Source organism: Harpia harpyja, chromosome 20, assembly GCF_026419915.1.
Source record: "Harpia harpyja isolate bHarHar1 chromosome 20, bHarHar1 primary haplotype, whole genome shotgun sequence".
In the NCBI taxonomy this organism is placed as follows: domain Eukaryota; kingdom Metazoa; phylum Chordata; class Aves; order Accipitriformes; family Accipitridae; genus Harpia; species Harpia harpyja.
In genome coordinates, this window is record NC_068959.1 from 196,422 (window position 1) to 319,818 (window position 123,397).

General features: G+C 42.9%; 3 protein-coding genes across 8 annotated transcripts; 1 reads left to right on the forward strand and 2 right to left on the reverse strand.

Moving 5' to 3' along the window:
* Positions 1 to 3,937: 3,937 nt before the first annotated feature.
* KDM3B (lysine demethylase 3B) lies at positions 3,938 to 76,242 on the reverse strand. 5 transcript variants are annotated; one of them, XM_052816165.1, is made up of 25 exons: positions 75,949 to 76,065; positions 59,405 to 59,539; positions 52,532 to 52,699; positions 49,951 to 50,064; positions 49,403 to 49,508; positions 47,752 to 47,876; positions 46,228 to 46,296; positions 44,743 to 45,321; positions 40,984 to 42,229; positions 40,435 to 40,636; positions 38,891 to 39,105; positions 37,666 to 37,818; positions 34,991 to 35,098; positions 31,483 to 31,610; positions 30,662 to 30,941; positions 29,380 to 29,636; positions 26,066 to 26,332; positions 17,924 to 18,095; positions 14,721 to 14,811; positions 14,503 to 14,633; positions 9,176 to 9,295; positions 8,531 to 8,670; positions 8,014 to 8,190; positions 7,320 to 7,454; positions 3,938 to 5,288 (listed from the first exon to the last, which is right to left on the reverse strand). In XM_052816165.1, exons 3-25 carry the CDS (start codon positions 52,574 to 52,576, stop codon positions 5,208 to 5,210), a joined length of 4,941 nt encoding a protein of 1,646 aa, XP_052672125.1. In that variant the 5' UTR covers positions 52,577 to 52,699; positions 59,405 to 59,539; positions 75,949 to 76,065; the 3' UTR covers positions 3,938 to 5,207. The 5 variants fall into 5 exon arrangements, 4 of the variants coding, with proteins under 4 accessions (XP_052672125.1, XP_052672124.1, XP_052672126.1 ...); XM_052816164.1 differs by lacking the exon at positions 59,405 to 59,539 and having other exon boundaries at positions 75,949 to 76,240; XM_052816166.1 differs by lacking the exons at positions 49,951 to 50,064; positions 52,532 to 52,699; positions 59,405 to 59,539; positions 75,949 to 76,065 and adding an exon at positions 48,410 to 48,510 and having other exon boundaries at positions 49,403 to 49,484.
* Positions 76,243 to 78,499: 2,257 nt separating this feature from the next.
* Positions 78,500 to 90,208, reverse strand: LOC128155027 (C-terminal-binding protein 2). 2 transcript variants are annotated; one of them, XM_052816471.1, is made up of 9 exons: positions 89,602 to 90,167; positions 88,785 to 88,939; positions 88,548 to 88,692; positions 85,843 to 86,049; positions 85,012 to 85,226; positions 84,104 to 84,234; positions 83,789 to 83,916; positions 83,112 to 83,232; positions 78,500 to 82,031 (listed from the first exon to the last, which is right to left on the reverse strand). In XM_052816471.1, the coding sequence occupies exons 1-9, from the start codon at positions 89,648 to 89,650 to the stop codon at positions 81,860 to 81,862; spliced, it is 1,323 nt and encodes a 440-aa protein (XP_052672431.1). In that variant the 5' UTR covers positions 89,651 to 90,167; the 3' UTR covers positions 78,500 to 81,859. The 2 variants fall into 2 exon arrangements, with proteins under 2 accessions (XP_052672431.1, XP_052672432.1); XM_052816472.1 differs by lacking the exons at positions 88,548 to 88,692; positions 88,785 to 88,939 and having other exon boundaries at positions 89,602 to 90,208.
* An 18,497-nt stretch (positions 90,209 to 108,705) lies between these two features.
* GFRA3 (GDNF family receptor alpha 3) lies at positions 108,706 to 120,644 on the forward strand. Its single transcript, XM_052772097.1, has 8 exons — positions 108,706 to 108,847; positions 112,283 to 112,558; positions 113,285 to 113,377; positions 113,805 to 114,150; positions 114,229 to 114,338; positions 115,404 to 115,538; positions 116,499 to 116,629; positions 116,938 to 120,644. Exons 1-8 carry the CDS (start codon positions 108,805 to 108,807, stop codon positions 117,070 to 117,072), a joined length of 1,269 nt encoding a protein of 422 aa, XP_052628057.1. The 5' UTR covers positions 108,706 to 108,804; the 3' UTR covers positions 117,073 to 120,644.
* Positions 120,645 to 123,397: the final 2,753 nt, after the last annotated feature.

Consider the following 123,397-nt stretch of genomic DNA (forward strand, 5'->3'; position numbering starts at 1 on the left):
GTGCAGATTGTAATGGAAGAATATCAAACACTGAAAGGGATAAGGAAAACACAGAAGAAGTGCGAGCTGACAGTATAAACTGACATTGTGGGAGGTAAAGCCCTAGAATTGGAAATTATTCTGGGAACATTTCCCTTCATTACCTGTTTTGCTCTGTGGCTGAAAGCTGTTTAGTTAGAGACCTTCCTAGGGGAAGCAGCTGTGTTTTGTTATATCTAGCTCTTGAAATTCACTTTACCATTTTCGTATTAGCTTATATAAAGGCAGAGAGATAAAAGGCTCTTGTAAGGCAGGGGGATGAGGGAGATAAGAGAGAAAAGTAAGATGAGTTCTGCCTGGTTATTTTTCAAATGCCTGGTGGGAGCATGCAGCTCTTTTTCAAAGGTTGAGAATAGGGATCTTAAAGACACTGCCAATTTAAGAGGAAAGGAAGCTGTGGGCTGATTTCAGATTCTGAGATGCCTTGGGAGAGAGTGACCCCCAAGCAGGTCTATGCATCCTGGATAAACAGGGGTTAAGTTTGGGAAAACACTGAAGTTGAAATCAGAAGATAAGATTACTTACCAGTAACCAGAGCCTGTAAGATACATTGTCCACAGATGCTTCCATGCTACACTTCACTCACGCTGTGTAGTTTCACACTCCTTTTCCACCAAAGCAATGCTTTTAAGATATGCTTGCTGCACGAATAAGCCACTACCATGTGTCATACAGCTCAACCAATACCTCTTAACTGCAGAAGCTCACAGAGCTATTAAAGGGCTATCAGAAGTGAGGAAGGAGAGGGAAGTACATAGGAGCAATAATTTTAAAGAATATCCATGCCTGGTAACTTCTTTCATCTTGTTTGTATTGCAGGTAAATTCAAGTTACTGCTTGACATCTAACTCCTCTGGCTCCAATTCTGATTCCACATCCTCAGGTTCTACAAGAGGCTGTCTCAGAATCTTTCAGAGGAACAACAAATGGATTACAACATTTGATGTATTATGTACTTAATTTTTCCCATATTTATGTTGCCTGGTACAGTTCCCTCAGAGTACAGTTTATAAACAGAGAAAAGATTTAAGTGTTGTAAAATTAACCCTTGCAGACTGTTACATTTTTAAGCAATATCAAGAAAAGGAAGGAGTTGTTGGGTTGAAAAGAAGTGAATTCTTCCTCTTCATCTGAGACTGAGAGAAAAGGATGAATGTGTCCTGTGTAACAATTTGAAGGCTCTGTGAAACTGCTGAATGACAGTGCTGAGTATGGCCTTGCATGGTTGAGCACACGCCAAGCTTCAGTATTGTGAATGCAATCCAAATTCACTTGGGCAGGCCAACAGCCATATAATCCTGAATTCCTGCTTCCACTTGTCTATAGGTCCACAGGACATTGGCTGAAAGACAGTCAGAGCTTAAAGCCAATTAAAAAATGGTGCCTGCCCACTATCTTGTGCAGCTCCATTTAGTAATTGCAAGATAGCATTCAGTAGAACAAATATCATGACTGCAACGAACTAAAGTTTAAGACACGCAACTGAAGTTTTTATTTTCCCTCTGCTTAAAAATTTCTGATTTATGTCTCCTTTAATCTGCTTACATTCCAGGTAACATATCGGCTGTCCCGTAAAATTTGTAACCAGAAAATGCTGTGATAAAAACTACTGATAGTACATCTTAAAACAATTTTATCACCACTTTGGCTGGCTACTTTTGCTATAAGCTCTATATGAAGTATGATAGAACTACTGGTGGGTACTGGAGGGTGAGTGCTTATATTGACCCTTCACACAAACCCTGTTAAGGGAGAATCCTAACACATACCTTTGAAAGCACCCTAACCATACATGTATAAATGTATGTGACAGGCCCCAGATTAGCTGTCACTACTCAGGAAAGATAGTACAGTCATTGCTACTGGAAATCTCAATGCTCAGCGTTAGTAAGAAATGCGGCAACAAGAATGTTTCAGAAATGAATAATGAACACCCTTATCTCACCACAGAAATGCACAGTGAACAAACTTTAAAACCCTGCACATAGCTTGAATCATCTTCCCTGCAAAATGGGGTAGTTGAACAAAAAGGAGGCACAAGAAGAGTCAACAAGAACAATCAGAGGCACTGAGCAGGTTCTATGCAAAGATTCTACAGTCCAAAACTGTTCATCTTGGAAGACAGATGCATCAGGGGAGTGAAACAGCACATAAGAGAACTATGAAGCTATGAAAAGCGTCAAAGGGGTAAACAGAACAGACAGTTCTTGGGAAAAAAGGCTCTGCAGCCCAGTTAAATTACTAAGCTAACAAAGGTACAGACTTTCAAACAAAGCATAATTAAATCTTGCAACTCCGTCAAAGGATGAAGTAGAAGCTCTAAATACAGTTACTTTGGCATCAACACGATAGACTTGCAGTGAGCTTCACAGTCTAATTACAAGTACCATAAAATATCCCTGACCACCTAAGGCTATAGCAGAGAGCAGAAGCTAAGCATGTGTGAAAGAAAACAAGCCCAAAACAAACCCCTGCAGTTGTCTGGATTTGATATATATACATAAAGTGTAATATATATGTAATGTATAATATACACATCCATAAATATATGAATGTTATATATAATCTATATATATTTATGTATCTGATTAGTATTACTAAGAACCTATGTTTGCAGATACACGATACATGAAAATTCTATTTCAGAAATTCTGAACTTGCTGTACAGTAACAGCTAAGTTTTAATTAGTTGAACAGAATTCTGAGAGCTGACAATTACAGCTTTTAATAAACTGAAGACCTTCTCCTGGTGAAAAACAAGCAAAAATTGGTAAGTGGATTCTGAATCTACATAAATGCAAATTTGTGCCCTATATAAAAAAAAATTACCTACTTGGAAAAACTTGCCAAAGGAAGCAGTAGTCTCCATCTCCTGACACATATAATCCAGACAAAGGATAAAAGTTTTCAAATGAAAGTTACTGGAACTTATTTGCCAGATCAATTGACAAATTCTTCCTGTCCTCATCTGGTCTAAAATCTGGATTGCTACATATTTCTTAATTTTAATCTGTAATTTTTGTGCTAATAATTCCTCTAATTTTGGCTGAATATTACTTTAGGTTGATTGTACTCTATGGTTAATAAAAGATGAAATTCAAGAGACAGAAACAATATTTGATAGACTCAAACCAAACAAAGGTTCAGCATGAGATGCAGAACTCTTAGCCAAAGCTACTGAATTACACATAGCCAAGTCTTTGTCTTTTTGATCTTTATCTAATTGCTGACACACACACACACACACACGAGGGAAACATCTCAGCTATAATTAACCAGTCAGAATGGGTTGTATGCACAGAGTACAACAGAAGCACACAAGAAATTCTGCACAATGGGAATGTGGTGATGTTGAACGGTTCATGGGTCTGGGATAATCCTTTTCATCTGTAGCGGACTGAATTAGCCCATATTCACAGGATAGCTGCAAGGGTATGAAGGCAGCAAAAGCCCAGGAGTGAACTACTTGCACCCAGTAACCAACGTGAAAAGCTGCCAGCATGCCGCCTGTCAGTGAACAGAACTGCTGCTGCCATGCCATCACAGCCTCCAAGGTCAGAAACCAGGGAACCTTTACCACCCCATCCATACCTCCAGTGGAGAGGGCAGGTCTGAACCCCAACCTGTTCAGAAGATAGTGAGAGTAGGGAGCACAGCACAAGATATTCTTTATGACAAGATAGATCCTCTACCCAAACTATGTCTGAGAATCAAGAATCTGCAGGTAGCTTGGTATGCTCCCAGTACATACTCAGGATCCCAGGCGTAAAACCTCCAAGCCTTCTGGTGAGACACAGGGCAAGAAATTAACAGGTAGCCTACACTACCAGAGGCAGAAGCTGAGACAAACTCAAAGCAGAAGATCAGTGTACAAGTCTGAAAGAAACTGCCCAGGCTGTTACAGTAAATGACTTTTATTTTTAAAAAAATGAAATAACCGTGAACATATTAACAGGCCTGCAGGTGGCACTACAGTACAGCTGGATATAAGGTAGATACATTTCCCCATGTACCCGAACAATGAAATCCATTGCATCAATGCTGACATTAGTAAATTCTGAATACAGTTCTATCAAGCAGGAACATTTTACTTAAAATAGTTCTGGACAAAGTTGACACTGAAAGTTAACTTTTCCTTCACTTTGGAAAGGATAGATGTTTTCAGCTAGCACTGGTATTGGGTGAACTATTGCCTGCAGTCACCAGTGCAGGGAGAGATGTACAACATCTCCACATGAGAACAGAGTTTATACTCCTTTTTACTTCTCATTCTGAGGAAGCAGGGTGGCGTAGGGAGAGGGGGGGAAGATGGGTGAGGAATTATGGGCAAGGGAGGTGGGGTGTCAATTTCTATTCACTCTCCTTTGGCTGTTTTTGTGCTATTTTGGACTGCTTTCTAAAAATCACTTCTTGATTTTATTGAAAGGAAGACTAAATGTAATGCGCCTTTCCTTGAAAATCCAGGAACAGTTGTGGTATTTCAAAAATACTAAAAATATCTACTTTCATGAAATATTAACTGTTTCACTACAAACCTAGTTTTTCACTAAATACACAATTCTCCTATTTCTGGAGTCTCCTGGGGGAAAAAAAGTGGGTTCTCCCTTTAATTCTGCAACTCTACAGTGTATAGAGAAACGGCTACAAGAAGGGGAGTGCAGAGAATAGCTTTATTCTTTTCCTTGGCCTGTATCTCACATGGGAAGTTTGCTTAAATTTCTGCAGTTGGGCTACTGTTGGTCACACTCCTTCAGCAGCTATCAACTAAGTCTGCAGTAGGACAACCCACCTCCTGCACATTCCTTCTAACTTAGTGGAGACTAACTAGGCATGAGGAAAAAAAAAACCATCCACACTCTTTATACCATTTCTAATCATAATATGCAGGAACACCAAGTGGTTTCCATGTTCTTCCAATTTGCAAAAGGCCACAGGAAAGGGACATGGCACCTTCCGTTAGAATCTGGAATTCTGCCTGTAACAGTACGACCTTCCATTAGACCTTCAGTGTTGAGGCAGCGTAGGAAACAGTGGCTGAAGAGTGTGTAATACTGACCACACCAGCTCTTAGTGAGAAGCCTCTGCTCCTGCAGAGGCAGTCATGTGCAGTCCCTGTATATACTGTGAGCAAAAGGCTTACTTCACAGGGCATTTGGAATTAGCAATTCCTACGATCTAGCTAGTTTGGATTCATGAGCTTTCAGTGTGCCAACAGCATCTTTGACTGCATGGTAGATAATGTTCTTCACCTGTAACAGGAAAAAAACAAAATCAACTTCTACAGACTAACAAGCAGAGTCTTACATACCTATGCCATCAACTTTGACAGCTGAATTCGTAATAGTCAGCAAGTATACACAAAGTATATACTATCACTGCTTCAGGATATCAACAGCACAAATTTTAATTGTCACGATTAGACAACAAATATTTAGACACCTGCACTGATATATGAACTCATTTTCTGGTCATCCAGCAACATATATTTACTCATGTTATTTTAAGATAAAGTCTCTTTTGTGAGAGCTAGGAGGAAGTATACTATGAAGTCACGCACATGAGTTTATTTTGAAAAAGTCCTTGTGAGCCAAGTCACTTACAGATTCACATGAATCAAACGCAAAAGGAGCAAGAAAATCATATGGTTTAACCCTATGTAAATTAAGATGATACAACAAACCATCCTGTTGTCTTTGTATGGAGACTAGAAATTCTTCTAACTTGTGCATCTTCCAGAAAGGCAACCAAGATCAGAGATGAAAAATCCACTAGTACTCACAGCAATCTGTTCCACGCTTAGCTATTTAACAATCAAAGCTCTATCTTGTTTCTGATTTTTCTGATCTAAGTTTATTTGAATTCAGTTTCTAGGTATTGAACGGAACACTTTCACCTCTAGGTGAGCAGCTTAATTGCATTTGCTCAACTAACTGCCAAGCACCACAGTTTTTTCCTGATGCACGTATGGTCTCAGTCTTCTGTATCATTTATGCGGCAGTTACTGCCTCTGTGTATGTTTTTAAATATATATATATATATAGACAGATGTTTATATAAAAATACTATAAAAATACACCTGAAAAATGACACAGAAAAATGGTCAAATTTGGCTGTGAGGCACAAATACAACCAGTATTCCTTTTCACAGGAGTATTGAGTTCCACTTTGCCAGCAGTTACTTTTTTTTTTTTTTTAATAATAAGCATTATTCATTTGCAATGTATTCATTTACAGAAACACCTCTATATCTGTATCACTACAGCTGAAGAGGTACAGTGTTAGAAGCTGGATCCCCACAATGAGAGTTGATCCTACTTCTGCTTTCCTTTAAAATCCTGTACAAATCCATATAGAAATTGATAGCAATTTTTCACGGAATTGTTTCAGAGAATTAACATGGTAAGTTCTGACATTCTTGGGTGACATACTGGAGAATGGCTCTATATTGAGTACTCACTTTTACAAGAACAGCCATTCTGCAGATCTCCGCCCTCCTTCATTTTACATGCATGAGATTACTAATACACAAAAAATGCTGACAACAAAATTTGCAAACTAAACAGATACCTAACTCTTCAGAAGCATACATAGGTGAAATCAAAAAAGGTATCCTACAGTCTTCTTGCTGTAGAACTTACTGTCTTATACATCATGTACTACTTCAGTGCATAATATGTTCTGTGCATTAATTATTAGTTTAAGCAGTCACACTTCTTCAAAGCAAACCACATTTAATTTAGTCCTGTTTGGGACTAATTTAGAAACATAGAATCATTTAGGTTGGAAAAGACCTTTAAGATTGAGTCCAACTGTAAACCTAATATTGCCAAGTCCACCACTAAACCATATCCCTGATTTAAATAAGCAAGCCTTCACTTTCAGAGCAATTCTCCTTTAGCAAATAAAGAAACAAATACAAGTGTCCTTGGTCAAATAAACATATCTTTTCAGAACAAAGCACTGCATTTAATAGTTTGTTTTTTTTTTTCTGCTACACTTCACTGTCATTCAGGATTCAGCTATTTAAAAACTTACTAATACTGACACATGCACTAGTGGGAAAGTTCTCTGGAAATCCAAAAGTTCATTACTAGTTTTTATTTACATAATACTGTAGACATAGGTGCATTAATTATTTTTAAAATACTTGTAAAATTAGAACCTCCAAAGGTGTGGAAAGTTGTTACTTTTTCTTAAATCACTAGCCACACGTTTCTAGTACTCAACAAAGCTGGCAAAACACAGGATATATTTAGTGACTACTGTCATAAAATGGTTACCTGCAGTTTATCCTCATGGTTTGTATGAGTATTAGACAGGTGCCTGAACTCCTGGGTCAGTCGGAAGCAGTGCTTCACATGTTCTGGAGATACAAAATCTTCTGCCACTTTAATGCAGCTGTACAAATTATGGACCTAAAAAAAACCCGTATCAAGTGATAAATACATGAAGATTGAATGAACAATACAAACCCCCCCAAAACCCCACCAGCACATATGTTAGGTTCTTCCACATTTACTTCTCAGAAACAGGAACTGAAGCCTATTTGATCTCACGCAGAATTGTGTCTAATAGTAAAACCAGAACAAAATACATGACATCTCACATGTTCCCTGTTCTCCCACATACACTAGTGTTCCCCAAAGCAAGTTCTCTACTGTTCTCCACATTTTTTTGGAATTCTGTTCCCTTGGCTAAAGTTCCACTAGACAGACATGTTTTCCCAGCATTCACCCTTTTTTTTTTTTTTCCCTCTTAATTCCATCACAGCACTGTACACATCATTCAGGTATTTATATAATTTTTACTAATATAATGACTAAGATCCAATTCAAGTAGCTCCTTAAGAACTGCATATGTAGAAAAAGGAACATAAGTCAGCAATATTAACTAACAGTTATTTTGAAGTCGCAGTTCTGTTGTGCCTCAAATTCAATTCTACTTGTCAATATAGCCTGGAGTTGGCAAACTTACCTGATGGGGAGCACCTGCAGGAATGAACACAGCATCTCCAAGGAACTGCACTATTGCCCAGCCTTGTACACCGTACTCATCATAGAGTCGCTTACGTAAGGTCTGGTCCAAGTACCAACTTTGGTCATGAATGGGGTCATGATCTGGGGGATTTTCTTGGCCTTGTTCTTCTCCAACCTAGGGCCAAGATATGGGGTAGGGGTGAAACCATGACACAGCACCTTGATATTGCTGGCTCACAAAAAGCTCTGTACCAAAAAACATAACAAACAAACTATTTCAAGGTAGGACATTACTTTCATTAACCTCATTTAGGTCTTAACAAGTGACACGTGCATTAGGATGAAGATTCTAGACCAGGCTGAAAACCTGGGAACATAATAACGATTAACATCCTCAAAGACAGTATCAGAATACCTATACGCTTGATGTTGATAGCAATTTGTATCATTCAGCTGCTGTAAGCAAGCTAGTCAAGGAATCCTGTAGGCTCAAGCCTCCTTTGTAACCAACATACCTTCCGGAGAAGTTCCCGTATCTTTTCAGCATCCTTGGCAGCATAGATGTGCCACAATGCTCCAGGTTTCTCTCTTCCTTCATGGATTCGCTGCTTTGTTACATCATCAGCATCTCCCTCATCAATTGTTTTCAGAACCTCTGAAAGGGGAATCCACATAAAAGTGATACGATTTCAAAGCTTCTGATTTTTGACGTATAAAAGAGGAAGGAGCATTTTGAACCGCTAAATTCAGTCACACTGCTACCGCAACTGCTGCATCATACAGTGCCCTTTCTAAGCACATCAAGCTTCATCTTAACAAAATTCAGGAAATGTGTCAACTGACAGCTAATCCCAAAGCTCAGTCATGAATTCAAACTGAATTAACTACAATTATTTAAATACAATGAGAAGAAAGAATAATTTATCACCCCTTCTCCTTTCTTCAGGAAGATACCTAATTTCCAGCAAAACTCTGCTGCTTCCACAACTGGGAACCAATGAAGCATTACTGCACTTATTAAATATGTGCTGCAGACATAGCAAACTGCCTGGGTTATATCTCATAGATATGACAAGCTTAAACAACAGAAGGTACAGTCTTCTTTCTCACACACACAATTGATTTTTAATGGACAGAAAACAGCTTTCCTCAAACATTACCATCATCATGGGTCCCTTCCCCAATGGGAATCCCAACATACACCATGACATTAACAGCATCCGACACATCCAAGTGCAGGTTTGTGGTACCAACTCGTCTGTCTTCTGCAGTAATTAAGCCTATAATGGAGTGTAAAATAAAATCAAATTCTCTTTAAGCTCTTATAAAAATAACCTGCCTGAAAGATCTTTCTAGAATGCTAACTTTACACAGCAATGAGAGCAGAAACCAATGTCAAGGGACAACTGAAGTAGTTATTTTCATGTCATGTGTGGCCTAAGTAAAAAGTTTACTGGTAACTAGTACTTTTATTTTACAAGAAATAGAAGCAGCAAATATAGTTCACCCAAGTCATGAGAAAACAAGCATTTTAAAAACAAAGCCTGAACTTGTACTTTACAATTTTGTCTCTCTGAGGGTCATTTATAGTCTGTAGTAGGGAACTTGGTTTTCGTAACACAAAGTTAGTAGGCATTCTTCGGCACTGTTCTCCTTTGCTTGGAGGTACAAGAGATTAGATGTAAGGAAGTTCTTTACTGTGAGGGTGGTGAGACACTGGAACAGGTTGCCCAGAGAGGCTGTGGATGCCCCATCCCTGGAAGTGTTCAAGGCCAGGTTGGATGGGACTCTGAGCAACCTGGTCTGGTGAAAGATGTCCCTGCCTATGGCAGGGGGGTTGGAACTAGATGATCTTTAAGGTCCCTTCTAACCCAAACCATTCTATGATTCTAAGAGAAACCCCAACTGCTGTAAGTGGCATTAGCATCACACTGTGTGCAGCAAGTCATTGGACCGTTACAAGTATAAGCCTCCAACAGTTTGTTATTTTCTCAGCTGTAAAATTTGTATGATCAGCTGAATTCACAGCAGTTATAGTCCAACTCATCATTAACAATTCAGATTAAAATTCAGTAAGGAAGAACACCTGCAGACTCTCAAGTGCTTATACCTTTATATATTGGATGATCTTATACCTCTCAAGTGGCTATGAGTAACAGAGAGATTTCAAATGTTTGTTGCTTAATTCCTTCACCTTCTCATATAACACATTCTTCTCTCTTCCTCTGACCCTTCAAAAGCACTCTCTCTCTCTACTTTTGCTTTACCATCTCCTCTAGCGAGTAACATGGAGAAAAAAATTAAAAGATTAAAAAAATCTTTGTATCAGCAAACACTAATGTCAGTATGACCAGAGACTACTGGTTATATTTTAGGATCACCATCGTATTTATCTCTTTTCTATTTACAATATGAGCTTCTGGGGACATGAACTCAACTCACTGTACAGTACATATCATAACAGACCAGAAACAGCAGCTAATATAGACAGTTTGTAACTTTAAAATGCTAAGCACATGAAAGACTTTACCTCACTATTGAGAACTTTTTTCCCCTCACATACTCGGAAAAAAAAGCCATATATTTACAACAAAAATACATTGAATGCACCAGAAACTTTACTCTTTTTCACTATTGTCCTGGTTTCGGCTGGGATAGAGTTAATCTTCTTTCTAGGAGCTGGTATAGTGTTATGTTTTGGACTCAGTATGAGAAGAATGTTGATAACACACTGATGTTTTCAGTTGTTGCTAAGTAGGGTTGTCCTGGTTTCAGCTGGGATAGAGTTAACTGTCTTCCTAGTAGCTGGTACGGTGCTATGTTTTGAGTTCAGTATGCAAAGAATGTTGATAACACTGATGTTTTCAGTTGTTGCTAAGTAGCGTTTAGACTAAAGTCAAGGATTTTTCAGCTTCTCATGCCCAGCCAGCAAGAAGGCTGGAGGGGCACAAGAAGTTGGGAGGGGACACAGCCAGGACTGCTGACCCAAACTGCCCAAAGGGGTATTCCTTACCATATTACATCATGCCCAGTATATAAACTGGGGGGAGTTGGCCTGGACAGGAGATTGCTGCTCAGGACCTAACTGGGCATCGGTCAGCAGGTGGTGAGCATCACTTGTTTTGTATATTCCAATCCTTTTGTTATTATTATTGTCATTTTATTGTTGTTATCATCATCATTATTAGTTTCTTCCATTCTGTCTTGTTAAACTGTTCTTATCTCAACCAACGAGTTTTACCTTTTCCCTTCCGATTTTCTCCCCCATCCCACTGGGGTGGGGGGGCAAGTTAGTGGCCGCATGGTGCTTAGTTGCTGGCTGGGGTTAAACCACAACAACAATAGACAGAACTACTGTTTTTATATCTAGGTCCACCCTTTGTCTGTAAAGCAGCTAAAAGCAAAAAGATACAAAACTGTTTTTGAAGACAGACCTAGCTCATTTTTTTCTTTTAACTTGAAAGTAAACAAAGTGTAATACTTTCTCCCTTTGGACCAAGACCTATAGATCTAAGAAGGATCAAATAGTAGAGGGTTACATTCTATGCCAAAAAAATACCGTCAACACTCCCTCCACAAACTCTGATACAAAGGAAAAGAAAAAACTTTGACATTTAAGATAAATTCAACAAAATGAATCCATTCCTTCCATTACTAGCAACTAGCAATACACGAAGACAAGTTAGCCATGACTGATTACCTTGCTACTTGCTGCACTCATATATATATTGCTTGATTACGTTATAAGCTCTTTGGTATACAGCCTTCTTCACTCAACTTACATGTCAAGTAATACGCAAACCAAAACACTGAACACCGTTAAATACTGAATAAGCTCAATTTTCCTAAGTTCACAAACCCCTATTTTTTTTAACTCTTACTTGTGATGTCACGCTGCTAAAAAAAAAAACCACCAAATAACTTCACAAACACTTTCTCAGAACCGCAATATGTTGGGTTTACAGCTTAAGTCTAATCCATACTTGGTCACTGAGCTAAAACATTTTTTTAAAAAAAGATGAAACAATGAAAAATCTTTCATGTCCTCAGGTGAGCTTTTACCACAGGTGTATCAATAATTGGAATGCAAAACCCTAAAAAACCCTGCACCCCTGTCTCATCAACGTTCAAAGAGAACTACAGAAGTTACATTAAGTTTGCTTCCACATACTTGCTTTGCAAGATGACTCCAACTTTTTCCTTATCAGTATCACCTAACGTTTTTCAGTATATACAAAGAGCAACTACTTTAAACGTTATTTATCTTACTCTAAAGCTGCAAAAGTACATACTTCCAAATCAATCAGTTATTTAAAAGTATCCTGGAACTTTAACAATCATTTGTTTTAATTTAAAAGTCTCCAAAACATGCTTTTGGCTGCAACCTCATGTGGTGGTGCATTTCCCCCCCTGCCCCGGGCCGATCTACGAACTCCGGAGGTCTCACTAGGCCTTAGTGTAAGTGTAATGAGTTGGGCAGTTAAGCATCCCTTGACCGTACAGGGAACTCTTGCATGGCTAAGACAGGGAGCTGCACTGACTGTACCAAGGACTCTTGTTGCCTGGCGGAGGTGGGGGACAGGAATAGAGAAGTCATTTCCTAACAACCTTGGGACACATCTCAGTTCTCTCCTGACAACCTTGGAGCATCCCATATGTGATCTTAAGTCATTCTCTTACAGCCTTGGAACATCCCTTACCTGGATCATAGCTTGAGTGAAACGGTACCAGTGCTACTGGAATCCCAGTAATTTACTGATGACTAAAGCCAATCATCTCACAAACCTATGAACAGTGGTACCAAGTGAGACCCTTTGAGCTCTCCGGGGCTGCAGCGAGCTGCGACCAGCATCTCCCTCTGAATGGGATGCCTCTCAGAGCTCGCAAACTCTTCAGTTGGTGAAGATCGAAGGTCTGTCGCTGAAAGCCGACAAGACTTGGGCTGATACTCCCTGCTCCTTGAGGCTCAACCCTTCGCCCATTGAGAAAGATGCTGAAGCATTTGATGTGAATATTTTCACTGACCTCGAGGGGAATTTTGAACAGGTATACCTCTTTGACTTGCATACCTGTATATCTCTTAGTGTCTTTATGCATGTGTGTGTGTACTAACCTGAATGTTCTATAGCAAGTATATTACAAATATTGCTTTTCAAATCTATACGTAAGTCACTGTCGTAAACTTTATTCAAACTGAATGAATCTTGGGCTGCTATTATACTCATAATCCCTTTAGACATAAACCGTTGCACAAGTCTGGGACTAGGAGTTGATCCAGCAGCAACTAAGCTCCATCAGTAGTTTAGAAAGCAAGGGGTTCTTCTCTGAACCTTGTGACTCAACGGGAAGGTTTCCTTACCCTTTTGTATCCCTTGTATTAGACATAAACCACTGCCCACGTCTGGGACTAGGAGTGGATCCAGTCGCACCTAAGCTCCATCAGGAATTCAGAAAGCAAAGCAGTCTTCTCTGAACCTCGTGACTCAACAGGAGGGTCTCCCCTACCTTTTTATATTCCTGGTCTCTGTACCAGTAACGATAAATCAATTCTAACCTGATTTTCCTTTGTATGTTTTTCAATCTTTTGTGTCATCGGTCTCTGTATACATAACTTTAGTTTGATTCTAACTTGATTTTCCTGTGTACGTTTCATCCATGTATTAAGTAATAGAGTGAACCTTGCCATTGAATTTTGTGAAGTCACACTTTTATAAATTCCTATTAAATCATTTTTGCTAATACCCTTGAAGGTGATTCTTTAAGTGGTCCAATCCACTTCATTTCATGACACCTCAAAGTCAGTACATTAAGGAATTGAAATAATTCAAGTTGATACGACATGCATTAATTGTTCATATATCCTCCACACTCTGCTGTATTGATAATCATTTGAAAGTTTAATGCTTCACAGCCCCATGCAGGGTATATGTTCAGACAAAGGCTTCCTCCATTTGTATGCTGTTTACCTACTATGTAATTACAGTCTTAAGAGGACAAAACTATCCAATTCAGGTAGCTGACATGGTTACAAGTTTTCTCTTGCAAGTTGTCAGTTGACTGTGTTGTTAGACATGGGTTAAGAAAATTACAACCCTGGTCGGAAACATGAACGCACAGATCGAAGTACCCAGAAGCTGGCTAATTTTCCTCTCAAATGCATCAATTGGTCTCAAAAAGATATTAATTTCTCCTTGAACCCTGTATGGGTGTTATGCTTATTATGTGTGTTAAATAATAATTGTTTGCAAACTTGACTTACCATATGTACATCTCTTGGAAACCACAATGCAAAAAAGGGCACACCTGACAGAAAGGACTAGCACAGAAATAGATCACAGGACCCATTAAAAAAAAAAAATTACAGTGTGCTCTAGGATAAGCGCTGAGTTTTGATTAATGCTACACCCTTGCATACGCCCTAAGTATAATTAAGATTATAATAAAGAGTCACATAAAAGTCAACATCTGCAGAACTATTCTCACATACCATAGGCATTGTACATTTTGGGACCCAAGTCAGGACGGACAAAGTAGCTTGGCAGCCTAGAAGCCAAATTCAGTCTGCCATCCCTCTTGGTATATTCAGGAAGAGGGAGATTTTCCATTAAGTCCTCAAACCTAGAGAGCAAAAAGAGAACAAAGGCATGTTTTCCTCCTGTAGTGCCTACAGGACTGCTGTAGGCATTGACACTAAGGTTTACTTACCGCGTAGGCATCATATCTCTAAAGTCCTCCCCTGGAGGCCAATCCTTTAGCTTTAGTACCATTGGCTGACCATCATCTGACCTGAGCCGTTCTGAAAGAAACAAATGAAGATTTCTTCACGTAGTATCTTTTTTACCACAGCTCATTACCTTGTTTAAGCTCTAAGTCTTTTGTACCAAGACATCTTACATTGCACAGCAGAACTGATCCTGATTTTACTTTGGGCTTCCAAGCATTATCATAGTTTGACCAAACAACAGTTTAACAATTAGATATATAGCATTACCTACAGCAGAAGTTTGACAGATCTTGCACAGCTGCTAAATTTTAGAATAGCTTTTATTCAATTTCAAAAACAAGCCTTTCCAAAGCATTCTGCCTTACTACTGTTACCAAAGTCTAAAGGAGTTTTATCTTTCAAGAGGAGTGGTGCTTCTATAAAATTAAAGTTATTGGTTCATGCTCTGAAATCAACCCTAACCTCAGTATAAAGCAAGAAACCACAGTACACCACACTCAAAAAAGCTAAATGGCAGGTGGTTACTGAGGAAGACAGCCTTTAGTTTTTTAAATTCTTATTTGCTGGAGTCACAAATTAGCGGGGTGCCTAATTCAAACATTTGTTTTTCACTTCAAGAGTTGTACGTGAATCCTGACTGGTAACAGAGAAAGCTGGTAGCACAGAAAGATGACATTACGTATGCAACAGTGGGTGTACGATACGACAGCACTAACCACATCAACCGCTGTTTTGCATCAGATGTTACAATGGCTAAAAGAGTATATCTGGAAGTGGTACGTGGAACAGCTTAGAAGACTCAGCATAACATTTAGAGAGAAACAAAGTTCACTCTTCTACCAGATTCTTCACAACTCCTCATGAAGCCATCAGTTGGAAAACACGGTGTACTGCAGTCTGACACCTTCATATCCCCTTTTCCCCAGAAAGTAACATCCTTCACCACCTCCTACTTTACCAAGGATTGTTAGCCAAACAAAGCAACTGATCTTACCCGGACCTAGCAGAACTGCTGACAGCATCAAAAGAGAAAGCATACCTAAGGAACTAGGACTTGGAGACCTGTGGATCACATCTGCCTTATATGTCAACAGGCTACAGAAGACAGCCTTAGTTTGCAATATAAAAAAAATGATTTTATTGAAATTAAAAGGAATTAAGAACTGCAGATATGTAAACTAAAGTAACTGATTTAAAGAAAACAAATTTTGATGAGCTACAGATTTTAGAGAGGCAAGTGAACTGAAAAGCTCAAGGACTTGAATTTAAAGACATTTCAGAACTTCCCGTATTCAAGATTTTGAACTCATCAAGGATCTTTGTTCCAAACAAGAAGAAACTTGTAGGAAGGCTATTCAGAAAGGACAGAATGAAGAGCTACCTGGAGGAAAACATATGGATCTGACAAATTACACAAAACTGGACAAAACCCAGAAAACATCTGATCAGCAAAGAAAAGCAGGTTTAAGAAGGATCAAACCAAAAAGATAGACCTGCCAAAAGTCCACTCAGAACTCAAAGATATTAAAAGTGAACAGCACAAGATTAAAATTAACTAAAGTATCATCTAGAATAATTAAGAGATTATCTCAATACCACCTCCAAATTCAGTGGCTGTTCTACATCTCTTAAATAACTTAATGCAAGTGGCGGGGACCAGCCACACATTTGAGAAATCTAAAATTCATGTAATGCAGAGAAGTCAGAGTCATTATCTAAGTCACAATTTTCATATGAGTTAGTGTGTGAAATCCTGGACTAGTAGCAAATAATACTCTTCTAAACTGGGGACTGCACATGGCTGAAAAAACACTAAATAAAATGTATTTAAAAGAAACTAGCAAAACTGATCGCGTTTTCCAACCTAGATCACTAACATTTCTCATATAAAGTGTGGTGAAAGCGTTGTCTAAAAGAAAGGCAGCAGCTTATTTTGCTGAAAGGAATGTATCTGTCTGGAGACAAACTACAAATAACATTTCTCAAAGATAACTTGACCCATACAAATTTACTATTTTCATGAATGACCCTAGCACAAAAGTGAAGAGTTTGTGAGGTTTCCCAATTACCGTTAATACACAGAAAGACCACACCATTATATCCTTCTAGGCCATTTATTTCTGAGTAATAATAGAAACAGTATGAAATTTAACAGTACAAAATACAAAACTCTGTACTTTGAACCATATAAACACCAAGTCAAAAGTTGGGAGCTCTTTGATTGGAAAATGACTAGGGAAGGGAATATTCTTGGTCTATAAATCTCTCATTTAGTTCGCTGTTGAACAAATATTCCATTACATCATCCAATAGTTCACCATTTCTGCTATGTGCACATAGCAATAAATACAGAAAGCGTTTTATACACAACACTAAAATCAGCAACATTGCAATGAACCGTTACAAATCTTAACACCTGTAAATATAAGACCACACTGGTCTAGGTATATACAATCTAAAATAGAGCACTCTGCTTTTCAGAAGCTCCTTAATCTGACCAGTTATATCCCCAGGAATTTTAACTGGTTAGCTTCCACATCTACACTTGACAGAAGGTTTTCTCAAAGAACTCAAGCATTAAGTAATGTGTTATCACATGAGGTACGCATACAGCATTGCTATTCATAACACATATGAACTTGATTTGTACTCGCAGATGATCTACTATAAAAATAATTTGCAATGTCAAGTTTACTTAGTTGCTGTATTCTACCAAGTCTGAGTACTAGCATCAAAAGCCTCAGTCTGTTTTAGCTCTGCAGGTTCCCTTCAGTTTTATAATAAAACTTGAGGTTGGAAGGAGAATAAGGGTAGTCAGATTACTTACTGTCTTAATAACAGTGACTGATGATTAATTTCACTGAGGAAAATTAAAAAAAAAAAAAAAAAAGGCAGTTTCCCATGAAATGGATCATCTTTTGATACATCAAAGCAACACACACCAACATATTGTAGTATAAATGAAGTTTTCTTGGGCAGCCCTACCCTGATCTTCACCAATAAAGTATTTTCTAGGGTGCACTACATCTAAGGAGCAATGGCTTCTTTGGACGAGACTGATAGCTATTGGGATTTTTTAAAAATTATTATTTTTTATTTTTTGAGAAAATAGGTGGAAAAGGAGGAGTTGAAGGTAGCAAGACAGACTGCTCAGTTAAACTAGTCAGCCATAGATATTACTTACTAGATATTATCTCAAAGCCATCCCAGAAGTCACGCACTTTCACGTCTGAAATTATGGCACAGTTCCTGCAGTTCACCAAATCTACATCTTGATCTCCAAATTCCAGGCTGAAAGCTTCTGGTTTCCAAAGCTCTGACTTCAACTTCTTATGGACACCAGATACCAGCACGGGCTGAGAATACAAAGATGAATGCTTACTCCACCATAACCAAATTTCTTACACATGCAGCCAAACTTTCTTAAGAGCTGATACTCCTGGCTACCATCGTACAAAAGACACCATAAATCTATTTTCATCCATGTCTGGTTTTTGTGCATCAAACAAATAACCAGAGTCAAAGCAAACTTCAGTTCCAGGCCATGTGCAGTTGCCTTAGCAGTGGTATTGTATTAGACTTACTAAGGCAAGTGTTTTAGGTCTACACAGCAAGGTGTTGGCAGCAGGGGTGGGCTCTGTGAGATGAGGCTGGGAGCCACCCCATGCTGGACACAGATGGTTCCACCTGGCTCCAACAGACCCATCGCTGGCCAAAGCTGAGCCCATAAATGATGCTGGTGGCGCCTCTGTCATAAAAAAGGGTAAGAAATGCTCCGCAGCTGCTGGGGGAGGGGAGGAAGTGAGAGAAATAACTCTGCAGACACCAAGGTCAGTGAAGGAGGAGGAGGTGAAGTTGCTCCAGAGATTCCCCTGCAGCCCATGGAAGAGACCACGGTGAGGCAGGTTGCCCCCTTGCAGCCTGTGGAGGACTACAGTGGAGCAGATATCCACACTGCAGCCCATGGAGGACCCCACACTGCAGCAGAGGGAGATGCCCTGAAGGAAGCTGCAGCCCATGGAGACCCCATGCTGGAGCAGGCTCCTGGCAGGAGCTGTGGCCCTTGGAGAGAAGCCCATGCAGGAGCAAGTTTTCTGGCAGAAACTGTGGCCCATTAGGGACCCACACTGGAGTAGTCCATTCCTGAAGGACTGCAGCCCATGGAGAGGGCCCATGCTGGAGCAGTTTGTGAAGGATGGTATCCTGTGGGAGGGACTCCACACCGGAGCAGGGTAAAAGTATAAGGAGGAGGGAGCAGCAGAGACAAAGCGTCGTGAACTGACCGCAACCCCCATTATTCTCCATCCCCACTGTGCTGCTCTGAGGGGTGAGGAGGTAGAAGAGTCAGGGATAAAGGAGTAAAGTTCAGCCTTTGGGATGAAGGAGGAGTGGGTGGGGGTAAGGTGTTTTTAGCTTTTTCTTTGTTCCCCACCATCCTACTCTATTTTTAATTGGCAATAAATTAAATTACTTTTTCACAACTTGAATCTGTTTTGCCTCTGACAGCAATTGCTAAGTAATTTCCCTGTCTTTATCTTGACCCACAAACTTTTCCACCTTACTTTCTCCCCCTGTCCCGTTGAGAAGGGGGAGTGAGAAAGCAGCTGGGCGGGGGTCTGGCAGCCAGCCAAGGTCAATCCACCTGTGGAAGTACAGTGGGTGTTGAGTCCCACCACCTCTCCTTTTTTTTAGCACAAATGCAACTATCACTAGAAACAGCACTTGTAGTAAAGCCTTCTCATATGAAATTTTCATATTTTGATATGAATTTTTTAACTATTTAACTCATTCTTTATGTATAATCATGGATCATCATTAAGTCCCTAGTACAAAACCAAGTAGCAGAAAAGTAGCTGTTCACTTGCAAAAGGGGTTTTAAGATGTATAGGATAACCAAGTATATACATTCCACACTGAGATTTGAGTGGCCTCTCCCCATAAATACTCAAGGCATTTGCTAAACTAACAATACTAGGAAAGGGTATACCAGACAATCCTTCTAACAATGGCCAAGACCACCTCATTTCCTCTCACCCTGCAATCTCTCTAGAGAGAGTTACAAGACTTGTGAGAAAAGGAAGAGTACGAAGTGAACTTGCACAGGGACTACCCCACTTGAAGAACTCTAGGTTTAGTAACTGCTACCTATGTTCAAATGACAGTTCACATGTCTATGCAAGTTTGAATCAATTCCAAGCTGTGTCCTATACATTCACTATGATCTGAAGGTAGATCTTGGGTTTATTCATGTGAAGAGCTCAGTTCAACCCTGAGGAGCACAGATGCCCCTAGATGTTCTCATAGTATCAGCGTGTTAGGAAAAGATACCTACAGAGACCTACCTACAGACAAACAACTCCAAAGTTATGTTGCTTAAAAACACTCCAGTAACAAACCACCGCTTCACCTGGATTGCCCAATAGCCTCTAACAGGATCAGTATCCATTTTAGTCCCTAAGTGAGGACAACTATTCATTCAGAAATGAATGGAGGAATAAAAAAAAAAAAAAAACAACAAAAAAACCCAAACAACTTTGGGGATAACAGAAATGGCTTTGGTTTTCAAATATAACACAAGATAGCCCTTAAATTCTAGAACACAGCTATGAAACCTCAACTCCAGAAGACTGAAGTTTAAGAAAACAAAAAGGGGTTGTTACTTTACTCCTGTCAACTTCAGGAAAAAAAAAAAGGCAAAAAAACCCCACAGAACCACAGAAACATTTAGGTTGGAAGGGATCACCCCCACACTAAAAAAAGTGTTTTCTTGTGTTCACATTGAACTTCATGGGTTTTAATTTGTGCCCATTGCGTCTTGTCCTGTCAGTGGGCACTGCTGAGAAGAGTCTGGCTCCCTCTTCCTCATTGCATTTCATCAGGTATTTACACCATTAATAAGATTTCCTCCCCACACTCTCCCAAGCTTTCTCTTCTCTAGGATGAACAGTCCCAGCTCTCTCAGCCTCTCTTCACACAAAACACGTTCCAGTCCCTTAATCATCTTTGTGGCCCTTCGTTGGACTTGCTCCAGTAAGTCCACACCTTTCTTGTACTGGGGAGCCCAGAACTGGACACAGTACTCCAGGTGTGGCCTCTACCAGTGCCAAGCAGAGGGGAAGGATCACTTCCCTTGACCTGCTGACAGCGCTCTTCCTAATGCCGCCCGGGATGCCGCTGCCCTTCTTTGTCGTGAGGACGCATTCTTGGCTCACCTCCTTGTCCACTGGGACCCCAGGGTCCTTCCAGGCAAAGCCACTTTCCAGCCAGTCACCCCCCAGCATGTACTGCTGTAGGGTGTTACTCCTCTTGAGGTGCAGGACTTTACATTTTCCCTTGCTGAACATCATGAGATTCTTCTTGGTGCATTCTCCAGCCTCTCCAGGTCCCTCTGAATAGCAGCACAACCATCTGGTGTATCAGCCCTTTCTCCTAGTTTTGCATCATCTGTAAACTTGCTGAGGGTCTATGAACTCTGTCCCATCTAGGTCATTAATGAGGATGTTAGATAGTACTCAACCCAATACTGACCCCTAAGGTACAACACTAGTCACTGCAATCACAACCCTCTGAGCATGGCATTTCAGTCAGTTTTAAATCCACCACACTGTCCACTTATCTAGTCTGTACTTCAACAGTTTGTCTGATGACATTATGATAGTGTCAAAAGCCTTATTAAAGTTAAGATAAAAAACATCGAGTGCTCTCCCCTCACCCACCAAGCCAGTCGTCTCATCACAGGAGGCTACGAGGCAGGTTAAGCATGATTCAACCAGCATTCCTGAGCCCCTCTTCAGGACCGTATCCCATGGGATTCTTCCAAGCAGATATCTGAAAAGGTGGAAGTCTGCTCTCCTGAAGCCCAAGCTTGTGGCCTTGCTTTTTGGCTTTGCTTCCTCCTCTCAGGATCCTGAAGCGAACCCCACCATCTGATAGTCCCTGCAGCCAAAGCTGCCCCTTACCTACACATCAACAACCAGTTCTTCTTTGTAGGTAAGCATGAGGTTCAGCAGAGTACCCTTCCCTAGTTGGCTCCTTGATCAACTGTGTCAGGATGTTGTCATCAACACACTCCAGAAAACTTCAGGAGTGCTTGTGACCTGTTGTGTTGTTCCTCCAGCAGATTATCAGGGTGGCCCCATGAGGCCCAGGAAATGTGAACATAGGGCTTCCTGCAGTTTTCTGAAGAGGACCTTATCACTTTTTCTTGATTAGGTGGTCTGTAGCAGATACTTGCCACAATGTTGCCCATGTTAATCTGCTCACTAATCCTGGCCCATAAAACTCTCAAACAGCTCATCATCCGTTCCTCTGCAGTTTCATGCATTCCAGCTGCTCCCTCACATAAACAGCAATGCTCACTCCTCACCTTCCTGGCCTGTCATTCCTGAACTGTCCTTCCTGAACAGCCTGTACCTATCCCTAGCCATACTACAGTTGCATGAGCTATCTCACCACTTCTCTGTCATACTAATGAGATTGTGGCCATGTAACTGCACGCTAATTACTCCTGTTTGTTCCTCATGCTGTATGCGTTAGCGTACAGGCACTTCAGAAAGACACCTAGTCACACTGATTTCCCAGACACACTCTTGAGAGCTTTCCTCACAATACTGTGATGTACACAGTTCCTTACTTATGTGCATATGCTTGATGTGGACATCTTTCATCCCCGTTTTCTTGAGTATGAGATTTCTCCTGTTCACATCACCCCATGCTGCTTGCTTGCCAACCCAAATCAACTAATTCCTTTCTTGATCACTGGTCATACTCTCTGTCCCTTGTCATTCCTGGCTTACAGCTCTCCTAATCGGGTTGGCCAGCCTGTTGGCAAAGGTGCTTTTGCCCCACTTAAATGGATCCCATCTCTTCCAAGCAGTCCTCAATCCTCAAAGAGGTTCCCATAACCATAAAACCCAGAACCCTGCTGGTTGACATGCAGGATCAGTCCATCCCTGTACCCCTCACCGGCAGGATTAAGAAAACCACCTGGACTCCATGGCCTTGACCACTAGTCCCAGAGCCATACAGTCATTCTTGATACTATCCAGGTCTCCCCAGTAGTTTTGTTTGTGCCAATACAGAACAGCAGCAGAGAGTAAATGTCTGAGGGACAGACAAGTTTTAGCAGTTTTTCCACTATGTCCCAGTGTGAGGCCCTGACAAGCAGCAAACCTCCCTAAGATAACAGAGTAGATACACTGATTCTAAGTTTAAATATATTCCCTGATCCCAGGAGGAGTTGTAACATTAAGGCAATGGAATGGTTTTAATCATATTGTACAGGGATAATGGATGAGGAGTAAAATAACAGTACCTTTAACAGGATGGGCAGAAACTGCTGCCAGGTAGACTTTAAGCTGATGGATAAACTAGTCTTCTTCAGTCCAGGAAAATAATGACAAATTTTGATCCCTGCTGTATACTCACTTGACCACTTGAACATAGCAATTAAAAAAAAAAAAAAAAAAATCTACTTAACCTAGTAGAACCCCTCCAGTTATTAAGCAGAGAATTTCTCATGGAAGAAAGAAAATGTTCTCTCTAGTGAAGAACACAGCTAGAGTTGCAAGATAAAAGGATAGAGGACTTGGTTGGCACACATCTCCTGCAGATCTGCTCTCAGACTACAGGGAGAAAAGAAATAAAACCTTCCAACTCCGCCCCAAATCTTCAGTATCTCAAGAAAGAGAACACCTAGCATGAAAATTCAGAAAAGAACACGTTGCTATAGGATGAGAATCCTGACAGTATCCCCAGATGAGCAACGACCATGTTCAAGAGAGCAAAATACCCTTGAACAGCCTAAGAAAGAAATAACCCTATGGTCTCCCAGTGACTTCTGGGATAAGACAGAGTTTAACTTATTTCTGACAATTTCTAAGACAAAGTTGAAAAATGTTGCTCTTTCTGCACGACACAGAGTGCCATTCATTATCCAGCCATTAACGGAAAAGAATTTTCTCTTTTAACGATTTCGGATGCTACCATGGCTAAGATCGTCACGTGGCTCAAATCTAGTGTCTAGCGTGCATTTATTGTGCTAGGGAGGGTAACTAAGAGGTTTTTTCCAACTAACCTTTTCCAGCCCACAAAATTGGAAGGGGAAGATGATTTGGGGAATGGCGGTGGAATTAATGTTCTTTGACTTCACTTTTAAAGGTGCAGCTGGGATGTACAGGAGGATGTTAGCCAAGGGAGAACTGTGACAGAACAGAGTCTGTTGAGAGAATCTCTGCTTGAAGAACTTCTGTTTAGAATAGCCTTGTCAAGACAGCAATGCCTGCCTGGGTCACCTGCTCTCTCTTGTGCAGGAATGAGAGGTTCAGTTAGATCGCTTTCCACATTTTAGCAGGGAACTCAAGCGAGTGCAAGACCGCTGGAGAATCCTTGAATACGCAAGGGACTTGCCTAGTCTGTTACTATACAAGGGGTCCTCTGAATGATAAAGTCATCCAAAAGCATCCATAGCACATCTTGGGGCAAAGCCTAAAATAGAGGGTCACAAATAGTACATGAGCATGACAGTTGTAGCCATAGCCTCGGAATGTGCACCAACTCGGAAGGCAATGCACACTGCAAGCTACACATCTGACAGAAGATTGGTAATCACATCTCTAGACTCCATAAGGAGCCTCTCAGGATTCATTAACAGTCAAGAACACCACAGCCACGTGCAGCATCTTGCACCTGGTGATTAACCAGTCTCATTTGCAGAGAAACTGACAAGCGCATCTTTTATAAGTATTCCCAAAATATTTAGGATCCTCCTCAGAGAGACAGTATTATTTGCTGACAGAGAGGGTTAAGAAAATTATTAGAGTATACCGACCAGAAACTAAGGAGCTCTTTGCCAAATTAGGCAGATGACTGACGCCACAGGACTGCAAAATAATGATCTGAAATCCTTCATAAATCAGAAAGATGCAACAGGTTCAAAAGAGAGATGAGACCCCTGTGCACTCCAAAAAAATAATCAGGACAAGAAGATAACTGCAATTAGAGGGAAAGCTAGCAATACCAGCAGCAAGCTAAGTTTCTAGTCAGAGAAGCGAGGGTGTGCTGCACGGTAGCCTCTTCCACCTATTAGGAGCTGGCTAGGGGAGTCAGAAACAGGAACTGGTAACTCTGTGGTTGGTGGTGCCACAGTCGCCTCTGCAGTTCTCACGGCTACGTGCTAGTTATGCTTCTGCCCAAGGGACCCAGAAAATGTGCAGTCCCATGGGATATGCTAAACTTAATTGAAAAGTACTCTACTTCCAGCAGGAATGGACTCTGAGTGCCAAAAGAAGAACATGCAGCCTGATCTGTTCCTCCATCAGCGCTCAGCAGTCCACACACATTGTGAGCAACCACAAATAAGTATGCAATATAAGTGCCAAGAGCATTAGCACATTAACAACAGAACAGCTGACAACAAGGACTTCTCCAGAAAAAATGATGAGGGACATAACTGTCTCAGCATTCAATTCCGAGTAGTCAGTGAAGGTAACTGTGTCAGAGGTAGCTGCAGAACCAAGTGCCAAGAATGCAGTTTGAACACTGACGAACATCGTATGCTGTTAGAGCTATGGGTGCACCTTCTCTGCAGCAGAGCTACTCATCCATTTTTTAAGATTCAACTTGTCTGACCAGGCCAATCTTAATGACTTCCTGGAGAAGTCTAAGCTGTAGCGCTACGGATTGAGATCTGAAGAAGTGGCTATGCTGGCAGCAGGTCTAAGGTCCAGTCTCTTGATGGAAGGTCTAATTGGTTGATGACCCCTCAGACAATCCAGGAGAATGCTCAATACACGAGATGCTGAGTTAAAAACAATACTTCTGTTCACACAGGCTGTAGGCTCAGGGCAAGACACTGCATCAAGGACACCCAAAATTTCAGCAGAAATTACTGCGTGCAGCACTTTTATTCTTGTAAATGCTGCAGCTGGAAGGAATGGACCTTTCCCTGAGGCTATAAAGCACTAAGTATGGGGTAGATGCTAGGATGCATGCAGGAAATCATAATGGATTCACTACTGGGCTGTAGTAGAGCAGGTTCAGCACAAACCACACCACAACTAAAAAGGGTGTCACCGCAAACACTCTCATACTGGTAAGCTGAGAAAAACCTCAACGTGCAAGAGCACATGTGCTCAAGTCAGTGCAGCATGGAGTGGACAGGGCTGCTGTGTCCCCTGTTTATAGCACTACAGCTGAAATCTCCATTCATCATATTCACTCAGGAGCAACTGGCCAATGTTTGAATGGACTTGTCATTAACCAAGGTACAGGTTAAAATTCCAGGATACTTATAAGCAGTAAGGGTTGGCTATTTGTCATCACCCACCTGGCCTTGTTTCCAGCACTCCCTGAAGATTTTCCAGTTGTTTTTGTTGCTAGGATCATGAAGGCAAAGGAGTCTACCATCACACAGCCAAGAGTGGGAAGTGTGTGGATCCAGCACATTTAAGCCCATTACCATTTCCTTCACCTCTCTCTGTGTGTCAGCTAAATTACTAGCTCGTTTTGCAGCGTCAGACGTCTTCTTATTTTCCACCACAGAAGCAATGATATGGTCTAAGAAGTTAGGCAGGCTGGCTTTACCTTTGGCCCCCTAGAAGATGTAAATCCAGAGGTCAGTTTAGTCTTGCAACAGTGTACATATTAATGCATGTCTGCTCTCATTCAGATCTTAGCCACAGACATTCTGCTATCAGAAAAACATGCAACAGTAAATAAATCAGCTCAGAGACAGGCATGCATCCAGTAGGAACAGCTATGGCCCTGTTTTATAATAATAAAGCTTAAAATAACCTGCTACAGGCTATCTAGAAAAATATTACAGCAAACAATCATGGAATAGAAAATTTAAGTGATCTAAACTCTGCTACTTTAATGGTAAAAGTGGTACATATTTTTCCTAACTTCACTAATATCTCAACTCTATTTCCCCGTTTTCCTCATTCCATTACTAAGAAAGTGAATTCATTCCTGGCACAGGTAAGCTGACAAATACAGGAACATTAAATAAACACTGACAGAGAGGAGAAAGTGCTTCCTGTATGTATAATGTTAATAGAACCATTAGTAGACAGCCTCTCTGGTTGTAGCATCCATGCTCCTCAAGGGATGTTTAAAATTCAGAAGAGATTAATGACACAATCTTAAATTGTGTTCTTAACTTAAAAAAAAAAAAAATCCTGCCTATAGGCCTTACCTATAGCAAGATACTTCAGAAACTAAATATATTTCATATATTCAACAGAAGATAAACACTAACTGGATCGTTATTCACAAGACATCTATGGGAGGGAGCAGGGGTGTGACAGATTTCTGGCAGCAAAGAGCTTCTTGTTCTAGCCAAAAAACCCCTGCCAACCCTCCCCCCCCCAAGAAAACCCCCTCAAAACCAGGGACTGGAAGCTGACTGAACAGTAACAGCTAAAAAATATTACTGGAACAATTTTGCCATCTTCTTTAAAACTAAAGTTCAATAGACAGAAAATTTACCATATGCAGAGGTATCAATGTAAAACATAACACTATTCATAACTGAAGATGTTCACTCAGTAAAAAATATCCATGGAATTATAGAAGAGTCTAGGTCAAAAGGAAGACATAGAGATCATTTGGTATAACTTTCTGTTGAAATCAGGTTAAGTTACCCTGGGCTGGATCAAGCTAAACCTTAACTTCTCAGGGAAGGAGATTACATCACTTCTCTGGGCAGCCTATTCCACCGCTTGAACGTAAAGTGAGAATTTTTTCTTATATCCAGATAGAATTTCTCCTGAAGCAACTTGTGTCCATTGCCTCTTACCGTGCATCCTTGTGAAAGGAGTACCGCCATATTCTCTAAGACTACCTTTTAGATACGGTAATATTGATCAGATCCCCAAAGCATTCTCTTCTCTAGGATGAAGAGAACCAGTTTCTTCAACCTTTCTTCATGTGTCAAGCTCTCCAATGTTTTAATCATTCTTCATGGCCCTTCACTGGACCTCCAATTTTTCAGTGTCATTCTTCAACTGGGGAGACCAAAACTGGAAACAGCATTCCAGGTGTGGCGTAGTAAGTGCTGAGTGGAATAATCACATTCCTTGGTGTTCTCCAGCTGTATATGCTTCCTGATGCAGCTCAGGACAGTTCGCCTTCGCAGCTGCAAGGGCACAATGCTGACTCATGTTCAGCATGCTGTCCCCTAGGGCCCTGGGCTCCTTTCAGAAGGGTTACACCCCTGCTAGTCAGACCCCGGCCTGTACTGCTGCTTGGGATTATATTAGTTTTCTACAGCCTGTCTTATGCAAGTAAGACCAGATCATAACATCATCCACTTATGACGGTCTTAAAAATGTACCTTTACGCTGACTCTCTAGAGGCCATGAAATAGATAATATGCAGTTTAACTACTACAGTCAATGCTAACTACTCTTCACAATGGAATGGCAATGTTCCAGAAACACCAAGATGATTCTCTTCATGAGCAGCAGTCTATTATTCCTCACAATTTGACTGACACAACTGCTGTTTCTCAGGTACATTTTGTTCATATACATTCTATATGAAGCATCCAGGCATTCAAGTGGGGGATTGGACTAGAGTTCCCCACAAGTTCTTTCAAATCTAAATTACTCTGTGAAGACCAGAAGCCAAGAAAGTGAAAAAAGACATTACACAATAGATCTTATTCAATGTTGTCAGAAAATGCATAGAGTTGCAGCGACAGGGATACAAGTTGAGACAGGCCCTCTGAAGTCTTGAAGGAATAACCTGCTTTAAAACAAGTGATCACAATTTCTTTGCCTGTACTCAGTGATGAGAGCGGGTGGGGGGTGGAAGTATTATTGGATTCACTTTCCTGTAGCAGTGACATATTTTCCCATATAGCCATACAGTTCCCTCTACCAAAACCAAACAACGTGAACTGTTATTAAGGTTCCATCCTTCCAGCCTGACATGGAGGAAAAAAAAAATTCTGCTATGAGACAAGCCATTTCATCATCTTCCTCATTCTATCTGCCTAAGCTTTTAAAGTATTCTCCAAGAAGAGCTAAGCCTTGATAAATTCCACAGAATCTATCCTTCTGTTAAAATAAATGCTTTTAACATTTAATTCAAATACCATTGATTTGTTCAGGTTTTTTTAAGGTTATTTCCTCCAAAACAGATTAAAGAGAAACAAAGTATGCTTATTCCAGAATAAGCATCCAGAAATAGCAACTACACCCTAAATTCATATTCTATCCTAAATGCGTTTCAAGTATACCTAAGTTGTTTTAAGAAACTGGTTTGCTCATAGGTTTTTGTCTTTTTTCTGTGGTACGCTCTTGCAATATTTTGAGATGTAGAATTTAAAGTGAGCTTTTATAGCGGTGCTGATTATCAATTAAACAGTTTAAAGGCTATATTTAACTCACTCTCTTGGTCTCTTGCTAGGAATAGCTTCTCCACAGCAGCAAGTAAATCAAATGACAAACTACCAATTAGCATCAAAATTCTCTAAAACTTTTGTTTTGTGGGGTGGTGAGTTTTGGTGAGATATTGCATTTGTTTCAACACTTAAGCATAAGATACTATAAAAACATTTAGATGAAAACTGTTAGATCATCATGAAGTTCTTCCCTAGGACAGATATCATTGAAGGAATAAAAAATTATTTACCGTAGAAGCTGCAGAAAAGACCGGAGGAAAGGGGATTCCTGTGTCTAATGGGACCTGAGGAAGTTTTCCTGGCCCTGTGTGTAGCAGATCTCTGAGGCTGGAGCCTTCAGCTTTGTTGCTAGATGTCACTGGGCCCAACAAGAGGCTATTAAACAGCTTTGGGGTTAGTGGGGAAACCTTTGTACTGGTGTTGAAGGAATCCAATCCAAAGGGTGAATGGGATTCTTTATTAAGCACTGACCTCAGTGATCCTGATTCTGCAAGATAAATATCAACATTGGGGAAAATAAGAAAAAAAAAAAAGGGAAAAAAGAAAAGAAAAAAGGCAAAGTTTAAATGATCACAAAGTTCTCTGAAATTATTTGCTCTTGCATTAAACAGGATATTGACAAAATCTTGTGGTAAAGGTAAATTATCACTGCAACAGTGAATGAGGCACCTCAAAGATAATCAAAGACACCATATACTTCAGATAGGTTTTACCCTTTGTATGCCATTAAGGTTTTGAACATCACAGTAGATCTGATCTGAAAGTGCTTGATACCCATGAAACCACAACTTTGTAATACGCTCAATTAAAAAACATTTCCTTGACTTTCCAAATTAATGTTTCGATATGAAATATTTCAAATTTTAATTGTAGTCGAAATATTACAGTCACTAAACCCTGCAAAAGTAGCGAAAGAGTCATCAACATTTAATATTGTCATATAAAGTAGTTCTTGCTAGATATATGGACAGGAATAAATCCTCTGTTAGTCATGCTACATCCGACAACTGGGACGTGCATTCTGTAAACAGTTATTTCATATCGAGAATCACACTCAAACTACTGAGTATTAAAGAAGTTCTAAGCTTTCATCTGACCCTCCAAGTGGACTCTCCTCTCTCAAATCCTTGGAAATGCACTCTTCACATAGCACACAAAACAGCTTTATTTACTTCAATAGTTATAAAGTGACAAAGCTGCATCTGAAATTAATTACTACCATTTTACATCAGGATACCAGCTGCTTATTACTTAGAAAATAAATAAATGAACTGGCACTGAAATAAACTGGGAGTGACAAGACAGTATTTTTATCTTCAGCTGTATCATCATCTTTCCAGCTTTAAGTATTCCTAAGCCTGTAAAAGAAAACTGGTTCTAAGAGGCAAAGGAAGAAAAATGACCATGTTCTTTCCTGTTTAGGGCTAGGCACTCTCACAAAGAATAGCAACCAAGCAGTAGGTTATCATTTATCTTTTAATTCCAACCCCAGAGGGCATGTCTTCTGCTCACCTTTTGTTTCTTCTTTTGCTTTTTGCGTTGCTAAATCTGCAAGCCAGTGTAAGGCTGACGATGGAGCTGTTTCCGGACAAAGTGATCTGTTAGTCTTTATTTCACCAGTGTTATTGGTTGGTAACATCTCTGTTTTTGCAGATTCTTCTATCCTACTATCAGTTACTTCAGATTTTGGAACAGTGTCCATTTCTAGTTGCCCCACTCCTGCTGTCCCTGCTCCAGTGGAAAAGGTGCTCTCATTTCCAGACACTGATGCACTAGGACTTACAGACGGAAGCTAAAACAAAAACGTAAACAACTGCTAAATGTTGAATAAAGGGAAGAGTCCAACTTGGGAGACATTTTAGTTATCCAATGCATTGGGTTTTGTTTGTTCATTTGCTTTAAGCGCACAGTAGAGTTCCTTTATGCTTAACACAAACCCAAGCTTTTCTACTTTTTTTACAGGAGGCCTTCTTGTGCGAACAGTAACAGAACCGCTCTACATTCAGTGTAACATTCAGGAACCTTAACAAAATAAATACACATGTTGCAAGCTACTCATAGTGGTTTGTTTTAAGATACAGCATCAATATGAATGGCTTCCTACCCAGCTTCTACATAAGAGTATTAGCCCAAATATCCACTTGGTAAATAACAGTTGCAGCACACATCCTCGAAAATGTCCCAGAAGATTTTTGCTAAGCTAAAACACTCAGAATACATATGGAGAAAATAAAGTTTGTGTTTCACAATAGATTAGTCTAAAGGATCTAATGTTTTAATAGATCTTAAAAATGTAATGTCAAACAAGGTAATTTCAGCCTCAGATTACATACCTGTGATATTCCATTAGTGACAGCTGGTCTCAACACTGATTTGTTCTGCCGGTTAATACATGGACAATTGGCTTTAATACCCCATTTGCCTCGTGCTGCATGAACCATGTCTCCAATATTGTAAAGCGCTTGAAATAAAGTTAAAATCTTTTAATATCACATGTAAAGAAATCTAAAAACAAGGCCTTAACTATAATATATATTCAGAGGGGTGGGGTTTTTTTAGTATTACTGCTAAGTATCTTTAGGATCACATACTATAACAAGACACTTGTCTCTTAATAGTGTGGAGAACTGTGTTAACACTAGACTCACGATGTCACTGAGAGGCTGTCAAGCCTGGCAAATCCTACAGGTTATCATCTGCTCCTACTATTCCATGTAGGGTCCAATGATACTGCAATGAGACAACTTCGAACCATCAAGAGAGACTATATAACCCTTGGAGCAATGTTAAAAGGATCTGGAGCACAGGTGGCATTCTCCTCTATCCTCCCAGTAAGAGGAAGGAGGTAATGAATTGAACAGGTGAATGCCTGGCTGCACGGCCAGTGCCATACTCAAGATTTTGGCTTCTATGATCACGTATCTACCCTTGAGAAGCCAGGTCTCTTGGGAGCTGATGGGATTCACCTGCCCAAGCAGGGCCAGAGAGTCTTTGCCAACAAGTCAGCCAGACTTACATGGAGAGATTTAAACTAGATTTAGTGGGGAAAGGGGATGGAGATTTAAGCAACAGAGAAAAGCCAGGGGCTGCTGATGTATTAGGAACCAACAGGGAAACACCTACGAAATGCCTCAAAGGAATTTGGGCACATTCCTCTCAAGAGGTGACAAGGTTGATAGCCCAGCTGAAGTGCCTCTATGTACCAACGCATTCAGCATGGGTAACTATAGCAGGAGGAGCTGGAAATCATTGTGCAAGTAAAAAGCTACAATTGGATGAATCGCACAACTGGAGCACTGTGGGGGGTTGCTCTCTGCGTAAAAGAACGGGTTGACTGCACAGAGCTATCCTTGAAAAAACAGTGATGAGCAGGTTGAGAGCTTATGGGTAAAAACTAGGGGCCAAGTCAACAAAAGAAACCTCACTGTTCATGTTTACTACAGGCCACCCAACCAAGGGAAGCCTGTTGACAAAGCGTTCTTACTTCAACTACAGGAAGCACGATGCTCACAGGCTCTGAACTTGATGGGGAAATTCAATCACCTTGACACCTGCTGGGTAAGCAGCACAGCAAGCTGTAAACAGTCAAGGAGACTTTTGGAGTGTGTTGAGGATAATTTCTTAATCCAGGAGACAGACAGCCCGACCAGAGACGCATTACTGGACATGATGTTCACCAACACAGAAGAACTAATCAGAGATGTTAAGATCAGTGGCAGGCTGGGCCGCAGTGGTTGTGCCCTGTACGAATTCACAATCTTGAGGGATATGAGCCAGGTGAACAGTAGAGTTCAGGACACTGAATTTTAGGAGAGCAAACTTTCAGTTGCTTAAGGAATTAGCGTACGGCCCCCCTACCCCAGGAAACTGCCCTCAAGGACAAAAGGAGCCGAAGAGAGCTTGCGGCTCTTTAAGAACGTTTTTCTTAGAGTGCAAGAGCTTTTAATTCCCACATGTAAAGAGTCAAGCAAGGAAGGCAGGAGAACAGCATGCGTCAGTAAGGACCTCCTAGTCAAATTAAAATGTGCAGTCAGGCACAGTCCCCAGTAACTGGAAAAAGGGAAACATCACACCCAGTTTTAAAAAGGGCAAAAAAGGAGGACCCTGGGAACTACTGACAGTCAGCCTCACCACAGTGCCCAGTAAGATCATGGAGCAGATTCTCCTGGAAGACACGTTGAAACATATGGAAGACAGGGAGGTGATTAGAGACAGCCAACACAGCTTCACCAAGGGCAAATTATGCCTGACTAATCTAGTGGCCTTCTTCAGTGGAGAGACTGCATCACTGGACATAGGAAGAACCACAGATGTCACCTACCTAGACTTCTGTAAGGCCTTCAATACAGTCCCCCAGAACATTCTTGCAGCTAAATTGGAGAGATATGGTTTTGATGGATGGACTATTCAATGGATAAGGAACTGGCTGGATGGCCGTGTCCAAAGAGTTACAGTCAACGGCTCTATGCCCAAATGGAGATCGTTAACAACCGGTACCCCTCAGGGGTCCATACTGGGACAGGTACTCTTCAGTTTCTTTATTAATAACATAGGCAGCGGAATCGAGTGCACCCTCAGCAGGTTTGCAGATGACACCAAGCTGAGTTGTGTCTAGCAGTTGATATGCTGGAGGGAAGGGATGCCATCTAGCAGGACCTTGACAGGCCTAAGGAGTGGGCCCACATGAACCTCATGATGTTCAACAAGGCCAAGTACAAGGTCCTGCACCTGGCCTGGGACAACCCCTAATATCAATACAGGCCAGGGAGTGAACAGATTGAGAGCAGTCCTGCGGAAAAGGACTTGGGAATACTGGTAGATGAAAAATTAGATATGAACCAGCAATGTGCACCTGCAGCCCAGAAAGCCATATCGTATCCTGGGCTGCATAAGAAGAAGCCTGGCCAGCAGGTTGAGAGAGGCGATTCTTCCCCTCTGCTCTACCCCACCTGGCGTCCTGCATCCAGCTCTGGGGTGCCCAGGACAAGACAGACATGGACCTGTTGGAGCAGGTCCAGAGGAGGGCCGTGAAAATGACGCGACGCCTCTCTCCTATGGCACCTCTCCTACGAAGAAAGGCTGAGACAGTTGGGGTTGTTCAGCCTGGAGAAGAGAAGGCTCTGGGGAGACCTTACTGTGGCCTTTCAATATATAAAGGGGGATCATAAGAAAGACAGAGAACAACTCTTTACCAGGGCCTGCAGTGACAGGAAAAGGGGCAGCGGTTTTAAACTGAAAGAGGGTAGGTTTAGACTGGACATAAGGAAGAAATTTTTTACGATGAGGGTGGTGAGACACTGGAACAGGTTGCCCGGAGGAGTTGTGGATGCCCCCTCGCTGGAAGTGTCCAAGGTCAGGTTGGATGGGGCTTTGAGCAGCCTGGTCTGGTGAAAGATGTCCCTGCCCATGGCAGGGGGGTTCGACTAGATCATCTTTAAAGGTCCCTTACAACCCAAACTTTTCTATGATTCTATAATTTTTAGGACTAGTTATGTAAACAGTCAAGTAAATTGTCAGTACTGACTATTTACTTTCCCTCCCCCCAACAGAAAAGATGATGATCTTTCTTGCAAGTTCACCAAATTTACTGATACAACTAAACAGCTGAGCACAAGAAGTCACAGCTAGTATCAGGAGGCTGTTCACTTCAAACCCACAGCTTGATCTTCCTTGGATTACCTTCCCTTCAAACCTTCCGCTACAGCAAGTGAAAGTCTCCTCTAAATCCATGCTAGAAAAGGTACCAGCTAGAACACTGACCATCTTAGTATTTTCTTCCACTTGCTTGCCCAGAATCGAGACAAAATTTGGAATTTTTTCCTTTCGGGTTTCAAGCATTACCTGTACCAGGAATGATCTGTGTCGGCATAAGATTCTCTGGTTCATGAGACTGACCCTTTGCACACTTCAGCCACGAGAAGACTTCCTCATCACCAATCTCCTCTGTCTCTGGAATAAAGACAAAAAAAGTAAAGTTTTCTACAAAAATCACTAAAACTTTAGAATACAGAATATTGCTGCATCAACATTGTTTCTTTAGATTCTTTACAGTGCAGGAGGCTAACCTGCAGATGATCTCAGAAATAAAATATAAATACAGACCATCAGAACAGAATCTACAGCAACTTCTTTGCTTCTTTGGATTCTAAAACTACCACAGTCATTTTCCCTTCATCTCTAGCAGCTTGTTATTTTCAATCACCTAAAAATCTTGGCTTCTAGCCTCAATTTTTCCTCAATTTTTAATTATCATACTCTTGTCCTCATTACACTTTCTTAAGTTATAGGGTAATTCTAGCTTCTCTTGTCATCATCTCCCAAGCTTTTTCAACAAAATATCTGCAGATCAGTTCCAGGAAGAGGAAACTAAGCTCTCCTGTGAGCATATCTACTTAAAAAGCTAGCAAGTAGCAGACTAATAGTTTGAAAAGTAGTCTGACAAATTTATAATTCTTTAGATTTTAAGCCAAGTTGGGCCTACAAATATGTAGCTGCATAAACTGCACGCCATTCTCTTCCTTTAAAAAGGTAGGGGGGAAAGTTGAGTGGGGTAGAATATGAGAAGTATCATATAAAACTTCATTTCAGAGTCCTTTAGACTTGGTATCTGCATAAGTTGTTTTTACGGCACAAAGTTCAGAAGCCTCTTGAGGCAAGTAATTGTATTTAAGTAATGCCTTGGTTCTACATTTTGGTCCATTCCAAAATTTCAGACTTGATTAATAAATCAGAATTACAATACTGTTTTCAGGAAGGAATCATTGATAGGCAACACACGCGCGCACAGCCCCCCCCCGCTATCATTAGACATTGTAAAATATCAATCTTTTCAATGTTGACCTCCCTCTGTACACCACTGAGTAAAAAATTCTCCTATGCCCAGGACACCTTTTCATTTTCACCTGGCATGGGTAAGGTTATCGTATTTATTTCCTTGACGTGAGAAGAAGAGGGGTTAAGCGACTATTGCCCTTAAATCGTGGACATCTTTATACCACATTCTGTCAGTGATATATTCAGTCCCAAATGCTTTTTCCAAACATGTACAGTGCCAGATACAAGAAATTCTATTCTACTTACTTTCAACTATTTCTACTGTACCCTGGTTAACCACACCTTAAAGATTGTTATGCTCTCTTCTGGTGTCTTCTGGCAGTAATTTCATATGCTTCATTATTATACTGGGTCTGGCTGGGATGTAGTTACTTTTATTCATAGCAGCCTGTGTGGTGCTGTGTTTTAGACTTGTGACCAAAACAATGCCGATAACACACTAATATTTTAGTTGTTGCTGAACAGTTTTTGCACAGTGTCCAGGTCTTCTCTGTTTCTCACTCTACCCACCCCCCCTTCCCGAGTGAATAGATTTGGGGGTGCACAAGAGGTTGGGACGGAACACCACCAGGCATACGAACCAAACTAAGCAAAGGGATGTCCATGCCATACAATATCACACTCAGCAATAAAAACAGAGAGGAGGGAGTTAAGGGGGTTAGCCATCTTTTGCTTGGGAAACTGCTGGGCAACAAACGGTCTGCCTCTGGGAGGTGGTGAGTGATTGCCTTTGCATCACTTCCTTTGTTTTCTTTTCTTTTTCTATTTCTCCTTTGTTTATTAAACTATTTTTATTGTGACCCACAGGTTTTCCTTCTTTTACTCTTCCTCCTTCCTCAGTCCCAGTGCCATGGGGGAGTGAGCAAGTGGTTGCATGGTGCTTAGCTGCCTACTGCGGCTAACCCACAACAACGATATAAAAATAGGGGACTTCGCATTTTAAAAAACCCACTGCTTTTATAATCCATTCAGTGTTCTCTGGCACCTTTACCCATAATGAACAGAGAGCAGTACTCACAGTTATTAACATCCAGCATTTTGTACATCTGCTCCATATAATAATGTAACTGTCACTAATAGCCTTACAGTTATTAAGATTGTCCATTGTCAGCACCCACGCTACCAAAGCGGTCTCAATACAGTAAAACACACAAAAAAGCAACCAGGTATTCACTTTTGTAAACACAGTGTGCCTCTATTTGTTAGAAACTGAACTTACTGAACTTTTTCCTGAATTACAAACCTTAGTGCATCAAGGAATCAAAAAATGAAGAAAACTTTCCAATCTAACTCCTTGTTACAGAAAGGAGTTCTCTGCAACATCTGCTTAGTAGTTCATCTTGTGACAGTTCTAAACTGAAATATTACTTAATTTTTCTTTTATACTCTGAGGAAAAGATGGAACTATACAGTAGTCTGTCTCAGTACACAGCCTACACCTGCTGATGTTGTAATTTTAATAACCAAATTCTAAACAAATAGATAAAACACAGGTATCTAAGGAAATGAAGAATGGAACAGCAGCATGTAAGACAGTAGTGCCAAAGTTCTAAACCTCCAGCCTCCCAAGCTGATACTCACTAACTCTCCCACAAAACCTTCAGCAACTTCCCAGAAACTATCCCCACTGAAAGCCAACCAGTTTGAAGATTACAGTGGGGGAAAAAAAATCCAGTACTCACCGCTACGTGGACGATTCTTCCTCAGCCGGTAACAGTCCAGACAGACCCCAAAACCACACTTGCGACAAACCCAATGAATATTGAAGAGTGTTGTCTCACATACATCACACATTTCCCTCACGCCACGTACTGCTCGCTTCCATGCCACTTTCTCTGTAAAGAGAAGGAACATTAGGAATTACTGCTTTGACATCTTGCATTTCTCCCACCTAATTGCAGAGTATCACAGTAACACTGATAAAGAAACAATTCACAGAAACATGACTTGAGGGCAGAGCATAGAAACACATACTGTTTACATCCATAGACACATTCTTTGAGTTGCTAGTCTTGTGACACTATTAAAATCCCCATTTCTAAGAGCGGGTAAGGTCAAGTCACAAAATGCACACACTACAAGGAAATGGAGCACCTTACAGAGTTCTATAGTACCTGAATTTCAAGGAGCACTTCTAGAACTTACAGAAAAACTACAAAATTTCTGTGCGTTTTATGAACAAATAACATGAACTTATAAAACTATAAAGAACGCGTATTTAGTTTTACTAATTGGAGGCCTGTCAGCTCTTCAGATTCTAAACCAACACGTTGGCTGAGGAAGGGGAAGTCCTCTCCAAATGGCTGCCCTTGTACATTCCAGAAGCTAAAGGGAAAAAATCAGATAGTCAGAGCTATCCATGTGATAGGCTGAACTGGATACCTTTAGATAATTTTTTCTAGACGCACTCCCCTTCTAGGGGCAATGCTGGCAACTAGTTGCTCAGCTGAGTCCTTGCAGGCTGAACGCAGGTACTACTCCCTCCCTAGAAAACCCTGAGCTTTTATGTGATGCCCCTAGAGTATAACAGGATAGGAACACGTACGAAAAGCTGCTCATTAAAGCATAGCTGGTAAGCGTGATAAGTGTTCTGGACTTATTTCTATTTTCTTAGGAGCACAAGTCAGCTGATTTCTGCATATATTTATTGAAAAATAATTTAACGATGTCTGGGAAAGTTATCATTAGCTTCCTTGGTAGTAATGTTGCACTGATCCAAAAGAAAAATCCCAAATGCTGGTCCCACAATTACACACACCCCAAAGAAGTGAATATAGCCTTCTCTTTGGAAGAAAGGGAGAAGCATTTTAACAAGAAATTATATTACACTTTCAACTCTATTCCACTGCATTGTACACACATTACACAGAGAAGATGGACAAAAAACACGTCAAAAGCCCAGCTTACGATGTGGCTCCACCATCATCATTGCCTCCTTCTCTGACATAACAAGCTGGCAGAACTGATCCCCCACATTGGCAAGGATATATTTGGAAGTTTCCAGATCGATCCCCTCTGCAGGGGAGGAGGAAGGAATCCATAGGCTCATGGCATCAGGGTCACTCTGTTGTGGGTTCAAGAAACCCTCTACTCGTAGAATACCTTTCCGGGTAAATATCAGCCTGCCGAAAACAGGATGGAGTAATTGAGAAACTGCTCAACCACCTTTAACTTATAATGCCATACACTATGTCAGAATATAAACCCAGAAAGGGGAAAATAGGCTTGAGCTGGAGTGCTATATTCTACAGCCAGTACAACTATTATGCAAATCCAGGTAACGCAGAGAATAAGGTACACAAAGGCAATGGCCGCAAAACCCACTGGAATGAATCCCCAGGTCCCACAAGCATTGGTGGGAAATTCCACATACAGGAAATTGCTACAACTTGGTAAGTCATATTTCTCTATACTATTAATAGAAAGAGGTGACAAAATTTGGGCTGCTGCATGATGCTGCTTGTAAAAATTCTGCACGTTTCTCATTCTCTACTTTAATTCAGGAGGAAGTTATTTCCCAACTTTTGGGAAACCAATATTTCAGTTCTGGCTAGGGCCGCTAGCACTTGGCAACTGTTCTAACAGTTCACATTTCAAGACATATATAAATCCTTATCGTACCTACTATTCTTGCCACTGCTCTCCACAGAGATGAGTCACTACTGTTTTATCAGTAGCTGTTGACCCTCCTAGTCTTCGTGTGGTAAAAGGAGTAACAACGTAAGTTACAGAACCCTGAATGTCTCCTGCCAGTATTAAAGGTAACTTCATTTTCAAGCAAAAACAAACTTGTCTTTAACCTCAAAGCTAAATTAATTTTTAACAAGTTCAGGAAGAGAAGCAGCTATAATCCTTACTGGATGGGTGGCACATACTAAAAATTCACTTCATCCTTTATATGCCAGAAAGTGAACAAACGTCTTTTTGGAAAAAGATGCACAGCACTTGCTAGAACAGGCAGTTAAGGAAGATGAAGAGAAGTATGACAGGTCAAGGAACAGTAAGATGTGTATGCAACAGAGAGAGAACACAGGCAGTGTTCTACTCCTAAAAATCAGTTCTGTACTCAACAAAACCTAGTCAAACATTAGCCTCATGCTGGCATTGTTTAGTTACTTGTTGACCAAATTAAAATTTTTTCTCTGTTCTGAACTCCTTATGGACGAGGGAGAGAACAGCAGTAAAATTCTACCCAATAAAGCAAATTCAATCTCCTGAGGCGGGACTTGGAGGCTCACTTAGTATCATATAGCTGTATCTTCCAACAGCAGCTCTTCCTGCCCCAGTGAGGGAATTCCAGTCAGGTGATGCAGGGAAATGCAAGACGACACTCAAAATCTTCATTATTGTACCCAAGCACATTAAATAAATAAAACATAATTACTTTTTGCTTGGACATGGTCCAACCTCTGCACATAGACTACATATGAAGGAAGGAAGAATTTGAGCACCTTCGGAAATGGAAGAAGCGACATGCCACAGTTGAGTCATCCTGCTCTTGCTCCTTAAATTTGCGGTACCGCTCCAGACGGCACTCCCGGCACTTGTGCAGATGTGGAGCTACATTGATGCAAGAGCCATCCTGGAGAAAAGGCTCACCTGACTGCTTCAACTTCCTCACCTTACTCATATCTTTCAGCACAGACTGGCCAACTGGGTGAGGCAAAGTAGAAGTGAAAATCCATTAGCTAACAGCAACAGCAAAACATATTTTCAGAGATCTGTATGCTCATACCCATGCAAAACCAGTAAGACTGTTCAAGTCTGCAGCATATCACACTTTTGTCCTGACAAATATATGCTTAAACATTTCTCAAAGTGAACATCTTAATTCACATACAAGAAGCATTAAGGTTGAGCCTTGTAAATATCCTGTGTGCTGCCTACTGAGCATAAATGAGGTTTACACCTGTGGTTAGTTCACATAGTTCATCACACAGGAGATATCCCAGTATCCCACCTCCTTGTGCTTCCAAGACAACGTGCATTCAAGTCATCACCTTTTAAGGGAGCTGTGCGAGGCCGGCCCTTTGGGGCTTGCTTCCCTTTTCCTTTCCCCAGCAGCAATTCAGCATTGCGCTCTGCATTGGGGCCTAGCTTTGCCATCAAGTGGTCTGGGATTCCCTTCATACAAGCCTTGGCCTGCAACTGGTCTTCAGAGTCACTCAAATCTGACAGGTCACTATTGGTACTGGAGTCTGAGTCTTGTTTGGAAGTCAAGCTCCGCTCATCTAGAGAGAACCTTTTCACAGCTTCAAAAGGGGCTTTGTTCTCCTGTGGAAACTCCGCCTGTGAAGAGAAAAAGCCAGGTGGATGTCTGCCAAACACATTAGAAAAAGTTTTCAGAAGAGGATTGTCCTGCTGCCCAGGCCCAACAGCTGGTTTTTCTTCTGTTGGGCTGGAGGAAAGTGTGGGCATCTCAATAGGCTGTGTCAGGTTGCTGGTTGGCGAGCTGGAACGGCCATTCCCTACAGTGGAAGGGCTCTGAACACCAGCAGCAACTGTTGAACCAGGAGCACTGGAGATCATCTTTGAGGAGTCAGTTGTTATAAACAAGGTTTTCTTCTTAGCTAGAGAAGAGTCTGTAGAGGTGAGTGATTCTGGCCAGCCAGAAGAGGCCTTATGACCCACAGGCGTAGAGGGAGTAGAAACCCCTGTCTGAGATGAAGATGCAAAGCCACTGAAAGGACTAAGTTCTGCTTTCTCAGCAAATGCCAGGAAAGGGTTTGAGGGTTCCTCTCTTGATAGCTTTGGGGGCTGTAAAAATAGGTTTTCATGACTATCTGGGGGACGAGTATTCAACAGACTTCGTGAAAAGGCTGGAGTAAGGGTAGGCATAGATTCCACAGGCAGCTTCCGCTCCACAGAACTGCCAGACTGGGCTCCTGGTTTAGTGTCCGCTGAAAGAATTTTACCTTTACAGATCCCAGTACTCACACTCTCTGTACACTGCTTGAATGAGTCCCGACTAGAGGCATCTTCAGTCAAGCTCTCTGAAATGACCGTGAAGTAGTTACTGGAAGGTAGATTTTGGGACATGCATTGAAAAAACAAGTTCTTGGACAGATCAGAATCTTTCTGAGCCTCCTGTCCAGTACTACAGCCAAAAGAAAATCCAGAAGGCTTGCTTTCTGGAGTCACCACTCCATTTGATTGGCTCCTTCCACCCCCAAATACCAAGGACTGGGAAGCACTTGGGAGAGAGACTCCAAATCCAGAAGAAGCCAAAAGTGAATTTCGGGAACTCTGAAACAAAATTAAAAGCATTAGCCTATTAAAGCGTTCTTGTTTGATTCAGCAATACCTTGGTTCATCTAACTGCACAATTAGCAATCTACTATTAGAAACTTCCAGCAGAATTATTTACAATGAAGAAATTTCTTTAAAGATTCTGCTAGACTAATTTTTCCTACCTACAAGCTATTGAAACTAATGAGCTAATGGTGCCCATTACATACTAAAGACACATGGAGAAAATGAACACTTAATGTCTTATCATGCTTTAGAACAAAAGTGAGACACAAGACAAAGTGAACTGATTCACAGAAAAGCAAGTTATTTAAACTGCTGATTGTTTTAATTCAAGTCAGCAAGAAGGGAACCTTAATTGAAACTGCTTTTCAATAACCTCCCATCTTTCACCCTCCCCCAAGATCACCCTGATAAGCTTCTCCTACTTAACCAGCACCCTTGAAATAATTAACTTAGTTTGCAAAGTTAATTAAACAAAGAAAGCCCTCTAGCAGTTAGTGAACAAACTGTTCCTGGTCACAGCAAGCCACGTCTACTGACAGGTAGATAGATGCCTGTGATGTGGTGCCTTGCAGGGGATTACTCAGTAAATGTTAAGCACAAAGGGCTTAATTTTTATGATATTCAAATACTGGAAAGTCTTCTGACTTGCAGATTTCTACTAGACCCGTAACTGTGATATGGAATATTCACTTGCTCTCTTCTCGATTCACACTTACTCAGATTTTCCAATTCTCACAGTCCTACTGTAACTGATTATATTCTACGACTAATTCATCAGTTCTATTCCTTTTCTTTGACTTTCCACTTAGAAATCTTCTCACGAGGAATACTCATGATTAGCAAAATTTTATTCCGAGGCCACGTTAAATACAACCACGGCTTCTATGCAACACATCCTACTGGTCATTACTGTCACACATTAGTGTCAACCTCCAGCTGTAATAACTTTAATAACATATTAATGTCCCCCATGACAGTTCTTCTAGATATTAGACTTTCAGGTATTTCTTTTGAGCCAAAATAATTTTCACAAACCAAGTTCTAACAGTTTTAAAAAGTATATGAATATGAATGCAAACCAAGCTTGGACCAAATCACACTATGATAGATGGACAGTCTGAAGCAACAACACGTGAACTATCTACAACAGTCTTAGTGATTTATGTCAGGTTCCCTCCCTCAAGGAAAATATAGTTTGAAATGGACTAGTGGTCTGCCTGCAAATTCTGAATCCAGATTATTAATAATGATTTAAAACAAGTGATTTGGGGTTGGGGAGAGGGAGGGAAGGAGAGGCGGTACCAAAATTTCTCAGTACGATTAAAGTTCTTCCCTAATATCATTGATGATAGATACAATTCCTACCGTTCACCTACACAATTTGTAGTTGCTCCCAATTCTGAACTTTTTTCTTTTTTGGGGGGGGGGGGGGGGGCGGGAAGGCCGGGCTGTGTGGGGCAGGGTGGTGGAATGGAAGAGAGAGCAGGTTATATTATAACAATTTAATTATACAACACTCCTGTCTTCTAAAATTCTATTTCTCCTTTACACGTTACCAGCTAGGAATCCTTATCCCAAGGCAAACATCTCACCTTTCCCCCCATTTCATTAGCTAATACAAAAGACAGGGATGAAAGCAATCCATTTAACCTCCTGGCAATCACCTTGGACTTTCTAATGTGTCTCCCATTTTCTTCACTGTTTTTATACAGTAGACTACGAGTTTCTTAATTTTTGCTCTACTTACTGAGGTGGGGTTTTGTTTTTGGTTTTATAAGCCTTCATTTGATTACTTAAAAAGTCCTTTATTTTGTTTTTAACAGGGTTTCCCTTCTACTTTTTCACTTTTCCCCTTGAAAACAAAGGCATAACTAAAAGGTCTTCAAGCTGCTTCCAGACTGAGCTCTTTACTAAAATTTCCTCTAAGGGTACTCATCTCAAATGTTTTCATTATTTCTTTGTTTTCAGCCCTAGATAGTATATGATGCAACTGGCTCATTTTTCTACTATGGAGATAGCATAGCTGTAACAGACAAGTTGGGCATCTATAAAAGGTCCTCTAAATGCAGCCTCATTGTTTTTCTGGGGTTTGTTTGTTTTTCCCCCAAGTAACTTAAGTGTTCAACTCAGTGCACATTCTCATGCATATTTGTTTATATAAAGGTAAGAGATATTAAGTAGGTTATCTTCCATATGACACAACAAAATTAATCATATTAAGTGCAGTGCTTAAAGTGACTTTAAGGCTGCATTTCTGAGATTAAGGATGAATAAAGGCAAGAGTGCTAAAAAGTTGTCTCTTACAACTCCTCCACCAAATATCTTCATTTTCTTTTGAGTTCTTTCTTAGATCAGATAACAGAAAGGTTTCCTTTGGGAAGGGAGGGATTCATCAGGGAAGAAGTTTTCTCAATTCCACGGACACACTTTGTAACAGGAATATGTTGCAGAACATCTGTTGCAAATATGTATGTGTTGAATATGCTGGATCATGAGCTACTCACCTCTCCCTGGGCTTGTGATCGGCCTGTTTTCAGTTTCTCCTGTCCAGTAACAGCTGGCAAACTGGTATCAGAAATTCTCACAGTTGTCGGCGTCAAAGCAGTTGTAGTAACTGCAGTTGCAGAAGTCACCGTGCCTTGGCCAACCTGTTCCAGTGATTTTCCTGCCTCTTTACATCCAGATCCAACTAGTAATGCTTGTCCAGCCACAGAGGAAAATGGAGCGAAGGGCAATGGTGTGTCACCACCAACTGGCTCATCTTGGACTACTAGTGTTCGGCCGTTCTCTTTGGTGTAAGTGGCAAAGCGAATATTGCGATTAATCTGAGGAACGAATGAAGGCAACTGTTTGGCCCTTGGATCCAGTCCAGTTTCGCTATTGGAGCCTCCTTTCCAAGGACCTCTGCTTGCCTCGCCTCCATCACTACCATTGCTATCCACCTCGCCCCTCTCCTTTAGCTTCTTTGTTGCAGGATCACACCCAGAATCTGAAGCATTTTTCCTCCTCCGTCCATCCTTTCCCTCCAGGCTTTCTTTCTTCTTTTTCCCTTTAGATGATTTAGCTGCTTTTGGGCCCCCTCCCTATAACAGACAAAAGCAGCAACCACTAAACGGATCAGGATACCTGTTAACATTCTTCTGTTAGAACAGAATACATTACACCGTTCTTAAGCTTAGGAACATTTAATCACAAACTGAGACATCTAAGGAAAGATACTATGTGAACACAGAACACAAGCATAAGTGCAGCCTTGTATTTTTTGTACTAGAATAGGATCTTCACAATAAGATTTTTAGCTGAGCTACTTTGCTGTAGCACATACCACATCATGGCAGATTTTAGGAAACATGCAACATGGCCATACTCTGACATAGTTCTTGCTAACATATGAAAACTATCTGCACACTCCTTTTTGCTACAAGTCTAATCCCCACAGTTCTTTTGAAGGGCACACTTTTTGTCTGCTACTCAAAGCCTACAACATTTAACTACAGGAGATAGCTTGCCCTTTAGCCTAGGGTAAAAAAACAGGTTCAAATGTTATCATGAAACCTCTCAACTGAAGCAATGCAATGCCACAAGCATGCAAGCCTGCTTCAGAGAAGCCAGACGGTAATTTTTAGAAATGCCTAAAAAGGTCCGTGAAGAAGCACAAAGTGATCCCGTTAGAAAAAGGCAGTGAGCACAAAGACATTCTTTATCAGAGCACTACCCCTTAAAATGGAGCACAACCACCATGATTATTGACCACCCCCCCCCAAGATCCACGCTGAACTTAGTAAAACAGGCCTGAATGAAAAGAGATTGTTTAAAGAAACCTATGACTATGTCTCAAAGTGGTAAAGCAAATTTTCCTCTTCCAATTACGTTATCAAAAGCCCACAGCGAACACAGCATCAGTTCTCAGTTGTCTCCATATTTTAGATATTTTGCATGTAAATATGAAGTTTCACACTGTATATACAAGACCTGAACTGTTGTAGTACCTCAATTGGAGAAGTGTTATCCATCACCACATGAATTAGTCGAGGATCCACCGACTTTATTTCACCACTCTAATTTTTATGCAGATTGATATCGAGGAGGTAGGAGGAAGAAAAGAGGAGATTAGTTTTTAATTCAGATTATATAGTATCAACATAAGAGACCTTAAACACAGGGTTACTCTGTGGCCCCTCTCCCATTTGCCTTTTCTTTCTGTCCCACTTCCTTAGTAATACTATCGCCTTCTACTTCTACTAGTTTACCTTCTATCCTTTTGCTCCCTCTCTATTTCAAAAACTTTCAGATTTGATTCCTACCACTCCTTCCTTGTATATTTGCTCTACTGAGCATCTCTAGAGGCATTCATTGCCTTAAATACACCTCTTCTTAAATTTGATTTAGTTCTAGCCTTCTGCACATTCACTCTGCTAGATGTAGAAAAGACTACTGGAAAGAAGCACATCAATTGATGCTAACCACCCTCATCAGCGCCTCCCCAAAAGGACCAATGAATACCCAATCTCTGTAACTGTGCTTAGAGGTTACCTTTTTATTTCACAGTAGATACACAGTAAGTTGGGTGCTTCCTGGCATGTATCTGCTGAAAGCATATACTCCACAATTTCAATGTCTCTCCAAAGTACTATACTTACTTACCATACACAGTATACTTTTTTCTGTGCACCAGCAATAGATCTAGTAGTCAGAGCGCAGGATTACTGCACGTGTACATAGGACTTACTGGGCACGTTCAGTGCATTCATTCTGCACATGTATTTTACTGCACATGGAAAAGACCACAGGGGCAGAGGCGCATGGGACACGGGATGGGACCGGAAAACGTGACAAAAGTGCTACTGCTACAGTAATTTACACGCAGCACCACAGACCTGTTCCTAGTTGCTCCTGAAAAAGGAAGCCATTAGGAACAGGCTGCTGTTAAGACCAAATTACCTGTCGGACTGCACAGAAGCATATAATACAAACCAGGTAACTCCAGCAGTGCACAGATTTTCTGTGCTGTTTACACCACTTACTAGGTTTACTGATATGAACAGGGGAAAAATAAACAGCCTAAGCTAAAATACATCAACAATTTTGTTTAGACTAAGACTTCCATCTTCTATGCTACACTTGTTTCAAACCACTTGTACAGCCTGTCAGATAGAAGCTGAGAGAAGGCATAGGAAGACCACAGCATAATAGACCCAGAAGGTAGCTTTCTGTACATCAGCATGCTCTCCCATCCAGAAAGCCACTTCCAATATTTTTTCACATAGCGCTCATTTCCAAAGAAATTCTTATAGCTTCTTTTATAGAAGTGGGCTGTGTATCATCATTTATTGTGGAAAGTCATCATAACAGAAAAAAAAAAAAATTCTGCAAATCGCAACATGGATAATTCTTATTTGCTTTAAAAAATGAGTAAAGAACCAAAAGCACAAGTTTTGGTGAAGCTGTGATTCTCCACGAGATATTGAGGAATGCTGTTTTAGGAACACCAAAGCAGTGCTTCGTATTTTTACCTCAGTCACAGACACTTCCATAAGACGAGTTATTGGGTCTTGATGGCTCACAACACCAGAGAGCCAGCTATTTTCATCCTCTGGTTGGTAAACCTTAACTCTTTGGCCTTGGACACTGTAAGGACCTGGAAAAGAAGGACTTTGAGTACATTTCCCAGACAAGCTTTGTGTCATACTAGTTAAGAGTCATACAATAAAAAAGAGTTCTGTGCACATAATTAAGGCTTGAAGTGTCATCTTTCAGGTGGAAAGAAATTAAAACACTAGGGCTTCTGCTGCAAATCCTGCATAAGCCAAACATTCTATTGTAAAAAGTCAGTAAGCCCTCATTGCTGTAACTCAAAGCTACTGTAAAGACAAAATTAATACAGTTTAGAAGTAAAAAAAAAAAAGTGAAAGATCAAAATAAACTCACTCCTTTGACAAAATCAAGCTAGACAGAGGGGGGGGGGGTCCTTGCTAACTAAACTATTTTGCTTTCTCACCTACAGGTCAGTAATTATGAAGCATCAATCCAGTGGACAGCCATAGCATTCTGACTCAGTCCAGATGCATCAAATCCCAGTATAAACTGCATGCATTTCAGAATAGAAACATATATTTGTAACTGTGGAAAATTTAATATAATTGCACAAATATCCAATGTCTCTAAACCAACCAGTCTTAGTTCTTTGACACGGGTAATGGATCATCTACAGAAAGGTTTCCTCCGACCCTGCCCTCACTCTCCACATCAGCATGCAGAGCTTCCCTCCTACCCTAAGTCCAGACAAAAAAAACTTTGTTAATATTAGATCATCAAAATCCACATGATCCAACAGCCTGTATCTGATAAACCCAGAACTAGGCACTTCAGAAGAAGGCTCCAAACTGGACAATTCTGAAGCTACTTGCTCACCTAAGAAGTATTGTCCTCATAGCATTTTTATCAACAAACATTTTATTTAACCAAAAGGCACCAAATACCCATTAAGAATTACATTGTCCTTCAAATGTAAGCCTACCTCTAGGGTGGCCACCTGGCCCATGAACCCAAACTCTGGATAGAAAATCGTTTTAGCCCTCGAACTAGAAGACCCCAATCTGACAACAAAAGCTGCAATCAGGCTTAACCCTAACACACAATCCAGACAACAGTTAAGGTATTAGCTCTCTGCTGAGCAGCCACAGCCACACCATATTTTCAACTTAAACTATTCATGTTTTAATTATCAAAATGCCAAAATTTGAATTTGACATAACAAATGAAATTTTTTTAAAGATCAACAACTACAGAGTAACTTCACTTCTAAATTTCCAGAATTATAGAACAGAACCACAGAACAGGACCAGAACTTTAAAAATACAAAACTAAAACTTAAAATAAAGGAAGTTGTAAATACATGGATGTTATCAACCCTATGTTAATCCTACTTCAACTACATCTTCAGTGATCATTCCCAGTACGTATTTGTGGTTTTATCCCAGCAACTGCTTACCTGTATCTGTGACAAAACAATGCTTCTTTGTAAAGAACGTGCAAAACAATACAGAAAATTGACCTTCCAAATCAAACAGTAACAGATTCTATTACTATTCTCCTTCACAAATCCCAGCATAGTCTAACTGTTCCACAACGAAGTAGCTCTGAGACAGAAAAACACAGTCTCACCTCTGCTAAATATCTCCTGAAGCTTCTGGTCACTGATCAATGCATTGACAGATTCTCTTAGTGAAGGCTGTTCCTGCAGAATCTGATTTTGACTCTCTGTTCCCATCTGCCAACAAGAAACAGTTTTAACATAAAAGTCTAGTCTTTCAAGGTAATAGAATCATTAGTTTTTAAGGGACAGCTCTCTCTGAGACTGACAAACCAAAAAAAAGTAAAATTAATAAAAACATTGCTGAACATGCCAGGAGGAAAATAAGGACTAGCCATGCAAAAGCTGTTGCAAAACTTCCACTGCAACTATTAGCTACACAATGCTTGACAGCTAGCTCTCTAACTGACCAATACAGAGAGGAACTAGGACTTTCTGAATGCAGATGGAGGTTAGGTAAGCACCTGGAAAAGCAGGGAAACAAACACAAATACATGACAGGGCATTGAAAGGAGGAAGACAAGAATATTTAAGTGGAACAGTAAAAAAAAAAAAAAAAAATTAATCTAAGCACAACATGAAGTTAAATTTGCACTTTAACTGAACACAGTTCAAATACCTGAAACAAACGTAATCCACTGGCATCAGACAGGAAACGTAAATGTCTGTCCAGAAGAAACTCCACTGGGACCACAGAGCCTAAACCCAGCTTATCTACTAGAGGAGTGAAGGTCTGTGATGAACAACAAAAAACAAAGGTTATAAAAATGACTGAGCACACATACAGGCCAACGATAGTTGTTTTCACATGCTATTTAAGTATCACAAAGAATTAAAAGTTTCATTTCTCAACTTGCACCATCCAGTGCCTGAGTTTTAATGCAAATTATCACTCATTATGCCTAAGCCAATAATTCTTGAAAGTGTGGCATATTACAAGAAGGAACTACAGAAAATTGGCTCCACTTCTTCATTAGAACTTAAAGCAGAACTGAAAACACCTTTTGTGGTATTTGTTTTTTCACAGGTAAGCATCTGCCGATGCTCCCATTAAAAAAGCTTTAGTTAATGGTTCAAACTATCCTACATATTTTGGGTACAGCCTCCTGAAAGGAGCATTTTTATTCCCGTACAGAAGTCAGGTGTAAGTAATTTATAGGCATATTAAAGGCGAGCTTTTTTGCTAGCGCTTTGTGCAAAACTGAAGTTCATAGCAGGTGTGCTATTGACATTCAAGCTGCAGGACCAATCGCTAAAAATACCTAGCAGAAACAGAATGATAGCCTTATAACATAACTTGCTGATGGAAGAGGAAGTTTCCAACCATTGGAGTCTCTGAAATGTGTTATCTGTCTCATGCTCACACTTACATGATTTTAACACACAAGTATTCATGACATTTTTCCCTTAACAGCTCTCATCAAGTTCATTCACACTCCATTCTCCTGCACACAACAGTACGAATATAAAATTTATTTTCTCAGTTTATGTAAAACTATTTCTTAAAAGTGAATAGACTACAAGAAAGAGACAATGAAGGATGAATACGCATTCATAAGTCATACATCTCAAAAAACAAAAAAAAAACCCAAAAAACCCAACCCCAAAACCCACCCCCCCCAAAAAATTCACTTTATAATGCCAAGTAGTTGGCTTCCCAGAATTGTCTACATTGCACATAGGTACTCTGGTGCTTTGGCTAACTCCAGTCTGTATTCCTATGCAGTTATTTGGGCAGGCCTCTAGTACTTACCGAAACCTTGAGTGCTCACGCAGCTGTCCAGAGTACACGGGATGGAAACATTTTTTCAGCAAGTCTACAGATACAGCTCGAGTTATACTGGAAATACTCTGGGATCTTAGTGGACCCATATTTGCTTCTAACAGTCTTCTAACAGGTTCTGACACAACTCATTACACAATTTGTGTGCAGACTATGGTAATACCCCCAAATCACACCCCCAAATCACTCAGATATCAAGATATTAGGGAATCATCTGAAAGAAACTGATCCTGTATAAATACAGTTTCCCAGATGAAATTTAAGTGGAGTTCACTCTTGGAGACAAGTTGGATGTACACTGAAAGGAAGACTCTGCCTATGGAAAAAACACTATATACAAAATCTCTGCTGTAAAGGCCTTGTTTTCTTCTGCCTTAAGACAAATGCAATAAAGAAACCCTCAGAGAAAGATGCAGTGCTGAACTTGTTGCTTTGAGCCCAAGTGTCCATTTAAAACACTAAATTCAAATTCTACCAAGGCACAAGGTCCTTGAATGGAAAAGACATTTCAACGTGCCCATGCACAAAATGTAGTATTAAAAAGCAGAAAGTAGGATCCCAAGCAGTACAAGAACTGCGGGAGGACAAAAGAAAAGAGCAAAATAATAAAAATTAAACAGCATGAAAATGAGGGTAGGATTCTCACATGTAATGATCTTTCCTTTTCAGAACCCACTAAGAGAAGAAAGAAGGATGTAAGGAATGCTCTTCGCTATATATTACTCATCAGGATGTTTGCAAAATGGATATACTCAGATATGCTAGCTAAAACATATTGGCTTTGGTCTCAAGTGTCATGACATGTAACTGCCACGTAAACAGCAATAGGGATAACCACTTCAAGAAACAGGAGAAAATTTTGCATGTCACGTTAGTTAATGTTGACAACACCACTGAAATCAAGTTTTTAGTTTAGATTAGGAGTGGCCAACTTATGGTTTATAGTCAGGCACAGCCCACAGTCTATTTTCTTCCCCAAAGTGCCTTCAGGAACACCTACTAAAATTATGCAGCAACCTTTACCATACAGAGCTCTAGAGAGTCCATAGTAAGACTAAAAGGCTTATTCTCACAATTCAGAAAAGCCTAACACACTCAAAGTTCTAAAATACGGATAAACAATCTTTTCAGATATGTACCACATTTCTTCAGAGACCCACAATATTTCAGTTCCGTGAGGCAACAGCTTTCAACTTCTGGGGCAGAACTAGAAGCATAGTGCCTCTCAGATGCCTTTCCAAAAGCACTCTAATTCCCAGTTAACTGCTCTCCTATTTACCATTTAAAAAAAGAAATCCATCCCCAAGCAATTTTTGATACTTGCAAATGGTGCCCTGTACAATATCCAAGCCCTGTGTTTCACAGTAGAGTTGATGCAAACCTCTGAGGGTGTGAGAGCTTTTGGCCAAATACTCACCAGTGCAGGCCACTGTGCCAGTGAGACTCGAGTCCCCTGAAGCATAACTGGATCATTTCGAGGTGCCCAAACCAATGATCCTTCCAGCAACAACACTATAACTTCTTCAGCATGGACTTTCACCCAGGCATGTTGCTTCCAGTTACAGCCATCGAATTCCACAAAGATCTAATAAAAAAAAAAAAATAGAAGGTATTTCAGCTCTTTTCAGACACTGAATAGAAAAAAAAAGATTCCTACAGTCCCTATGGATAAGGAGAGAGCAGCTTTAGTCAGAAAAATCAGGATAAGTATTGTAATGATAATACTGAGAACATCACATCTATATAGCTATCAAACATTACAAAAGAAACTGGAATCAAATTCACAGCAATTTATCCCCAAACACACATCACTGGCTCCAAATGCTGCATTTCCCCATATAAAATTAAAGATGTGAAAATTGTTCATTCCAAAATACAGCTGATGACCCAATGCAAGCCTCTTTCACATTGTGATTTTTTAGAGAATTTAGACACTCTTACTTGGCACTTCAACAGACAGCCTGCGTCAGTATGGTTAAGTGACATTCACAGAATTAAATCCTTTAGCCAGGAAAGTTTGTGTTTGTGAAATCAATTCTAAATCAAAAGTTTTGTGTTGCATTGTACATTATTAAACTCCCTGAACCAAATGCAAATATTTTGGATGGCATGGGATTATCCAGAAATACCTACTCACCAGATTTTTCATTACCTTGTTTACAAGTGTGACAATATAAACCACACTACCATTCTAAATCACTATTCTGAGATATCATCCTCTTTTCTTCTAGCACAAAGGACAAATGCTAAAGCCATATGAAATTACATGGCAAGAATGTTAAGAACAGGAACGCAAGTTACAAGTCTCATTCCATGTCCTAACAACTAGGGCTATTAAATGTTAAGACACAGTCACATTCCAATCTTTCATCTACAGAACTTACATACGACACAAATATAATCAAATATGTCAGATGAACAGCAAGAAATTCCTAATCAGTTAAGAAACACTTTAAGCTAGACAGTCAAAACAGAGTTTTGTAATAATTACAAGATCATTGGGGGTAACAGGGCACTAACCAGAGACAGACAGCTCTCTGCTTTACCAGTAATCCTTATTAAAAGAGGTATTAACAGACCACTCACACACTCCTCTTCCCCACTCCTCCCCCAAGACTCAAAAGCTCAAACTCCAAGGGGAGAGGGAGCGAATAGGAAGCAATTCCCCTGATGAACTCTTGAACTCCATTGCTCCTTAAGCTTAAGCTGTCCTGCAGAGAAAGGCAACTGGATCTTTCAAGATATCCTTCCTTCAATTCACCAAATTTCAGCAATATAGTGGAAATTGGACTGAACACCTTTTTGGTTTCAGTGGGCCTGTACCTTTCTTAATGTTATATTTGTGCTACTTTGGCAGTAGTGTTGTCCCACAACTGGGGTTCATTTACCCAGTGTGCAAGCCAATAACACATGGAGTAGAGGTATTTTCAATCTAATTTCACTGATGCACATGAACGGGTGCCTGTCTCAAGACAGCACACCCTTACCTCAAAAAAAATCCAGCTAATACATATTCATTGTTATTTTCCTTAATGATTGGTTCTTTCTTCTTCACCCCTCATGTAAATTAGTGCGCAGACTCCGTCTTCATCCTTCATTGTCGTCTTTTGAGTAGGCGGTCAATGAGTCGGTGGTCACAATCTACCCCTGTAGGAATTACCTTTTACCTACTACTTCGCTAATCTTGGCAGTTCCAAGCGGTTCTTCAAGGTTTATTGGCCAGACCACAATCCATTACCTCTTCTGACAAACACCCTACTTATTTACAAAGCCCCATTGTCTAGTAGTTAGTTCCTAAACCCTAAATCATGTCAGTTACTGTTTCCCTGTTTTAACTATTAACTGATGGGGGCTGTATACAGGACTTTAGCAGCTTCCTGGTTATTTCAATCATATTATACATATTAATTTATAACAGTAGCATATGAAATAGAGAGGACTATCACGCAAGAATAAAAAAAAGCAATTATTTGTCTATAGGCACAGTATTAGTGAGGTAAACATCTTATTATGATTCTCTTATCATAAAGATTATATGAAAAAATGTTGTCAAAAAGAACTAACAGAATAATGCTGACTTTGGAATATATGCCTTTTTGCAAGATATTTAAGAATTTGATGAAAAGGAGAGGAGATTTAAGTAACTACACAGACAGGACCTCTCACTAGCATGTCGCCTTAAACTAACTGGCAAGGATCATTAAAGGTAGACAAATTCAAACAAGCAATAAACTGCAGCTTACCACTCTGTCCCAAATAAATAAGGATACCTATTAGGTTTATTTTTAATTTATTACTTCACAAAAGACTTAAACAAGTCAATTTACCTTATGACACACATGAAGTAAGACTATAAGAAAATTTCTTCCATTCTTAACCTGTAAGACACCTCACATTTCTATGATCATTGTAAACTGATGAAGTGGAACAGCTGTACTTTTAGCTGCAAATTTAACACATTACTCCCCAATTAAAAAAAAAAAAAAAAAAAAGAAAAAAACTACAAGAAATAGCCTGCAATGAACTTCAAGATGGATGTTCCATGTTTTAAGAGGCTGTTTTGGGTTTCTGTGGCGGGGTTTTGGTAGCAGGGGAAGGCTGCAAGGGTGGCTCCTGTGAGAAGCTGCTAGAAGCTTTCCCGGCTCCAAGTCGGACCCACTGCTGGCCAAGGCCGAGCCCGTCAGCAACAGTGGTAGCGCTTCTGGGAGAACCTGCAGTGAGTACTGGGATTGAAATGTGAGAGAAACTCCTGTGCAGATACCGAGGTCAGCAAAGAAGGAGGGGAGCGGGGGAGCAGATGCCCACCTGCAGCCAGTGGAGGAGCCCACGCCGGAGCAGTTGGATGCCCCCCAAGATGGCTGTGACTCCACAGGAAAGCCCACGCTGGAGCAGTCTGTGACTGAAGGACTGCAGCCCGCGGAAAGCACTCATGCTGGAGAAGTTCATGGAGAACTGTCTCCTGTGGGGGAGCCCATGCCGGAGCAGGGGACGAGTGAGGAGTCCTCCCCCTGAGGAGGAAGGAGCGGCAGAGACAAGGTGAGATGAACGGACCCCAGCCCCCAGCCCCTGTTCCCCTGCGCCGCCGGGGGGAGGAGGTGGAGAGAACCGGGAGTGGAGTTGGGGTGGGAAGGCAGGAGGGCTGGGGGGAAGCTGTTCTCAGGTTGGGTTTTACTTCCTAATATCCATGTTTTGATTTGATTGGTAGTCAATTAAATTGATTTTGTTTCTTCCCCAAGTTGAGCCTGTCTTTTGCCCGTGACCATAAGTGGTGAGTGATCCCTCCCAGTCCTTGTCTCGACCCACGAGCCTGCCTCTATATTCTCTCCTCTTCATCCCACCGGGGCTGGGGCAAGGTGGGGGGGAGGAGTGAGCAAACAGCTTCATGGTGCTTTGTTGCTGGCTGGGCTTAAACCACGACAGAGGCTCACTAAGTATTCTGAAAAATAACTGTGTACCCATCATATACAAAGCAGTAGCAATGCCGTCTGTAACATCCTAGAAGACATTACAGCAGGACCCCTCTCAATCATCTACCAAAGGTCTTTGTAGTCTGGGGAGGTCCCCACTGACTGACGGGAAGCTAGGTGACATTACTCCAGTTTACAAGGGCATGAGGGAAGACCCAGGGAACTACAGACCTGTGAGTCTAACCTCAGTACCTGGAAAAATTATGAAAATCACACAGGGTGCTGTTGAAAGACATTAAAAGGACAATGCAATCATCAGGCACAGCCAACATGGGTTCACAAAGGGGAAGTCCTGTTTAACTAATTTAATCTCCTTCTGTGACAAGACTACCCACGTGGTGGATGAAGGAAAGGCGGTGGACGTAGTTTTTCTGGATTTTAGTAAGGCTTTAGATACTGTCCCTCACAGCATCCTTCTGGACAAGTAGTCCAACCGCGATATAAGCAGGTTCACGGTACGCTGGGTGAAGAACTGGCTGGACGGCAGGGCTCAAAGGGTTGTAGTGAATGGGGCTACATCTGGCTGGCGACTGGTCACCAGCAGTGCTCCTCAGGGCTCAATCCCAGGGCCAGTGCTGTTCCATATTTTTACCAATGATCTGGATGCAGGAGATGAATGCAGCATTAGCAAGTTTGCTGATGACACCAAACTGGCAGGTGCTGCTGACTCTCTCAAGGGACGAGAGGCCTTGCACGGGGATCTAGATAGACTGGAGCACTGGGCAATCATCAAGGGCATGAAACGTAACAAGAACAAATACCGGATTCTGCACCGGAGACGGAGTAATGCCAGACACAAACTGGGAGAGGAGTGGCTGGAGAGCAGCCCTGCAGAAAGGGGTCTGGGGGTGCTGGTCGGCAGCAGGCTCCATAGGAGCCAGCAGCGTGCCCTGGCAGCCAAGAGGACAAACTGCATCTGGGGGGGGCATCAAACACGGCACGACCAGCTGGCCAAGAGAGGGGACTGTCCCGCTGCATTCAGCGTTGGTGCGGCCTCACCTCGAGTACTGTGTGCAGTGCTGGGCCCCTCAATTTGAGAAGGATGTGGAGGCCCTCGAATGTGTCCAGAGGAGGGCAACCAAGCTGGCGACAGGGCTGGAAGGCATGTCCTCTGAGGAGCGGCCGAGGACTCTGGGTTTGTCTCGTTTGGAGAAAACGAGGCTGAGGGGCGACCGCGTCGCTCTCTACAGCTTCCTGAGGAGGGGACGCGGAGAGGGAGGCGCTGATCTCTTCTCCCTGGGATCCAGGGACGGGACGCATGGGAATGGTTCAAAGGTGCATCAGGGGAGGTTCAGACTGGACATTAGGAAGCATTTCTTTACCGAGAGGGTGGTCAAACACTGGAACAGGCTTCCTTGAGAGGTGGTCGATGCCCCATGCCTGTCAGTGTTTAAGAGGCATTTGGACAGCACCCTTAATAACATGCTTTAACTTTTGGTCAGCCCTGAAGTGGTCAGGCAGTTGGACTAGATGATCGTTGAGGTCCCTTCCAACTGAACTATTCCATTCCATCACTTTCTTTTCCATCAGAAAACAGACCTTATATTTTTCCTTTCTAAAACCCCAGACTCATGAACTGGGTCAAAAGGAGAGAAAAGACTGACAACATTATCATATTAAGATCATCTCTCTGCCCTGCAAAACAGAGAAGTCATGGCAAGTTTGTTTTACAGGCTTTACGTTCAATATTCAGTTTTCTTCCATCTTCATATAATCAACATAACCAATGGAGTCCTGCCAAACTTTGACTTATAACCATTAAAAAAGGTATTACTAACTCTAAGTCAATACCCAACAGAGTATTTTCCTACACACAGATATGCAGGGCAGTTGTTCCAGATCCATGCAACGACACACATGATATTGTCAGTAGTTTCCAACAGATCACACAGCAACAAAAAGGATGAAAGCCTCAATATAAACAGCTACGTTCTCAGTTTCTGTTTCCAGAATCTGCAATAGAAATCACTTTGTGTACTGAGCGCGCAAGAAGCAGAAGCTAACTTGCACAGCACACTGAGTGTTTGTGCATATACCGCTTTGTATCACTACAGAAAATAAACTACAGCATATTCATCAACTGATGCCCAATATGCTTAGATTCTATGAGAAAAAACACTAAGGAAACCCTGAAAGAGATGCCTAAAGCAAGGAAAGTAAGGACAGATGAGACAGACTTGAGCGCTAATAAATGTATTTCCTTTTGATATTTAAAGTGGTAAACAGAAATATTCTACCTTTGTTGAAAAATGCAGAAGCCTTAAGCAAAGCAGCTGCATTATAACTGAGAACTTCCTGGTTTTTTTCTCAGCTTAATTTGAAAATTGTGTAGTTCTGAGTCAAGAGGGAAACACCTGTATGCTAAAGCACTGGCTACATCAGAATAAATTATCTCTCAAATGTATCAATGGCCCTACAATTCATAGGGTCACATCTACCAACAATATCTTCTGCTAACCCTCCTAACTCTGCTCGTAATCAGTTTAGACAAGCCATTGATAAGAACAGCAATGGTGCTTTGTTAATACCAATGCTTTTAAACAGTGGTATTGATGACAGCAACTAGATATGCAATTAGTGCAGGTATGTCTGTATCACATAAAATAATGCTGCTTAGACAAAAAAATGTACCTGCAGGATTTCCCAAGTTCTCGTATGGGGAAAAACACTTTCCCTAAGCAATATCTAATTGCAAACAATAAAGAGTTTTATCTTTTGGTGGTCTGGGGTTTGTTTGTTTTTGTTTTTTTTTTTTACATCTACAAAACCAGCTTTTTTTCCCAACATAAAAAACAGAGGGTGCATGCACACCTGTAATTCCTCCCCCCACCACCTTTTTTTTTTTTTTTTTGCCTGTCCCAATAAAAAGAGACACTAGAAAGCAGAGCTGTTGCTCTGCTTTACTTGATATAGAGACAGCCTGAAGCGGTTTTTCCAGAAGACACATTCTTGTCTAGGTACTACCGTCACATTCAGGCCTTAATACACTATAGACAACTACAATCTGATTCAAATGGAACCGCCCCTGAAGTCTTCCAACATCCGTTCCACTATAAAAGCAGCAACAATAGGAAGACCATAGTGTTGATAAGATAGATGTGATAAAAAAAGACCAATATGTGACACACAGGCTTTAAACATGATTTATAATAGAAAAAATACTGCGGCTTATTGCATTAGAATTTGCACAAAGGTCTAATGTAGATGCCATCTACGAAAAACATAAAAACTTCACATTTTAGGGTTTTAGATATTATAAAAAGCAGAAGATGGCAAAAAAATCCAAGTTCAAAAATATTCCTTAAAATGGTCTTAAATTTTACCTAGTTTTGAAAGGAAGGATGGTCCATCAGTTGCTAGAGAGTAGCCAGAGACCCACGTTCAATTCCCTGCTTCATCAGAGGCTTCCTGCATGACCTTGGTCAAGCCATTTAGTCTCATTGGCTGAGTTTCCCCATCTGTAAATTGGAATAATAGTACTTATGCCCAGAAAGGAGGCACTGGTAGGAATCTGTTGCAGACTACCAAGTAAAACTGGGTAACAAGTTGGTCCATGACCTCTTCCTCATGATGTAGAAAGAACTACATTGTCAACATGTGGGACAGGAAAGAAGGGAAGGTAGATACTGAGATTTCAACTCGAGAGAGACATCCGAGATCTCATGCAGCTAGTACCACCATTAAATGAGATTTAAAAAACTAAACTACAGTAGTTTTCTAATGCAATCAAAGTATTATTTTGGAATCCATCACATGAGACAAAGATGATGTACACACTGATGCTTAGAAAACTTTTAGCTTCCAATCCAGTAATCATGTTTCAAACTATTTCTTATAAGCAAAGGCAAAAAAATCCAATCTGCAACATATATACACATACTAGGTGTTTTAATGCAGCTGATTCCCAAAGCCAGGAAAATTAGGGAAAAAAACTAAGGAGAAAAATCCTCCTCTGAAATAATTTGTATCGAGCCAGACAAAAAGTAGATTTCAGCACAGAACCAAGAAACCACAGTTATTAGACAGAACAATTATGCTTAAAGGCTGATACTGATTAAGACACTATATATTTAGAGAAGACACTAAATATGTAACTAAAATTAGAAAATACACATAGTTCTTCTATTTCCTTGGCACTTTCCTATGCTTATAACTCAATGATAATTAAGCAAAACAATCAAAACCACTTTTGACAGGATCTAGGGCAGAAGTAGTATTAAAAAGCAGGAGCTAGGGAAATTGTAACTCTACTAAAGCCATTACCTTATGGGGTAGCAAGCTGCTAATAAATGGCCACAAATATTTATTGTAAGTGTTTCTGTTTTGCAACTGAGGATGAGCATTAGTATCATGTGAGTCAGCACTTAATTGTGCACAGTAATCTACAACAGTACTTCACAATTTATAGTAAAGACGAACGTGTTTATGAATCAATGGGTTCCAGGTAACAGTAACTTTTCTTTTTGCAAGAGCTTAACAAAATACCTGCCTTCATATACTTTAGACTTTTTTAAAACCCTTTCTTTCAACAATTTCAACAGTTAAGGAGCCAGTTATAAAAAAGGACGAGGAATTATGAATATGATTACTAGCCTCAGTGCAGTTCTGGCCAACATAGACAGGACAGCATGAAAATCAAAACAAAACTACAAAAATTATAGGTCTATCAATTCTGATTTGATAAAAATATTATTTTGTTGAATAATCAAACTTTTGCTTTTTTTTTTTTTACTTCTGTAAAATATTAGTGTCACATTGTACTAAATACTACTAAATACATACAAGAGTATGAGTTAAACACATAAAAACCATAAACCTAATGGATCTCTAACACTGAAAAGGAGTGCTTCATGGGAATTTCAAGAAACATTTGTATTTGGTCCAATGATACTTAGTTTTGATGCATTGATGACCAGGAAACACATTAACAATGATAAAGCTGGGAGCCGATTTAAAAATTTCCAAAGGAAACAACAAGGATGATGGTACAGTCCTACCTCACTTTTTCTGGTAGGCTGATGGAATCACAAAATACATTTCTAGCACTGCCAGTCCGAAATTAGTAGCCTATTTCTTTGTTAGAAGATGTTGGACATATACTTAGAACAAAGCATTGCATCCTGAGAAGCAATGCATCTGGAGTATTCAACAGATGTGAGCAATTTACTTTTTTTTTTTAAATGAACAGCTTTTTTTGCTAAATAGAGTTTTTATAATCTTCAGTTGCATGCAACACAAATAACAATTTTGCCTTACTTTAATATTCAAGCTTTCCCAGAAAAATATGAAAATGCTTTGCTAATCCATTGCTACAAAGAAAGAATAGTAACTTTCCCATACAAAAGTCACTTAAAAACATTCACGGGTAGATACAGATTAAAGGCCCTGTCACTCTCTGCTTGAAGAAGGATTACTGGGTCTTCCAAGTAGAGAAATACAGGTGTCTCACCTTGAATTTAGGCTTTGGAACACTTTTATATAACATTTCACACCAGGAAAAGATAGCCTATATGCTGAGCACAAACCCCAACTACTCTCTGATAAAATGGGAGCATTTGACTGTGGGTCTTCATAGGAATCTGTTCTAGTTTCAAAAATGAAAGTGTTTGAGAACAGTCATTGAATGTCATAACTGACACCAGGATTGCAAAGTTCAGCAGAAAGATCACATGTTGGAAAGCTCTGCAAGCACACTTGAAGACAGAATTCAAAATTACCTTGATAAACTTGAGAAACTGCCTCAGATCAGAGCACAACACAATCACAAAAATAAGCACAAGGTGCTAAACAAAGGCAGAAACTACCAGTGACAGGACAAGTATCAGTTTTATAGAAAAAAAAGTGAGCAGATTATAATGGATCATGAGGTGGTATATGTTCAGCTATCTCACGCTATTTCAAAAAAAGGATAGACATGCACATAAACAGGTGTAGAGTGCACAATACACCTGAAGTGATTGTCTCTACTCAGCCTCAGTAAGTCCTCTGCTAAAATACTTATGACCAGTTCAGGTCGGAACAACAGGAGACAGCAGAAGAAAGCAAACAAGAACAATAAAAGGTCTAGAAAATGCAGACTTCAGAGTGGTCAAATTAGGTTGCTTTATCAAGAAAAAAGACGACTGAAAGGGGAATTAATAACCTGTTCCTCATGAAAGGCCTGCCAAAAAGAGAATAAATAATCCTATTTGGGATTAAGATTCAACTAGAAATACTTAGGTAAGAAAATTTCCTTGAATGACAGATTGCAAGAACAGAAGCAATGAAGAGACTATGCAGGGACACCGTAAAGACCTCTATATGGTAGAGATGGAAAAGAGGCTAGAGAAGCATGTCAGGAATGGCACTGGTACAATTAACGATGGTTTGATGCAACGGGATGGAATGACAACAGAGAGACATGGAGGTGGGAGACAGGTGATCACATACAAATAAGAGTAAAAAGCAACAGAACACAATATGACATGGAGAACCAAATCAACGTCGGACACCTTTCTGGAACACTCTTTATACAAGTAAGTTGTTGGGGCCAACACAGAAATAACTAGTTGTATAGCCATTTCAAACAACTACTGAATGAATGCAGCTTCCTAGAATTTAAATCTCTCTTGGATGGCGTTATGATTATTACATCTGAAGTCTGAACAATGGTCTGACATCACAGTAATATATGGCAAACTCTACAGTAAAATTTAGATCTTAAAGTACCCAAATATAGCATATCTGAAATATAGGTTTGTTTAGTCGGTTCATTTGACACTGCAACAATGATTAAGTTTCCCTTTTCATTTTGTTTTTATTTGGTTTTTTTACTTTAATGAAGGAGGAAAAAAGAAACATTTCAAGATTAATAAAAAACAGAATTATAGGGGGAATCAGGAGCAATTGCAAAACAAGAATGCCATAGTTAAATTCTGTAATGAATTTCCCATTCTGTACCAACTTCAGCGCACAGTCATTTTAGAGCCTGCTGCAACTGCCACAGTCCTGTTGTAACAAAAATGAGCAACACTCAGAGCCCTGTACAATCAGCCCTGTCGGTGCCTTCGTGACACAGACACAGTCCACAACCCTAATTATCACAGGTATGAATGTGAGAGCAATCTAGTTTGGCCTTGTGGTGGTGCATTCCTTCCCCTCTCTGGGCCCATCTATGAACTCGGGAAGTCTTGCTAAGCCTTAGCGTAACTGTAATGAGTTGGGCGGTTAAGTGTCCCTTGACCGTACCAGACACTCTTGCATGGCTAAGACAGGGAGTCAGTCGCGCTGACCATTCCAAGGACTTGGGCTGCCTGGCAGAGGTGGGGGACGGGAGTAGAGATAACTAGTTCTCTCCTAACAACCTTGAGACATATCCCAGCCCTCTCCTGACAACCTTGGAGCATCCCATATCTGAATCTTAAGTAATTTTCTGACAGCCCTGGAGCCTTCCTTATCTGAATTGTAACTCATGCGTAACAGTACCAGTGCTACTGGAATCCCAGTAATTTACTGATGACTAAAGCCAATCATCTCACAAACCTATAAACAGCGGTACCAAGTGAGACCCTTTGAGCTCTCCGGGGCTGCAGCAGGCTGCGACCAGCATCTCCCTCTGAATGGGATGCCTCTCAGAGCTCACAAACTCTTCAGTTTGTGAAAATTGGAGGTCTGTCACTGAAAGCCAACAAGACTTGGGCTGATACTCCCTGCTCCTTGAGGGTCAACCCTTCACCCATTGAGAAGGATGGTGAAGCATTTGGTGTGAATATTTTCACTGACCGAGGGGAATTTTTAACAGGTATACCTCTTTTACTCACTTATGTATATCTCTTAGTGTCTTTATGGATGTGTGTGTACTAACCTGAACATTCTATAGCAAGTATATTACAAATATTGCTTTTTAAATCTATTTAAATTACTGTCATGAACTGTATTTGACTGTGAATGAATCTTGGGCTGCTATTATACTCATAATCCTTTTAGATACAAACCGTTGCACAAGTCTGGGACTAGGAGTTGATCCAGCCACACCTAGACTCCGACAGGAGTTCAGGAAGCAAGGGGTTGTTCTCTGAACCTCGTGACTCAATGGGAGGGTCTCCCCTGCCTTTTTACATTCCTGTAAAATATGTACAAATCACGAAAAATCAATTCTAACTCGATTTTCCTTTATATGTTTCTCTTTTACCCTATTGTGTCTTCAGTCTCTGTATACATAATTTTAGCTTGATTCTAACTTAATTTTCCTTTGTGCATTTCATTCATGCATTAAGTAATTGGGTGAATCTCGCCACCGAATTCTGTGAAGTCACACTTTTATATAAATTCCTATTAAATAATTTTTGCTAATACCATTGCAGGTGATTCTTTAAGCAGTCCAAACCACTCCATTTCGCAACAGGCCTCAATCCATGCTACCTAATCCTTATAACAAGACACTACTCAAAAGTGATGCACGATTTTCTTTACAACACAAGGTGAAGTACAAGCAGATTTACACCAAACCTGGAACTTCAAAGACTCCACTTAATACAATCCAAATGCAAAAGGCAGATTGAGGATGGCCTCAATACTCCTGCCCCCTCCCTGTGAGATTTGGCCACTATGCAAACCAGATCATTAGTCAAAGCACAGTAGTTGTCCAAAATTCAAAATTTAAAAAGTCTTGAAGTAGCATAGAGCTTTATTCTCCTGATACACAGCAAGTAACAAATATGTGCATTTATAATTCTGTATGCAAAGTATCTTTTAAGATGTTACTTTCAAAACAGCACTTTGAGAAAATGCTGGAGGTTCTTTGTAGTGAGTTTATGTAGTTAATGTGCTTTAGAAATTGAGGCAGGTAAAAACCCTTAGATCAGATAAAATTAAGATCAAATCACACTCCAGCAGCTTGCTGTTAGTGAAAGCGCCAGGACACTGCCTCACCGCTGTCACTACACAGTCCCATTGCTTCCCCTTGAACAAGCAACCCAGCTGACTCCACGGCATGTACATTTAGGGAACATGTGGCCTAGAAACTAAGCACACACAAGGAATTGTTAATTTCCTGCAATCTTCCTCCATGCTGTTTGCTTAAGGGTCCAATGAAGCATCATGCACAAGAGATAGGAAGGGCAATTGCCTTTTTTTTTTTTTTTTTTTTTTTTTGATAGTAGCTAGCTATTATATTGACTTGGTAACATCAGACCAAACTCTTCCACTGAAGTCTTCATCGACAAGTTTTTTCTTACACATTAAGAGCAGGAACATAAAGTACTGGACTATTGTCTCTCCCACATGCTGCAGCACTGCTTTTTTCCCACTTTAGCCACTAAGACTCACGACAGCTGTCAAGCAGCTGAACACTTCCAGATATGAGCTGATTTGGACAGTTTTGGTTTATGCCAAACAAGAAAATGACTGTGCCAGGTATCTCTCTTGGATAACAAATGCTATCCAAGTCAAGTTTGGGATCTAACAGTAACCTCGTAGCCCTGTGGCTGCATGGTCAACATGAGTCTATCAAACCAACCGAATCAAAAACTGCAACGCCATGCACATTAGACACAGTACCACTTTGTGCAAGCCGTATCTCAAGCCAATTATGTAACATCCCTCGCACTCTGAAATGAATCCAGTAATTGTGGTGTATTTTACACCAGGCAGAGCCAAATATGTTAATCACTACGCTCTGCTTTTTAAGAGGATCTTTATTTCAGAAAATGTTTGCATTCCTACAGAAACTTCCTGCCATCGGAGACCTCCTTGCTGCACAGCCAGACAGACTGCCTTTTGAAGCAGCACCAGCCCATTTTGTACACTAAGAACTCATTCACCACTCCCCAGGCCTATCCTCAAAATGTGACACCTTTTTTCCTTAACTTATACTAAAATTAATAGTTCTGAATATTCTCTGCTATTAGTAACTTGAAATACTCTAGCTATGGGAAAGTGTGAGTTTCATAGAATAAATTTGTTTTGGAAACACGTACATATTTTTGTCAAATACTGTGTTTTTTGTTGCTGTTTCTTCTAAAATGCATCTTCACCTGATGTCTGCCTGCATCTCAATCAAAGTATCATAAAAACCAACTTCAGTGAAATAATAGCAAGACAATCTTTTTTGACTATTTTTTCTTTCTGCAGCTATTTGGACTGCAAAGAGATCTTCTGTTTTGCACAACAAATCACCTAGAAGTCCAAGTAAGCTGTTCCTAATCCCAAGTATTCTACAACCCAACTATCAGCAAGAAAAGGATGAGAACCTCCAGTTCAGAACTCTGAAGGAAAAGCAACACCTTAAATTGCAGGTTTGATACTCAGACTTTTTAAACCATTTAAAATTGGTACCTGTATACTGGCAAGTGGCAAATACACCTGTATTTAAAAATAAGAAAAAAAGAACCTGGTAACTATTAGTTACTAGGTATTAGTCTATTAAGACAATACCAGTGGTTTGCCAAATATTAGAATAAGTTTCAGGTGAGGGCTGGGGGAGGGGTCTGCAAAAAAAAGAATGGCAATAAATGGAAAGAGTTAAAAGTGAAAGGAAGTTTTAACTACATAGCTTACATATGATACGAAGGACTTTCTCTTACTGCATCCAACCTGAACTTGAGCATCCAAAGCATCAAATGGCACTGCACTGAAAATGAAGGCGGCTGGGACTTACAAGAGCCTAAGGGGAATGGTAAAAGCAGGATGAAAATTATTAGTTTTAAAATGGCAAGTACTGGAGCAGTTGAATTATTATTGCAACATAATTAATCATGTCACTGATAAAGCTTGTATAAAAAGTACCAAATTTCTTTAGACACATTCCTGGCTTCAAGTCTAACGGTATCTTATGCAGACCAGAGAAGAATCTGAGGAGGTTTTGGAAGTTCTTACAATCACAGCCTCTGAAAATTGGCTATTCAATTGCTAATTTTGGTTTGCCTCACACTTTTTCCTTTGCTTTCCAAGTTTGGCATCTTCCTTGAAAAAACATTAGTGATAAAGTAGTAGTACATCTCATTTTTGCTGAGTTTTATAGATTAAATTGGATAAAGTAAAAAATTTATTTTAGGTTATTAGATGATAGACCACATGACAACAGTGAAAAGAAACCCAGTCTCAAAGAAAAGCTTTAACCTGGAGCTTAATGCCACATTCTCAACAATCTGAAAATAAGAAACCAAAGCTATTCTTCTTAAGTAGGAAATTATGCCATTCTTTAGAAGAATGTCTAAGAAACTGTCAGCCTCTCTCCAGAATCGCCCACCTCAATGTCATTTAGCATACTAAGCAAGTCTAACAAATGAAACTCATCTCTGAATGCAGTTATTAATGTCAAAATTAACAAGGTGGACATCAACAAAACCATGGCTTTTTGGAGGAAATTCAGAAAGATGGCAGAAGGTCTGCTAAGCATGCAAAAACTGCAAAGAAAACTTGACTATACAAGAAAACCTTGCCATCTTTCTTTGTGTTTTGCAAAGAGAGCATCACTGTCTGGTGTAGGTAAGATACTAAAAAGGGACTCCCAACAGTGAGTACTGGCAACAAGGCAGTCACTACCAAGCAGCACTACCTCAGAAGAGCATGATTAGTTAATCAATGATAACAAGACAGAAGTAGTAAGATTTTTTCCAACTACAGATAAGCTTGCAAGAAGAACAGTTTCAAAATAAAACATACTTAGAAACTACAGAAGAAAATAAATCTGCCACTGATAGAGCATCTAATCAAAAGGAGGTATAGCACAAATTATTAGATGCAGACACCAGCGGCTTCACAGGGAAAGCATGAAGCATTGTGCAAGTAACTGGAGTCACAAGCACAGTGACCTCAGGACAACAACTATGTGGAGGTAAAACTGAGTTTTGTTTTGGTTCTGTAATCAGCAGTTGAAACTGAAAGCATTAAGACTACTTAGAGAGCACTCTAACACTATTGAGAGAAGTTACTGTATGAGCAAATGTATTTTATGACCACATTAAAAGCTATTCAACAACCAAACGCAAACATGATACACAAACTTCCATTACACTGGCTAAGTCTTCCTGGAAAGACATTTCTCCAAACGTTTCTATAAGAACATGATGTGGCTATATAGAAATATTTTTGAAGCCACCATCAGCTTGGAAGTTGGTTAAAGAAGTGGGAGCTCTGTAAAAACCTCAAGCATATGGTCACAACACAGAAAAGTCAAAATATGTGCATGGAAAAACCCTAGAAATGCGAACAATCACAAGATGGACCTTGAAGGAAAAAAAGAATGGTCAGTCTAATTAACAATCAAGGAATTCACTGAAGCACAGAACAAGATCAGCCAAAAGAAAACAGTTACTCAGCACACAGAGCTCGCCCAAGAAATATGTATATACATACCACATGCAGAAGATTGCTTTCCTACAGAAAAAAAATTTAATGCCTTGTACCTTAAGTTAAAACTACAAAACAGATTTCTTGAAGTAGTTTCTCAATTAAAACACTAGCCTACCTTTTTCATCCAAAATGTTTAGAAAATGGACTGCCGTCAGAGCAATGTAACACAATAATAACTCAAGACAAAACCCCCAAACAACTTTGTCATAATCACTTGCATTTCAAGCAGACGTTGCTCCATAGGCACAAGGCCATGTGTTTTCACCTCCTACAAAATCACCAGTCTTCCATTTCAAACCTGACAGAAAAAAAGATGCAACTACTACTATTCCACAGGAATTTCTGCATGAGGCAGTGCCCCGTAGTCACACCTAGAAGCATGAACAAACAAACAAAAGAAACCTTTCAAATTTCTAGTATCCCCACCGATACCTCCACTGAAAGCTGAGAAAACATTGTAGTATGGACATTACAGAAACCTGACTTTCTGCAACCATTTGAATGACAAAATGGACTCCCAGCTGCCAACCTGTAGCTCAAAAACCTTATCAGTTACAGTGCTGAACTACTGTCATTACAAATGCATGATCCAGTCTTTCGTTTTTATTTGAAGTGTGACACATACACGCCTTAGAGAACAACATACCAACAAATGTGTCAAGACAGGGACCTAAATTATATGTACTAGAATTCAACTTGCTAAATTTTACTCTATTTGCACAGCTCTTACTGAGCCTACTGCTTTCTGTAGCCATAACTAAAAATTCAGCTAAATGAAGTGACTACATATTCACCAAACAGATCATAAAACATATGGTTTCTACTTTCCCAGCTTATGGCATTTTATTTGGTAAAAAGCAAGCCCTGTACATACCATGTCAACACTGTCCACCCAAGAAAATAAACAGCCGAAGGAAAAATATGCTATGTTTTGACAATGATGGGGAGGGGGGGGTGTGGAATCTAAGGTCTTGCCAAAGTATATTTTGTTTTTCTAGCCATTTTTCCTTGTTTCTGTTGTTGCACTTCAACACTACAATACAATATTCAAAAAGGTCAAACCAAATAATTTTGATGAAATCTCTAAATCTCTTCTGCCTGTAGTTGGAACGTTCAAATTCTTCAAAGGCAGAGAGTTTGATCTGCAAATGCAAACACTTACAAGGAGCTTCCTGCAGTCAGACTTTGCCAGCACACAGTAACTTTCCAGCTTTCACTTGCAGAAGCTGGATCTGAATACTCCTATTAATTTAACGTGCAAGAACACTACAATTTTTCTTATCACTTATATCAGTACAAATAAAACTTGTAGATGCAATTACCGCTAAATATAAAGAAGATGGGTTAAGTCTAGTAAGAGATTCCTTGAATATACATTTTAAGCAGTAAGCCTATTTGAGCAGCAATTTTCCAAAGTCAAGTAACCATGGTTCACTAAGTCTGAACTAGGGAATCTGAAATCTTTGATTCCGCTGCAACAAACACCATGCAGAAGGAGGAAGAGACCGACGCTCCAAAGTCAATCCAGTATTTATACATCAGTAAGCTCTACAGAGCATCCACTATCAGATGAGCAAAAACTTATTTTATAGCCTGTCATGGAAGCCAGCAACTAAGCACCACGCAGCCACTTGCTCACTCCTCCCCCTCCCAGTGGGAGGGGGAGGACAATTGGTGAAAAAAACCTAAAACTCGTGGGTTGAGAGAACAGTTTAATAACTAAAATAAAATATAATAACAATAATAATAATTGTAATGAAAAGGAATACAACAAAAAGAGAGAAATTGGATGCAAAAAAAGACAAGTGAGGCACAATGCAATTGTTCACCACCTGCTGAGCGATGCCTGAGCAGCGATCTGCCCCTCCCAGCCAACTGCCCCCAGTTTATATACTGAGCATGACATTCTATGGTATGGAATATCCATACCGAACTTTGGCTAGTTTGGGTCAGCTGTCCTGGCCACAGTCCCTCCCAGCTTCTTGTGCACCTGCTTGCTGGCAGAGCATGGGAAACTGAAAAATCTTTAACTTAGGATGAGCACTACTTCGCAACAACTAAAACATCAGTGTGCTATCAACGTTATTCTCACGCTAAATCCAAAACATAATGTACCAGCTACTAGGAAGAAAATTAACTGTATCGCAGCCAAAACCAGGACACAGCCCTTCACTGATGCAAATATATAGCAGTTATGCTGTGCGTGATTTTACAGCTAAGCATAATTTCAGAAAACTCCCACCTGGCAGCCTACTGGTGGAAAGCTTAGCCATTTAGATGCCCCTTCCACAGCTGCATAAGGATATCCACATCTGACCAGTGCAAGGCTGGACAGGGCGGGACTAGGTCAACCCTTTGACCTTGTTTGGTACAGCTGTTCTTTCATTGACACAAATGTAAAATACTCAGACTGCTGTATTAAAGGCAGCATTTCTCTGTCTTAGAATCTTACCTTCTCAATCTAGAGGTTCCATATTTCTGCCTAGACTTCCCCAAACATATTTATTTTGTGCAAGTCCAATAGGTTTAAAATGTATTGAAATTACTGCAAACATGCAGATCAGCATAGCATGTGTTCAATAGTGGGACACTTCCTAAAATATCAGAAACACTGCATAAATGCCATGTAGGCACAGTGAACATTCAAAGTGGGCACTTCCATAATCCCCAGGAATAAAGCAGTTCAACAAACTCCTGCATGTGTACAGCAATTGCTACCAGGTGTCAAGAAATTACAACAAGTATCCTCAAATAAGGAAAAGGGCAGGGGGAAAAAAAAAAAAAAAAGACAGGAACTTGGAGTGTCTTGGTTAACAGAAACATGGAAGACAGCAGGGTGAAAAGGTACCCAATGGACATGGAATCAGTGTTGTGTAAGGACAGCTCTGCAAAGGGTTTAACCAAATGCGTGCAGGCTAGTAGGCCTCTCTGGTACACTGCCACACCAATTCTGTTACTGTTACTTCTCCATAGCCTGTATTTTGGAGGAACAGCCCTTCACCTCCCAGTCCCATGGCCAGCCCTAGTAACACCACTGCCTAGATCAGTCCTAGCAATTCCTTCCACAGCCACCATCTGCCCTGCCCCTTACTATTCAGTGAGCACGACACAGGGACACCAGAGATGGCACAAGACTGGGAAGGCTCATTAGATTGAGTCTCCAACCCCATTCCTCATCTATAACTTGATAACCACTTCAGCTCTGCCAAGATCCTTTTGAGAATTTTGCAAGCCACACTGAGTTTCCCCTACTGCAGTTACACTGCCAAAGAAGCCAAGACTTTTTTTTTTTTTAATAAATCATGTAAACTTAAACTTACATAAGCTACAAATGCAGAGGTATTCCATCCCCCTCACATCATCCCTGCTCCTTACATTTCAGTAGTATAAATGGCTACAGAATCTCTCATAACACTATTGAACCCTGAGAAAAGTAATCAGTGGAGCCACAGAAGACATTGCTCACTGTATGAATGCAAATCTTTCAGTGTGGATGTCTATCTTTCACAGATGGGAAGACAGAAAGGCTATCAGAAAAAAACTGTGGCATAAGAAGCATTCATAGTACTTTGTACTTAGGCCACCAACAAAGCATCGCAGATTAAGTGGAGAAAACGTATATCCACTACTTTTGCAGTCAGCTCTCCTTCGAAGAACCGTATTTTACTTGCAAAGCAAATAAAATTTTATTTGGAAAAAAATGTTCAACATCCTGTTTGTTCTTAAATATCTCTTTTACAACACGAAGCATTAAAGATATGCCTACCGGTCTTGCCAACATCCGTCCAGCCCAGTATCCTGCCTTTAACAGCAGCGATAGGAAACATTACTCAGGGAGCGAGACAAAGCCTAGAGCACATTCTGTGGTCCATTCCCCTCATATATTCTTTCAAAACGCAAACACATGCAAGTATCTTGCTGACAGGAGGAATGCTCCAGGAACATGATCACTTGTGCAGGACAGAAGGAAATGAAGAAAAGTACAGTGGCACAGAAAGCAATCTGAATATCCCGGACTCACACAACCCCAGCTGGTTGTGAACTGCCCCACCACTTCCACGGAGTCCCAGTTTCAACTCCCTATCCAAAAACTCCTCTTTCCATATCTATTGCAGTTTGAAAGCTTCTACAAACTCCCCATTCAGTCCCAGTGAGAGAGAACTGAAACTCTGCATCAGACATATACACAGCTTGCAAGAACCTCCACACACCCTATCCCAAACAGACAGTATACGGACATCTTCCCACATTCTTCCCTATTGTCAAGATGACTTCCAAGCAGCATCTGAAAACTGCTTGAGAGCACATACATCTAAATCCAGTCTTGTAGGGTTCCAGTGTCCCTCATCTATGACATACAGTCTCCAGACAGGAAGATATTCTTTTCCAATGTGACCTAGTTAGAAAAACTAGTTGAAAAACCCTGATATTTATGGTTAACTCAAACAGTTCTGACACTTGCAAAGTAAATTAAGCTTATTCCACAGTTCAGACTGTGGAATATCAACTTTATTCAACAAAATCCCTTATCAACAAGATACTTTAGATTACTATGTGTTTTCATTAAGCTGTATAACCTACATATCATGAACAAGTGAAAATGTCTTCAGAATACATTCAATTGTATGTGCAGATTACTGTAGGAAAGATAAAAACTCAGGCATAAAAAGTCTTGTGAGACATAACTTGCTATCCATAAAGGGGTAAAAAAACCAAACCACCAAGCCACCCTTTCTCTACCATCTATCATAAGAAGCATATGTGGATTATTCCAAAACAGTCCTACTCAAAACACCTTGTGTCCTAGGCCTCCCAACTTCCACAGTATTTGTATAGCTTGTCTGTGCATTAAAATAGTCATCTCGCACACTTTTGTTTTCCACATAAGCAAAAGCAGTACCATCCTGCATATGACACATTGAGCTACTTTGCCATTAACATGTAACGTGTCCTTTTACAATATTAGGACAATACTGAGCTAAAGCTTGACAGGTCTTTTATGATTCTGTCCTAATAGACATCTTGAGAAAAATGGCAAGATCTGCTTCTAGTTAGAAGAGGCAAAGCTGTTTCCTAACAGCAACACAGTTTTCCCTCAGGATTTCTTCTTGGTGCTCTGAAGATGGCACAACTAGGACTGACCATTATACATATTTTTTTTTTTGTGGACTAACCATAATTACATTGTTACACATTTTATCAAAGTAAGATTATTTAAGAGCTACTCTCTATAACCAAATTTATACAGAGAAAAAAAGCAAAACCTTTTCAGAGCCTTTACCCCACCAGAAAAAGTAATAGTTTCCTAAAATGGCAATATTAAAAAAAAAAAAAAGAAAGAAGCTATTTCAGCTACTTTCTGAAAGGCTTTAAGTTCTATACTTCTTGTCTCTTCCTGAGTTTTCTGCCTTGGAAAGGTGTAGATATTCAACTGCAGTTTTGTATTTCTAAAAGCCCTATGCCAGACTATGGGCTAGTAAGTGAAACCATCCTTACAGGATATCACAAAAAAGCACAGACTTAAGTAACCCAAAGAGCAGAATAGATTTTTTTTCCTAGCCTTTTTCAGACCTAATCCACATTATTACTTTACCTTAGATGAGTATCTCCTGAACTGTGGTTGACTGCTTGGTGCCAACTTGTCACTTCTTCTGGCAGAATGAGTTTAAAAAGACAACTTATTTTTCTGATAGTATATCGTTATCATTGTCAAAGCAGCATTCATTATGCATGGAAGGTTCCATGACAACACTAAATATCCTACATTACAGAACTCTGAAAAATGTGCCTTGAGTATTTTTACACAGTTCACATCTAAGAGTTCTTGTACAGACCTGGAGAATATACTGTTTAGAGTCAGCTGCATCACTGAAACTTTGCTAAGTGGAAGGTTATTGACGAAAGGAACTGGGGCGAGAACTGCAGTGCTGAACAAAGGCAATGAACTCACACACCAAAAAAATCCTATTCTTCCCATGCTATCAAGCACAGAAGATGATTTTTGCTTTGTTAGGGTAGTCTAACAGGCATCACATGGTTGGAGAGCAATGACTAACCAGAAAACAAGTGACTACCTTTTATTGGACGGAGATTCACACACACACAAAAAAAGAAGCAACACTCCATCAGTCCTTCCACCAAAATAGTAATAAGATCAGGTACACCAAAATTCATACATCATACTCATATTCGGGATGGATGATTCCATAATGCAAGAGTACTGATGATACACACGTCAAATGCAGTCTGCTACAGGAGTAGCACTCCCAACCAGGTCTTAGTTAGCCCCAATACCTTTTCATGTTTCAGATAAGAGTCTCAAACACTTGCCCTGTTTTCCTTTTGAAGATCCCCTTTCTGCATAGGGTTGTTGTTTGGGGTTTTTTTTTTTCCTCTTCCTTAAACAAATAAGAGCGCATCACCACACCTCTCAACTGCAGACATAGGGTGCCAGGCCACCTGGGCTTGCAAAGCTAAAACCAGCATACTACTTCCTACTGATAGCCCTAGTTGCAGTTCTAAAACAAGGCCAAAGAAAGCAGCGTTATTGTAGGAAGACAAGGAAACTTCTCAAAGTTGGAACTGTGCAACGAAGCCCAAAGAACTCATTGGAATAACAACAAATTAATAAAAAGCTAATCATAAAGAGAACTAATGAAACTTTACAAACACAGAACCTCGTTCCCCCTACCGTGGATCATTTTAACAGCCACAGCCCTCGGAAGCACACCATCAGTTCTCCAAAGCATGCCATCACTTACAGCGAATACTTGCAGAACTGACACATGCAAAGAGAAACAGCACAGATATCTTTTAAGATCTCCACCCAAGCGTCTCACTGAGCTATACCAGAAATAAACCAAACAAATGCTAAAGAGTGTTTAAACACACTACCTGAAGCAAGAATTCCTATAGCTGAAAACAAAATCCGAGACAGAAGGAAATCGATAATCCCCACTCAAAATTGCGCCTTCAAACAAGGGGCATCATTCAGGCTGATGAAAAATACTTAACACCTTCTCGGAAAAAAAGAATCCCAACACTTGGAAGTTACATTCAGACGTATCAGCATCAGGAAGCAGAAACGTCCCAGACGCGTTTGTTTCACACCTAAGTTACTGCCAACCACCGCACCCGAACCTGACGGACCCCCTCCGCCCCGAGGAGGCCCAGGCCCCGGCAGCTCGCAGGGCCGCTCCGCCGCCGCACTCGCCGCAGGCCGGGCCCGCCAGTCCCCGGCCCGGAGCGCGTCCCGGCAGGCCCAGCGGGGAGCGGCGGGCGGCGCGCTCCAGGCAGGGCGCAGGTCGCCAGCACGACGCTGCCGCCACCCGCCCGGGGGAGGCGGCGCCCCGCGCCTGCACCGCAGCCCTGCCCGGCAGCGGCACGCGCCGGCGGCGGGAGGCCGCGGCCCACGCGGGCGGCCCGACCCGCGGCGTCCCCGCCCGCAGCTCCCGGTCGCCCCAGCCCGCCTGCCTCCCTCCCCCACCCACCCCCCCCGCCCCGCCCCGCGCGCCCCCCGCCGCCGGGGCCTCACCGCCAGGTCCTGGGGCACGGCTCCGCTCATGGCCCGCACCGTGCCGCTCCGCCAGGCCCGGGAGGGCAGCGCAGGCCCCGGCTCCGGCCCCACCGCCTCGCCCTCGCCCGGCCCCGCCGCCAGCAGCAGCAGCAGCCGCTTCCCCACGGGGGAGGCCGCCGCGTCCGCCATCCCCGACGGGCAGGAGCCTCCTCCTCCGCCGCCGGCCCGAGCCCCCTCGGTCGCCGCCGCCCCGAGACACCGAGCAAACGACCGCCCCGCGCTGGGCCTCCGAGCGCCGCCCGCCCCGATCCCGGCATGCACCTCGCTCGCACGGCCTCCCCCCCCCTTCCTCTGCCCCACAATGCCCCGCGCCGCCCCGCCCGGGGCGGCCGCGAGGGGAGGGGGGCGGCGCCAGAGCGCCGGGCGGCCCGCGGAGGGGAGGCGGAGGCCGAGGGGCCGCCGGCGGGGACGGGCCCCGCGGCGGGGCGGGGGAGCCGGTCGGCGGGGAGGAGGTGCAGCGGAAGGCCTTCCCGCCGCAGGGCCCCCCGTTAACCCCAAGTGCAAAATGTGAAATTGTCACAGAAATTAGGGCGTTTTTACCTGAATTGCGAGGTAGACTCACGCAAAAACCAGTACGGTGACAGCTTGGGATGTGGGATCCGAGTTGCGGCTTTGGATGCTTCGGATTGCCATGAGGACACGCTGTTGGCCCCAGAATAACAGCAGCGCGTCACGGGTCTAGGTGCTTTGCTTTTCAGTGGGGCACATTTTGAAAAGGCATTTATTGAGGGGGTGATTAAGATACAAAGTCATCGTGTTAGTGAGTGATTAGCTGATACATTTGAACACTTCTCACGTAGAGTACTGCAATGCCCTAAACCTGCTCCTGTTCAACATACTTGAACAACCACAAAATACTTCAGAATCCTACACTGCTAGAGAAATGACGTGCAACTTCACATCTCTTTCTGCTTGTGCAGTAAAGACCCAGTAGCACCGATAGAAACTGGAATGAGGAGCAGATCCTATACTCCATACCACAACAAGGATATTCTTGTGGAAATAAGTTGTTCTCTTCTTGTGCATGTACTGTTTCCTCACTCTGGGAGAGTCGCATCTGGCACTGGATTAGCACCAGCAAAGGCAAGTTGCTTGCTTTCACTTCCATTTACTCAAAATGATTGTGCCAGGTTGTTTCAAGTAGATGACAACATCTCATCTTTGTTAGTTTCTGGTTATAGGGGTGCAATTCGCTGTACTGGGAAATTGGTAAGGCGATGCCCAGTAGCAGTTTGTAAAATGTGCCTGTCCTCAGAAGCGTGTTTCATCATTTCATCCCATTATCTGTACTCTTTACGGTGTGATTTTAGTCCTGATGTGGCACACAGATAAAATACTGAACAGATTCTAGGGCAGATTATTACATCAAGAGACAGTTGAAAAGACTTTTTTTTTGAAGCAGGGTCTGCCTTTGGTTGCCTTTTGAACAACGACATAGAACTTAACAAACATTAGTGGCATCAGAAGTCTGCTCTATCCTCCTCTGCTGTACAGCATCTGTGAGTTTGGATTTAGTACATGCCACTAGCTTTCCTAACTCACCTCCCCCCCTCCCGCCTTTTTTTTTTAAAGTACAGGAGCCAATACCTACATGAAACATTGCTGAAGGGTAGCAGAGCCATTATGTCCTACGTCTAAGTGATTGCCATGGTAAATCCAAGATCAGTACTACATTCTTTGAAGACCAGGCTTTGCTCTCGTGTCTTCAGTTTCTTTACTGAAACAGTAAGATCAGCTATATATTAGAAATAGTACCACCATGTGAAAATTCCAAGTGGTCCTATGTCCCCTTCCCATTCCACCAGCTCCAAGACTGAAATTGCCGTGCTAAAGCAGGCCAGCATTTCCCATATCCCATCTCCTGAGCATGGTGCTGGATATTCCAAAGGCACACAACACCAGCTAGACAAATAGTGATACGATCCACCAAGAATAGGAAGGGGTTTCCTAACTTCCATTAATGATCAACACAGGGAGCACAGGCCATAAAACATGAATTAACTTCAATTTATGAAATACCTAACCACTTTTCTATGCTAATTCTGTTGCACCAACTTTTATTGTATGTCAGAAAAATTAGTTTCATGAGCTAATTTAGTGTATTAATTTCAAATACTATTTTACTGTAAAGGGGTGGAGGCAGCTATTGCTGTTTAGACATATATATTTAAACTACACATTTAAAAGGCTGCAAAACTAGCTACCACAATTTCAACTTGTGAGAAGTCACCTAAGTAACCACCAGGCTACATCCAAAGCTGTCCCTTAACCACTGAAGATGGCTTCTTCTCCAGTCTGCCACCTTCACAGCCTTGATTGATGGTCAATGCTCCAAAATCCAAAGAAAGTCATTTGCCAGAGTGGCTGATCCAGGGAGTGATTGTGTGGAAGATCCAACTTACCCAATTTGAGAAAAGCAGGACTGATGCAGACGCTCGCCTGGACAGGCTTTCAACCCTCCCCTTCAATATTGTACCTAAGGCCACCCCTTCCATAGACAACAGCCATATTCTTTGGAGAACTTTATTAAAATATATCCAAGAAGTAATCAAACATTTTCTAATGAGTCAGGAGAGAACTGAAGTGAGAAAAATATCTGTACAGAGGACAGTGGTGTAAGTTTTTGTTTACATGCTTTATTTCAACGTTTCACAGTTTAGTCATTGTCTACAAAAATATATTTCTGAAACTCTGAGTCCTCTATAAAAAAAGCTGGTCAGCAGCAGTGACCCTGACAAACAGAATGTACCTTGGGACAGTGTGAGCACCTCCTGTAAGCAGATTAGTGCAGCTAGGGCACTCCTGCCTCACCCTGGGAGACTTCTGTTCTTTGGGATTAAAGCTCTGCGCTAGCTCTGAAGGAAGGCATTCAAAAAAAAAAAAAAAAAAAATCCTTCCACTTCTGCATACTGCACTAGACTTGGGAGGGGGAGCTGCAAGTCAGTGTGTCACACAGGAAAGAGTGCTAACAAAGGACCTGGCACTCAGGGGATGGAGAAGACCACAGGGTACTTCAGTACTGGTAAATTTTCCTTTGGGCTATCTGTTCAGAACAGCCTTTGTCTGGTGATAATAGGTTCAGTCTACAAGCAGAGGTGCAAATGGCCTACAAGCAGAGTAATCCTATAAGCACAAAGAGAGTCCTTCTTTGAGGTCATGATAAGGGTTCTGTTCATTTTTACCTCAACATTTTCTGCTGTGGCTTTAATCAAGAGGAACATTGCCTTCATATCGAATCACAAGCCTACATAGTGTTGGATAGAACAGAGCCACTATCAATGCTGTCAGCTTCTACTCTTTAGTACCCATGACTGGAAATATTTCTTATAACATCAATTATTTAATTCCTATGCTTACTAGTCACCAGTATACCTAGGCACCAAAAATAAGAAACTCAAGTGTCCCCCAAATGAGATCTTTCCACTCTTCCTCTGCTCAGTTATTTGACTGGTTTATAGCGATACTTACGGTTAAGAAGAAAAAAAATTGCTGCCTCTTTTAAAAAAATAAATCTATCTTACATTGTGCTCTAGAAGAGACAAGGTCAATGTACTCTGATCCTCTGTATTCACAAAGCTCCTAACTAGAAGCCCCTTACCACAAAATAATCTCAGACCTGAACCTCTAAGCAGGGCAGGAATTTTCAGCAGCAAATAAGGAAGGAGTAGTTACTGACAGACTACTTCCCATATGTGGTAATGGACAGATGAGCGCTCAGTCCCTGAAAACTTTTCCCCATCTGCCTGACAGAACAACAGCTTTCTGAGCTAGTAGCTTGTAAAACTTAGATTTCTTAGAGATTAGAGAACTCAGGAAAGAGCTGCTGGTTTTTTTTAGGTACAGCTGCAATCAACATGCTTCTGAGCTCTAGGCTTCTGTTCAGAAAAAGTTCTCCTGTAACTTGTGCCTACCACCAGTCCCAGTCTGACCTGCTAAACCTGAGCAGCCAAGGAGGTATATGAATTTTAAGTAGAATCAGCATCATCCACGAAAACAAAAGCCAAGAACCTTCACCAAGACAAATACCTTATCAAAAAAGACACTCAGCACTAGAGAACTAATATCATCTCACTAATGCTAAATAGTTGAAGTGTAAAATCTGTAAGAAAACAGCTGAAGTTTACTTCTTGCCTATTTTCCTTTCTTGAATTGCTGGGGGGGGTGTAGAGGAGAAAGGAATGAGTCACTTCGCTGTATCAGTAGTAAGCCATCATATGAAGGCAGTATTGGAGAAAAAATTAAAACCAGGAAAAAAAATCTGAAAACTTAGTGACTCCAAAAGCTTTCCTCAGCTTCCCAAACTGTAAACAGCCTAAACAGAGGATTTTGTCCAGGCGTATTTCCAGTCTGCTCCCAGTTGTTCAGCTTCCAGTCACAGACACACAACAGAGCGAATAATCAAGGGAGGCAGACAAACCCACGCATAGGGTATGCCTCCCATATAGCACCTACTTTCATATACCCACACAACATGAACAAATCAATCAGGAATTGTTACATCTTGTGCATGTAAAGGCTTTAACTAAAGTGTAACAAGTTGAAATTAAAGGAAGATTTGGAATTAAGAAAAATCTTCTCCTGTGGAACCTGTTTTGCTGAAGACTCCATACCCCTCAAAGAAGCAATTCATATTCAATCATTTGGGAAATGGGAAAAGACTTGAGCGCAACAATCCTGCCTTGGACTCAGATGACAAGCTAAGAGTGCTCTTTCTCCTTTAGTATCACAAAGCTTATTCATGTAAAAAACCACTGTCTTGCCCTGCCCACTATTGGAGATGCAGTATATGCTAGCAAAGCTGAAGTAATTTGGTCAACTGTTACAAGCTGCCTTCTCCATCAGCACAGAGACGAGTGGTATGTTACTTCTAGTTGATGCAGTTATGCAAAAAAAAAAAACAAAAAAACCCAAACCCCAAAACAAACCTATAGCACAAAGCTTAGAATTCTAACATGACAGATACCTTGTGGATAAACACTGCCGTTAGACTGTGAGGTACATGTGTGTGTGAGGAACCAGCAACTGCAGCTGCGAGTTATTGCTACTTGCTGTCTCCCAGTGCAAGTTTTTTCCCATTTCTGCATTCTCTTGCCTTCTCTGAGTTACACAGACTCCAGGGTGAACTATTCTGAAGCCTCACAAACACAGTGGCCACCAGAACACATTTGATGACATTTTAATCCCTTCCAAAGTATTTACAAGGCTGGTTTTGAGACTGTTACTTTTAACTTCAGGCCTAGTACTGCATAGACAAAATTTTGTATGGTCAAGAATTAGCAATGCCTGTGCTATGTCTGTCTCACAGGAAACCTTAATTAAAACAAGCAAAGTAATACACAGAGCTGAGCCTAGGCCGCATTCTACCAAGGGCATAATAAAGACAATAGTCACAACTTCTCCAATTCACTAATATTTTTCTAATATTCCCATGGCTACACTGAGAGGTTCAGCCAAATTAAATTTAAGCTACAAGTCACAGCTGAAAAGTGTGCACTGAAGTCTGGTGTTAGGAACACTGAGGGCCATCCCTGATCAGGCAGCTCCACTTCTGTTTTCAAGCGCACAAGGACAATTCCCCATCACAGACAACCAAGGCAGATATGTGGGAAAACTCATTCATTAAACCAAGTATTTCCGAGGGGAGGCAAGGTCACTGCTGCACAGCCCCAGAGAAGGAGAAAGATTCACTGAGAGATTAAAACTAAAGGGTTACAAAATAAAGGCAAGAGCTAAAGTTTGCCGGTAATGAAATGCATTCTCCCATCCTGTACGAACAGGAAACAGTCTCTGTAGGGTGTTAAAGAAGGTCCTAGGAGGAGATAGCCTCCTGCTTTTTTCTGCTGCCAGAGGAGAGGAGAGGAAGATGCTGCTATTGGTCAGCAGGCATCTCTCTGTCTGCATCCAGTTTGCTCGTCTCTCCTGGGGAAGGGGTACGTGGTGCAGAGTGAGAAACAGGAGGGATCCCATGAGCTACAATCCCTTCCACTACTGGTGGTTCTGGTAGCCCAGGGGCGGGTACTCCCACTACTCCTGGAGGAAACCTAAAACCAATAGAAACATAGAAATTACAAGCTTGTCCAACAGAGTTACGGAAGGGGAAAGGAGCTGTGCCCCCAGGCACCTGCTGAATACAAATCCCTCTTTTTATCAGAAATGCTCCAAGATAGAACACAGGGAAAGTCTCCAGAGCTGAAGAGTAGCAGTTACATCCCAATACCAAATGACACCTGTTCTCAGACAGGCAGAGATAGTCTCAGGTCACGTAGTGAGCACTTGGAAAACAGGTACAACATTTATCTCCAGCGGACAACAGTGTGAGGCACTGTATGAAGGTACCCTGAAGGGCTGGAAATTCCCTCCCCATCAGCAGGAGGAGTGCAAGCTGTCAGTTATTCTTCACTGGGTTCTAAGATAGAAAAAGTAAGGAACTGAACTAATAAACCAGCTAGACCTAAGATGAAAAACAGGAGAGCAATCTCATGAATTGCTAATGAACTATTCTACCATTACTTCCATTCTGCCTCCCTGGGCCTTCTCCATAAATATATCTTAACCTCTGTAGATCTCGCAGAGAAGGGAAGAGAATGTATTTCCTACTTTGCAGATGGGAGAAAAACAGAAGGGAAGCAACCTGCCCAATCACTTGGCAGGTCTGTAACAGACAAATAAACTGAAATACACCCTATCTAGACCACTACCCAAATCCACTGGAGAATGTCTCTTTACTAGTCCATATTTGGGCTACAGATAAGAACCGTGCTTTGTTTATACGGCCCTAATGATATGCACAACTTCTAAACGTTAAGATCCAGACCTCTTTTCAGGCACCCAGTAGGCTTTCTTATATTAAGATACCTCTAGGGCAGGTCTTGCAAGGATTTGGAAAAATTAACCACTATGCAGCTGGAACTAAAAATGACCAAGTTAATGTTAAATCCTAGTACAGCTTCAGAAGTGCTGCTGTTAAGTTTCTGGAAAGAGCTCGTATACAGAGTATATAGGAACAGAAACACACCTGCTTGCGGGTACAAGCAGCTCTCAAATCCAAAGAGGGATGTTGGCCTACTTCAGTAGGAAGATATGCTTGGAAGCAGTCAACTTGAACAACCTGCATATCTCACCTGTAAGCTGCAGCTCCATTGAGTTCTGGGTGGACAGTTGCAGGATCAATACTGGACCACTGAGCTGCTAACAGCAAGTACTCCTTATTAACACAGTTCCTCAAAGCATCAGGTATGTGACCTGCAAGAGCACCAAGAATGACAAAAAAAACAGGACACAAGTAGGAGAGGCTCATTCCCTGAAGCATTTACAAAGGAAAGTAGAAAGGAAATGTGCAACATCTTTTCCATCTACCTCCACAGGATAACACTGGGCAGGGAAGGCTCTCCTCTGAATAACTGGTCTCTGGAAAAGACAAGAAACTGATCCTTCCTTCCCACTCCTGTGATCTTGTGGAAATGCTTGGCCACAACTGCAATTGCCAAGCCGCGCCTTTTCCAAGACACAATATGTACTACTCCAGAAAAAAGGTGTACAGTATAACCGTCAAAGGAATTATTGCAAAGGATGTGGAAGATGTACTAGGTACAAGGCTTTCCCACAGAGGGAAAGTGCCACTCCAGCATTAGGTACAAGATTCTCAGAAGGCAAAGACACAATTATCAACTTAGGCTCCAGTTCCAGAAACCAGTTACTGAGTCTAAGTTTTCAGAACAATCAGCATAATCCTTGCAGTGAACTAACAAAAGAATACTAATCCAGCAGCAGCTGCAGAGCACACAGTCCTCCTTATTACCTGTAATAGCTCTGCGGATCTCTTTAGCTGCATCTTCTCTGGATTCAATGGAAGCCTGCTCACTGTACCAGGCAGTGTGAGGGGTGCAGATCACATTGGGTGCATCTTTTAAGGGCCCCTGAGCAAAGCTATGGGGGAGAAAAAAAAAAAAAAAAAAAGAAAAAAAAAAGAGAGAAGAGTGGTTTGTCTCCAGAAGCGATAACCCCATGTGTCCCCTCGGGTACCACTGTAACTCAAATTTAACAAAAAACTCGAAAGAATCATCCAGCATAGATGAGTCACAGGATAGCAGCAAGCATGCAGGTGCAACATTACCTGAAAGGCTCAGACTCATGCACGTCCAATGCTGTTCCTCTGATTCTCCCCTCTTTCAAGGCTTGCGCTAAGGCTTTCTCATCTACCAGCCCTCCCCGGGCTGTGTTCACTAAGAAGCAGCCCTGGCGCATCTGGAAGAAGAAAAACATTAAGTGGGTTGAGAATGAGACTTTTCATGGAAGCTAAGTGAATCTTGGGAAGTCTACTGGAAATGAGCAGGAGCCTGCAGTGATTAGATGAGGCCTGGACGAACTAGGAGTGCTCTCACTGCAAAGCTAACCACAGGGGAAATGCCTGCAAGCAATGCTTGAGAAATTTGCTTTAAAAATGAACAAACAAAACCACAAGACAACAAGGGCAAAAGTGGAACTCTCAAGTTCTGCACTCCATATTCATCCTACTACATTAAAAAAGAAAGAGGACATGAATCAAGTATCCAGCTATACAAAACTGGACTACAAAGTCCAGATGTCTCTCATGAAAGCACTGAAAAGCATTCACAGTCTAGTGGAGTAGAGCCCGAGACTGACTTTGCAGTGGGCTTGGGCAGAGAGGCTTTGGCAGAGCTGTGTAAAGACACTTACACAGTCCCAGCCACACCACATCTAGCTCTAACCAGCAGAGTCAATTATGCATTTTAAAGGTAATTTGAAATTACTGAATCACCAGAAACATTCCTTCTAAATGAAATTACTTGGCAGAAAGAGCCAATCCTATTCTTAACATGAAATTCTATACAGCACAAAGCACAGGCACCCGGATCCACACGCTCCCAGCCTCCAAAGGCAGCAGGAGGCACACGACAGAGGCAGCAGGATTCACACGCTCTCAGCCTCTGTGAAAGCAGCAGTTTCTGTTTGCATTCATTTCCACAGTTCTCTGTGGGGGAAATCAAGCTCCTGCTGCACCTGTTTAATAGTGAAGTCATTGATGAGGTGATGGTTATGTTCATTCAGGCTGCAGTGCAATGTGATGCAATCGCTGTGCATTAGTAGATCCTGCAGGGTTCCTACTCGTTGTAAACCCAAGGATCGCTCCACTCCATCCGGCAGATAGGGATCATAGAAAATCACGTTGAAGCCAAAGGACTTGGCTCGCAGAGCCACTGCCTGTCCAACTCGGCCTTCACAAAAGAAAACCCACAATCATCAAGGAAAGGTAAAACAAACTTTAAAGACAAGATACTGGGGTAGACTGGGAGCCTACACTGGAGTCTACTGCCAGGGCCCAAGGTACTGCAGCCCTGGAAACCCCTAGGATTGCCACAGGGATCCAGAGGAGGCTATTCAGTGCTGATCCCATGTGGCTAATTCTAGTCCTTCCCCATGCAATAGCCAGAGCTTAGCCTAGAAGGAGCTCTGTTTTTCAGATCAAATCTGGACCCTGAGTCAGAGGCAGTAGTAATCTGATTACAAGAACTTGGAGAAGGAATTGGTAGCTTTCAGGTGGCTTTGTTACTGACACAGAGCCTAGCGCACAGGGAAACAGTCACCGAGAAGAGCTGTCTGAATGTTCCAATTCTTCTAGCCATTTGAATATGAAAAAAATCCCCAATCCCATGACATACACCCAACTCTTGAAGATATCCAGCATCACAGAATAGGGCACTAGCATTCCTTATGAGTCAGTGTGTTTCACAATGAAAAGCTGTAAAATTATCACTTTTTTCAGTCTGTAACTATTAGGTTCCCAAAAACTTTCACAGTTCACTTTTCAATCTAACAGTTCCCATCACTTACCTAGTCCAATGATGCCCAAAGTCTCCCCACGGATACGCACAGCGCCTCCAGCCACCTCTCGAATCTGTTCTACACTCGAGGCTCGATTCCCTTCCCGCATAGCCTGATGTAGCCAAGTAACGCGGCGATAGAGGTTCAAGATGTGGCAGAGGGTGGAGTCAGCAGTCTCCTCTACTGAGGAGGAAGGGATGTTGCAAACGGCAATGCCTACAAAGCCATAGAGGTCATATAAGATTTTTAGCATCACAACACTAAACCAACATAGAGCTCTTCAGGCGTAAGTGCTGAAAGATAATGCAGTGCTCCGAACTACTGCCAAGAAACACAGGATTCATTTCAGAAGCTCATTCTACAGCAACATAGATGCGACCAGCCAGCTTTTTAACCCCAAGGAAACACCATTCCTTCCTTAAAAATATTCATTTGATTGACACGCTCGCCAGAAAAAAAGCCCCACAGGCTGAAATGAGAAAACTGGGTCATACAAGTGATGCAAGAAACTGTTTTAGAAGATCTGCATCCAAAAGGATGCACTCGTTCCAGAGATACTCCTGACAGATTAACTGGCAGACTGTAGAAGAATTAAGACAGACGGTTGAGCTCTTTCACGCCTCACAGTCCAGATGCTCACTGCAAGCATCAGCTTCCCTAGGAGCAACAATAAGTAACTAACTCATTAAACACAGAGAGAAGCCACAGGAGTCTCTCTAAATCCATTTGAAGTTACGCTTAAAAATAACAACACATAACACTCCCACTCTAGAATAACATACAGCCACCAGGGACCATAAAGCCCATGGCTAGAGCTATCAGGTAAATTACTAATGCAAACAGAGTTAAAGTCCTGGAAGCACAAATTACTGTCAGGAAAGGGAAAGATGATGGAACACTGTAGCAAAATCTGGTCATTTCTGAGCAGTCTGTTTAAAAAAAACAAAAACAAAACCCAGAAAACCCCAAAGGGCAGGGGGGCTGGCAACATACCACTTCACTGCTGCTATCCTTCATTCAATAAATCAGCCAAGACATAAAAATAACTAGACGAAAAAATGGTCTCTTCCCAAACATAACCCTAGCCACTTGCCAAACCAAGGAAACTATTGCTCCTCAAAAGTCCACCGCCTATCTAAAAACTAGGAATAAAATCTAGGCAGTGGTTGAAGGCACATAAAATTCAGCAATGCATCACTCTTTTGTAAGCCTGTTACAGAGGAGACATTTGACTAAACTCAGAACATGCTCTCCCAAGGGAACTAGGAGAGCAATGGCCACACGCAATCCCTGATACCCGACTCCTTTTCCCTATCAAATCCTTTGCAACTGTGCCATAATGCCACACAGATGACTTGGAGGACATGAGAAGGGGAAATAGGGAGACCTAACTTCTTTTAATCTCCCTGGTTACCATCTCATTCAACTTCAGACAAGCCACAAGTATTCATCTCTTACACAGCTAGAAACAAATTTCTGTTTACATGCAATATTATGCCTAAATGTAAGAAAACGCAAACACACACAACAGTCCTTTGGTCTGATTTGAAGAATCGGAACACATAAGGAACAGGATCTTACCTCAGAACGAATTAAAGAGTCTGGCTAAGAATGAAAATAGTCATTATTTGTCCATAAAAAAGCAAATCTGTCCACGCTTAAAGGTCATCATACTATTTCTCCAAAGCAAAAGTGGCAAGCAGCAGTCTCATGGTGAAAGAACTTTGACCCATTTCTCCTTGGGTTAATGAGTGTGGAGTGGGGGGAAAGGGAAAGCTTTGAACCTGAACGAATCAAAGATACGGACTGTGACTTTAAATAGTGAACCCTAAGACTAGATTAGGTTCCAAACTCAGCCCAAAAATGTAATGGCTGGATGAGAGCCAAAGACCTTGCCAGGAACTCCAGAGACTATCCAGGTGCATCATTCAGATGAGAAGACTCTTTAGACCTAATTCAAGCACTAGACAAATATGCACTCTTCATTTATTTGCAATTCATCTCTTCTTACAGATCTGGAAATCGTAATGACTATTTCAATAAATACTTGCATTTCATTTAAGCTTAATCTGATCTGCGTTACATTAAGGAAGATCTCAACTCACTGACACAAACCTAAAAAAGAAGGGGCAGGGTACTTAGATGATCTACCTCACCTAGGAGACTACAAGGTCCAGAAGTGTCACTGCCATACGTTTAACACATAGCAGCTTTTTGTCACCTGATCCAGACACTATTCACATGTCTAGAGCTCTAAAGGGATCAGTAATGAAGTGTTGAATCAGAACCTACCTGCTTATAAAAAATTAACAGGAAAACTCACTTATCAAGCATTTACAGTGAGTTTATCCTGCATCAGCATTTGCAGGCTGCTTTCAAGACATCAGAGTTTGCTCAATTCTTTCCCCACAAACAACCCAAAGCCGCCTCACCAAAAGTTACCTAGACACCGTATTCAGGTTTCTGAATCCCAAATGACAGCAGAAACACTGACATCCATGGCAGAGCAATCTGAGAACTGAGAATCTTTCCTTTAGGCCACCTACCAGCTCCGATATTGGTCGGCTTCCTAAAGACACCCAATACTAAGCAGCTCCAAATCTTTTTACATAAAAGGTTTTAAACACACTCAGCTATAAAACAGAAAACCATGTGCAGTGTTCCACTTCACATTCAGTTCTGATCGCGACAGAGCCCTAATGGTGTCGTCATACCTAATTCTGCAGCAGATTTGATGTCAACATTGTCATAGCCACTGCCAATACGCACAATGACCCTGAGGGCTTTGAATTTCTCCAGATCCTGGCGAGAAAGGGTAATGGTGTGATACATCAGAGCTCCTACTGCCTCATTCAGCACCTACAACAAAAACCAGTCCAAATCAATCTCTGCTTTGGTTACTCTAAGAGACAGAGCTCTTTGTCTGAACACTTGCACATTTTCTTGCCCACCTTTTCATGGATTTCCTGAGTTGACTGAGCGTCACAAAATGCCACTGTGGCAACATCCTTCAAGATGGGCATCTCCACAGTGCAATCTCGTCCATCCAGGAGCGCAACCAGTGGCCGTGCTGGCATTGGCCCGTTCACAATAGGAGGCCGTATGCCTATTAAGAAAGTCAGCAGGAGCAATTACATGAGAGACAAGAATTCTGGAACCCTCATTCGCTAGTCCAACAAGTCACTAGTTCTGTTAGAATTCTATAGTATTTCAGAAGGGATTAGTCAAAGCAAAAGAAATAAAGAAGAAACACAGGGAGATGAAGCTAGAAAAACAAACCCCTCTGCCACCACTGTATAAAGAAAAACAAAACATGTTTCATCAATAATGAGATAATAGAGGTGGTCTACTCAGGAGCACCCTAAGCTCCTGAAACTAGTTCTAAAGCCTCCTCAGGCCTACTCCCCATTAACCTGTGCCCCCCTCCTGCCACAGCATGCCAAGACACTAAGCCTGCTTCCTCCTGGAGCGAGCAGAAGAACGTGTAGGTTCACGGGGCCTCTGACAGTCCTTGGCAGCCGCCCCTTTCCCGGCGGACGAGGCACCGACGCCCTCCCCCCCCGCCTGGCCCCCTCAGCAGGGCCGCAGGCAGCGTGCGGCAGGAGGGCTGGGCGGAAGCCCGCCCGCAGGCAGCCGGGCCCGGACAGGCTGCCGGCAGCTCTGCCCGCCGCCAGCCGGAGGGGCACCCCGGCTGCCTCGGGAGAGCAGCGGCCGGGCCCGGCTCCCCCCCGCCGCCGCCCTGCCGGGGGGCGCCCAGCCCCGCCTCACCTTCGCAGATCCGGTCCAGCCGCTGCCGCTTCACTTTGTGCCGGTCCATGGGCCGCGCCGGGCCGGGCCGCGCCGCGCCACCCCTCAGCGCTGCGGAGGGACACCCCGTCGCTCGCCGCCGCCGGCTCCCGCCGCCCGCGCAGACGCGCCCGCCGCCAGCTGCCGGGAGGAAGCGGAAGGGCCGGGCCGCAGTCCCGCGCCGAGCGGCCCAGCCGCCACAGAGGCGCCGCAGCTCGGGGCGCCGCTCGCTTCCGCTTCCGGCCCGCGCCCGCCGCCGCCGCCCGCCCCACAAACCTTTGCGGTGAGGCGGCGAGCGAGGCCCAGCGGCGGCGGGGCGGGGGCGAGCCGAGCGCCGCCGCCGCTCCGCGGCCTCTCGGTCCTCCCGCGGGCCGCCGGGCCCTAGCTCTCCTTGGTCATAGCCGGCTCTGGGCCGTCCGGGTCCTGCGGCAGCGCCGCGGGCTGCCGGCCCGGCCGGGGAGCCGCCGTCCTCCCGACGGCCCGCCGGGCGACGAGAGAGCGCCGAGCAGGGCCGAGCGCGGCGGCCGCTCCGCCCGCCCCCCGCGCCGGGCGGGCCCTGCGCGGCCTCCGCGGCACCGCCCGCGGGGAGGGGCTGCGCGGCCCGGGCCCGCCCCGCTTTCAGGCCTGGCGAGGCCGGCCCTGGTGGGACCTCCGTGCTGGGTAGGGAGAGAACTATGGCTGCCGGGAGACGCCGCTCCGAGCCCCGGCTGCGTGGGAGACGGGTCGCCGTGGTCTTCACCCGCCGAGATCCTTACGGCTAACCGGAACGCTCACAGGAGCGGGAGAAACTATGCGGCTTCGGCAAGGACCAGCCTGGCAGGCGCCGGAGACGTGGCGCCTAGCCTGCTCTGCGCTGGGGGCATCTTTTTCTCTGCCTCTGTCGTGCTTTTAGAGGCAGGAGCCCAAGCTCTTCACCTGGGAAGACGGCGAGCGCAGCTAGACTACCCTGTTGCTTCTGCCCCTTTAGCCCTCCACCGCCACCTCACGTGGGTCATCGTGTACAAGTCGAGCGGGGGCCTGTGGCGTGTGCTCTTGGGTGCCCATCGAGGTCACTGGTATCTCGGCACTTCTGGCGTGGAGGCACATGAACTCTCTTGGAAAGGCAAGAATGAAAAGCAACAACGAGAAGCAGCAGTCCAGTCTGTAAAGATCTGAGATGTCTCCAGTTCTCAGAAACTTGACGACAGGCAATTCCCAGCATAGGCCCAGGCTAAAGAAAGGGGGACTGTTCGTTACCTCCTTGTGCGTGCAGAAAAGAGACACTTGGACAAAGCTGAGAAGACGGGCTTTTTCGGGCTGTCTCAGCTCTGCCTCTGCAGCACCTCTTGGAAAGGGGAACTAAAGTCTTATCCAAAGTAAAAGAGTCCTCAGCAGATGCTTGAGATGCAAGTTTGCCATTCGGAGAGCACCGTCTTGGCTGCAGGGAGCTGACTGGGAAGGGTGGTGACAAAAGCCTGCATTGCCTGGAAGGTGGATCCTGGGATATAGCTTCGGGTCTTCCCAGGAAGCAGGTGGATCCTGGGATATAGCTTCAGGTCTTCCCAGGAAGCTCGCTCTGCGTGGGACAAAACAGGGAGCCATTCAAGACAGCTCAACTTCTGTCTTGCCACCTTTGCAGCCATATCTCCCACACTTGTCCCATTGTCCTGTGAGTGGATCAGCACTACAGTACCCTCTCCAGCATCTCTGCATCCCATCTAGTAATATCCAGTACTTACCTTGTCACTGAGTGCGTCATGCTGACTGCCTTTCCTGAAGGACGGTTTGACCCCAAGTGAATGCAGACTGACATCACAGTTCAGCTCCCTTAGCTCGTCACCACAGTTGCTCACGCTTCATGTATAAACGAGTTGCACAGTATCACAAAGCAGGCTAATTTTCTAGCTCACCAGCTACCCCCACAACAGTCTCCATTACTACTGTTACCCAATGCCCACAAAGAGCTGGAGCCGGTTATTTCTAGATATAGGTCCCAGACTCTGTCTTGCTTGCACAGATTGCCCTAAACAGAGACCGTTTCTTTCTGACCAAGCAAGAAAGGATGCAATCATTGTGAGATAGGTGGGGCAGCAAAGGACATTATACAAATGGAGCAAGCCTCAGGAGGTGGGACAAAGCGAGGGAGGACACAGACAGGACAAGCCTTCCTCACTCCAGGCCACATTCTGGATACCCCAGACTTACTGGCTTTTCCCTTAGCAGAGCATTAATATATGCCAGTTAGACTTTGGAGGTGAAAGAGGAGATGCGATCACCTCCTTCACTACCCTTTTTCCTCAAAAAAGAAACTGAGCACAAAGAACTTTACGAAGTCTGTACGCAAGTCTGAATGTGCCAAACCGAAGTGCAGCAGATGCCACAGTCAGTGCCCAGCTCCCAGAATTCACGAGGCCTTGCTGCTGCACCATCAGTTCTTAAAGAAGCCTATTTCAGCAACATACTGAAAAGCTGATGATCTCAGTTGCCTACTAACATCACCAAACCCTCAGCTGAACAAATACGGGCAAGCTGCAGTTCTGGGTATGGGTGACAGAGTTGAGGGCATAGGACATGCATGCCTGTGCTGTGGAAAGACAGGAGCGACCTTAAAGAACTGTCACATAGCAAATAGTCCAGCTGCTAATTTTGATGCCACAGAGAAGCCAAAATCATGTATGGTGGGGCAAGGAGAGTTAAGACTAGACATACGGTGAAACACAGTCTGGGGACAAGAGAAACAAGAGGAAAGTCAGTCTTGTGCTTCCTAGAGCCAGAAAAGTGTCTGAGCATTTCTCCCTACTCCATAAACTTACACACCCACTTTGCAAACTGACCTCTCATCAAATCCATTCCGTGTTTGTATTGAACCTCATTTCTGATAACTATTGAAACCAGTTAAAAAAAAAAACAAACCACAAACAAACCAACAACAACAAAAAAGCCCACCAGAAAAGAGTTGGGGGTGGGAAGAGACCAATGTGGGTACAACAGGTAAAACCCATCCAGAAAAATTAACAGTTGCGAGTTGGAGGAACTGCCATCACAGGCCACATCTGGGTGACCAGGGAAAGGCTGTGGAGGGAAACAGAGTCACCACATCTCAGGAAGGACCAAAACCCTTGCACCAACCCACACAGTAGTGATGGCCAGCTACGGAAACCCTAAGCAGTGAAGCATGCCATAATGATGGTCACCATAGCCCCTGTGGAAGAGCAGATTTCTGCTCCACTCAGTACTTGCTCAAGTCAGTCTTCTAACTAGAAAGCAAGCCTCTAGTCTACAAGTAGTCTTCTAGTCAGTAAACCAACTCCCGTCCAACAAGCAAGCTTTTTCCCTCTCCCGTGACCTCCATGATGGAGCTGGGGAAGAAAATTAAAATGGATGACTACCAGTATATCATGTATATCCATCATTCATTTGCCACCTCCACTCTGGGCTACTCTGGGCGCTGCCACTCCAACTTCTTCTGCCTATAGAAACAGTACAGCAAAACAGCCCATTTTATACCTTCCTCCCACATCATCCCCTAATGCCCAGGGACCCATCTTGACATGTCGCTGCTGAACGTCATCCATAAGGATGAACTACAGTCAATGCTTGAAACATAAGCTATCCAGAGATGTTGGGAGCCCACATAAACTAGGGAGAATTCAAATAAGAGCATATGTTAAACAAACAAAAACAATAAAGGAAAGTGCTGAGAATGAAAACTATTTTACAGGTGCCTTCAGAAACAGCATACTGGTTAGAAAGATTTTCTTTTGACCCAGGATGGTTGTTTTTATAAAGAGTATCTCAGGTTGACTGTCATGGTTTAACCCCAGCCAGCAACTAAGCACCACGCAGCCGCTCACTCACTCCCCCCCCCCCCCAGTGGGATGGGGGAGAAAATCGGGAAAAAGAAGCAAAACTCGTGGGTTGAGATAAGAATGGTTTAATAGAACAGAAAAGAAGAAACTAATAATGATAACACTAATAAAATGACAACAGCAATAATGAAAGGATTGGAATGTACAAATGATGCGCAGTGCAATTGCTCACCACCCGCCGACCGACAGCCAGCTAGTCCCTGAGCGGCGATTCCCCGCCCCCACTCCCCTAAACTAGACGTGACATCCCATGGTATGGAATACCCTGTTAGCCAGTTTGGGTCAGCTGCCCTGGCTGTGTCCTATGCCAACTTCTTGTGCCCCTCCAGCTTTCTCACTGGCTGGGCATGAGAAGCTGAAAAATCCTTGACTTTAGTCTAACACTACTTAGCAATAACTGAAAACATCAGTGTTATCAACGTTCTTTGCATACTGAACTCAAAACATAGCACTATACCAGCTACTAGGAAGACAGTTAACTCTATCCCAGCTGAAACCAGGACATTGACAACAGGAGAACTTCTGGTCTTCCTTGGGAGAGGATAGTCCCGAGGACCTCTACCTGTTCCCTCTAGTTCTATTTGTCTACAAGTACAGATCCTGACCCAAAGACCATTAAGTCAGTGGGCAGAGGTTTGCTACCTCCAGCAATTTCTGAAGGCTCTGTAGCAGATAAAAGATGACAGAAGAACCATTCTTCCCCCTCATCCCCCCTGCAAATGTCCGTTTGCCAACGATGCAGAAAGCAAGCACAAGCATAGGTGTTAAGCTATCCGATCACCTTCTGTAAGTGCATATACACACTCACAACACTACAGAAGGCATTGAAAATGAGGAAAGCTGTGGAACAGCTCTGTACAAAAAGCAGTGAAATAGATGAAGACAATTAAGTGTGGAAAAGACAGTGAGGCAGGGTAGACAGAATTCTATAGACTCTTGAATTGTCTGGAAAGAGTGAATGAAGAATGAGTATGAGTATGAAATGGAACTGGCAGGTTCCAAACAAGTGTGGAGCGAATACTTAGATCCTCCCACCAATTAGCTCAACAGTGGAACTCCTCGCTAAGGGATGCGACAAGTTTACAGTGATCAAAAAACCAATCGAAACCACCCCACCGACCCATCACTTTCACAAAAGAAAAGCCCACTCAGGACTACCGAACACCTCCAATTTGGGAAATCCTTGAGCGGCAGATCACTGGAGACCAGGATCGCTGCTGGAAAGCCTTCCAGTCAGGTTTCCTTTGATTTCTCAGGCACCAGTTCCTGGTCACCGTCAGAATAGAGAGACTGACTTGTTCTGACTCGAGGGAACGAAGGGCATTTCAGTGTAAAGCAAGGACTCTAACCGCTTACAGGTGAGAGTACTTCGAGTCACCACCACGATTTAGTAACTCGGATACAAACCAAATCGCTACGTTAACTTCCTGGTCGTCCACGGCCGTTCCACGCCCCGTTCGGGACCGCGGCCCGTGCGGACGGGACCGCGGCGGGAGGCAGAAACCGAAGCCGGGCTAAGCGGAGGGTCAGAGGAGAGCGGCCCGCTGCTCCCGGCCGCCCGCCCCCACGCCGCCGCGGGGAGCGGAGAAGCGGCGCGACCGCCGGCCCGCCGGGCGGAGGAGGGGCCGGGGCCGCGAGGCGCGACCGCTCCGGGGTCGGGGGCGGCCCCGGGGGCGCTCACCGGGCGGCCGCGTGCCCCGCGCCGCGGCGGCGCTCGGCACCGAGACGTGGCGGGAGCGCTCCGGGCCGCGGCGGCGCGGGCAGGCGACGCGGGTCCCGGAGGCGCCGGCCCGATGCGAAGAGCGGCTCGCCGAGCGCCCCGGTCCCGTCGGCCGCCGCAGCGCCGGTGGTTGGCCGGGCTCGGACCCCCCGGCCCCTCCAGGCGGGGTCTCTTGGGGTCGCAAGTCACTGGAGCACGCTGCTGCGGGCCCCGAGAGAGCTGCCAGACCTGCCTTCCAGATGGACAGCCGCCTCATCCTCCAGTCCAGGCAAGGAACGGCACCCCGTTCTCTGATGCCATCCCAAGCTGGGCCGTTTCTCTGAAACAGGGTGAAGTGGTCAGGTCCCCTCCCTCCACGCCACAGCAGAATACCTGCTAGCTGGGCTTCAGGGTAGCAGATGCCCACAGCCTAGACCGGCATCTCCCAGAGTGTGTCGGACTCCAGGCCCCAGAGTACTGATGGGACAGAGGCGGGTGACTGCACAAGCACAGAGGACTCCGCACTTTATTCTTCTCTAACCCTCAGAAAGCAGCTGGCAGGATGGCAGAATTGGTGCAGAGAGGGAAGTAGTGTTCAGAAGCACTGGCAGGCATAGGGGCAATGTCTTAATCTCTCCTCTAAAGAGACCTCAGGTGCCACGGAGCGCAAAGTCTCATAAGATGCCTGCTGTGCACACCATCTGGTCGATATGCTTGGGGCTGCCCAAGAACAGAAGCGTGACAGCCAGTGTCAAGTGAGAGCCCAGAGGAGGATCCTCAGGTTTGGAGAGGTCTAAGAGTAGCACGACTACACTTCCCCCACTCTCCCTTCCCTCAAAGGCCATCTTTCTTATGTATGACTGAATAGGGACTTCTGTCCATTGTCCTAGGTGTCTTCAGACGTCCTTGTCCATCTTGAGCAGGATACCTCTTAGAAGGGTCCCAGGCACGCAGAGCTTACAGTTCATGATGTGGCTGGATCGGTGGGGAAGTATGCATTGCCCAGTTATTGTGGGGCTGATTTTCCAGGTTACCATAAGCTCATATGCATTAGAGAGCGTTTCTGCTGTTCTGCTCTGTTTTTTCCTGGACAGCTTTGGTCGCTGTTATTTAGAGGAAGTAGTGGGACACTGTATAACAGATGGAAGATGTAGCTCAACCTCTCTCTTTTCTGTGTCTGGAGAAATGCAATTGACTGAGACATGTAGAACACCCTTCATGGATACATGACTTTACGTGTATATTCTGTTCTCTTGCTTGAATGTAATCCCCACATCAGCCATGGATGCAAACACCCACAGGATACCCTTGGTCCTGGCAGTTGCCCATGAGCTCTGCTGATAGAATAGGATAGGATGGAATAGTTCAGTTGGAAGGGACCTCAACGATCATCTAGTCCAACTGCCTGACCACTTCAGGGCTGACCAAAAGTTAAAGCATGTTATTAAGGGTGCTGTCCAAATGCCTCTTAAACACTGACAGGCATGGGGCATCGACCACCTCTCAAGGAAGCCTGTTCCAGTGTTTGACCACCCTCTCGGTAAAGAAATGCTTCCTAATGTCCAGTCTGAACCTCCCCTGATGCACCTTTGAACCATTCCCATGCGTCCCGTCCCTGGATCCCAGGGAGAAGAGATCAGCGCCTCCCTCTCCACGTCCCCTCCTCAGGAAGCTGTAGAGAGCGACGCGGTCGCCCCTCAGCCTCCTTTTCTCCAAACGAGACAAACCCAGAGTCCTCGGCCGCTCCTCAGAGGACATGCCTTCCAGCCCTGTCGCCAGCTTGGTTGCCCTCCTCTGGACACATTCGAGGGCCTCCACATCCTTCTCAAATTGAGGGGCCCAGCACTGCACACAGTACTCGAGGTGAGGCCGCACCAACGCTGAATGCAGCGGGACAGTCCCCTCTCTTGGCCAGCTGGTCATGCCGTGTTTGATGCCCCCCCCAGATGCAGTTTGTCCTCTTGGCTGCCAGGGCACGCTGCTGGCTCCTATGGAGCCTGCTGCCGACCAGCACCCCCAGACCCCTTTCTGCAGGGCTGCTCTCCAGCCACTCCTCTCCCAGTTTGTACCTGTGTGGCATTACTCCGTCCCCGGTGCAGAATCTGGTATTTGTTCTTGTTACGTTTCATGCCCTTGATGATTGCCCAGTGCTCCAGTCTATCTAGATCCCCGTGCAAGGCCTCTCGTCCCTTGAGAGAGTCAGCAGCACCTGCCAGTTTGGTGTCATCAGCAAACTTGCTAATGGTGCATTCATTTCCTGCATCCAGATCATTGATAAAAATATTGCTTCATCGTATCTCACGTGTTCTGGACCTGACACCTGTTTTCTTTTGGTGCCTACAGTATTGTATTGAGCGACTGTGTAGTTTTCTATTTCATGCTTTCCAGGGTATTCAGGCTTTTATAGACTTCTGTCAGATCCTCCTCAGTCCTTTCGTCTTGAGTGAAGAATCTCAGTGTATTTGACTCTTCCTTGCTAGGAAGCCATTTCATACTTTGATCAGCCTTGCCACCGTTCTCTGTATCTCTTCCATCTCTGTTATATTCTTTGATATAGTGGGCCTAGAAGGACTTTATACAGCTGCATAATGCTCTTCTCCGTTTTGTTGTTTATTCTTCATATTTGATTAGGTTTTAGTTCTGGCCATTACTGAGCTCATGAGAACTGGTATCATAATAGGCGGTTCTGTGGAACTCCCAAGACCTTCCTTCCCAAATAGTCTGTGCAAAGCTGATAATTTTTTTATGTGAAGCTAAGATTGTTTTCTCCCCATAGGAGCTGACATAACTAAAGATACTCATGGATTGCCTGACTCCTCATTTGTTTCAGCCAGCGGACCGTGCTTCTGTCTCAGCTGTAGGTGCTGGCATGGATAAACAATGATTGTGCCCGCACTGAGAACATACTGGCTCCTGAGATAAACTATCTACTTTTGTTTCCCCAGCATCTCCTAATACTAACCACTTGACATTATGCATTTTCCTCCATTTACCAGGAACTCTGTGAACCTCAGAGCTATTTTCCAATGCACCATCAGGATTTCAAAGCAGAGCTGCTGAAATTCCGCACCAAGAGCAAGTCACGGACTATGGAATGAAGGAAGCAGGACCAGATCACTAGCCTCATGAAACTGTGAGCACCAAAGCAATATCTGGAGTAGAAGATACTTAAAAGAGCTGTGTCTTCCAGAGCAAAGTTCAGCTCCCTGAAGACAGATAGACTGTGACGGTGAAAGAAAGAGAAAGGGAATCTGCCTTGTTCTGCTGAGACCGCTAGGACGAATTAGGAGGTCTGTTTAAAAAATCTTGACACTGATTCTGCGAGACACTGGCTGAGCATAAAGCCACAAATGAAAGAGTGCCATAGCTGCCTAGGGAAAGAATGGGCTTTGTTCACTAAAGACTAAGCCAGCTTTTAGGCTGTCTTGCCTAAGGACTGCAAGGCAGTGCATGTCATTGATTGAGCTCTCACCCCTCCTGCTTCAGACAGGAGTCTCCATGTTTTCTGTAATACTAAACATTGCTGTGGATTTTGTTGTTAGTTGTCACTTCTGACTGGTAAAATAAAGAGTTGGAGGAGACCAAAGTGTTTAAGCACTGGACCTTCTTCCCTGTGGCAATTCAGTGTTAAGAAAGCAAAGCATGCAGGTGCTAATGGATACCTAAAATGATGATTTCTCATCCCATCACCAGCCAGGATCTGGTATGCCCAGCAAATCAGTCTCCAGCAAGTAAGTCTTTATGCTTCCATAAAGATCAACAGTGAGAACTGGAGAAGGGTAACTATTGCATGTCTGTTAAGTCCTTATTGACATGTCAGCCACGGTCTTCCCAAGCTGCAGCTACTAAACTACAACTATAATTTTTTCTTGAGTACTGGCTCAGTGTAATTGAATTTCTGGTATCTCCATTTAGACTGTAGGTGGGGATGACAAGGCTGAAAATCTGATAGGTTTACACATATATTTATATAGCACCAGTCAACAGATGAGGTTAGTAGGGCTATAAGGGAGGGCTACTCAAATTCTCCCTTTTGGCTGTTTTTATGGCCTTTCTGCCACACCAGTGGTTTGGCATGGGTTCTGAGGTTGTGTGTAATAAGAAAGAAAATTATCAAGGTAAAGAAACAGTGATGCTAATTGAGAGTTAATCTTCATACACAATGAGCTTGTATGTTCTGCTTTACAGCTAAGTTACCTGTCACCACAGAGCTCCTGAAAATTAAAAAAGGCATGAAATGGGGGTGATGACAGTAGAGTTAAAAAAGCAAATACTGCTTTTCTGTTAGAATTGTTAGGTGCCAGAGTAAAATGAATTGCAGTCCACCATGTATGTTTTAACTTTCTCCTGCCCTATGAAGTAATACTTTTGAAGGCTATGATTCTCAGAAGATGCGTCCATATTCATTTATCAGCTCTTATCTAACAAAACCCGCCTGACAGGAAGACAGCCTGAAGATCATGCTCTCTAGGAAAAGAGTGTCACCTTTTCTGCACATCCTCTGGAGATGGTAGAAGTAAACACAGCACTGTCCCTAGCAGTTTTCTAGACACCACTCTGAGCACGCTCGTCTATAAGGGCCAGGGTGACCGACAGTGCAGCCCTGCTGTGCACCCAGCGAGGCTCTGTCCGGGGCTTCTGGGCATGGTGTGAGGACGGGACCCACGAGGTGGCACTCCTGCAGCACCACCAGGGACCACAGCCACAGTCTGGCGCAGCCAACTGCTCTTCCAGCACACCTCGCTCCTAGGAAAAGGGGACTAGGACAGGCCTCTCCCGAGACATGGCACAAACAGAAACTGCAGAGCCCTGCAGAATATCTAATGTTCCTGAGCCTTCTTAGGCCTGCATGAGGGGATTTTTTTTCGCCCCAGGGCATTAGGTGGGCTACCGACTCCAGTACAGTAGCCCCTGTGTATGTGTGTTCATCAAGAAGCGATGGTGCTGTACTCCTTTGTGTTACTCCCAGCTATCCTGCCTCCCCAACTACATGACCTACCACTGAGCAGGGCCCTGGGGATCTAGCTAGAACACGTTCCATTTTATTACAAATTATCTAGATCGTTGGGGTAAAAGAGGTGCATGGATGGTGCCCTAGCTATTGGCACAGCTTCCCTTCAGCATGAGTTAGTTAAAATAAAAAAAAACAAAACCCAGCACCACAACAGTGTCTATATGGTGCTACTAAAAAAAAAAAAAAAAAAAAATCAGACAGCTTTACCCATTTGGCTTGCACGCAAAATCTCAGAGGCAGGCCTCACCTTCTCACCTATTAGCCAAACAGCCTTAGTGTTCTGGAGCACAATCACGTATGGCACGTGGAGTCTCCTTTTATATTTATGCTGACTGACCTTCACCTCTGTATAAAAACCTCAGTTAAAACCTCTCTGAGCGCAGTGAGGTATCCTCCTGGACTGCCAACAGCATCTTCATGATAGCTCTTAAGGCAAGTACTTTGTTGGATGCTTAAAAAGAACAGGAGGGATAGAAGGGAAGAGAGGTTTTTTTCTGAGAACAGACAAAGAAATTGGAAATCCTAGAAACCTTGTTGCCAGGGGCAGAACTAGTAGAGAAAGCCTTGTCCATCTGGACACAGCGGCTCTATGCTGTGGTACAAAGTCCTGCCATGTGGGAGCGGCTCGTACCTGGGTCTTTCCTGGTAGTCTCTAAAGCACCTAATGCTGCTGATAAGATGCAAAGTAAACAGCCCCTGCGCTGGTGCCCTGCCATGTGCCCATCTCTTTTACAACCAAAGAGGAGAAAATGTACAGGAGTGATTAAAATAAAAACCTACTGCAAGCACCTGGAGCCTGCTGCCTCCGGTTCTGTCTTCCACAGCACTGAAAGGTAGTGAAGGTGGCAGCAGGGTAGGACCACTGATTTTTGCTGCCTAATGTGTCTTGAAATCCTCTGTCTCGTGGCTTGAATGAATGGAAACCCAGTCCATTTCACTGCAGAAGGCAGCTGTAGGGCTGCTACTGAATCAAGGGGAAATAATCTAATACAGTTCTGTAACTTGATTACTCTCGTACCTGTTTAAGTACCTTGCCAAACTACAGGAACAGTAAAATCTTGTTTTCGGTTCCATTATTTTTCTGTCTGTTATCATGTACTACATGCTTCTGAACAGCTGCTACCCCTAAGGCCTGGGTCTGTCTTGCCACTGCCAGATCCACTGTCCTGCATGCTAATCTAGCTTCACTTAAGGAGAGAGCAAGTAGCTGCTCTGACAATATGCATCATGGATATACCAGGATCAGAACAATGGGCTCACAGCGCATCACTGAATTTTGTCTTTGAATCAAAATGTAGTGTAATGCATTATTAAAGCTACTTACCTTTTCTATGTTCTTGTCTCTGAAAAAATTTAGACTTAAGGTAGTAGAGCAATGCTGTTCTAAGTAGCTCCTCCTTTCTTCTCTTGAAGAAATATTTTGGCTTTCCTTTTACAAATAATTTTTCTTCTGAGCTGCTCATGACTTGGATTGCTTCTGAATCCATCATGCAAGCATGCGCACACTAACCATTGCCTTGACTAGTTGGTGGGAAGGCATTTACAGGGTCTCTAATCCAAAACCTGTGTGCTAGGCAGTACTACCACCAACACAAGAGCAAGTCAGCTGTGGCTTTTTCTACAAGTTTGGATACAGACTCCAACACATCTCTGGATAACCTGTTCTAGCACTGCACCAACTTGTTAGTGAAAAAGTTTTCCATAGTATCCAGCCTGAAAAACCCAAGCTAGAATTTGTGGCCATCATCACTTCATATATCACCTACCATTGCCAACATGAGTTTGGGTTTGTCACCTTTGCAACTCACCTTCAAGTAGCTGTAGGCTGATAATAGATCGCCTCTGAAACTCCTCTTTGCCAAGCAAACAAGCCCAGCTCTGTTAACCTCTTTGTAGTTCTCATGCTACCATCTTGGCAGCCGTCCACCGGACCCTCTCTAGTTCCTCCACATCCCTCTTGAACTTCAGGGGTAGGGAACTGTGCACAGCAGTCTAGGTGTGGCCACACCACTGCTAAGTAGACAGGAACAACTTCCTGCAGTCTCTGGCCATGTTCTTCCTAATACAGTGTGGTGTGTGGGTTATCTTATTCAGGATCAGAACTTACTGGTACCCATGGCAACTTCCAGGTCCTTTCAGTGGGGCTGCTCCTCAGCCAATCAGTCCCCAGCCAGAACAGATGCATGGGGTCACTGCCTTGTTATGGAACTCCACTCTGCTTCCTAAACTTCACGAGGTGCCTCTTGACCCAGTCCTCTCATTTCTCAAAGTCCCTCTGGATTGAAGCTCTGTTGTTCAGCATGTCAATTGCTCACCCTAAATTGTTATCATCATAAATTTACTAGTTCCTTTTTCCTGTAGGATGACTTACAGACAGTCATTCTCACCAAAGATACAGTCTATCCATTAAGCTATATGACTTTGTACCTATCCAGACAGACACCTAAATGCCTCTGATCTTCCTGCTGTGAACCATGCTGAGGCTAAAATACAAGAGCAGCTTTGAATGCTTTATTCATTGGAACAAAAGAATAAAACTATCTGAGCCAGAAAGTGGCCAAATACCACAGGTACTGAAGCAGAAAACTATGGGTAGCTGCTATGGATGTCAAACCCCTGAACCTTCTTTGGCAATGAACAGCCAGAGCTGTTTAGGGCACTAGCACTCATGCTAAGAAATGAAAGAGGTTTTTATTTGGTTTTCTGTGAATGTAGACATTAACTTCTGCTGGGCTGTTTGCATTAGGTTAATATTTCTGTAGTGTACAGGTGTTAATATGAGTGTGAGTGTCTTCTGTCTGTCTTTAGCCCTGTAAAGAGCAGAGCGTGGCGCTGTAAATATTAGCCCAGGCAGAGAAGTGTTTGCACAGCCCTCCTCTGTGCTGCCTCCTGCAGTAGTACTCTTATAGTACTCCTTACAAATGACCCAGGCTTAGCTGTCAGAGCATCAGCATCTGCAGTAACATGCTCTGGTTTTGACTTAAGAAGGGTTGTAGGGATCAAATCCTGAAAAAAGCAGCAGAAGCACCAGTGTGCTATAACCTTCATAAGATCAGTACTACACAAAATAAGGTACAACTAAGTAAATCAGCACATACTGCAAGCAAAATACTTGCTTGGTCAAACCCACTCTTCGTTGGCTGTGGCAGTCGCAGATATAGAGAAGAAATGCCTAGCAGATCACTGGAACTGCTACTTTCTTTAATACCGTGATACACAGTCATTTCAGAGGGAAACTAATGATTCGTGCCCTCGTCTTGTTCAAAAGGGCTCCCCAGTAATGGAAAAGACTGTGCCTCGCTCTTGATTTGAACAGAAGAGGAAACTGAAACTATCCTCGTGCAGATACTGTAGGGATCTTCCTGCCACCAGAGAGAGGAATAACTAATGAGGAAACAGCACCAGGATGGTGAATGGATTTCTTGTTTCACAGAGGATCCTGCGTGCACCTCACACACATAACATAGATATGGCCTGCCATGTGTCCAAACCTGCTGAATGAGTTCTTAATGAGTTAGAGGAAAAACTTTCATGCACTGTATCAAGTCCTTCACAGCCTGAAAGCAATACAAAGAAGATGGACTGCGATGGCTTCAATGAATTTCAAGAACATGAGGTTTGGTGCTAATACTTTCCATTAGAGGCAATTGGATTGTAATCTGCACTGCAACGACCATAGAATCCAGACTCATCAATGATAAAACAAACATGAAAAGCAAAGCAGGGCAGTATTCCAGGGTGGTGAGGTGGGGCGGTGAGGGGAGGAACTGTACAAAGCTATACTGGTCGTGCTGCCAGTAATGTACCGGGAGGGAGAGAGTTCCTACGACTGCTGTAAAAGCAGTTGCTCTCTTTGGCTGATGATTCTCAGTATAACAGTCAAAACCACACAATCTCCATGAGGATGAAATAATGATGAAACAGGCAATGCAAACCTGATGCCTGATCACCTTGCATACAGCTGTCCTCTTCGGTCTCAATGCACATCAGGCAGAGCAGCATTTACCTCCAAAAACAAAAGCAGAGGAAGACGGTTCACTCCGGAGTCAGAGCGCAAGTTCTATCTTAATAGGAAACAGTAAAAAGGAACTGCAGCTCTGTAATAACATTGGCTCTGGTTCTGTAAAGTAACTGATTGATACTTGACCATGACAGACTACTTTACTGAATGTTTCCCTCAGCTCTTTTGAACTGACAGCCCATCACTCATATATGTTGCAGGGGTGACATCCTCCAACCAGTTGCTGAGGAGCAAACTCTCTTTAGATGCTAGGAAAAGAGTGTGATCACATGGATGTGACTGCATAGCTCTGGACTCAAAGAATTTGCATGAAAACTGACTTCCTTGCTGAGTTTGGGCAACTCTGTGCCTCCACGTGTAAATGGTAACAGTTCTCACAAGCTTGTGTTTAAGTGAGTAAGTTTAAGTACTTAAGTGATGATATACTGCCCCCGGTACTGCTTAGCCTTATGAATAGAATGGTGCTTACTGCAGTAGCTGTTGACAAGTTGCTATGGGCAAATCTGGTAGGACAAGAAGGAAAGGAACGAGGTGTCCAATTTTTGCATGCATTTAATCCCTGTGCAATCTTGATGCACAAGGTTAACACTTCAGTTTTGGGTAAAACAAAATACTGGCAAAGATCTGACAAGAATTTACTTACTAAGAGCCTTAGTCACATATCTATTTCATAGAATCATGGAATTGTTTAGGTTGGAAAAGACCCTTAAGATCATCAAGTCCAACTGTAAACTTAACACTGCCAAGTCCACCACTAAACCATGTCCCTAAGTGCCACATCTACACGTCTTTTAAATACCTCCAGGGATGGTGACTCAACCACTTCCCTGGGCAGCCTGTTCCAGTGCTTGACAACCCTTTGGGTGAAGAAATTTCTCTTAATACCCAATCTAAACCTCCCCTGGCACAACTTGAGGCCATTTCCTCTCATCCTATCACTCGATGCTTGGGAGAAGAGACCAACCCCCACCTCGCTACAACCTCCTTTCAGGTAGTCGTAGAGACCGATGAGGTCTCCCTCAGCCTCCTTTTCTCCAGACTAAACAATCCCAGTTCCCTCAGCCGCTCCTCATAAGACTCGTGCTCTAGACGCTTCACTGGCTTCGTTGCCCTTCTCTGGACACGCTCCAGCACCCCAATGTCTTTCTTGTAGTGAGGGGCCCAAAACTGAACACAGTACTCAAGGTGCGGCCTCACCAGTGCCGAGTACAGGGGGATGATCCCTGCCCTAGTCCTGCTGGCACATGATTTCTGACACAGGCCAGGATGCTGTTGGCCTTCTTGGCCACCCAGGCACACTGCTGGCTCATATTGAGCCAGCTGTTGACCAACACCCCCAGGTCCTTTTCCACTGCACAGTTTTCCTTCCAGCCACTCTTCCCCAAGGCTGTAGCGCTGCATGGGGTTGTTGTGACCCAAGTGCAGGACCTGAAACCGAGCCTTGTTGAACCTCATACAATTGGCCTCGGCCCATCGATCCAGCCTGTCCAGATCCCTCCGTAGAGCCTTCCTGCCCTCCAGCAGATCAACATTCCTGCCCAACTTGATGTCATCTGTCTTCACAGGACCTGCTGACATCACTAATCCCAAATCAGCCAGGACCTATATGAACCTGCAAAAAGCAACAAAGATAACATAAACCATGGAACTGGTGCTAAAAGCTGAGGAAATCAGATCAGAGTTGATCACTGTTTCTGCAGCTGTTTGAGAAGGTCAAAGGCCTGGACCTTGCACAGAATTAGAGATACTGATTCCTAAGATACTACACATTACACTGGTAGATGACCCCCACAGGTCAGAGCTGGCCTATACAATTTCAAATGGAAAGACTGACGAAAGCTCTGGTCATGAGAGACTGGTAATTATCCAACTCTCTGAGACCTGTAATGAGGTTACAGTGCTGCTCTGCATGTGTGTGGGGAGGGAGGAATAACCAAATAACCTTGTATGTCATGGGTCCCAGGCAAAGATACGTGTTAGAAAGCAAAAATTGAGAAAGGGACCATTCCACTGCAGTCATAGGCTGTGCTGACTAGTGAAGTGTAGTGAATCGGCCAACCCTTGACCAGACATTAAGTTAGGTTCTTCTACTTGGCCACTTGCCAAGGCAACCTGAAAACACTGCTGCAGCACTCAGCTTTAACGTGGAAAGAATTTTCCCTTTCCTTTTTCATCTGCTGCAGAGCATAATTCAAAGCTGAGTTAATGAATCATTTCAGTGGGCTTTGGGTGAAGATTTATAATCATAGAATCAGAAAAACAGTCTGGAAAGGAACTTGAAAGATCCTCTAAACTATTCTCTTGTACCAAGCTGGACTGACCTGCCTAGAGCTGTTCTTAAAGATCCCCAGTACATATGATCTCTTCTTTTTCCTCCCTCCCCACAAAAGCTGTTATGCTGTTGTAGAAGAAATTGTATTGGTCCTTGACAAATTCATCTAGGGGACAAATAGCAAGCCTGTTACTTTCCACATGCTAACAGATTGTTTATGCATTCCAGAATATTCCTAGACCTTGAAGTTAAGATTAGTTGTTTGTATTCTTTCCTTTCTCAAGGCACACACTCTGTTTTCTCTTCTCTAGGCTTTTCTCCTGCGAGATGATGGCTATCAATTCACTGAGTTTACTGAAATCTGTCTTTGCTTAAGAGAAGCATAAAACCAGCAAAACAGAAACAACAGCCTAAGGATCACAGACTGACAACCACTACCATCCAAATTGCCCTTTACATTAATATTCTCAAAAAACTATACCTGTCAGCTACAATCAAGTCTAGCAGAGCTTCCCCTCCTGTGGTTGTCATCACCTTCTGTACCAAGAAAGTCAGTAACATGTTCCACAAACTTCCTGTACCACCAGTACTCCTGTAATGAGGGACGGCTGGGCAGCTATAATCTCCCACTGCTGTGCACTGGATGATTCTGCTTGGGTTTACTGCCAGGCAGCCTGGAATATAAACGGTAGTGCCCAGTTTCCTTCCTTTTTAACAATCACTCAAATTGCTTAGAAAATATCCTCCTTCAGTCTCAAAGCAAGTATACAAATCCATGACACAGAAGGCAACATCTCTTCTTCTTCTCCTGCCTCTTATTCCTCACAAGTTTCATGCTACTGTATTAATACTCCAGCCACGGTAATCATACAAACTGGTCTCTACTATGCCACAGTTATAATTTGGATGATGGTTAAAAACTTTCAGATCCACTTGTTTATTCTTATCATTTCTCACAAAAACATAAAGAAGGTCACAGGACCAAGCCACTTGTTTTTTCGCATTGTCATTATAAATAAACCACTTTGCTCCAATTTTTTTTTTCAGTCTAACTACTCTGTTTCCTCCTCCTGAATGGTAACTGCAAAGAATTCACTACAAAGTTAAAAAGGCTCCATCCCATCTACCATTTTCCTTAAGCTCCTCCAACTATTAGACTTTGATTAGACTTTGGGCCATGGTGAGAATGATTTTTCTCTCCTCCTCAAGCATGAAGTAAGAGCCTCCAGTGTCTGTGGACAACTTGTTCACGTTCAGAAGAATTCCCTCACAGCAGCTCCCTGCACTAAGCAGAAGGACTAATCTTTTTCAAACCCAAGAAGAGGAGGGCACCACTGCATTGGATTGTGAATACTTAATTTGTTTGCACAGTTATTACCCTTTCTGTTGGGCTTCTTGGGCAGATGGGGTAGGTCTCTCTACTTGTGCAAACAATTGACCTACAAAAGGTTTGCCTCATTTTCATATACTAATGTTTGACGCACACGTGCTAGACTGTTACTTTTTTGCATTGGTTAATTTGACCTTAGGATGCAAACTAAAAAGAAGGATCTGTTCGAGAAGAAGCACGGCTGCCTAAATGCCTGGTAGGCTCTCAGAAATGCCATCCGTAGTGTGGATACAAACAGCTCCATCGAGGCAGAGCCAGCAACAGGTTAAGATACTGAAATAAGACCCTTCAGAACAAAGCCAATAGGAAGAAGCCAGCAGCTCACTCATCCCTCCTGCAGACCAAAGCAGCACGAAGGGCATTTATTCAAAAGCCGGTCAGCATCCGTCCCCTCCAAGAACAGTCCCTCTGTTTAAAGCTTACTTTCTTTCACTGAAGTACACCCCCGAGGGTGCCCCTCACTGAGCAACCGCAGCTTTGTTCTCAGCGCCAGGAGGCACGGCGGGCCAGCAAACAACCAACCAAACGTCTTCCACAACCCCTCTCCAAAGCGCCCCTTCCGAAGCGTCCCCGCAGGTCTCGCCTGGGAAGCGCGTCCCGGCACGGCGGGGCCCAGCAACTCCCCCGGACGCTCTGGGGGCGGCCGCAGCGGGCTGCCCCGCAGCCCTACCCCCGGCCCGACGGCCGCGCACCCTCTCCGCCCGCCGCCGCGACCCCCGCGGGCGGACGGGCGCAGCGCTCGGCGGGCAGAGCCGCCCCCCGCCCTGCGCCGGGTCGGGCCGCGAGGCGGCGCTCGCCGCCCGCACCTCGACGGGGCGGGCCGGCCGGTGCCGCGCCGGGCCGGGGCGGGGCGGCGGCCGCTCACACGCCGGCGGGCTGCGCGCAGCATGTGAACTGCGGCCCCAGAGCGGGGAGCGACCGACCGACCGCCGGGCTCCAGCATGGGGCTCGCCCTGCTCCTGGGGCTGCTCCTCTCCCGAGCCGGTAACAGCGCCCGGAGCGCGGGGCGGCGGACGGGGCGGGCGCCGGGCTCGGGGCGGGCTGGGGAGCGCGGCGGGCGGCGAGCGGGACCCGCGCCGGCGCCCCGCGGGGCGGCTGCGGGCGGCAGAGGCGGCTCCGGGGTCGCGGGCCGGCGCCCCCCGCTGCTGGCGCCCCCCCCTCCCCCCCCCCCCGCGCTGGGCCGGCCCTCGGCACGGCCCGAGCTCGGGGCTCCCGGCCACCCCGCCTCCCCCCCCGGGGAGGAACCCGCTTTCAGAGCAAGGGAAGGCGTGCTGCTGCTGCTGCGAGCTGAAAGGCGAGTTGCCGGTGTGGTTGTGCCCAGGGCGGAGGGACGCGCTGGGGCGGGGGAACGGGTGTCCTGGAGGCAAGGCTGGAGGAGGCGACGAGGTCGCCTTGCTCCTCTAGCTCGCAGCAGAGAGGGGCAGATGCCGGGAGCTGATGCCTCAGCGCGGCAGAAAAGGCACAAAGCGGGCACCTGCGCTAGCTGGACCTGCCTTAACGGATCCTTGCTGTACCTCTCTCGTCCTGACTTTGCCGAGAGCTTTTTTTGGTACCTACTCTCCCGGCGTTCCCCCTCTGAAATGCTTCGGGCTGATAGTAGTCTGAGGTGAGGCTCAGTTTGCAAAGACCAATCCCAAGAGCTCTGGCAGAGATGCAGCTCTTTGCTCCACTCTGCCTTCTGCTACTGCCAAGTCACAAGAGCCAAGGATAGAAATTACTCCTCTTTCCAGTTCATCTCTTGTGCAGTCTTCATGGCTGATGTGACTAGAAATACAGAAATTACAAAACCGCTTAGAAGCATTCCTACGCCCCGGCTGTGGGATGTCAGTGCTTCACACTTAGAAAACGCTGCAGCTGCTGAATATCACAATGACTGCTACAAAGATGGGCCATTGCCCTGAAACCTCAGTAGCACTTGCAGCCACATGATTACAATAGCTTTTCCACAATTTTCCGTGTCCAAATACTAATGCTTCTTTGATAACTGTGCTTAATAAAAAAAAGGTTTCCCTTCTGCAATCGTTCTCTCTTTCAATAGCGTGGTGCACCAGAAGCATCAAAATAATACATGTATATATATATATATATATGACGGGACATGGAGTGAAAAGGTAGAAATAAAGGGATATTGTATTATCTATCCCCTTTTTCTAAGGTATAAATAATCATAGTCTGTGAATTGATAATTACCTTTTAACTTTTTTTTTTTTAAACTACAGAAGGGACTCCCACACACATGCATCATTAACATGTTCTGCAACCTAGACCACAGGTCTAGGAAAGAATTAGCTCTCATTCTTTCATGTTATTATCTGGAATATTAAGAGAAAGTTTTAAAAAATGAAACAACGTGTCAAATATTAGGGCTTAATACAATGCATAGCTATTAAAAGAGGAGGAATGTTTTAAATTTGAGGTTTACAGCAGCTTTACCCGAAGCATTTGGTACAGGCCTGTGGCAGAAACACAGTCCATCCACTTACACCCAGCCCTGCTCTACCCTGGCAATTACCATATCACTTTAAATTTTTAAAAATGTCATTTCAAGCTCAGGTGCTTGCTGAGCAAAATTCTGAAGGCTAGTAAAGTGCATCCTGTCCTTTTATGAACTTCCTACAACAGCTGCTGCAAGCCACTGTTGGTGATGGGATACTGGGGGAGATGGTACTTTGGTCTGACCTGGTGGGGTAGATCAGTTTGCTCAGTTTAGGGTTCCAAAAGCTACTGGAGAGAACAGACCGATTCGCTCTTGGGAATTTGCACTGATTGCAACCTTACAGGATATAATCACACTTGGAATGTTCATTAAGGTTGTGCCTAGGTGTAATGCCTAAAAAACCTACTGTGCTGTGTACAAAGCATTTCTGATGAGAGATTTGTTTTTCAGGGAGCTTACAAAGTCATATAGTCTCTACATAACAGCCAGATGAACAACAAAGTACAATAAGTTGCTAGAAAAGCAAAGAAATTTGTACAAGTGCGACAGAGACACCTGGATAGTATTACTGGGCTATAGGGAAAGTAGAAAGTTTGAGAAGCAGACTAGCATAAAATTATGCAGCCTACTGCTTACAGCAAATAAAACTGATGAAGCTAGCAAAAGTGAAGGAAGTGAGAGAACAAATTAGGTGGTGAAGACGGTATACCAGGTAATATGAGCTGTACCAAGATTTTTTTCTAATCTGTAGTGAAGGCAGACTGAAATAGTACTAGTGCACCTGCTGAACAAGAGAATGATAGTAAGATCATGTACCCATAGAACATTAAAGGTAGTTGTAAGGCTCATCATAGTCATTTCCTAACACCAGCCAAGCAATATTGTCCTGAAGGGAAGAAACATAGTAGCCTATATATAAATTTTATTAGCAAACAGTCTTGTTCCAGGTCTTCATTGTAATTGTACTGTAAACACAGATTCATATACTACAGAAATGAAGAAAGATTATGGACTGAATTCACCTACCTGTGACAACATAATGCTAGGTATCACCCCAGTATTACCCTTAGGTGACAACGGTCCACATAAAAAGTTTAAAAACTGGAAAAAAAAGTCTAGTTTTAAAGATTATATTGTTAAATTGAGATTAATACTTCCACATAAGGTGGTGCGCGTGTGTGTATGTGTGTATATATATATATAGCCAATGCATGTGTTATGCAAATAATACGTATACAGAGAGATACAGTCAGAGTTCACAATCAACCAACAGATGAAAGCTGGCACGCCAAGCCTGCATCCCAGCATTTTTGGCAGGGATTTCAGGGACTGAGTTCTATGTACTTAAATTGATTGCATATCAGCATTTCTATATGAAGCTACTTGCATCTTATGTTAAGGATTTATTCTATTATGCAAAAAAATATGCATTCTTATTCTTAAGTTTCCAAGCCCAGTGAAGTAGTTGTTTTTACACCCTACAAATGGCTCTCAGTACATCTCTTAATGACCAGTATATACTTTAGCAATGGCAGCCGCACTGACTCACAGCACACAGTATGGTCTTACTATGAGCTTATTGCACTGCGGTTTTCCTTACTCAGATAGAAGAGCTTCTTCAAAGCAGCCTCAGCAACCCCAAGGTTTTCACAGGGATTTACTACTCCATAAAATACAAAGCCATCTCTGATCCTGGCCAAGTTGAAAGAGTTAAGGGTGATTAAAAAAGGTTTTATTAAACAAAATTATTTTTGAGACTTTCTTTAACCTTTTGTTCCCTCTTTCATACATTAATACTCATCCTTTTGTTTCTAAATGGAGACAGCTCTTGTTCCTTACTACTCCATGTGAAAGACCCCAACCAGTTCTGCCTCTTGAGAGGAGTCCTTACTGAATATAGGATGCCTACAGAACAAGGACAAGGTGCTTGTGTGGCATTCATCATGATTGTGATCCTGACAATCTTTTCCCTACTTGACCAGGAGACCTCCTGGCTCTGCCGAGGAGTGATTGCATAGCAGCAGAACAGCTGTGCCTCTCGGACTCTACCTGCAATGCCACCTACAGGATCCTGGAAAACTGTGCCCTGGCTAAGACTCGCTTCGTTCCACTGGATCACGATAGCAGGGTCAGATGTCTGAATGCAGAGCTAGACCTCGGAAACAGCTCTTTGCTGCACTGCAAGTGTCACCGGCGCATGAAGAGACAGGAGCACTGCTTACGTGTTTTCTGGACCGTTCACGGCAGCATGACAGATGGTGAGATGAAATAATATGAATTTACAAGGTACTAGTAAGGTTCACCCCTGCCCCCCATCTGAAAACAACTGTGAAAGGCCACTTCCCAACACTGCAGGTACCACTTTGGAATCACATCTCCTAGTAAAAAGAATTCATTACTGCTCTGTTTGATAAGCGGAGAAAGCTGACCTGGTCTGGGACCGGCTCTTCAAATACACCAGGGACCCTAACAGAAAAAGATAGCTACTCTAAGGCAGTTAGATTTCACACTGTGAGGGGAGGCTCCTGTGAAAGTCACCTCAAAATCGTCACGTCTGTCCATCACTGAAAACGAACATGTGATTGTGACACACACTGTAATGGCATCCTTGAGGATGCTGCTTCTTTCCAGCTTTAGTGGGATGCTTCTACTTGGCCTCCCACTAAAGACCACCTGTGCTGCACATCTCCTCACTAGTGCTGAGGCTGAAAAAACCCAAATGACAACATAGACCAAATTCCAGCCAGAGCAAATCTGATGACAAAATGTAATGCTGTTGTTACACAGTAATACTTCTGTATCTCCAGCAGAACCATTCTTTGGCATTTAGCTTTGAGCAAGACAGAGCATCTCTGAACTCCAGCCTGAGGAAACAGCCAGGCACAAATAAGAAAGAAATCAATTAAGAAGGAGGAAAAAAAAAAAAAAAAAGCTGGTCAAAAAGCATTTCTCCCACTGCATAAAACATCTTGTATCTTGCCTAGGTTATTTCAATTTGGAGACTTCTCCCTATGAGAATCCAGCAAATGAAGAACACTGGAAGACAGATTATAATAAACTGGCAGCTCTGTTATCAGGTAAGGATTGTAATGGTTACATGATATAATGATGCCCTTTATCATCTTTTCAGGGGCTGAAAATTATTAAGAAGAACAATTTGGGGTAATGGCCCCTTTAATCAGAGGAACACCTGCTCTGGATACTTGCCTAAATTTGTCCCCCCTACCAAGTGTAAATATAGCCACAGATCCAGGCCCATGAAACAGGGAATAACCCACAATGATGCATCCTCTGAAACAAACACCCTAACATGAACCAATAAAAAATATGATTTTGTAACTAGTGTAACTGCAGTGTCATACTACAGGCACACAGCAGGACTAATTTGCTTTGTTCTTTTTGATGTTCCCAATCTGGCCATCAAGTAAGGGCTACTCCTGTTTCCACAGAGAATCTCTTCTGGAGACTTGCTTCATTGTTCCTGGGTTTCTTTTGGCTTTATAGGCTCACAGTTAGCAGGAGATGCAACAAATCCGTGCCTGAAAGCAACTCACATCTGTAACCTGAGCAAGAAGTGTGTTCGTCTGCGCACAGACTATGCCTCTATCTGCACCAAGGGAGCAGGAAGCGAGGACATGTGTGACCGCCGCAAATGCCACAGAGGGCTAAGGAACTTCTTTGAGAAAGTCCCTGAGGATTTCACCAAAAGGATCCTGTTCTGTCCATGTCAAGATGAACTTTGTGGAGAGCGACGCCGGAAAACTATTGTTCCTGATTGTTCCTTCCAGTATAACACCAAACCCAATTGCCTCTGGCTTCTGGACTCCTGCTTAGAAGACCATATCTGCAAGTAGGTCAAGCAGCAGCGGACATTAGCCAAGAGAAGAGAACAGCATAGACACTGATGGTCTCATTTTCCTTCCTACAGATCCCGACTGGCTGACTTCCAACAAAATTGTCAACCTGCAGACATGTCTCCAGATGGTTGCTCTCAGCACAACCATGCTGCATGCCTGCAGGCTTACATGGGAATGATTGGTAAGTGATATCCACAGGAACAAACAGGGTGGATGCTTTCAGGCCACAAACTTGCAGGCACACTCTGATGCTGTGAAGGACCATCTTGCTCTCCTGCAGGAGTTAGAGCTCAGTGTACCAATGAATATGCCTTGGCCTAATTGACGCTAGTGCTCTCCCTTGCTTCCATGGCATTTATCGCTCTACTCTGTCCCATCCTCTGCTGTCAAATCAGCAGCACTTGCCTGAGATTTTTTGAACACCTGTTTGCATCATCAGCTGGTGCAAAGCGCTCTAAATGCCTGACCAACAGGGCTCAGGGCCTGTATGGGCTCAGCCATTCCTGCTGCAGGAGTTACATCGCATCACAGCAGTGATCAAACACAACATTGCCTCACTGCCTGACTTTTAGACTCCTGATGGTTTGTTAGTGTTGTACACACTATCTTCTCACAGCCAGCCAGAACATGGCACTACCAGTTGTTAGAAGGAAAGTTGTCCTTGGTTTTAGGCATTCACTGCCAGCCTGCTAATACTTTTTCAGAGTGGCTCAAAAGAGGAGCTGTAAAGAGCAGCGATATCTCAGAAGCTGTAAATCTGGACTATACCTTCTGGTTTTCCAGATGTCTTTGCTGTTTTTGTGATACATGAACTCTGGCTGAATGGCACACTACAGGTGTGCAGCATTTTTTTGGCAAAAGGCATTTGACCACACAGTGTTGCCAACTACACAAAAAGTAAGAGTGCCTTTTGCTGCCCTATGTCAGTACCGCAGTTGAGTCCCTGCAGATGCTTCACATACTTCAATCTAATGCTTGCACCAGCTTCAGTTATCAGCATACCTTGCCATCAGACTGCCTGAGTCAGGGTAGCAATCTCCACACTTTCTCACAGCCCAGCAGACTTCATGCAGCTTCACCAGACCTGGGTCACCTCACAGGGGCTCCTGACCTCTCCTGAGTAACATGCATATCACAATGGAAGGCTTCCGCCTCCAGGGCAGCATTCCCTTTAGTGTAATAGGACTTGTGATGCTTTCATTTGGTGAAGTAAATCCTGATTCCAGTTTCTGGGGGTTTGGGACAGGCACGCCCATGACACCCAACTATGTCAGTAACTCCAGTGTGGAGGTCTCCCTGTGGTGTACATGTGAAAGCAGCGGCAACCAGAAGGAGAAGTGTGACCAGATACTCAGCATGTTTGAGAGCAACAAATGCCTTGGTAAGCATCAGTCATATCACAGAAACAGCTGAGCATAGGGAAATTAAAATCCTGTTGATTTCAAGATCCTACGGTGCATTGCTCTTGCGTATAGTTCTGTCTTCTGCAGCGTCTCCACGATCTCCTGTCCAACCTATGGGACCAGCCTGGATCTGCTCTCAGAAGTGTTTCTGTACCTTTTGGCAACACTTCTATTCATCTCAAACACCATGAAGCTATTTCCAAACAGCATTCAAATGAAGGGGTTGCAAAGAAATCACAAGGGGAGGTAGACATGCTGTATCCATACGTTGCTGAGTAACCACAATAGTGCACCAGGATTATGGGGTTTGGGTTCCCCTCCTTCCCCTCCTTTCCTATGCTCGCCTTTGGCCCACACTTACTTGGTCAAGATAAGTAGCTCCTGACACAACCCCTGTTATTAGATTCAGCAGCACAACAGTTACAAAAATCCTGTTACATGCAACTATGTAATCCTAAGTCTGTATTTCTTTTATATCCCTAGCATTTTAGCAACAGACCTTAATAAGATTTAAATATTTTATGTTTGTAAAAGCTTCCAAAGGATAAAGAAACCAGCATCATTAGATAAATTATTAATATTTAAACCTAGCTCCTGCTGTATAGAAAAGCCTTACACCTGGCACTATAGATACACCTACAACCTCAACATCCCATCTGAGATACTACATACCTGCCCCTTACAAAATAGACAGCTGAGAAAGTCCCAGAGGGACCCAAAGGTCCTCAAGTACAGCGCGAATTGGCTTTGCAGTCTGCTGAACCTCACAAGTAAACCCACAAACAGGCCATTCGCTAAACAATATGTATTTTCTAAATCAATGCCACACAGCTTGTGAGTGCATTTCCTAAAATAGCTTCCCTAGACTTCTGTTCACTAGACTCCAAGGTGTGCACAAGAAAAGCACAATAAAACTCTTGCTTTACTTCTCTTTGCAGAAAATACCATTTGGTCTCAAATGCACCTGAAGCAGACAGCTCTAGAAAGACAGGAAGACTTATTGTACTCATCTCCCCTAAGCTTCCAAGGAGACAGTGCCAGCACATCTCTTGCTTCAGAAATGTCCCAGGTACGCACTGCTTTGTTGCCTTCACAAAGCAACGAGTCAAGTGCCTAGAGACAGTAGTTGAAAAACATTGGATCTGGAAATGTGTGATTTTGGACATCAAAGTGAGGGATGCTACATGCATGCAGAATCGTGGACCACTTTACTTTGAGCTATTCCTTCCACAGACAAGCAGAAATAGGAGGCCATGCTGCCTGGCCACAGGAGTTTCCTATAGTCTCACATTAGTGCTCAGAACTGGAGGCTCTGCAGCCAGTCATTTGAGCATAAATATGTCTAACTGGGATTCATTCCTCTTTTTCATTTCCTAGGTGGCTGAAGGGAAGACACAGCGAGACATCTCTGAACACAGCAGTATGCCTATGGCCTCCTCTGTGTATTCTGGAGCTGCTGTTTCTTGGCCGTCTCTGGCTCTGCTCCTGCCCCTGTTGCTGAGCCCATGTTAACTTGGCATAAATGGCATCTTTTCTTCCCATATTATTAATCTTATCCCATATCCAGGCACCTCGCACTACTGATTTACCTTTGGGAAACAGGCGGCTTCCAGAGAAGAGGAATGGAACAGCCTTAACCCAGAACAGCAGTCACTGAAAACCTCCCCCCAACTTGCACCCCACTTTTCCCCAATCAGTTTGTACTGGGCTCTGCAGATATGGTGCCCACCATTGCTTCTGCCATGTTAGCATTTTGAGTAACAGTCAGGTGAATATTCCAGTGCAATATTTTAAAACAAAGGTCTGAGTTCTGTCAGAGCTTGTGCAGGGTTCGGTTTCTGACTGCAGGAAGGGACCTGACACAGCGTGTCCTACCATCCCACCTTCTGGAGCTCTTCCTCAGGCATACAATTATAGAATGGTTTGGGTTGGAAGGGAGCTTTAAAGATCATCTAGTCCAACCCCCCTGCCATGGACAGGGACATTTTTCACCAGACCAGGTTGCTCAAAGCCCCATCCAACCTGACCTTGGACACTTCCAGCGAGGGGGCAGCCACAACTCCTCTGGGCAACCTGTTCCAGTGTCTCACCACCCTCATCGTAAAAAATTTCTTCCTTATGTCCAATTTAAACCTACCCTCTTTCAGTTTAAAACCGCTGCCCCCTTTTCCTGTCACTACAGGCCCTGGTAAAAAGTCTTTCTTGTGATCCCTCTTTTTATATTGAAAGGCCACAATAAGGTCTCCCCAGAGCCTTCTCTTCTCCAGGCTGAACAACCCCAACTGTCTCAGCCTTTCTTCATAGGAGAGGTGTTCCAGCCCTCTCATCGTTTTCATGGCCCTCCTCTGGACCTGCTCCAACAGGTCCATGTCTGTCTTGTCCTGGGCACCCCAGAGCTGGATGCAGGACGCCAGGTGGGGTAGAGTAGAGGGGAAGAATCACCTCTCTCGGCCTGCTGGCCACGCTTCTTTTCACGCAGCCCAGGATACGATATGGCTTTCTGGGCTGCAGGTGCACATTGCTGGCCCACGTCCAATTTTTCATCTACCAGTATCCCCAACTCCTTTTCTGCAGGGCTATTCTCAATCCATTCATCCCTCAGTCTGTATTGATATTAGGGATTGTCCCAGGCCAGGTGCAGGACCTTGTACTTGGCCTTGTTGAACATCATGAGGTTCATGTGGGCCCACTCCTTAGGCCTGTCAAAGCATAGAGTACAGCATACTATCCTAAAGAGTAGAAGCCCACGCTCCAGGGTGGGTTGCAAGTAAAGCTCAATAAACATACACATAAAGTCCCTGGTAAACACCAGTTCTGGATTACTTTCAGTTCCCTTTTCAAATCCATTCCTTTAAGTATATGAAAAATACCATCCCAGATCAAGGACACTGTACTACAGTTTATATTCTTGCTCCTTTCTGTTTTGCCCCTTGCAACATATATATATCATCCATTATTATGGCTAGCAACAGACTTCAGTTTTGCAGGTTAGGATGGATTTCTGTGCTCAACCCCAGTAAGTTCAGTCTAATCTAGCAAAGAAGGACCTTGCCTGGCTTCAGGAGGAACCTTCTTAGTAATGCTTAGAGAATGCATATAGCTCATTGAAGCTGTATTGACCACAAAACCCCTGGGACATTCAGTTGCAAAAATCTCTGGGAGCCGCAACTACCTTGAACCTCTCCGCATATTCAAGTCATCATTGTCCCCTTCCACCCTGCTTGCCCAATCTCCTCCTCCTCTGCCAAGCTCTATGTCATGATCTCTTTACTCTGAGTGTAAATGTGTGCACTGTGTAACTGCTGTTATTTTGTACTGCATTTGCCTGTTAAAATGTGGTGTTAAGTGAATATTGATTTCTGAGCATAGGTTAATAGTCCACAATCAATTGTGTGCAAGAGTTGCCTCATCAGCCAGCCTACACTTTCAGGATAGCTTGAAACTCAGCTCAAAGCAGCTCCTCCATGCACACATATAGCGCCCCTTGCCCATCCTATGAGATACAACAGATCTGAACAATATTATACACAGCCAAACACTATTACAATCCTGAATAGATACAGAACAGGTGGGTATTTCTTTTTACCTTGTGCTTTATCTGTTGGCAGGGAAGTACCAGCTAGGTAATATGCTGCGGTTCCCAGTCACTATTGGACACCTTCTTCCTACAGAGTCTTACATTGTCACATGTGTCAGAGTAATTGTCCTTCTGCAGTGATAATATTTCCATTTCAACTTCCAGCCTTCTCTTTACTTCCTGGGCAGGTAGGGCAAGGAAATCACTGCATGGAGCAGAACCATCTCCTCTGTCACACAGAGAAGCAACATCTTATTTCCATGCAGTAGGAACAAGTATCATGTCTTCTTAATAGAGAGGAGTACGAATGCTGGTATTTCTGATTACCTGCTGAAATATCGCTATTTGGATCGAGAGACAGCACTGTTGCCACATGTTTGCTACCATTCTTTAATGAAAACAGAGTCCATGTTAACATATTCTAATATCTGCATTAGACCATCCTCTGTATGGTGGGACTAGAAACATGTCAAGACTCTTGACTGTAGTGTAATAGCATCTGTCATCTCCAGAGTTTAGTGGAGAGTGACAGGGAAGAAGAAAATGTTGTTGTTCTTTCCAATATTCCACAAATCAGTGAGGATATTTGTGAGAATAATGGAGTAGATTTCCCTGAGCTGCCTGTACCACACACACGGTGTACTGCATTAATCTTCCCCTCATCTGCACTGTGATCTTTCCTTTTTCCCCACTGTAGTGCTCTAAGACAGGTTGATATGGAAAAAGGTATTAGCATTTTGTTGTTCACATTAAGGGCACTATGGACCTTTAGCCCCTTACACCTACTAAGAACGTTATTGATTGCAATTGCAGCCTCCTGTCATGTCCTGGATTACATAGGAAAATGCTTGAGACAGCCAAATCCTGCTCTAGACTGAAATTAAAGCAAAACATGTCAGTCTGGGTTTTTCTCCAAGTGTCCTATGTCCCTTTTGCCTGTACATATGCACCTTTGTATACATGGCTGCCTCTTAGGCTTATTCATCAATAACTGCAAACAAAATTCACCTGTAAATACACCTGCATTCACGGGTACTCACGCTGCTATGAGTACAAACCCATTTTCACTTAGACTTCTGTAACACCTGACCTCCAAATATCAGTTATTCAACTACACAGCATACATGCATGCACAAGTAGAACTACTACTAGAAATATCATGCCAATATCAGTATTGGTTCAGTTCTGTTAGCACCACTGATGTTCAAAGACTGGCACAGTTACCTAAACCTATTCAGAACAGTTCTTACTAACCATACTACAGGGCAATTTACAAAAACCTCTCAGCTTCTATTCCCCAGAAACTGCAATACAACATCCCGTGAGTACCTTTGGTCTAAATATAAAAATAATCTAATAAAAATTCTCTATCCCAACAGTCTTAACATTGAGCTCTCAGCAAACATATATAAGGAGGGAACCTTCTAATTGTTGTAATGTAGATTATTTTTTAAAGTGTAAAATAATGCTAAATCTCACTAATAAAATTTATCTTGCAACTCTAGAAGTCTCCTGCCTTCCTTCGCGTTTAATAGAAGCTACACTCCTTGTCTCCTACTGCTGGAGCCATTATGGGAAAGAAATTTAAAGAACAGAGTTAGACAGTATCTCTTACAAAGCAATCTTAACAACAACTTTTACAGACATCACTCACTGCCACGTACTTCAGACATGGCTTCTAGAACTCTGACATAGCTTTAGATCCCTTAACATGGTCTAATGTAGCATTTACAAAGAGCATTCATACAGTCCTCCAGGAGTGAGCTCAGTCACTGTGTTAGGCAAGTTGTTTCTTCTGTGACAAGTGGGAGAAGCAATACACATTTCTTGCCCAAGGTCATAAGCAAGGCGATGCCAGAGATAAGCCTTGAATTTGGAAGTCCAAAATTATTGTGTCCTTGCCTTATTAAAATCATTCCCACTGCCTCCATTCAGTAAGAATCAAGTGACTACAGTTTTCTTTTTAAAGGGGGGGCACAATACATATCACAGATGAGGAAAAGCTAAGCTTTACTTCAAACAGTAATTCCTGGCTACAGATCCCTGGCATGCCTCTTAAAATTTGCTGACAATAAAAGGTATCTTCGAGTTGACAACACTACAAGTTCAGCACCTATAAAGACTGAAAGTATTTTCTTCTATACATCCTAGAAATCACAAGTCACTACTCTATTTGCTAAAACGGTAGGCAGCTTTACACAAGAACAAGAACGAAAACTTTCAAAGTAATCTTGGAGGTGTCCATGAACCAGACAAAGTTTTTGGGGACAACAGTGGAGAAGCAGGAAGCCAACCAGCACTGCTGAGCTCAAGAGGATCATTCAGCACTGCTATGGAATCAAAACCAGCTGCTATTCTACAGTTGCTTCCTCCATCAAAACAGATACTGGTAAATACAATCAGAGGCTAATCGCTTCTACCTCAGGGATTTTGTGGCTGAACCTTTTTTTCAGATGAGGGAGGGTGGGTTGAGGCTGAGCTTGGTTTAGTCTCTAATGGAAGCTCTTCTTATAGGTGATTAGCTCTCCTCCAGGAAGTGACTTGGTGTTTGGGTTTCTTGCAAACCCCAGGGTTAGCAGAGGTCAGGGGATGCAGCACTTTCTCCAAGTGCCTTCATGAAAATAGCCCCACATACTTTCCATTTACAGCTGATCACCTCCATTATCCCCAGGCTAGGAGGAGATGATCAGCAATTGTTAAGTGCCTGAATCAGACTAATAGCTCACTGCTAATTCCCCCAGTAATGTGAATCTAAATTCCTGGTAAACAAACTGACAGCTTTTCACACACAGGGATGAATGCCAAAAGCCTAATATTAGAGCTCTGGAGCTAAAGCTTTTAGAGCAATCCTGTCCACTCAAAGAAGGTTAATGACATTATATTATGTACTAAATAATTAGAAAATGAAGGCCCACTTGGAATCAATGGGTTACTGTCTAATTAAGATGAAAAAGGGGCTCTACCCTGTTTTAAACAAGTTTATACTAAAATGGTATACCAGATAAATGGCACTGATAACTATGTCTTTACCTTTGGGCAGAACAAGGCAGCCATTAAGCTAGCACAAAATAATTGTGTGATTTTTGGCTCATCTTTCTTCTTATTGGTCCCACCTGTTTTCCTGTAAGTCATGAGATTCAGTTGTTCTTCCCTCCCACCATCAGATGACAAAACTTACTAAGCAACATTCAAATAGCTTATCCTGATGGAGAGAAAATCGTCTTTGCCTTTGTTTTATTGGGTGGCCAGAATCACAGAGTTCACACCACTACATGCCTGAAGAGCTAAGAGATGTAGACTGGAGCCTCTACAAGCACTTTGCAAGAAGAATTGCTAGTGAGCTTGAGAACACAGGAGAAGATTAGTTATCTCTGTGTGTAGATAAAAAGACTGAGAAACATTCTACTGATTATCTGACTGAATTAAAATTAATCAGTAAATGAGTCTTCAACTGAATTATATCTCAGCAACCTCTGATCAAAGTAAAGAGCAAAATTATAGAAAAGCACTAAACAGAGTTAGAGCAACTGGAACTATGTTTCTAACAATTTTTATTCCACTTTCATTACACAACACACACACACACACTCTGTTGCATATATCATCCCCTTTAAGATAGTGCAAGAATAGAAGACTTGCATGAGACTTCAGTTTTCTTTCTCCTGCCACAACCATCGAGGATTCCACATTCACATCCAAAATTAAATTAAAGATCTTGATCTTTATATTCCCATCTTCCTCCTTCCAGTATACTGCTCCAGTAAGGAAAACAGAAGTGTCTTCCTATAACGATGCTTCTTGTTCTAAACTGTGTCCATTCCTACTCCTAATTTCTTGGCATTTGGTCAGGGAGGAACATTACATGGAAACATCTGCAACACAAACAGAGAGCCAAAATTAAAATTTTGTTATACAGTGGCATATTCAGCAAGAAAAAGCTGCAAGCTGTTTTATAATGCTGGAATTGCTGTTGCAGATAAATTCCCCTGGCACCCACAAGTGACTAATTTAAACTCAACTGAAATAAAAACATTTATTCCATTATTGCGAGACACATAAATCGTAACACATTTGCTCTCAGAAAAAACAAGTATTATGTGACAGATTATATGTATGAACTTGTGACTGTGATAACAGGAGGCTCCTAGCAGTCTTAAGTCCCTAAACCAAATGGAAACTTTTCAAAACTATTTTCTGCAATATTTGTCCTATTTTAGTTAATCTGGATTTGTTCTTATAATATTGGGCATTCCAATGGAC

Excerpts from the sequence above, each read along its gene's own strand:
- KDM3B (XM_052816164.1), bottom strand. The coding sequence starts at position 76,119 with ATGGCGGACGCGGCGGCCTCCCCCGTGGGGAAGCGGCTGCTGCTGCTG. Across the intron at positions 39,106-40,434 it reads CGCTTCTTCCATTTCCGAAG|GCTGATATTTACCCGGAAAG; the intron begins GTGCTCAAATTC and ends TGTTTTCGGCAG. Across the intron at positions 37,819-38,890 it reads GATGATGGTGGAGCCACATC|AGAAAGTGGCATGGAAGCGA; the intron begins GTAAGCTGGGCT and ends TTCTCTTTACAG.
- LOC128155027 (XM_052816471.1), bottom strand. The coding sequence starts at position 89,650 with ATGGACCGGCACAAAGTGAAGCGGCAGCGGCTGGACCGGATCTGCGAA. Across the intron at positions 86,050-88,547 it reads CAAATCTGCTGCAGAATTAG|GCATTGCCGTTTGCAACATC; the intron begins GTATGACGACAC and ends ATGGCTTTGTAG. Across the intron at positions 83,917-84,103 it reads CATGAGTCTGAGCCTTTCAG|CTTTGCTCAGGGGCCCTTAA; the intron begins GTAATGTTGCAC and ends TCTCCCCCATAG.
- GFRA3 (XM_052772097.1), top strand. The coding sequence starts at position 108,805 with ATGGGGCTCGCCCTGCTCCTGGGGCTGCTCCTCTCCCGAGCCG. Across the intron at positions 108,848-112,282 it reads GCTGCTCCTCTCCCGAGCCG|GAGACCTCCTGGCTCTGCCG; the intron begins GTAACAGCGCCC and ends CTACTTGACCAG. Across the intron at positions 113,378-113,804 it reads ACTGGCAGCTCTGTTATCAG|GCTCACAGTTAGCAGGAGAT; the intron begins GTAAGGATTGTA and ends TTGGCTTTATAG.